Raw genomic sequence first — 144179 nt, forward strand, 5'->3', positions numbered from 1 at the left:
AATAAATATTGACCGGTCCCTTAAAATAAATCCAGTGATTTATATTATACCGATAATTATTTGATTTATTGGAAATTCAAAACACAGAGTAGTTCTATTATACCGGTGTTATAGAGCCAGACTCCCCCCCCCACCCCCACCCCCCGAGCCAGCCTCCCCCCGCGGAAGTCTGGCTCTAGGGTGAGCCTTCCCTCTGCGGAAGTTTGGCTCTAGAGTGAGCCTCCCCCCGGAAGTCTGGCTCTAGAGTGAGTCTTCCCCCTGGTAGTCTCGCTCTAGAGTGAGACTCCCCCCTCCCCCCCAGTAGAATTGCTCTAGAACAAACCTTACCCCCAGGGGTACCTACCTAACCTCTCTACCTACCTACATATCTACCTACCTACCTACCTGAAGTTGTACAAGTTTAAAAGCATAATCAATATTTGTACGCAGATGAAAAGAAACATAAATTTGAAATTTCCTCATTTCATTTTTCAAACTTCTGAAACTAACCAAGGCATAGGTATTGTGTGGGTTAAAGTTCAAGGTCAATGGGTCAAACAAAATTCCAATGTGTTTTATTCACCGTTTTCTTCTCTTGAGTTTAAAGAACGACTTAGGAGGTATGTTACACTAGAGAAATTTAATATGGATGAAGAGTGGAGGATATGCATAACAATATTTGAAATTGGAAACTTCAAATTTACTTTATTTAGTAAAAAAAATGCAGTTTTAGTAGAAAGCAATCTGAGAAAAATTTAAAAACCATGCTGGACTCAAACACACGATCTACAGTTCAGCAGTCGACGTGCTTTTTTTTTCTCTCTCTTATTGCAGTCGACGTGCTTTTTTCTCTCTCTCTTATTGCAGTCGACGTGCTAACCTACTGAGCTACTCATTATGACGATGTAGAGTACTTCCTTAAGCAAAGTCATTCAATGCCCTGTCGAAAAAGGTCTTGGTATCTAAAAAATCTTCATAAAGTGATAGTAGTTTACCAGGAATAAATGAAGGGGAAGTCCTGCTATGGGTGGGGGAGTCTGACTCTACAACTAGTGATAGGGTAGGTCTTCCCACGGGGAAGTCTTGCTCTAGAGTGAGACTTTCCCGGGAGTTCCCTGCTCTCACTCTAGAGTCAGGCTTCCGGGGGAAGGCTCACTCTAGAGCCAAGCTTCAGGTGGAGGGGGGGGGGGGGGGGGGGGGGGAGGGGGTGTCTCATTATGGGGAAGGTTGACTCTACAACACCGGTAGAGAGCAAATCTCTAAAGCTTCTAAAAAGTGCGAAACGATTAAATATACATGTAAATCGAAATAGGGATGGAATATTCATAATGTACATGTACATGTTCGATGTTTATGTATGTATAATCACAGGAACCGGTAATTTTGTCTGTAATGATACATATGTAATAGTAGGGTTCCACACTATATCACCACCTAATAGATATTAGGAGGTTATATAGTATAGACCCCTACTTTTATTATATGACAGACAAAATCACCTGTTCCTGTATATAATATGAATCAATGAGATTAGATAATTCTTAAATCGGAGAGAAATATCCATCCATGGTTCGAATTTCCTCCATTGTTTATAGATATTAAAGTATAATTTTCTTGACCCATACACCCACAGTCTCGGTTAACGTCCAGGGCCACGTTCCTTGTAGATTTCAAAATGAAAATACATAAATAAAATAAAATGGATCAAGATGAAAATAAAACGTAATGAAATTAAAAGAAAAAAAATAGGCCTACATGAAAACATAATAAAAGTGTCGCCTCTGAAACTCTAGCGGATGGAGTATACTAGTACCTAACCGATTGATTAGTACTTAACTAAAACAATTCAAACTAGAATCACAGGGGCTTCTTATTCATTTTATTCTCAATCTATATATTAATATCTAACTGTGCTAGAATCAATTGTTGGAGAGGCATCATCGGTTAATAGACTTCATATACGATTTCAATTTAAGGTATCTTATGAGGTGTATTCGTCATTATTTGACCTGGTTATCACATACAATACAGAGTTAAACACAAACGTATGTGGGATTAGGAGCAAGTTTTCCGTCCCTCCCCTTCCCGCTCTCTACGGGCCTGTCTGCATGCTAAGCATACATCATAACATATATAGTTTTAAAAGAAATGTTTCATTGTTTGGTAAACATACTTAGTATCAGAAGAATAAGTTTTCTGTTATATTTTGATTTTATATGCATATACCGTCTAACCTTTAATCTATTGTGACCTATATTTTGGTTGGTTAATTTGGATTTTGAATTTTGAAATTCGAATCTCGTATTTTGAATTTTGAATCTCAAATGAGCCTTCTGGGCTTTCGTAGATATCGAATGTGTTCAGCAGGTTGGGAACATTTTGGAGAGCCACTTAACATAAACTGGAATAATTGAAGATATCTTTGATTATTTGAAGAAATCCACCCCTGACTTCATTCTGTAGTGTAAACGCTCCATTATTTACAAGGAATGAAGAGTTTCAGACAACTGCTTAGTAATGTTCTGCCGAATTCAATTTATTTTTCAAAATGTCTTAATAATTTCAAATTAAAACCCTTTTATAGATGGGATACGAACCTATGACCCTTCGCATGGAAATCAGAATCTTGAGCCACTGAGGCCGAGGACAACCCTTGGAGAACTTAAAGATATATCATAAAAATCTATAATAGTATAGTGGTATCTAATTGCATTTTTGATAATCCATGAAAAAAGTCTTTATCTAAGTGAATTATAGCTAAATTTAAACTCTTCATTCATTAAGAGCAGTTGACCTCGGACATTTGGAGGCTTCAGTTCCATTACTTTTAAGGAATGGAGGGGTTACCCATGCACTGGTACCTATACGTATAAGACTGAATGACGACCGACCGATGGCACCGTGTTGCACGCGTCAACTTACCTTGAAATACTACGGAGTGTTTAAATGGCAACGAGCAAAACACATACATTGTCAAGGCTGAATGTAGATCAAACTAAATACCCGTGAACACAGGCACAAGTGACCTTTAATTCGGAATTTCCCTCTGACTCAAGAATATACATTATCGCTCTTTGAAAAGTGTATGTATAATTTGATTATGAAATTTTCATTCATGTTATGCAGATAGATGATTAATTCGAAATTTCCCTTTGACTCAAGTATGGATAATGTCCAAATGTTTAAAAGACATAACTACATGTACAGGAATTATAATAGACGTTATTTGATCGAACAGCCATTGTCACCTTTTAATTAAGGGTGGATTCTTTTACATCATTCAGACAGATGCAATTAGAAGATATACATCATACATGTACACGTATTTTCTTAAGTTATAAAACATGAGGGCCACAAAGCCTCATTTTACATTTGTAACATTTTACATTAAATGGGATCCGGGGGACTTGAAGTAGGGGGACTATAATCTTTGGTGGAATAAACAGCCGCGTAAAATATCCATTTATTCCCTGAATTAAAATTTACTAACGATAATTTTTGAAACTATGGGAACAAGTCTTCATTGGCAAAAGTAACAAGTACAATAAATTTCTTTGATGTTTTGAACTTGCTAACCCTCGTGAAGCCATTGTCCTACTTCTGATCGTTTTTAAAGAAAAGAATTAGAAAATCATTTCCTATTTCTTGCATGTTGAGAATTCCCTACTTTATTTAATGTAATTACTCATGTAGATACCCATGCTATAGTTAAGTAAATAATTATGCATATATCTCTGTGTGTGTTAACGATAATTTTGAAAATGGGATGCCATATACAACCTTTATCCTTCCTTTTCTTTCAGAGTGCCTTGTTATCGAATTCAATTTACCACAGTTTATTACATGCAAGTCTAAGTACTATAAAAACAACCCAGAAAGATTTTCCTGCACAATGTTAATGCTACAAATAGGACGTTCATACATTGTTTATGCTGCAAACAGAGCTTTTCATATACATGTGCTGTGTCTATGCTGTATATAGGGATGTTCATACACAGTGTTAATGTTGTAAATAGAGATGTTCATACACAGTGTTAATGTTGTAAATAGAGATGTTCATACACAGTGTTAATGTTGTAAATAGAGATGTTCATACACAGTGTTAATGTTGTAAATAGAGATGTTCATACACAGTGTTAATGTTGTAAATAGAGATGTTCATACACAGTGTTAATGTTGTAAATAGAGATGTTCATACACAGTGGACCTCCGTGGCTACAACATCGCGCTTAAAATCAAACGGCCTCTCACCTCTGGTCGGCGCGGGTCCAAATCCCACTCGCGCCGGTAAGTGAGAAAGTTTCCCAATTTACTTTCGGAAGGTCGGTGGTCTCTTTGCCAGATACATTGTATCTAGCTTCTCTCTTCCACCAATAAAAACTGGGCGCCACCAGATAACTGAAAATGTTTTTTACGTGTCACAGTAATGCATTTATATTCAATAGTTGTTATGTACATGTATAAATGATCATCACATCTCGAGGCTTCCAATGCTATAGAGATACATGTACATGTACATGTGAGAGAAGAATTCCCAGAGCTAAATTGCTATCTTGATACACTTATACGGTGTGGCTGCATGCATACCCCAAAACTAAAGTTTTAAATCTATATCAAACTTCTGAATTCTCTCGGCGTTTGTTTAAACTTTCCATACCTCGCTTTTTATAATGCCAACCATTTTTCTCAAGTTATGAAAACTTCAAAATTTATGGTTATATTTAAAAAAAAAACACCTCCCCCTCTCGATTGCATGCTCATCGAAGTTTAAGAAAAGTATATGATATCTGTTATCAATGAAAATAATTTCAGTGGGGTAGAGAAGCAATGACTCATCTATATTTAAAATGTAATTTTGATAATCGATATATTTTCTCTTTGTTAAAAGTCAATTTATTTCAAAACATTAAGTTCTTGATCATTTCAGAAAACCCACTTTACAAAATGCTTAGTTAGGGAATTTCGACAACGAGTTGGTCCCATGTGCGTAATGGAGATTGGGCCGGGATATTGACCGGAGATCTTCAAGAATGCGTCATACGGTGTTTCCGTGTATTATAGACTGGCTAATTTTAGCACCTGGGTCTGTTTAAAAGCCACGCTGATCAGCAGAACCTCAATACACCTGTACAATGGACAAAGTGAAGGAACATATCATTGATAGGATTGAATTCTATTGCTCTGGAGAAGCTCTTTGGGTATGATTGCTTTAAGATAATCTATTTCTTATTCATTAATTTCGCGAAATTTCACAAGAAGATAGACTTGATATTAAACCGTGATATTTCATACACACACACAATGTGTTGTTTTACTCCCCATTTATGGTTTAATTTCAAATTATTCATAATGGCATATTGAGACAAATTAAAGAATTATATAAAGTTGATCAACCCACTCGAGGTTATTTCTTTATTTACGTTCACATATTTCTAATCAGTGATGAAAAATCATGACTATTTTAAAAGTAATCAATATATTTTCTATGTTATTAACAAGTTAACATGTTTATTGATATCGTGTTGCTTTTAGGACTCCAACCTAACATGGAACACGACCACCCCAGATCTGACGTCATGCTTCCAGAAAACTATTCTACCCTGGATCCCGTGCCTCTTTCTGTTGATTTTATCTCCCTTAAGACTGTTTTTGCTGCCGAAGGAACTCTCAAAACAAACCCATTCTGGACTTAGCTCCGCTAAAAATGTAAGTTATGATTATGAATCTAATCTTTTTTAATTCACGGAATACATTTGGTAGAAATAAGGAAAAGAACACGTAATTGGAATTTCTTTGAGGTATGTTGTACAAAATCAATAAAAATATCAACAAGTAACACCTGACGTCCATGACAGTGAAACTTAGCTCTTTGAATTTCAGATTCTGTGTTATGTACTTATGTTCCTCTCGTTTCTGGAATGCTTGGAAACGGTGTATGTGAATTCTCTGAGCGATGCCTGGGGAACACCCACCTTCTTCTCCTCACTACTGACTGGAATCACCATGGTAACCTCACAGTCATAAGCTGCTCTGTTCCTGTACATTTGTTACCACAATTTCATGCACATTTATAAAGTTACAGTATTGAAATTGTCTTGATTTGTTCTAGATTATAGCAAACCATATCATGATAACTGAACGCCAACGAAAGATCCGCTCCTCCGGATTTTTATTAAGCTACTGGTTTTTGATGTCAGTCAGCCTTACATTGATGCTTCAGTCCCATATCAGACGGATTTTTAAGCAGGTATGAAAGCACATCATACACAGCACGATGATCAACTTGATCATTTTTCTCATTTGTAACAAATGTGAGTCGTACTGAAAGAAATCACTAAATGAGAAGACTATTTCAGGAAATAACCAATGTGGATAACAGACTGTGTCTCCTGTCGCTTCAATCTCTCCTGTCTATTAGTCAGCTAGTCCTGACAGGGCTATTTGTAGACAGATTTCCTGATGATAACGAAAAGTACCAGGTAATTTCTATACGAATTCGAATAGCATATTGTCTTTTTAACAGTCGTACAAATTTTCAGTTGAATAATCCGCAAACATTTTCTTATTTACAGCAGAAACGATGCGCTGAAAAAAGTACAATTCTTACAATACTGACGTTTTCTTGGTTTACTGGGTAAGTATAGCTTTGTGTCGGTGATATCTTTCGTTTAAAAACCAAAATGATCTTTAGATGTCTTAATACGTTTTCCATATTTTTTGTGCAGTCTAGTACGTGAAGCCTACAAGAGACCACTGAAGGCCGAAGATATGGTAGAACTCCAAACAGAGTTGAAATCAGAATCTGCTGTTCCGATATTTGAAAACGCATGGCGTGACGAAGTAAAGAAACTAAAAAGGTTTGAATAGAAATACATGTACACGTATCTATCATCAGCACTTAATATTTCGTATAGTATAAATGTAATATACAATTATATCTTATCCATACAGAAAACCTGAAATCAATAACAACAAATCAGATGGAAAAACAGGAGAAGCCAGTTTGGTCAAAGTGCTGTTTAAGGTCCATTCATACGAGATAATCCTTAATTTTCTGCAGCGAATTTTCCGTCACGTTCTGCAGTTTGGAGGACCTGTGCTATTCAAGTGAGTACAGCTTTTCAAAAAACGAGCTTTTCTCAACAACAAAAAATTAGCATACTTTAAAAATCAATAGAGCAGGATATAAACTATATTTATGCTACTTGCAATACACGTATATTTCAGATATATAATTGATTTCGCGGAGGATAGAAATGATTTTCTCTGGCATGGAGTCTTGTTCGCCTGTGTCAAATTCTCAGTTGATGTCGTACAACTGTTGATGGGTAACTACGACGACAACATTTGTCATATGCTTGGAATCAAAATTAGAACGTCTGTATGTGGTGCCCTCTACAGAAAGGTACGTCACTAACTCTGTATATAGTAGGAATACTTCATGTCAAAACTATCGTCCTTTATGAATACGAATCTAAATCAGACAACTTTGAAAAATTCCGACTGATGTGTCCTTTTGTAGATGACTAAACTTTCACACGGATCCAAACAAGACAGCACCGTGGGAGAGATGGTGAATTTGATGGCTGATGACGCCATGAAGATCACTCGTGCTCTCTTTGAATTACACTTCCTATGGATTGGGCCGTTTCAGGCATGCGTGGCACTTTATTTCCTGTACCAGGAGTTGGAATCAGCTGCTCTTGTTGGATTTAGTCTGTTATTAATTTTCATTCCGATGAATGTGTTTATAGCAAAGAAGCATCACAAAATCAATGTAAGTCGTTATAGATACATTAAACATAATGCAAAATTCGATATATCTGATCTAAATTCTTTAACTTAAACAAATATGGTTACTATTACAGAAAGAGGGGAAAGATATTGAAGATAAAAGAATGAAGGTCTTGAATGAAGTCTTCAATGGAATTAAGGTAATTCTCTCTCTTTCTCTCTCTCATCCTTAAAATATGATATACCTCCCGGATTGCTTAATGTCTTTGTTTTTTCATTTACAGGTATTGAAATTGTACGCTTGGGAACCCTCTTTTGAAGACAAAATTGGATCCATTCGATCCCAAGAACTGCGTGGGAAAATGAAGAGGAAATATTTTGATATATTTTCTTTCTTTATATGGGGGATATCAGAATTCCTGGTAAATGTTATAACCAGTTCATATAAACAAATATTTTGATCATTTTAGAGTTATTATGTATATCCATTACATATAACAAAATATATTGTGATTAGATACATGTACATACAGAATCTCAGACGACAATAGCTCTTGATGTACTTTATTTTGCAGATAACATTCGTAATGTTTGCTATGTACCTGTGGTCTGATGAGAATAACTCTATGACAACAAAGACAATATTCTACACAATATCATTGCTTGGGATTCTTCAAGGACCAATTCTCCACATGCCACACGTCATCACATCTCTTGTTGAGGTTTTAGTCTTTTAATCTACATTATCTTACATTGACATTTATGATAATTGAAATAATGTCTAACAAATATTTGGCACCTGTGTAGATATACTTATTAGACCATTTTCTACAATTTTATAGACATCAGTAGCTCTGAAGAGAATTCAAAAGTTTTTGAATAATGAAGAAATTGATGAGATGGCTATTCAGCATAATGAAAAGGCAGAGAAGGCGATTCAAATGAACCGTGCATCCTTTGCTTGGAATAAATACAAAAATCCTATTTTGAAGAAGTAAGTCAATTAATCAAGGTACCAGTGTTTTGTTATCATAGAAAAAATGAGCCAGTATTTCTATTACGGAATTTTAACACGTATGAAATCGCCTTGTATCAAAAAGATTCTGTATGATGCAGTATCGACATGGACATTTCTGACGGGGGATTGGTGGCTGTGGTTGGAGCTGTGGGTGCCGGGAAATCGTCACTGTTGGCCGCCGCTGTTGGAGAAATGGAGAAGGTCTCTGGAGATGTTTGTGTAAAGGGTTCTATGGCCTATGTAACTCAGCAAGCATGGATTCAAAATAATTCTCTGAAGGAAAATGTTTTATTTGGAAAGGAAATGTGTGAAAAGAATTACAGTAAAGTGTTAGACACATGCGCTCTACGACCTGATCTTGATATTCTTCCTGGAGGAGATGAAACTGAAATCGGCGAAAAGGTATAACTAAATGTTGTTCACCGTACATCATAATGTATGCAGTAAAATATATTGTAGATACCATACAACATGCTTATATCGAACCTACATGGCCAGCAAAAAAGAGTTAACTTTCTCTGATGTGGGAATAAATATCAGTTTACAATAAGTGTGAATTCATGATAAGCGTGTCCGTTATAAGTGTGAATTCATGATAAGCGTGTCCGTTATAAGTGTGAATTCATGATAAGCGTGTCCGTTATAAGTGTGAATTCATGATAAGCGTGTCCGTTATAAGCGTGAATTCATGATAAGCGTGTCCGTTATAAGCGTGAATTCATGATAAGCGTGTCCGTTATAAGCGTGAATTCATGATAAGCGTGTCCGTTATAAGCGTGAATTCATGATAAGCGTGTCCGTTATAAGTGTGAATTCATGATAAGCGTGTCCGTTATAAGTGTGAATTCATGATAAGCGTGTCCGTTATAAGTGTGAATTCATGATAAGCGTGTCCGTTATAAGTGTGAATTCATGATAAGCGTGTCCGTTATAAGTGTGAATTCATGATAAGCGTGTCCGTTATAAGCGTGAATTCATGATAAGCGTGTCCGTTATAAGCGTGAATTCATGATAAGCGTGTCCGTTATAAGTGTGAATTCATGATAAGCGTGTCCGTTATAAGCGTGAATTCATGATAAGCGTGTCCGTTATAAGTGTGAATTCATGATAAGCGTGTCCGTTATAAGCGTCTTTTACGGTATCTACGATCAGTACAATATCTGTCTCAATATCAATATTGATAAATTTTGTGAAAGGTAGATGTTGATATCAATGGAGACCTCGTGTTTTACAGGGAATCAACCTTAGTGGAGGTCAAAAACAAAGAGTTAGTTTGGCACGTGCTGTTTACCAGGATGCAGACATTTATCTACTGGATGACCCACTCAGCGCTGTGGATGCGCATGTCGGAAGACATATATTTGAAAATGTGATTGGCAAACGTGGACTCCTTCGAAATAAGGTAATACTACTTAACTTCATTGGTATGATGAATGACCGTATATATATATATATATATATATATATGTGTGTGTGTGTGTGTGTGTGTGTGTGTGTGTGTGTGTGTGTGTGTGTATTTTTATAAGTAGATGAATATTTTTTCTGAATCAAATTTTATATTGCCATTTTGGTTGTTTTTTAACAGACTCGCGTCCTTGTAACGCACGCCATAAGCTTTCTTCCGAGTGTGGACAAGATCATCAGCATGGTTGAGGGAGAAATATCGGAAGTCGGGACTTACGGCGAATTAATGGAAAGTAATGGCGCTTTTGCAGAATTTATACGAAATAATCTGCTAGAGGAGTCCAGCTCAGACGAAGAAACAACCGAGGAAATACCCAAATCTCTAGACAGACAACTTTCAGCATTCAGTAACTCAAAGGTAGAAGGAAATGTAAAAGCTGAGAATAAATGTAAAGACTCCAAATTTATTGAAGAAGAGGCAGTGGAAACTGGTCAGGTAAGCAAAAAAGGAATTGGTTTCAAAGAGTTTCACAATTTGTTTTGTTCCTTCACCTAGATATGAGTGCGGTATTAATCAGGTATATATGCCATTTGTAGGTCAAATGGTCTGTCTACACCACCTATTTGAAGGCCGCTGGACCGATTCTTTTGCTTTCGTGTTTCTTCTGTTTTGCCGAAATCACCACCTCTCATTACAATCAATATTGGCTCAGCGAATGGAACAATGACAACACAGATAACTGTACATCATTAAATGTATCAACAAGTGTACAACAATCGAGCGAAAGACACAGACTAACTGTATATGGCTCAGTAGGTCTAATAAGAAGTACGTACAGTCCTTTCTGAGAAAGTCATCATCGAGAATAATATATATGAATATGTTTTCTTTAAATCTGACCGTTCGGCGCTTTCAATATTTTTTTCATTTAATTTCTTTTACAGCTATCTTCGACGTAATCATACAATTCTTGACAGCTTATATTGCCATTACATCAGCACGAAAACTTCATCAAAATGCTTTGTCTAGTGTGATGAGAGCACCATTAAACTTCTTTGATACGACTCCGATTGGCAGGATTATCAATCGTTTTTCAAAAGACATGGGAACGTTAGATGGACCACTTCCCTGGATAACACAGTCATTCATGCAATGTTTTCCTCATCTGATATTCACAATCGGCATCATTACTCTGGGAACTCCGAACATTCTATTCTTTGTGATACCATTGTGCATCGTTTACTTTTTCGTACAGGTAATGCATATATACTTTTGATTTTATCAACGAAAAATTAAAACTCTCACACGTGTGATTCACCGTGACACGTATTGTACATATAGATATATTTAGTCATCATTTATTACGTAACAAAAATACATGGTTTGAGTCAATACAAGACTTACATGTACTTGGGGAAAGTTGATGATGAAATAGTGGACAGGTGACATGGCGGTGCGTGATCGAATATGAATTATGAATTCTATTGTATTCTATCTCAAAGGCTTAGATACGTATTCTATTAATCACGCGCGATAATGCCCACATTTCTTATATGAACTTGTTTATGCTTTTTGGGACGTGTAAGGGTATAATTTTAAGCCGAGGGAAGTGGGTTGTCTTTGGTTATTATTTGGTCGCATTTTCCATATTTGAGCCAAATAAAAAGTAATAACACTGTGAAATAGTAATAAAAGTAAAAAACACTTAACATGTTTTGTTTCAGAGACTCTTCACTGCCACAGCGACTCAGACAAGGAGGATTTGCAGCGCTCTTAGATCACCCCAATATTCGCACTTCAGTGAGTCCATACACGGTGTCACCACAATCCGTGCCTTCAACAAAACTTCAGAGTTCGCCATGGAATGTGATCGTCGACGGGATGCTTATAATAAAGCCGAAGTTACAAACACCATGTGTTACAGGTATAGCAGACTCGATTTCGATACGTTTTATACAAGTTAACAATGAGAATCCTGTAATCCACAAGTTAACAATGAGAATCCTGTAATCCACAAGTTAACAATGAGAATCCTGTAATCCACAAGTTAACAATGAGAATCCTGTAATCCACAAGCTAGCAATGAGAATCCTGTAATCCACAAGCTAACAATGAGAATCCTGTAATCCACAAGTTAACAATGAGAATCCTGTAATCCACAAGCTAACAATGAGAATCCTATAATCCACAAATTAACAATGAGAATCCTGTACTCCACAAGTTAACAATGAGAATCCTGTAATCTACAAGTTAACAATGAGAATCCTCTAATCCACAAGTTCACAATGAGAATCCTGTAATCCACAAGCTAACAATGAGAATCCTGTAATCCACAAGTTAACAATGAGAATCCTGTAATCCACAAGCTAACAATGAAAATCCTGCAATCTACAAGTTAACAATGAGCATCCTGTAATCCACAAGTTAAAATGAGAATCCTGTAATCCATAAGTTAACAATGAGAATCCTGTAATCCACAAGTTAACAATGAGTATGCTGTAATCCACAGGCTAACAATGAGAATCCTAACAATGAAAATCCCTTAATCCACAAGCTAACAATGAGAATCCTAAGAATGAAAATCCCTTAATCCACAAGCTAGCAATGAGAATTTTGTAATCGAGAAGTTAACAATGAGAATCCTGTAATAGACAAGCTAACAATGAAAATCCTAACAACGAGAATCCTGTAATCCTCAAGCTAACAATGAAAATCCTAACAATGAGAATCCTGTAATATAGAAGTTAACAATGAAAATCCTGTAATCCACAAGTTAACAATGAGAATCCTGTAATCCACAAGTTAGCAATGAGAATCCTGTAATCCACAAGCTAAAAATGAGAATCCTGTTATCCACAAGTTAACAATGAGAATCCCGTAATCCACAAGCTAACAATGAGAATACTGTAATCCACAAGTTAACAATGAGAATTCCGTAATCCAAGTGCTAACAATGCGAATCTTAACAATGAGAATCCTCTAATTCACAAACTAACAATGAGAATCCTGTTATCCACAAGCTAACAATGAGAATAGTGTAATCCAAGAACTAACAATGAGAACCCTGTAATTGACAAGTTAACATTGAGAGTCCTGTTATCCACAAGTTAACAATGAGAGTCCTGTTATCCATATTTGATAAATAGATATTTAATTTGTGTTCAATGTATAAACATTATATTATTGATATATTTTCAGATGGTTGGGGATTCGTTTACAGTTTCTAGGAAATATTTTGGTGTTTATTGCCTGCATCCTGGCTTCTTGTCGCAGAGATGTACTGTCAAGCGGGATCATTGCTCTTGTTATGACTTACTCTGGTCGTGTGAGTAATATTAGTATATTTTAAAAAGTAAATTAATGATTTTATATAGTTTTAAGATATTCTACATATAATGAAATATTCATAATAATAGAATGCATTGATAAAAGTTATTTGCTTCCATAAATTGTGGTGTCTTTTGTGTTGTTGATATACATATCAATTTTGTTTTCAGGTAACAGGAATACTTAACTGGATTGTTCACGTATTCACTGAAATGGATACAAACATCGTATCTGTTGAACGGATTCAGGAATATATTGATAAAAAACCAGAGGCAGAATGGAGGATCAAAGAAACTAAACCTGCTCCAGAATGGCCTCATGAAGGTCACATAAAATTTTCCAGTTTTAGTCTGAGATATCGCGAAGGCCTGGACTTGGTTTTAAAAGGAATTGACTGTGAGATTTTCTCTGGAGAAAAGGTACATGTATATGCAAATAAGACCTCTTTCTATTTTTTGTAAATTTTGATTCGCATCCTTGTGAAGGTTTTCATCTCCATCTATACATTTTTCCTCAGATCGGAATAGTCGGCCGTACTGGTGCTGGAAAATCATCATTGACTCTTGGTTTATTCCGAATTCTTGAAAAAGCTGAAGGCAGTATAACCATTGATGACATTGACATATCTACCATTGGTTTACACGACCTTCGTTCAAAACTCACAGTCATTCCTCAGGTAAATACTTGAACAATACAAAACTCACAGTCATTCCTCAGGTAAATACTTGAAGAATACAAAACTCACAGTCATTCCTCAGGTAAATACTTGAACAATACAAAACTCACAGTCATTCCTCAGGTAAATACTTGAACAATACAAAACTCACAGTCATTCCTAAGGTAAATACAAATCTCACAACACTTCATATCCGTATTCATTTGAACCATAGCAAGCATTTCACTTACTAGTATCCTGATTGATTAGTAGGTAAATACTTGAACAATACAACACTCACATTCATTCCTCGGGTATATATTTGAACAATGGCAAATCTCACAATATTCTATTTCAAACACTTCATATCCGTATTCATTTGAACCATAACAAGCATTTTATTCACCAGTATCCTGATTGATTATTTGGGGTATATTCTAGGATCCCATTCTCTTCTCCGGCACAATACGAATGAATCTGGATCCATTCAATTCCTACTCCGATAAAGAATTGTGGGAAGTCTTGGAACATGCTCATCTAAAGAAATATGTAGAATCCTTAGAAGATGGTCTTCAACATGAATGCACAGAAGGTGGTGAAAATTTAAGGTAAAAGAAGATTGTAGTTCTATGCAAGTTACTGTCCTTGGTGATACTATTCAAATGGCTGGGATTCCTACAGTACGTTGTTTTCCGAAGATAAATTTAATGTACATGCACGTATATTTTCAGTGTTGGACAGAGGCAGTTGGTGTGTCTTGCGCGCGCTCTGTTAAGAAAGACTAAGGTATTGGTGTTGGATGAAGCTACAGCGGCCGTTGACCTTGAAACGGACAAATTGATACAGAACACAATCCGACGCGAGTTCGCGGACTGTACCATCTTAACCATAGCACACAGACTCAACACCATCATGGACTACTCCAGGTATCTTATAAATAACATAATGATTCATGATATTCCATAATGAACTGGAAATTAAAACATGATGCAATAGAAATGGAAATCATATTCATACGATTCTAAATCTTACGGTAGGAAACTCAGAACAGAATGCTCTCAATTTTTTTAAAATAGTCTCAAAGGAAGACAACTATGAATTATTATAGTCTACTCCGGAGATACTGACATTAAGGAGACTGACCAGAATATTTCATTATTTCCAAAGTTGAATATAACCGATGTTGAACTATATGAATACATTTTAAATTCAATATCACATATAGTTCAATACACTTGACTTCAATATAAGTGGAATAGACTGTAAATGTATTTTGATTTGATTATACATTGATATTTCTGTAACATAACTGATGGACATTGCAATGTTTTCTCCCCTTAGGATTATGGTACTGGATAAAGGCGAGATAAAAGAATTTGATACTCCTGAAGAGCTACTGAAAGATGAAGAAAGTATATTTTACAAGATGGCCAAAGATGCTAACTTAGTGTAGACAAAATAAAGACATGGACGTAATTGTCCCTATCGTGGATCTAATAGACAGAAATATTTTGACAACTTCTTGGTGCAAAAATATCTTTTTATTCATTATATGTCCATCCAAATGGTGCTTTACTGCTTTATTTCAGTGTTAATTTTGTATTGACTCGATCTCAAGAAAGAGAACTTATATAAAATGCATATTCATTAGCACATTAATTATTATACTGTCCACTGTCGGATGAGAAATATTATGGTATGTGTCTCTGAATGCTGGAGTATGTGCTGTTTATGTGATATGAGAAATATATTATGGTATACGTTTCTGAATGCTGGAGTGTATGGTATATTTGTGTTTGCATGATATGAGCAATATTATGGTATGTGTTTCTGAATGCTGGAGTGTGTGATATATTTGTGTTTATGTGATAGGAGAAATTTTATGGTATACGTTTCTGAATGCTGGAGTGTATGGTATATTTGTGTTTGCATGATATGAGCAATATTATGGTATGTGTTTCTGAATGCTGGAGTGTATGGTATATTTGTGTTTGTATGATATGAGCAATATTATGGTATGTGTTTCTGAATGCTGGAGTGTATGGTATATTTGTGTTTGTATGATATGAGCAATATTATGGTATGTGTTTCTGAATGCTGGAGTGTATGGTATATTTGTGTTTGTATGATATGAGCAATATTATGGTATGTGTTTCTGAATGCTGGAGTGTATGGTATATTTGTGTTTGTATGATATGAGCAATATTATGGTATGTGTTTCTGAATGTTGGAGTGTATGGTATATTTGTGTTTATGTGATAGGAGAAATTCTATGGTATACGTTTCTGAATGCTGGGGTGTATGCTGTTTTAATTTAATCTGATTTAAGGGTACATGTATTTTCTACGTATTGTAATGCCACTATTTATTAGTACTTGTATGTGAACACATTTGTTTTTATCCCAGTATGTTGTTGTGAATTTTTTCATATCGTTATGAATGTAAAAATATTTGATCTATTTTTGTGATGACTCGTTCATTAAATCTAGTCTTGTTTACAGTATAAATTGTTGTCTAAATTCATTTTCAAAGATACATTTCCCGAAATCTCAGGCTTTTGCAGTGTTTTATGTTTTGATGTCTTATTCCTTTTGGATGATAGTCATTCCTCAGGAAGAGAACATGCTAAATAATATTAAAACCATTTGTAATCAATACTTAGAAACACTGTTGTGCAAATCCTTGAGTGAAAATTATAGTGTACAACGTAGAAACCACAAAAGTATAAAGATATACAAATTATACACTCAACCAAGTACATAACTATATAATCCATAGAATAATATTGACACATTATACAATGCAGTTAAAAGCACGTGTGTATACACAAACAATTGGATCTATTATAACTACTGACAATTTGCTTGTAGAAATCTTCGATATCGATGGACGCGGATAAACCCTATGAGTAAGAAATGTATTGATTGATTGTCCCTAATAGAATTAGTCAGATCAAATACAAAGATTTAAAAGACGATGGTAAATGTAAATATATCGATAGTTTATGCTCATATCACAGAGGTAATGTTATTTAAGTTTTATCTACGTGAAACTATGTGAAGAACATTCTCATTAAAGGCTTACAGTGTTGCAGTGACGAGTCTAGATGAAAGGTTACAGTATCGAGCGGCAAGTAAAGGGCATTGGAACGTTTTGTCGATTTTCTTTAAAAAACTTCCGTTTGTATAATTTTGCAAGCACCCAGAAGGACATTTTCGTTATATGGATTCTTGGCAGGGTATATGGACCCGCATTCCCTGTCAAAGTTAACATTCTCCCGAGCCATTTCGGTAGAATATAAACTTTGACAGGGAATGTGAGCCCATATACCCTGCTAAGATTCCATATAACTAACACTAGTAATATCAATTCTGAGCTGTAAATGAAACAACAAGCCCATAGGCCACATCGCTCCCCTGAGTCACCTTGGCCCATATTCTAAAGATTTGTCCTATATGCTTTTATATAAAAATGTGATCCCCTATTGTGACCCCAACCTACTCCGGGGGTCATGATATTAACAAATTTGAAATCTGCATTATGGCAGGAAGCTTTTATGTAAATGTAAACTTTTCTAGCCCAGTGGTTCTTGAGAAGATTTTTAGATATTTTCCCTATATAATTGTATGTAAAAATTTGATCCCTTATAGTGGCCGAAACCTACCCCTGAAAGCCATAATTTTTACAATCTTGAATCTCCACTATGTCGGGAAGCTTTCATGTAAATGTAAAATTTTCTGGTCAAGTAGTTCTTGTGATTTTTTTTTTAAATTTCGCTTTACATTTGTATGTAAAACTTTGGTTTCTTTTCGTGGCCTCATCCTACCCCCCCCCCCCCCATCCCCGGTGGGGGCATGATTTTAACAACCTATAATTTGCACTATGTCAGGAACCTTTTATATAAATTTATACTTTCCTGTCCCAGTGGTTCTTGAGAAGAATTTTAAAAAAGATTTCCCCTGTATATTTATATTTCAAATTTTGATCCCCTATTGTGGTCCCAACATACCTTTGGGGTCATGAATTTTACAAACTTAAATTTCCATTCTGTCAGGAAGCTTTCATGTAAATTTCAACTTCTCTGGCCCAGTGGTTCTTGGGATTTTTAAATGACCCCACCTTATTTCTGCATTTATATAACTATCTCGCCTTTGAAAGGAGACATGACCCTTCATTTGAACAAACTTGAATCCCCTTCACCCAAGGATGAGTTGTGCTACGTTTGATTGAAATTGGCCTAGTGGTTCTGGATAAGAAGGTGAAAATGTGAACAGTTTACGCCGACGATGACGAAAACACAACGGACAAATTTTGATCAGAAAAGCTCTCTTGAGCCTTCGGCTCAGGTAAGCTAAAAAGCAAAATACATCAATAATGCTCCATCTTCCGAAGTCAAGGGTTTCTGGTGTGGAACGAAGTGGATCAGAAACCCTTGTCTTGGGAAGATGATAATGCTGGTCATGATGAACGCAAAAATTTGTCATTGAATGTAAAAACAAACTCATACGATTTTGAGAATACAATGCATTGCGCCAAACTTTGCGATTAAAGAATAAAGCTTGCAAGCAAAGCAAATTAAACGCTTTAACTTTCGCGATAAAATACACTATATATATATATATATATATATATATATATATATATATATATATATTCTCCGTTACAAACAAGTCATTCTGACAAATAGATGATTGAAAAACGTCACAATAATAAATGGATGATTAGAACACACGACACCACAACGGTGAATAAACGCAATTTTCACTTCCCTCGCAGAGTATTTTGTTTCTTGTAAGTAGTGGTGTGTTTTTGGCCTAATTCAGGTGAGAGAAAATTTTCGCATGATGACATTTGCAATTAAATGATATAATCTTTGAAATATTACTCGTAAAATATCTATTTTTATCTTTTATTCGTTACAATACTTTTTTTTTTACCATTTGGAATTATTGGCGATATTTTACATGTACCATCAGACAAAATAGTCAGCATTTTCAAAGCACGAAAGCTGCTCGATGGCGTGTGATGAAACTGAAGGTTTCGCCGAGGTGCGAAGCGTCGAGGGGGTAGGTACAGGAGGGGGTGGCCCCCTCTCGCTGGGTGTGGGGGTCGCGGGTCACCCCCGAGAAAATTTCGAAATATTAGGACTCGTTTGCACTACTCTCAGCATCAAAATGATTGCAATAGACAGCGAATATTGTAGAACTTTTGAAAAATTTAAACTGTTAAATTCGAGGGCGAGTCATTGTGATCACCAAAGTTTAGAAAAAATATATAACCATTATGTACAATACTTTATAATTATAAAAAGAAAAGGTCCGACGGAATGAAAATTTTATATCCGATTTTAAATACTAGAAATATATATGTTTATTTTGCAAACATTTATGGACAAAAATGTGTTTTGAAAATAAAGAAAGAAAAAAAATGTGTAGGCACGTGCCTACTTGAGCCTAACGAAGCTAAGCCCCTGGATGTTCTTTACTTATAGAAGACATCTCCTTTTTCAAAAGAAAGATAACTTTTTTCAACTAAGAGTAATATCTCGTATTTATTAAGAATTATCTCTCTTTGTATAAAAGATTTCATGAACGAGACAGAGAGAGAGAGAGAGAGAGAGAGAGAGAGAGAGAGAGAGAGAGATTAATTGCCATGATAAATATATTGTTATCAAAATATTAACAAATGTAGTGAACACCTCACATTTATAAAACTTGCATGTTCAGATTAAAAGTTACAATTATATTCACTTAGAATGGTATCGTTTTTTCATCCATCAGTTAATTCTCTTTTTATCAAAACATGTGAATCTATGTAAACCGTCGAGTTTGCGGGATGGGTGGGTGGGTGGAGGTGTCCTCCATTGGTACTTAGTGTAGGTACAGTGTACAGGAATATTTGTGAGCGATTTTCAATATAACTATGTACATTTTTGTAACGACATCCTCGCGTGTTAGATTTATATTGGGGAAAACGGTTTATAAAATAGTTCTCAGTATAATGATTAATTTTGATGTGTGTGAATGCATATTCCATTCCATTATTTACAAAGGGATGTGGCACACGAAAACTAAGCTGGAGATATGGGAGCGATGGAGTCTAAAATATACGGGCTTGTCGCATCAGGTGCTTGCACTAAGTGACATTTACAAAGAGTTTCAAACAAAAGACCCAGTCTGGTGAACAGTTCGCCAGATTTTCGCTAATGCATAGTCCTGAGCAGAAATGGTGCATTAATACAGGGGCAGTCATGGAAACTGAGACAAGTCGAATTTTCTCTTTGGTAATCTGGCCTTATGATTTATTTATCTTTCATAACGCTGGGTGTAACCAAAGAATCAAACTCGATACGAACATCCCTATAGAAGGACGAGGAAACTTTCAATCAAAGCGAGGTAAGCACTGGATGCCATTTGACAAATTACGTCTTCTTTTTCTTGTTTTCATTAGATTTCGTCTTGAAGTAAACTTGTGTTGAACGTTAGCGAGAATTTGTACTTTCGTCATGCATGTGTTTTTCTGATCATAATTAAACCTGGACTCTTCACAGATAGTAGTAATTCTTTCGTGTTTCTGTGACATATTTCAATGGTGTTTGAAAACGGCACGATTGAGGTTCGAAAAGCCCTTTATACAAGCATCAATCTACTAGTATTTTATCCACTACGTTGTGTATTCCGTACTAAGGTGATCGCTACACTATAGACGACATTGCTACACTATAGACGTCAATGTCGAGGAACTTTTGAACGTGACTGTACTACGTTGCGATAAGCGTTACCAATATACAAAAGAAAGTCCTCATCGTTTGAGTTCAGGGAGAATGTACAGAAGTGCTAGGACGAAGGAACGAAAGCGCGAGGGCGACAAAACAAATCTGCAAAGTTGCGAGGAAAAACACAAAGGACTGCCTACATGTAATATCACTCCTTCGCCTTCAACTCTCGCCTTTGCACTTGCACGTTTTCATCCCTTCGCTTCCTTCCGTGTAAAATGCCCAAGATACGAGATCTAAGATGGATGACGTGATTACACTGTCAAATTCCTCCGTCTGGACTACATTAATATTGAATTTTTATTGGTTCCATAAACAATTTTGATTGCAGAAAATTGAAAAATTGTTCGTGCTCGCACAATTCAACGGAAATCTGAACATAGGTGCTGGGCCAAATATTTTGGACTGTAACGTATGCAGACAATGGAAGAAATTCGAACCATGAATAGTGGTAATAAATGTTTCTTTCCAATCTATGTCATCTTTCTTTCCAATTTTATTGCGTTTTATGAAGTTTAACGACAAGCGTAATAACTACAGAATATTAATACAGGTACGTTTTAGAATTTATCTTATTTATGAATTATTGGATATGATAATTTTTAAAACGTGGCTATACTTATTGTTTAGTTTTCTGAAACAAGTACGGAATTGTATTTTTGCCAAATGCAAAATATTTTTTGCATATATATAAGCAATACAAACTAGAGAGTTGGGACAAGCACGGACCCCAGGGGCCCGTTTTACGAAACAACTAACGACAAAGTCGCAAGTCTTAAATTCTATTACACAGTTACTAAATTGTACGTACGAAGTAACTGATCGTTCGAACGATACACTAAGTCGTACTCATAACAATGCAAAGTCGAACGGCATTGCAATATTCCTATAAAACTCACTGCAAATTTGAAGGTCCAATGACAGTTTTATTTTACAGAAACTACGGGCATTGGTAATGGATTGGTTGTAAACATTACTTTTTCTTTCTCGCTTGTGCAATGCTCTATATAGTTTCCTTTCATGGTGTGCATTTTGAAAAAAATAATTTCAGATTGCTGGTATGCGGTCTTTAAATTAGCAGAGGAATTGCAATAAAATGTGCGCTATCTTTTGTTAATTTCTGTTGTGTTTTCCAGTGAGAATGCTTGATAATATGCAAACATAGATTGTACACATGCCTATCTGATCATCTTATGCAATTGTTTGTATAAGTCTAGATCTTTCTAGTCACATGGTTTTACCCGAATTGCAAACGAACTCACACGAGACTTCTGTCATTTCCCAGTCAGGAAACTTAAATTAAAGAGATACCTTGAAGTTCCAGCCCAAATTAAAGAAAACAATATATTTTAGAATCATTTATGAAGCCAATCTATGCTTTTATTGCAAAGATTTTCATTTAAACACAGAAGCGGGGAAAACTTAATTTCATGAATAGCTTTAAAAAATTGCGATATATTCCCAACAAAGATACATTGCAATTACTTAACAGGTATTTAAAACATTTGTTATTTAGAAACTCAACCCTCGCATACATTATGTGGAGCATAGTACGTTGAAAAAGGATTGTCTATTGATATTTGAATATACACTCCAAATGTCGGAAGACTCGTTCCCGGATGTCCTCTGTCTGTGTGAAAATACTAGTTCATGTAGTGTTAGCGATTGAAGCCTTCATTTCGCAAGAATATGGAGAGAGAGAGAGAGAGAGAGAGAGAGAGAGAGAGAGAGAGAGAGAGAGAGATTGTGTTTATTTGTGATTTTGTTAAAGTACATGTATTATCTTTTTCGCACGACTTACTTGCGTCCTACGTACGACGTAGTTATGGTGGCAGGGGACAATTTCTTTGGTTCTGAAACATGTGGGTAGGGGTATATACATCAAAGTCAGATTATGACAGACTACTGAAAAATCATATTTCCCTTCTATGTCAATACTTGTATTTCATGTTGGTGTAGTCAATAAATTACGACCCTAAATTACATGTAATCTATACATACTGGTGCACAAAACATGCTCTGAGCAGGTACCCCCTGTTTGCTTTGATTTTCTCTCATTTGGGCTAATCCGCACCACCCCCACACCATCACAGTACCAAGCATGGGGATTTAGACACTGTGCACAATGAAGAACCCTATCCGCCCTTCTCAAAAATCTACCTCTCATATGGGGCCATCCACCTTCCCTCACAGCTACAGACCTTTTGCAGGATCATGCATGTTTTCACCGGAATGTCTTCAGCAACTGACCACGTGTCTTAGTTTCGTATTTGCACCCATCTATATGCTAGGAATCATGGTGACACCTAAATGTTGTATATCAACATTTTTATTAAGCACTCAGCTACATTTAACATGCCTCCTAAAATTATTGTATACATATTTACATATGTAATATCACTTCAAATATGGGGTATTTCCATTTGTTTTTTTTTTTTTAAAGTTGCCGGTCCTATAGTGCGATACTGTCCCCTGCGACTTAGCTATCTCGTACACATGTATGACTTGATTATCTCGTACGCCAATCTCTACCCAGAGTTATCGTTCCTTACGTGTATGTGGGAGAGCAAGAAACGACAACTCTGGGTAGCGGTTGCTCGTAGGTACGACTTCATTACCTCACACGTACGACTTGGTTATCTCCTACGTACGACTAAAGTTATCTCGTATATATGATTTAGTGTGTCATATATGTCCGACTTAGTTATACCATTCGTAAGACTTAAACTGTTGTACTTACGACTTAGTATCTCGTACGTAGGCTCAACATCTCGAACGTAGGGCACAACCTGAGTAACACCCTTACATAATAAAGAGATAAGATAGAGAGAAACATTTACCGGGTATTCATGGTTCACATTTCCTCCGTTGTTTATATATGTTAAAAGTGTTATATCCTTGATCCAGCCGCTATGGGATTTGCAGATACATTCATGTAAATGAAAGGTGAAGATAACGAACAGTTTGCAGTAAATGTTACACCGTAAATCGAAAGTTTTATAATGGGCAGACATGTAACAACATTAACCCCCCTTTCCTGATGGCACAAGAAATTTGATGTCATAAAAGCATGTTCAGCATCTGCCACTTTAGATATCGTTGACAATATAAACAGTATTTTAGCAGTTGTTCGTTGACTGTTATTTGTTTTACATGTACGTCCCGTTGTAAAAAAATTCACTCATAGAGACGTCGCCAGGTGAAGTCCTTTATGCATAGCGCTCAGGGCCCTGTTTTACAAAAGGACGAAAAATGTTACACATTTCTAAAACCTCGCCATCTTGAATGATTTTGTGATATTCACTTATATAAAATTACATAACTAAATGCTTATTGATAATAAAATCACAATTTAATGAACGTAAAGAGAATAATAAATTGCTAAAGAAGATGTTGGTTATGTAAAACGTGGCCCAGGGTCTTAGCAGTGAGGCTCTTTAAAGTGCCAACGCCTACCGTGACCTCCGTTTTAAGGTCATGTCCGCAAAACCCGTGATTCTCACTTTTAAATGCCGAGTGTTTGGCGAAAGAGCAATTATAACCAATGTTAATGTCTTAGGTTTGATGGCGGCAATGACACGAGCAGGGCTCGAACTGAAGCTAATGAATAAGCTTAGAAATACTGCACAACATCATTTTAATTCTCATTTCCCTTTCAAGTCTTAAAATCGACGCCACCACGAAATGGATTTTATACGATTTGCATATGAACGAATTATATTAAACAACTTCTGCATGTGAGACATCAACTGTATTATTTGCGATTCGATTCGTGGAGTTTATATTGTCAATGTACGCAAGTACTATTCTCATCCATAACTCTCATTAGGGAATGCGTACTCCTCCTGGACACTTGACCCCACCCCTACTTTTAATTTTGTTTTCTTTCAAGGAGTTATGATATTGATCACTGCCATTATTTTCACTTTTCATGTGTATGTTGACTTTGTAACCTCTACAATCCAATAGAGTTTCGTCAAAAAGTCCATGAGTGGTCACAAGATTATAACTTGTATTTATTACTACGGGCATTCGCATATACATATATGAAAAAATCAAAATGAATGACAATCAATGACAAGACCTCAAGGATTACAGCGAACCCTGGCTAATCCGATATGCACTGAGAGGCAATGTTTTGCCCGAATAAACAGTGTAAAAACAATGAAAATATAAAATTAAGAATGGAAATAAAGGTCGGAATCTCCAGTACACAGGGATCAGATTAGGCCGTTTTCACCGTATTTGTTTTTCTTGATGATAAACGTGACGTCAGAGAAACACATTGGGGTTTGTTTCTAGTGTAGACGAAGCAAATAGATATACATGTGTGTTCTAGCTCTAGCTCTCTCTCTCTCTCTCTCGCCCATACTTCCCGTCTAATATGATTATGATTAACAGGCATAGGAGAAACGGTTTTCCTTATTACTGCAGGTTGAAAAGAAGGTTTATATCATTGTGCACATGCAGTAGCCAATTCCTGAAGCAGGGGACATGCTACAATATGGTTTTATGTATCAAATTTTATTCGAGTTCTAATTCCTAAAACAAATTAATATTATGTAACAATTTATCCTTTTGAATGTTTACACGTTTGACAGCATTTGTCTACAAATGTTTGATATCGGCACATCTTTAATTTCCCCACCAAAGAACAATATCTGGAATGGTCCCGGCATTCTGAAAATAGAAAGAAATGTTTAATATTTACAAATACTTTAAACCAACTTTTATTCGTGTGCGAGAAATTTTCGCAAGAACCTCAACGCAAATATTTCTCGTCGAAAATCAGTCCTTTAATTTCTCTGGTATGTTTAAGACATTGTCGGTCGCGCAAAATAGTCGCCACGAACCAATTCATCACTGGGAAATAGCGAAATGAAGGCGTCGCTAATAAAAGTTTACAGAACAAATGACAAACTCTCATATCATTTCTTAAAAATTGCTGTTCACTGGGTCAGTCCATTGAAATGTCACTTTTCTGATAAATCCTTTCATTATTAATCCTCGCAAATTTGCAAAGAGTATCGGATTTAAGCTATGTATCTTATCCAATTTCTACAAAACTCGGAGGAATGTTGAGCTCCTCAATTGTTTTACGATGTCTTCAAGGTTTTTAAGAGTTCCTGTTTCAATAGTATGGTTTACATATTGGATAGTAACTTTTAGAATTGCAGAACAAACCATGTATTGATGGAAGATTATATGATGAGGAACCGTCAATCTTTTACAAAACATAAAATTGTAAGCGATACCAGAACCACACCCCTTGAAATAATAAATTAAGCATGAATCACGGCGGGTGTAACCGGTCGACAGGGGATGCTAGCTCCTCCTAGGCACCTGATCTCACCCCTGGTGTGTCCAGGGGTCCGTGTTTGCCTAACTATCTATTTTGTATTGCTTATGTGATTTGTGATATTTATCACTGTTCGTTATCTTCGCCTTTCATTAAGCAGGTACATGTATTATGACATCAACATAAGGGACCGGTATGATGAAATGTACAAGTATATAGTATTATGTCAATCTCTCCAAGTGAAATGTTTTGTATTTGAGATGCATAATTATACCCACCGTTTATACATTTAGACTTGCATGGTTTCCATGCTAGAGGGCGTGGTAGTGTTTTGCACTGCGTGTGAGCCAGCTTATGGGTTTTCTTCCACACACAAGAAAACAAACGGAACTTCTTTCCACGAGGCGAACATAGTGGTTTGCACTGAAACAATGTAAATGATTAACCAACGATGACACCATTCTATTTTGTATTCACGAATACAGTATACAAGGAGTGCCCCACACTTCATATAGTAAATTCAACACTGACGAAACGGGCTATCTAAACTATTCCATAACAGCAGTTGATATTACAGTTGTTTCAACCTTCTCGTTTGAAGTCAGTATTTCACAAATTCTATAGCCGGTTTAACGATCTATTTAAACCATTACAACTCGTCAATTGGTCAAATGCTGTCCGACACGTTTCATACAAACTGAGGCCGTTCTTTAAGCAGTGTTTGACTACGGTTTACTCAGTTTACCCGATCGAGATATTAGGCTCACTCAGGTGTAACTGGTCAACAGGAGTGCTTACTCCTAGGCACCTTATCCTATTTCTGGTATGTTCAAGGATCAGTATTGGCCCTACTCTTAATTTTGCATTCTTTATTGGAATTATAATATTGATTCATTATCTTCACCTTTTCACCAATAGAAGTGTCAAGAACTTTCTCGGGACTATCTACTTCGCACAAATGATCCTACTATAGCCTAGTCTAACCTTTGTCCATCTGGAAGTCTGCCACTCCACCTCACATTCCGTATTTTCACATTCCCGGGACCCCGTTGGAACGGGAATATTCTGGCATTTAGAACGATGTATTGAACTCCCGTTTCCATTTGTACAAAACACGGTACGATGTTGTACCGCCTTGCCTATCCTTTTACAGTTCTTTATGCTACACTGAAAAAGAATTACAAACAGCTTAAATTATAACTTAAGACGAGTACAATGTACATTTCTAACTACGATAGAAGAGGTATTCAGACGATTTGGAGATATGGAAGGAACTAATTTCAGATAACTAAAAGTCATGTAAAATGACACAATAAACTGTTATTTACCTCTCCCCATTTATCTGCCTCCCATTGCGGACAGAATTCCTGAACCAAACACTTTCTAACATTGACGGGTTTTGCTTGCTGTTTGCATTGTGTAGCAGGGACAATTTTTATATAATTGTCCGTATACACACTACACGTTACCTTCCGTGTTTGTAAACCCTTTCCACAGGTCCTTGAACATGCTGACCAATCACCGACCATGAATTCCGCCACATCGGAACTGTTGCTACCTTCCGGTTTAAGATAGCCATACGATCCTGGAATTTTATCCGACTGCGGTTTATCTAAACTTGTTTTGTCTTTCTGCAAGTTCTTTATTGATTTGGCCGCCTTTGATGCCCTTTTCTTGTTATGAAACGTAATGTATGTGCTGGCTTTTTCAATACCCGCCATGCATGTGAACACACCCTTATCAATGTTTGGATCTGTGCGTTTAATTTTTAGAACTCCATTGGGAGAAACATGAATCCTTTTGTAGGGCGTGACTGGTATCAGACGATCGTCTTTAGTCCAGAAAATAAGTCTACTATCCATATTTTTCACAATGCATTTAATCTTTACTGGTTGCTTTGCTAATAAAATAGCCCTACCACCAACATTGAGGTATACTCTTTTCATTCGCCGATATTGAATGAATGTAGAATTATCCACAACAATGGAAGGAAGTGAATAAAATTCTTTGAAACAAGCCTTTACTGTGCAGGCACGAGTTATCTCTGGTCTAATATTAAAACACTCCGAATGTGAAACACTGATCTCTATTCCATGAGTAGGATATTTAACGCAGGTCAGGCTACGAATTTGGGTGCCGATGCCACAGGATACTGAACACTACAATAAAACAAAATGACGTCATTATCAAGTTGAAGATGAGATACTTCTAAGTGGATTCGTATTTAAGCAAGACACAGCTGCAGATACATGAAATAAATTCCTACCAACATAAAAAGCTACGCTTTAAATTTGTTTCAAATATTGGTATGATCAAACCTGACTCCATTTACCAGTCTGCCATCTGGCGGGACAGAATTTTAAATTGCAGGCCTTCTCAGACATCGGTATCGGATCCGGGCATTGGTAGGACCCCACAACAATCAGGTTCGCTCTTCCGGATCGTTGTACACACCGAATATTACGCCGCTGTATCCCCCCGCCACATTCCACAGAACATCGCCCATAGGAAGAAATTTCCCACCTGAAATCAAACAATGATCGCTAGTGAATGGTTATATCCACCATCAGTTCGGTACCAGGTTTTTTTTTCTTCAGCGCAATGTTAGTTATAAGGAATTTCAACAAGAGGCCCAAGGGCCACATCGCTCACCTGAGTCACCTTGGCTCATATTTAAAGATTTTCCCTATATATTTGTATGTAAAATTTTGATCCCCCCCCCCCTTGTGACCCCATCCTACCCCCGGGGGCCATGATTTGAACAAACTAAAATCTGAAATATGTCACAAAGCTTTCATGTAAATCTCACCTTTTCTGGCTCAGTGGTTCTTGAGAAGAAGATTTTTAAAGATTTATCCTATATATTTGTATGTAAAACTTTAATCCCCTATCGTGGCTCCATCCAACCCCCGGGGGCCATGATTTGAACAAACTAAAATCTGAAATATGTCACAAAGCTTTCATGTAAATCTCACCTTTTCTGGCTCAATGGTTCTTGAGAAGAAGATTTTTAAAGATTTATCCTATATATTTGTATGTAAAACTTTGATCCCCTATTGTGGCCCCATCCTACCCCTGGGGGCCATGATTTGAAGAAACCTGAATCTGCATTATGTAGGGAAGCTTTCATGTAAATCTCAGCTTTTCTGGCTCAATGGTTCTTGAGAAGAAGATTTTTAAAGAGTTTTCCTACATATTTGTATGTAAAACTTTGATTTCCTATTGTGGCTCCATGCAACCCCCGGAAGACATGATTTGAACAAACTTGAATCTGCACTATGTCAGGAAGCTTTCATGTAAATCTCAGCTTTTCTGGCCCAGTGGTTCTTGAAGATTTTTAAATGACCCCCCATATTTTTGCATTTTTGTAATTATCTCCCCTTTGAAAGGGACATGGCTCTTCATTTGAATAAACTCGAAAGCCCGTCACCTAAGGATGCTTTGTGGCAAGTTTGGTTAAAATTGGCCCAGCGGTTCTTGAGAAGAAGTCGAAAATGTGAAAAGTTTACGACGCCTACGCCGACAGACAACGGACACATTTTGATCAGAAAAGCTCACTTGAGCCTTTGGCTCAGGTGAGCTAAACACTGCAACATGAAATAGTTCTCTCCTATTCAGTACAACACACATACAAATGTTACAAGATTACATCCCCCCTGGGAGTGACTTACTGGGGCCGGCAGTCTGGGAGAGAGCATTCCCGGATAAGGTCGTTCGGTTTCTTCGCTCGGTCACAGTAATATTCCATTGTTCTTCTTTTATTTTGTCTATTCATACATCTTATGACAGATTCTTGGTGACCTGTCTAAAAACATGAGCATGGTAAGTATTAAAAGTCAATCAACTCTATTTTATTTGCATTATATAGGAATAAAATAAACCGCCCTGAGGGCCAAATCGTTCACCCGAACTGCTGTGCTTTCCCATGAAAAACATCAGAAATCCTAATGATGTCGTACATCCCTCTTGTGGTCCCACCTTGAACCCAATGGCCATGGTATGAGCATAGTTGACTTAAACCTGTGTATGCTTGTATATTTATTTGCAAATTGTACTTTCTGTGTTCTTGATTGTTTTCTGTTATGGCACCCCTTGGCCCAGATGTCACGGTATGAATCAACAATAATCTAAACTTTGTCAAAATGTTTTGATATTAAAATAATGTAAAAATGAAGCCTTGTTAATGCCCTATCCATATGTCATAGCAAGAATAAATCAAAATGCTACATTATATACGGATGGTTGCATGAAATAGTGAAGATAACGAACAGTGATCAGTCTCATATTTTCCGTAAAGAATACAAAATTAAGAGTAGGGCAAACACGGACCTCTGGACACGCCAGATGCGTCAATGAGGAGAAACATTCTCTGTTGACTGGTCACACCTGTCTTGAGCCCTATATCTTGATCAGGTAAACGGAGTGATCCGTTTTCAAAATCAGTATGTAAAGAATGGCATGACAATTGGTATGAAACACGTCAAACAGCATTCGACCTAAAGACAATTTGTATCTGTAAATTAGATTATTATAACAACCATATAATTTGCGAAATGTTACCTTTAAACGAGACCGCTACATATAAATTTGACAAACCGTAACATTGTGGTTTTTAAGATTTCCCTTCATATTCCTATGTAAGACTTTGAACCCTATTGTGGCCCACTTTCGTAGTTTTGCTTCCGATTTTGCACACCATTAAACAGTTTAATCGTTTCCTGGTCACAAAATGAACTGTTACATGAATTGTAAGCGTCTCAGTGTCACGGAATGAACTGTTACATGAATTGTAAGCGTCTCAGTGTCACGGAATGAACTGTTACATGAATTGTAAGTGTCTCAGTGTCACAGCATGAACTGTTACATGAATTGTAAGTGTCTCAGTGTCACAGCATGAACTGTTACATGAATTGTACGCGTCTCAGTGTGACGGAATGAAATGTGACATGAATTGTAAGCGTCTCAGTGTCACGGAGTGGTTCCATGGTATTAAGCGTCCAAGTGTCATGGAATAAACTGTTGCATGGTTAAAGGGCCTCGGTGATGTTTCAGTGATTATTGTTTACCAAATAACAGTTATGACTAAGTTGAGAAACGTCAATGAGGACGATTGTCTGGACGTTTCAGGAAAAACGAGACTCATTGAGAGCACAAAAACGTCATCAAGGGTGCAGCAAAAGCATTAAAGAAATTTTATACTGAAAAGAATTATACAGCAACACTCAATGAATGGATTTATTAATTACTTACACCACACGTGACCGAACATGATGACCAATCTACAAGCCAATAGAAATGTGACTGTGTGTCATTTTTTGCGCATCTAGAGCCATCTCCTCCACAGATGCCGCAGCTGTCAATCACCTTGTTTGACCACACCTCCCAATCACAACCAAGTCTCTGAGAAATATTGGAAGAGAAATTGTAAAAAGGAAAATAACAACAATAACAAGAAAACACACACAAAAAAACCCACTCATTAGTTTTATACTCGCATACACATAAACACAACACACATTAGTATCAGTAATGCTTTGTTGGTGATAATCATATGCTGCGACAATGTTTTATATTTATGATAGAAGCACCGACTTCTCAGTAGGATATAAATGAGTTAAATTACAAACTTTGAATATAAGGAATACATGTCAAATCGGCTGATTACAGAAAATAACCACTGCGTCTCCATTATTTTATACCATAATACAAAAAAGCTACACATCTACATGTATTCCTTAACATCTGTCCTATTTCGGTTCCGTGTTTTACATAGATATAGCGCATTATTTTTTCAATATCTTTGAGGTACACTGTAGTTTAGTCTGCCGATTTTAATAGGCATGTCATCCTAAACATAACGATTACTTATATATGTGTATCGCTACGTGGTAAATGTAGTAAAAATAATCTCAAAATTCCCATAAAGAACACAGAAAACACGGAGCCCTGGACACACTAGAGATGAGATCACGTGTCTGTGGTGTTTTCAAGGGTCAACTTTCGCCCAATTTACGATTTTGTTTTCTTTATAAGTCGATGTCTCGCGATAAGAATTAATCATAATTATATCTCGAGCGCACAAATTAATGAACTGAGCTTAAGAGATAATGTATAGGGTACAGCTAACGAGACTTTGATTAAGTCGATTGGTCGATATAAGTTTTATCTATTAAAACTATATGATCTATATTTGTGTTTTGATACACCGTCGTAAGTGAATACAAAAACCTATCTTAATTAGCGTTCATCATGACAAATTCAATATTGGAGAAATGAGTACTTTCCATTCTGTACCTTACATTCTCCCTTGATGCAGTAAAAGTTATCCTGAGAGCTGCATTTGGTGCCGTCCTCTTTGTTAGTTTTGATTTCATTCGGAATGTTTCCCGATAAATCCCTGCACAGCACGTAGCACGGGTATGTCTGCTGCGATATCGGGACCCACTCTCGGTAACTACTGGCGGATCCAGGGTTATTGTGAATGTTACATATTCTATCGTTGTCGTTCGTAAGGAAGCCACTGCAAGACTGTAAAGGATTTTATAATACACCAGAACCGGTAACTTATTTATCTATTATTTTAAAAGAGTTTTAATAAATTGTCCTTACAGTTTCTTACCCTAGTATTGCAATGGCGATATCTGATTTCTGATCCAAGACAATTGCTGTTGCCGAAACATCGGCGTTTCTGATTGGACAATCCTCCGTCACACGACTTGCTGCACATGCTCCAACCACTCCATCTGGACCAACTGGCTTCGGTATCTTGTGGGTAAATCTGTAATAAATGGATAAGATCATTTAAGTGAAAAGAATTATTATCATAAATGCGATGAACACCAGGTCACCGTATTAGAATGATGACAAAACAATATCATCGATTGCATTCTTTTCCGAGCGTGTAATGTCATCCAAATCTTCATTCATTACAGGGCCAATAAACACATCAAAATGTCGAAATTGGATTGGTGTTGGTGCCAAAATATCGTGATAACATGGTGATTGAACTTCTTGAACTATTTTCATTTTCGAGGGTTCGAAATATAGATTGCTGAAAATCTGAAAAAATAAAGAATAAAGTACACCTTATCAGTTTTGAAAGGGAGAGATTTTGTATACGATAATCTTCGTAATACATGCACAAGCCTGTAATGTTATCATTTGCAGTAAACTTCGACTTTGATTCACAAAGTGTAAACACACATGTAATATATCGTTGTTTATATCTTAGGCACCATGCTGATATTCTAATGTTTACTGTATCAAACTGATTAAGAACTTCTTTAATCTCTTAGATAATCATCAAATGATGAAACATACACATGTAGGTTACATTGCGCAATACCATACCATATCACAGACTATTCAGGCACAATCAAGCTGCAATTTTGGTCGTTGTCCTAGTTCTGGGCACTCGAGAAAAAAAAACCAAAGTAATGTATGCTAAATAGTAGTTGTTAGTTTGTTTAACGTCCCGTCGAGAATTTTTCACTCATTGAGATGTCATCTAAACCTATGCTTAGCGCTCAGGGTCGCTGCAGTGAGGGTTGTCTGCCGCGACACAGGATTTACAGAATATAGTTAAATTGAAAGATTTATTCAATCTAATTAAAATCAGAACTTCTCTAATCGTTACACTGGAGAAGAATCTGACAGCATTGCGTTTGAGGTCATGTTATTTCCCTTTCAAACTTGACCAATCAAATGACGGTTTTTGCTCAAATGAAAGTGTTGCTGTAATGTCAGAACATACTTGGTATTTATCATACGCACGTCAAAAATTACTGAGAAGCACGGGGGAATAATCGAAGAAGATAACGGCAACCATGAGAGTGATGTTAGAACGCCACAGAATTTTTTTTAACGATAATGCATGTATAATATTTAAGTTCTTCCTTTGTTTTTCCTTTAATGCTGCTGATAAAATTGTTCATGGATTGACGCCATTGTTTGTGAACGTACAATCCGAATATGCTTCAATAAAACGATTCCTGATTGGTCCTTGATTCTTTGTCAAGCTGTTGTTATGGGTCGAATATTTTTTTAATTATTTATGAGATTGGGTTCAACAACATGACCTCAAATGCATTGCTGTCAGATCCTTCGCTTAGAGATCTTACATGTATTTTAATTAGACTGAACATTTATTATGTATATATCATTAAGAAATATGTAAGAAGAATGAAATTAGGAATTAACAAGTATAAAAAAGTCGAGTAATTGAATATTTTGATCAGTTGTTGGATTTTAAAATCCCTCAATGTTTTGTGAGGGACCAGGGCGTTTTAATCTCACATTCTGACACTCTGTATCTCAGTTGTATGATAAAAATGAAGTAGCTTTGAACATTTAAGTACAGTCATTGTATACACCCTGCAAAACACTTCAGATGACAGATCTGGGAGTACTTCACACGATATGTCGACTTGATATTACTGACCGACTTAGATAGCAATGTCAGAGAGCAAAGTAAAAATTATTGCGATAAAGTGATTTTTAATTCGAGAATAAAGAGAAAGCATACCACGAGTAACGTAAACAGTACATGATATACCCGTGAGGTATATGGGCTGTTCCTATTAAAAGGTGTTTGTTTTGTGCAAAAACATAGCAAAATGACAGGAGTTATAGAACTTTACTTGACGTAGTATCGGCCATCATCAAGCTGTGACATACTTTGGTTTGTAACTTAAAAATAAAGGAAAGTCACCTACTCTTTTAAATTATCATATCTGTTCAGAAATATCTTATTCGATATATGGGTTAATCGAACCTATGGATCAGTGAGTTATAGGTTTGAATTTCGCAGAAATTGAATTTTTTAATGTAACAAGAAAAAGTTTCTTTTGCAAAATCTATAACATCAGCTCAACATTATATGAATGTAATACTAGTACTTTGCTTTTATTATGAATTTCGTGGGTTCTCGTACCTCCTTAAACCTTCCTCAACAAGACACCCATAGGTAAAATCAAAATCCTTGCCATATGCACATCTTCAAGTTATTTACAAAGGTCATAGTTTTAAAACTGTGCGAGGAGTTAAAAGGTATACCATGCACTCACTTTTTAATATCTCCTCAAAACTAAATAAGATTAACAACGAGTAAGTTTATCAAAAGTTGAAGAATATCAAAATCCTTCAACTGCCTATCTTCAATACTCATACAAACACTCTGCAAAATAAGAAGGACCTCACTTGAAAACTGTGGGGATTTAGACAGACAAATCATGTAATCTCTATGTAAAGTTTCCTTAAAACACACTACGTTTAACAACGTGTAATTTTCTCCAAAATTGAAGATAATCAAAGTCCTTCGCATGCACATCTTCAATACCAATACTCTGTAATATAAGAAGATCCTCACTTGAAAATTGTTGGAGGAGTTACATGTATATACTTTTCATTATCATTTATTTTCAAATAAAGGGACAAAACTGCTGTAATAAAGGTCGAAATGGATCAAAATTGCAACATAAACTAGAGTGACCCACAAAGAAGCAACATATTACGTTTCAGTCTAATATGTGACAGACAAATGAAAATATAAAGAGAAAACGCCGAACGAACGGACGAACAATTGGACGTAGACATGTAGGTATCGCTATATTATCATAATACGGGACGTCTGAAGACGGACTCGTATTAAAAACAACTCTGGCAAGATTCAATATAGGGCGAAAACTTCAACAAATGTTGAACATTTCAAGTCTCTAAGTAACACTGGGAAATTAATTTCAGTATTTGTTGATATGGTGTCCTGATAGGGCCATTTCCAAAAGTGTTGTCATGAGAGCGCGTTGCTTGTTGGCGTGAGAGCGCGAAGGCGCGTTGCTTGTCTGCGCGAAGGTACGTTGCTTGTTGGCGTGAGAGCGCGAAGGTGCGTTGCTTGTCGTGAGAGCGCGAAGGCGCGTTGCTTGTTGGCGTGAGAGCGCGAAGGTGCGTTGCTTGTTGTCGTGAGAGCGCAAAGGTGCGTTGCTTGTTGTCGTGAGAGCGCGAAGGCGCGTTGCTTGTCTGCGCGAAGGTGCGTTGCTTACTGGCGTGAGAGCGCGAAGGCGCGTTACTTGTTGGCGGGAAGGCGTGTTGTGACTAAGGCGCAGTCACGCTTTTGCAAATGGCCCAATCCGGACACCATATGTTGATGATTTACATGTTAGTTCGTCCGAAGAGCATCGGTAGCATTATCACAAAGTCATTTGACGTCGTCGAATGTATACGCTGCACCTATCATATAGCCATTCGTATTCAAAGTAATAATTCTGTTCAATTAACTTCAAATTATGAAAATCTAATCCTGGACACTTGTTTGCTCCAATTATTCGCTTTCTGAGTTCAATACATATTTTAACATTCACTTCAATATTCAGGTTACCTAGGACAGTGCCAGATTTTCCCGTATGTATATTTTCAAGTCGAATTTTCACAGAATGACTCCATAGTTATAAATTGCAAAATCATCGTGTGTCACGTGACCCCCGCCAGTTCAATTGGCTATGATTTACATGTATATAGTGCATGTCATCTTTTCACTAGTAATTTCCCGCCGATTAAGTTGACTAGCAGTAGTGGCGGATTTAAAAGGGGCACAGTCGCCCCCGCCCCTAAAATTTTCAAATTTTAGGTAAATCGTAGTCTCTTGTTTAGAAAAATGTAAACTATAAAAGAAGCAATAATTTATTCCACTCTCGGAGAAATTAATGACAAAATCTTTTGATTTATTTAATTACTTTTATTGGGAATACTTACATCCCCCCCCCCAAAAAAAAATCCTTAAAATTTGTGTCATTTTATCAATTTCACCTTAGCAAAAATGACAGAAATAGTAAAAATTACTATATATAGGGGACACATTTCAAGCCTTATAAAATCTAGGAGCCTCCTGGAGCTTCGCCTCCTGGCCCCCCACCATGATCCACCAGGATCCACTGGGGACCGCCTTCAGACCCTTGCCTCATAAAGTTGCGCCCCCCAAACCGAAATTCCTGGATCCGCCTATGACTAGGATCTATATAGTGAATGCCATCTGTTCATTAGTTTTGTTTGTTTGTTTTACGTCCTGTCGAGAATTTTTTCATATTGAGATGTCACCATCTGTAGGTGAAGTACCACAAATATGTTTAAGTCTTAGATTTGACGCGGTCATGGCACGAACGGGGCTCGTACTCACGACCTCTCGGTTACAAAGCGAACGCTCTGCCACTGAGATATCACGACCGATCTCTGTTCACTAGTCATTTCCCACCAATTAAATTGATTATGATCTACATAGTGTATGCCATCTTTTCATTCATTTAGTAATTTTACACCCTGTGTCACATTCTAAAACATGTAGACCTATATTATAAATATACTTTAGTCAGATTGTCCTGTGCCGGATACCCGTTCTACAAGTCGTGTGTCTTACATGTAAATGATAACGAAAAATTTATTGATGAAATAGTGTTGTACAAATATACCAATTCCAATCAATATTTGTCATATATATAATTGAGGAAATGTATGCTTCTCCATAGTTTCTGATATCTGATACATGTACTACGTATCACAGTTAATAAATACTGCTTTAGCAAATATCGTCATCAGTATCGTGTAGATTTCTAAATACCATGAAGTACATAGAATTTCGCTATTTGATCACGTGCCCATTGTATCATAACATAAAACATATACATACACTGACAACCAGATATCGCGGTGGCAATATTTTTTGTATTTTTTAAAGAGAAAATGATACCCAGATGATTGCCTGGTAATTGTTTGATTAGTTTGTTTTACACCCTCGGTATCCCCTGATAATTCACCACGGAGACGAAACAATTAGCTACCAGACAACTAAACGCACCGAGACTCCCTATTTACAGCTATTCACCACGATTACTAATAAATTTGGAGACCACCCCCCCCCCCCCCCACTCCCATGAATCTTATTTTTGACAAGACAAATGAGTGTGCCACATTTTCTGATGTTTCAATTCCTTGTCCCGATAAAATTCCAAAAATCGTCACTTTCTGGTATATGGAGATTAAAGATGAATGCATGGTCATGTGAGATGGTTGTCATATGAGATGGTTATGACACAATTAAAGCTATTCAATTTCAGTCTCAAAATTTCATTAACAAGCTACCAAAGCTTTTTTTCTCTTCAGTTCTATTATACACAAGACCTCAAAACAAAAATATCAATTTTGACATTAATCACACATGACCTATAATTGTTTGTCACAACTGATATCCAGCAGAGATTTTTCAAAAATGAATCATGTGGTAATTGTTTTAGGGGGGGCCTTCGGAAAAAAAAAAGCAATTTAACACATGTACGACCATAAACATTATGACAAGTTCAGTGAGCGATCACCCGCATTTACACATTCAACCACGATTTACAGCTATCAAAAAACACAAGAACAATAAAAATCCAAAACCAACTGAGACGTTTGACATATTCTCGGATTACGAAAATTATATAATCTCTGGGCTTTCTTTGTGAACTGCATTTGTGCAGATTTAAAAATGTCAAAATCTTTTCTTTTCTTTTTTTGAAAATGGCACATGTAAACGGACAGCTGCCTTGGGTCTACTTCCTGCTATTAGATTTACACTTGATGCACTGTAAGAAAATAACGGTCGATTCCATGCGCTTTATTGTCGCTTTGTTCTAGATCAACCTGGAATTCTAAATTATGCTCTGAAATACGGGTATTGAACTGACTTAAATTTGATAATCCTATATCTTAAAACACCCTATTACACTTACTACTAAAACATTTTCTTATCACAATTTACAGGATCTTTTGATATGGATGGATATTATGGTTCGTTTGCAACAAAAAACATTTTTAACTATGAACGCTTTGCTATATTTTATTAACAAACTGGAAACATATAGTGTTGACCTAGACATAAATGTTACTCCTCAATTAGATCAAACTAAGCTTAATGAGGAACAGTCGGCATATGGAAGCTTACTAGATCAAAGTTCACTGATAAATACTTTAAACACATAAAAATTTATTGATAGATAAATAACATTATCAAGCTTACCAGAAGTATGAAGCTTAGAAGTCCGGTCCACATGCTTATAACATCATGTCGATCTAACCCGTAAACCTGTCTTCTCTCAACACACAACCCCCCAATTAGCACTCAACCCGTGCACTGTGCAGGTGTTAAACAGTTTAAAGTTCTGCACCCTTCTCGTGATACACAAATCACACGGATCCGGCCGGCCGGGATGCATGAACACTGTCCTCTTCACGCGATAAGGGAAAGTTGATAATAAAAAGACCAGTTACCGAACAATGAATGAAACGCACCACAAAGAACCCCCGGCAGCAATAATCCCCGGTCCATACAATAATTGCCTGCTTGAATGTGTGTAAACACGATTACAACATCATACCACGAGTTAGAGATTTTCCTCCGCTCGGCACTGCCGCCTTTGATACTCACAAAAGTGACACGGTTTACAGACTTCTGATACAAGCCAAAGTCATTCACATTCGGAGAGTACCTCTTTTTTCTGGTGGGGGGGAAGTCATTAATTCGGCCGCTGTGTTTACTCTGGGATCTGTTCGTTCCCCTAGCTGGGTGTAATTGTCTCGATTCCCAGAGCTAATTGTATTTCGTGCCTAGGATTGCTGTGGAGGTCTTATATAACTCATTCCTTCGTTCCAGTTTATTTTTAATTCGCTGGTATCGGGAGGATTAAACGTAATCTCGTGTGTAAATCTTCAGGTTTGTGATACCGTTTGGGATGCTTTAATACATTGATTCACGAATATATATATATATATATATATATATATATATATATATATATAACACGAAGACGTTTAGTAAAGCTTTAGCGCTTTCATTTCAAATATATATATATATATATATATATATATATATATATATATATATATATATATTCCATTTATCACCCCTCCATTGCTTACTTTTCTATCATTCGGAATGATTTGATCGTTAATGACAATGCAGCGAACTACTCCGATCAGCAGGTCGTTTAAGGTCACCTTCACATAGCTAAGAGGCGTGGTTATGTTTACACCGGTCCCGACATCTAGTCTCTACTTAAACCCTATGCCAAGATAAAGCTTCTTCATCTTTAGAGAGCCGGTTTGTGTAAACTGACCTTTATGGTAGGTGTCAGCGTTTCTACAGGTATTATCTACCTTCAATGATATCCAGAGCATTTATACAGATACTTCATAAAGTTCCTAAGGCAGGGTTTCTACAGTCGATGTCACTTTACTTTTTATTTACCATAGCCCTCAATATGTCACATGGTACTCGCCATATTTAATTTTAGCGTACAAAGGAATCGTGGCGTCACATATCGCTTGAATATGTACGATATACAGTAGTTTTCTTCCATTAGTTTATAAGAACATTAACTATATAGTGGTTGTATAAGAGTGTTATCTATATAATAGTTTTATAAGAACACCATCTACAGTGCACTGTAATTTCAGAAAATAAAATCCTCTACAGTATAATTACTTTTATTTACAATATTCAACTAAGGTTGGCTATGTACTGCATTGTTGCAAACTAAAACTGTCCTTACGGGACTAATGCCCACCCTTCTCCTGACATATGCAGCATATTTGAAATATTGTACAGCTGAAGACCAGAAAGAGATGTTTTTCAACATTACACATATTACATCTGAATACTAATATTACAGGATACACTAAATTCCTTTGACCTCGATATTTATCACTAATCACGGTGTAATAAAGAGTGTACATTTTTTGAGGAAATCCTAAAAATTGTCTGTGATTTGATAAAAAGAAAATCCTATAAAGTTTAATTACTTTTGTTTACAATTCAGCGACATTTGAAAAATGAATTTCATTTAGCTACAACTTTATGATAAACAAGATGATTTCAGCTTCTACATCGTCAACTTCTCATATTTATGTAGCAATATTCCATTATCACCTGCATATGGTGTTTATATCTCTCAACTGATTCGATACGCAAGAGCTTGTTCTGCCTATGATTAGTTTTCTAATCGAAGCAGGCTACTGACAAACAAGTTGATAGTGCAGGGGTTTTAACAGTCTCGTTTAAAGTCAGCATTTCGCAAATTATATGGTCGTTATAACGATCTAGTTTGCCAATGCTACCTTTATTGGTTCAAATGCTGTCTGACGTGTTTCATACCGATTGTTAGGCCGTTCTTGGCACACTGATTTTGACTACGGATAACTCCATTTACTTGATCAAGATATAGGGTTCACGGCGGGTGTGATCGGTCGACAGGGAATGCCTACTCCTCCTTGGCACCTGATCCCACCTCCGGTGCATCCAAGGGTCCGTGTTAGCTCAACTCTCTATTTTGTATTGGTTTTAGGAGTTATGAGATAGATCACTGTTCGTTATCTTCACCTTTCATATATATTAAGAATCAAATTTTTGAAAAAGTATTATTATATCAGACCCTCTGTCTTTAAATTAATTCAACTTTTATCGACACAGAATGTAAAGGAATTATGTAACTTGGGTAAATTTATTGAGAATTCCTTTGAAATTAGAAATACCAATGTATAAGCACAATTTCTATTCTTTCTTGACCTTTACATGATTTTAGATTTATTGCAATGTATACTATAAGCTGATAAGCTGTATTTGCTTTTGACTAATAAACAAATATATGAACTGTGATCTTAGGTTTGACGCGCCATGGCACGAGTGTGGCTTAACAACAGGTGTTGCTAAAATGCGGAACAGAAGTCGGAACGGAAATCGGAACAAAATCTAAGGATTAGAATGATTTATGTAGCTTAGATAACACCAAAAAATCGGACAAATACGCTTTATTCTCATTAAAATAAGATTTTTAGGGATTTGTTTACAAGTGATCAAACAATTTTATCTTAAAATTCCTCACAATAAATTGATTAAGCTCAGTTAAATGTTTGTGTAAGTTAACAACGAGTTTTACAATCTTGTAATTTCAGCATTGTCAGGTGAAAACCTCTCCTTCATTGGTTAGGTTTAGAAAATCGTTTCCTATGGTGGCAGCAGAAAAAAAGTAATAAAATTTCAACTTTTTAAAAATACATTTGTTTTATTCGGTTTTTTTTTTCTTCTTCTACAAAATACTGTCAAAATCGGTGGAAGAGGTGGGGGAATCAGAAAATGACAAAACCGGGAAAAGGGGATGACACCCACAGCCCATGCTTAATATTCTTCTTCATAAATCATAATGAGTTTGAAATACATATGTACTAGCATTTGTATGAAGTATATGAAACGTTGGATTCTGACCATGACTTCCCGTTCTCTCTGTAATCTTTGCTTCCCTTGTTCACAAGCCTTTAGATTCTACAAAATACTGACCTCCTCTTAATATCATTATATACTTTGTTTCCACGAACTCCCGATTACGAAGTGAACGCTTTACCACTGAGCTACCGCAACCAGTTTGCATTTTTTCACGATGGAGATTTGATGATGACGATGATGGTGGTGATGATGAGTGAATTGATTAATTGCATTTTGTTTAACGTCCCGCTCGTGAATTTTTCACACGTATGGAGACGTCACCATCGCCGGTGGAGGACTGCAAAATTTAGTCGTATGCTCGTCGCTTACGGCCTCTGAACATGCAGGGAGGAGTCTTTATCGTTCCACACCTACTGTAACACGGGACTTCGGTTTGTGCGGTTCATCCGAAGGAATCAATAATAGTTGCCTATTACGACAAGGAAGGGGTACTGAGGACCCATGTGCACTGTTATGCTATACCAAATGAATCCCAGATGAAGATTTGCTCAATAAAAACAACCCGACACGATATAATTGCCATCAAAAGAAATAAGAATACACTAGATACTATCACATATACTTTCACTACACAATCACAATAATTCATTCAGCAGTAAAAGGTAAGGCGGGGAGGTGGGTATTTCGAAAACTAAGAACATTATTGCTGAGCATGCAGTATTGAATATGTCCTCACACGGACATGCGCCCTTTGTTATATGGCAAGGCCAACCTCTATCATTTATCAATAACTCCTCGATAACACTGGGCTAGTTGTTATCACACATACATGTACATCACATTAAAATATTAGGAAAACAATGTACAACACTGGTAAAATATATACAATGAGGCTTTTAGAAACGGCGTTTGTTCTCGGTGTGATCCTCGGCTGCTTTTTAAATCCTGTGGTTACCAATGAGAACAACACCTGTTCTATGGAGATGTTTGGTAATGATTTCAGTGCCTATATGGCTTGTGTCACCGAATTTGCCCATCAATGCAACTGGTTCCCTTCTCCTATAGCTGGTCTTTTTAGCTATCAGGTAAGTACATGTATTTTGCTACATTTAACGGTCGCGATGGCTTAACGGTTCGAGAATTCACTTCTTGACCGGTAAGTCGGAGCTCTGCTCGTGTCATGGTCCGTCAAACCAAAGACGAAAGTGGGTAGTTTTGCCCCTTCGTCAAACGCTCGACATTTAGCCGTAAAAGTCGCAGGTATTTTAGATGAGGCCTTAAAAACGAAGGGTCCGTATCGCGACAGGCGTTAGCATGATAAAGAACCCTCACTGCTACCGCCCTGAGCGAAAGGTATATATGTGGGTTTAAATTTGAATTGTGACACTTCATCTATAGCTGGTGAAACTCTCAATAGTAATATTGATACCAATCAATTAGTATGCCTTTCCTCGCTGTATTGATGAATATCTACATTACCTGTTCTTTTTATGTCTTGCGAAGATGCTTTCAGTTTTAGACTGAAGTACCAAAACTTTTGGAAAATTGATGCTACTTGAGACCGTAGCAGTGAGGGTTCTGTGTCACGTCAGTACCTCACATCACCAGGGATTTCTGTTTTTTAAGGTCATATACAACAAACCCGTGGCTTTCAATTCCAATGTCAGATGTTCGACAAAGGAACTGACGTCACTATCTGCGTTAAACTATAGGGTCATGATGCGGTCGAGATATCGAGAATCGAACCGTAAACCATCCACATGTGAAGCGAACGCCCAAAGAGGTTACTCCGACCTGTTTAAGGTGTTGCTAAAACGCGGGACGAAACGGAAATTTAAGAAATAGAATGAATAAATGTCGCAAAGATAACACCAAAAATAGAACAAATATGGTTCATTTTGATTAAAATTAAAAAACAAAATTTTAGGAATTTGTTTACAAGAGGTAAACCAATTTAATCTTAAAATACTGTACCATAAATTGATCAGACTAAGTAAAATGTTGGTATAAAAGTTTGCAAAGCGTTTTACAAGAATTTTGTGATTTCCGCATTGGCAGATGTTTTAGTGAGCAGCGACACCTATAAGGGTAGACAATGGAAAGAACAAACAGGATTCACACCCCTCCCCTATCAGGAAAACGTCTTTAATGCGCAAGTATTTTCATATGATACAATGTATATGCCGCACTTATACACTGTTCATGGGCGTTATGATACATATAGTTATTTTACTAGGGTCATATACTTTATCTTAGTATGAATCACTGATTCTGCTTCAGGTACTTGTACGAACTTTCACTGTACATAAATCGATCACTAACTAGGCATATATGTATATTATACCAAGTGTAGAACTAAAAATAATCAAATTCAATTATCTCAGTTAAGAATATCTAGTTTGATTAAAAAGGTTAAAGGGGAAAATTGAGAGAAAATTATTTTATCTTTTTCGATGTCGTTTTCGGTGGAAGGAGTTGGGAAGGCTCATGGAAGTGATTCTTAAGGTGGCAACCAGAAAAAAGTAACAACATTTGTAGGGTTAGATTGTACAGTTATTTAAGTCTTTTTCAGTATGTTTACTTTTTTATTATGAAACAACATACTGTCAAAATCAGTGGAAGAAGGGGGGGGGGGGCACAACCGCTTGCTTAATATTTGTAATGCTTTTAAAATGTATATACATCAGTATAACTTACCATATGAAGGAGATATGTGTTAAACGGTGGGTTTTGAGCATGACTTCCCATTCTGTCTGTAATTTCTTCTTCCCTTGATCATATGTCTTTTGATTTTTAGCAACACTCACCAGTTTAACCCTTTTTACTAGTCTCAACTCTAAAAATGTAACATATAGGAATCTCTCTTCTCTTGAAGATTTGGAACGGATATGACGGGTTCTGGCAGAATGGCGCAGTACTGGAACCAATTGCTAACTTTATGAAGTATGCTGAACACAAAAGATATATGACAGTGGTAAAAGGTTCCCAGAGAGATTTGTACTCCTTAATGGAAGCCTATGGTCCGTATCCATCTTTTGATGACATGGGATGGTACGGTATCAGCTATGCTAGGATATATGAACTATTCGGACTCGAGGAATTTCTTCAGTCGGCGAAAGACATCCTAAATTGGAGCTGGAAAACGGGATGGGACTCCTCCGGCACGTGCAAAGGAGGAATGTGGTTTGACAACAACTTCAATGCCAAACAAACCATTACAGACGTCCAGATCTATCACTTGGCGGCAAAACTCTACCGATTAACTAATGATACAACATTCAAGAGTAAATATGAATTGATTGAAAACTACATATTCGCGAATAATTTGATCAACAGTTCTACCAATCTTCTAAGTGATGGAATTGATTTATCATCTTGCCATCCTTCAGAAGTTGTAGGCTTTACCTACGAAACAGGAGTTATGATTGGTGCTCTTTCAGAAATGTATAAGATCACCCAGAATGAATCATACCTTATTTTAGCAGACAAAATGGCCACTGCAGCAATTCAATATAACAGTAATTCTAGCGGAATATTCACAGAAAAGAATTGTGATCCAAATTGCAATGATGATGCCAAAATGTTCAAAGGAATTTTTACTCGAAATCTCCGATATTTCATGGATACAGTGAAGGACACATCTGTCCGTGACAGATACCAGAAATGGATGGATTTTCAAGTTCAAGCTATTGTAAAATACAACATGTGTAACGAGGACCCCATCTCAAAATGTAATATCACATTTCAAGATGGTCCTCCATATTATAAGATATCAGGTCCTGTATTTTCCCCTGACTGGAATGGTCCATTCATCAATGGGGCACCAATGCAGCAAACGTCTGCTTTGGATTTGTTTGTTGCTAGTATTCTCCCAGGCACCAAGTGTTCTGGTATTTTCTGTAACTATGATCCATATTTTCCACCACCTCAACCTTTGACCTGCGGATCACACCCATGTCCTTCCGATGAAGAATGTTGTGAATATAGTCCCTACACTTCCTACACGTGTTGCGCAAAGTCGCAGAAATGCAGTGACAAGGGAATTTGTGTGTAAAAAACTGAAACAATTTGGAATATAGATGATGTATGACAATAATGTGTATGATGCAGGTCCCGAGTCGGATTACATATTCTTAATGTATGTTATATTTTGTTACTGTAAACGTTTACGGAGATATTAACTCTTTAAACTCTACAAAATTGTTTATTTAGATGGATAAAGTGCACATTGACAACAGTTTTAAAGATTTTATTGATGCCGTATATGACAAAAAAAGCTACATTCTAATTCCTACTGTCCCCCGAGTCAGGATTTTGGTATTTGAATTCAAAATATAAAAACAATTTTACCAAAATGCGAGTCCTATTGATTGTAATCAAACGTTGATTCGGTGTAATATTATGTAGTGTAAAATGTTGATAACAACGTTTATTTATCCTGTTCACAATTTTTCAACACATAAATACACATGTATGGAAACATTATCGTTCTAATTTAATATGTTCATTTTTTTATCTTTTGAAAGGGAAACAGTTTTGCTGAATGTAAATTATCCATGTAATTGGACCTCTTCGTGCCATTGATACGCTGGAATCTCAAAACAAAAAACAAAAACAACCAAAACAAAAAAAAAACCAAAAAACAAACAAACAAAAAAAAAAAAAAACACACAACGCTTTAATACAAAAATGCTACATTAAGCTGTGTTAGGAATTAACTATAGTTTACTACAACTAAATCTAGTTTCAACAATTTTACGTTAGTATATTATATATCAAGGTTTGAAGTACAGATAACTTTGTTATCAAAGTGTTTTGACAATGATGGGCACTGATAATTCAAACTCCCAACACCTGTTATTTAAATGAGCCTATCTAGTACATGTATTTGGCGAATTCACTACATTTGCCTTGCTTCTGACCCTGTCTGGGATCGATGTATGCTATGTACGTGAACTTCAAATTGATGACATTCTTTATAAGTGAACTCTTCAGAAAAGATCACTACAGACACCACGTCAAAGTGACAGGAAAACCACGTCCACGTGACAGGAGAAACCACGTCCACGTGACAGGAGAAACCACGTCAACGTGACAGGAAAAAACACTCCACGTGACAAGAGAAACCACGTCAAAGTGACAGGAGGAACCACGTCAACGTGACAGGAGAAACCACGTCAACGTGATAGGAGAAACCACGTCCACATGACAGGAGAAACCACGTCAACGTGACAGGAGAAACCACGTCAACGTGACAGGAGAAACCACGTCCACATGACAGGAAAAACCAAGTCCACGTGACAAGAGAAACCACGTCAACGTGACAGGAGAAACCACATCAACGTGATAGGAGCTGGTTACGATTTTTACACAAGAAATCCATTCAATGTTTAACAGTAATAACTGAAAGGTGAAGATAACGAACAGTGATCAATCTCATACATGTAACTCCTATAAGCAATACAAAATAGAGAGTTGGGTAAACACGGACCCCTGAATATACCAGAGGTGGGATCAGGTGCCCACGAGGAGTAGGCATTCCCTGTCGACCGGTCACACTCGCCGTGAGCCCTATATCTTGATCACGTAAACGGAGTTATCCGTAGTCAAAATCAGTGTGCCAAGATCGGCCTAATAATCGGCATGAAACACGTCAGATGGCATTTCACCCAATGATAGGTTGTATTGGCAAACTAGATTGTTATAACTGATACCTTTAATTTAAAAAATTCATAACCATATCAAACATTTACTTTTTTTCTATTTGCTAACCTGGAACAGTGACAATGTCGTGAGCACATTAAACATAACCAGCATTGGTATGTTGTTAACCAATAGGAACAATATATAGGCTTAAAGACTGATCTTCCATTGAATACCCGTAATAAGCAAGATATATCACTTTAGTTACAAAGAAATCCAGTTTTCAAACTGTTTACACATTTTCAAAAGACATTAAGGAATAAGATGAGTAAAGAAGCGAATATAACGTACAGTTATCACATAAATTCTATAAAGAATCTTGATCGGGTAAACGGAGTAATCCGTAGTCAGTATCAGAATGCAAAGAACGACCTATCAATTGGTATGAAACACGTCAGACAGCATTCAACCTACTGATAGATTGTATTCTCAAATTAAATCACAAACCATAGATTTTGCGAAATGCCGACTTTAAACGAGAAACACCTGTGAGATTAACGTATTTGTCAGTAGCCCGGATGTAATATGATTTAAATTATACCATTGGATAATCTGTAATGAGCTCTTTTTTTATGAAATAACTGCTAACTTTCCACTTGCAACTCATTGCAAGAAGGGATATAGCAACGGAATTGTTCGTGTGAGGTGATACATGTGTGTAAAACTGAGCTTATATACACTTTACAGAACATAGGTTTTCTTGACCGATTTGATACTTGTCACAGGTAGCTTTGTTAACAAGAGTGGAAGGACCCTATTAATGTTTGGGTCAAAAGGTCAAAGTTTAAGGTTACTACGAGGCTTCATAAAACTTTTTTAAAAAAATTGTGTACACTGTACTCGCTAAATTGTTTGCTCGATTGATTTGATGCTTCATAAGTAGCTTTGTTATCAAGAGAAGTAGACGCCTTTTGATTTTGGGATCCAAAGATCAAGGTCACTATGGGTTTTCATAGTTCAAGGTCACTATAGGTTTTCATTCATATGTAGATCAAGGTCACTATGGGTTTTCATAGAAAAAGCTTGTAGATCCTCATTGTGATGTGATATGGCTCGCTTTGCGGAACTTTCGTTAACTATATTTGCAAACTATTAAGTTTAAGTTTTTAAAATTTTATTTAGAATAATTTTCCCACATCGCTATTTCATCACTGTTCAATAATTAGCTCAATACAACCTCCGTAGTGTATGTAAATTACATGCAAAATTACATGACAATATCAATATTCACCGCATCTTCACAAGTCAAGGGTTATTGTAGTGGCGTAGCTAGGTTTGAAATATTTGTAAGCTGCCGCCCCCCAGAAGCTGAGGACATTTTTCGTTATATGTGATAAAAATTTAACGAAAATATTTGTAAGCACGTGCATACAGTGCTACAGTGTAGTTGATTCGTTATCGCGCACTAATCCTTGACATCAAAGTTGGGCTCATTAGACCATTACGCAATCCACATAGATAAAAAATCCAATGAAATCACTGCATCTTGTTATGATGTACATGGATACAAATGACGCGATCGCATGCTGCTGTATTGATAAACACGCGTAATTGTAATATTTACACCAATAATTACATTTATTGATAATAGATAAAGTTTGGAAACCGTTTTGCTTAAGACAATATTGCTTAAAACGATTCAAATAGCCATAACTGTAAGTATTAATACACGTGTTTTTATTTGAATCTCTCGCTTCGCGTTGTTATAAATAGAACTGCATTCTCATTGGTTTCCACTCTTTTGTGGAACCAATAAGAACGAGCCCAACTTTTATATAGCGACTTATGTCAAGGGTTGGTGCTAGGTAACGAATTAATAACCCTTGACTTGTGAAGATGTATTCCCGGCAATGGTGACGTTTCCGTATGAGTGAAGTATTATCAAGTGAAACGTTAAACAATATACAACCAATCAACTAAATATTGGTTTCATTGTAATCTCAATAATATACTTTGCATAAAACGTTCATAATTTTCTCTTCAGCTTCATATTATAACTTGAGCTGCTGTATAAAACCTGTAGTTGAGAGAGAGGGAGAAAAAGAGAGGGAGAGTTGCGCCTGTTCTGTTAAGACACTCATGCCTATATAGCTTGTGGTGCTTATTTCAATCTAACTGGATCTCCTCTCTGATATATTGCTATGAGGTACATGTACATGCAAGTATACCGATATCTTGCACAATACAAGCAAGGAGTCATTCCATGGATGTTCCTACCGAATATTTCAAATGAAACTTGCGTAATGATTCTCGGTTTCACAGGAAACGCAATTTACTATAAACTTTAAGATAATCATTATCAAGGAAATGTAAACGAACTTGAACGGCTATACCAGGTTACGACAGAATGGAACTCGCTGCCAATTTTATAGAAGTATATGACAGAGGTAAAATGTTCCCAATGAGATGTATATTCTTTACTGGAAGTCTAATGCTCTACATCTCCAACTGAGTGAAAAATCCTCAAGAGGGAAGTTAAACAATATAAAATCAATCAATCATATTCATCACTGTAGGGCATACGATGGTAGAAGTTTTGTTTGTTTTCATACTTAAATATGAACGGAAAAAAAACAACAACAAAAAAACCAACAACAACAAACAAACCAGATCACTGCAGATGTCAAAACGTAACGCATAGCAACTTAGCATTGATAATCGACTATAAATACAACTTTCAGGAGTAAATTAAAAAAGATTCAACATAATACAATGTGTATCTTCAATTGAAATGAAAATTCGATGAGGATTTACCAACCATGATATGTCCATCAGCGTCGGGTATGGACAACCATATGCCCGCCCAAGTTCAAACATATTAGTCTAGTATGCATATGTATATTATCAAGTTTGTGTTTAGGATTTGCTTATATATGTTAATCATTTATACATGATTGTATATCGCTCTAGATCTATTGTGTCATTGCTTTCATCAAATTATATATAAATCATGAAGTTATCAGTTATTGACATGGTATAAAGGTCAAGTGTATGTATGGATATCTATTTACTCTGATGAAAAAGTGTAGATAACGAACAGTGATCAATCTCATAAATATCATATAGAATACTACATAATTGAGAATAGAGCAAAAACGGGCCCCTGGAACCATCAGAGGTGGAATCAGGTGCCTACGAGAGGTAAGCATCACTTGTTAACAGGTCACACTCACCGTGATCAGGTAAACGGAGCAATCCGTAGTCAAAATCAGTATGTAAAGAACGACATCATGGGTATGAAACAAATCAGACAGATCTAATGGAATGTTGTGTTAGCAAATTAGATCGTTATAACGACCACAGTGATTTTCGAAATGCTAACTACAGATTAAACTGTTGAAAGTCCTTCAACATCAACTTATTTGTCAGTAGCCTGGTTCGATTTAAAATTTAATCATACACAGAACATGTTCTACGGTATCAAATCAGTTTTAAGGCATAAACGCCATTTGCAGATGATACTAACTAGCATTTTTATTGGTTATTAAGACATCAAATGAAACCTGTCAGAATTGACCGGCTTTATCTCTGTGATGTTCTAAGGTGTAATTTCTTTTCAATAGGCGCATTATGCGATTTAAATTTTGATATTTGTTTGATCCTCTACAATGTAAAACTTATACGGTACCAATTTTGATGCACCAGATGCACATTTCGACAAATAATGTCTCTTCAGTGATGTTCAACCGAAATGTTTGAAATCTGAAATAACTATGAAATTTTAGAGCTAAATATAGCCAAAAACAGCGTGCCAAAAAAGTGGAGTCAAATTCGTCCAAGGATAAGAGCTATGCATGAGGGAGATACACTCTGTAATCCTTAATTTTGAAATGAATTTCTAAATTTTATAACAACAATTAAATATACATCCGTATTTTCAAGTTAGTAACGAAGTACTTAGCTACTGGGCTGTAGAGACCCTCATGGACTAACAGTCCACCAGTAGAGGCCTCGACCCAGCGGTCATAATGTAAAACTTATACGGTACCAATTTTGATGCACCAGATGCGCATTTCGACAAATAATGTCTCTTCAGTGATGCTCAACCGAAATGTTTGAAATCTGAAATAACCATGAAATTTTAGAGCTAAATATCAGAAAAAATTACCTACTAGTATTTAAAAGTGTGATCCAGCACGGTACCACTTTCTATATGCATGTAATTATGGCATAAGTGGACTCATCAGTAAATATTTCACATTGCTGCATTGTATGTTTTCACGAAAAATGTCACACATCTACTAACCTCTGACTGTTATCATAAAACATTGTCCAGGCCAGGTGCTCATATGTGAACATATGGTGCATTGTAATTGATAACTGGGACTGATATGATGTTTAGTGATAGATGTACAGACAAGTATCGTGAAAGATGGTTCTTTGTATACGTTTATACATGTATAGTGTCGTCCTCACCGTTATCTCAAGCCGCGTCATGAAACCTGCATTGAGCGAAGACAATAAAACCTGTTCTATGAAGATGCTTGGAAATGACTTTAGTGCTTACATGGCTTGTGTCACGGAGTTTGCTCATCAATCCAACTGGTTCCCATCCCCTATAGCTGGTCTGTTTAGTTACCAAGTATGTACTATTAATAACTCATACTCACACCAAAATAAAGTGCTGAAGAACTTTGTCTTTTAGGATAATTGTTTAGTACATTGCATTTGAAAAGTTGTCAAGGAACGTTAATAATGATTTTACAGTATCATATATTTGCTAATTTGTAATTAATAACACTGTTAATGATAAACCCAACCTAATTAAAATGAAGCAGCGTCCAGAGAGATTTTTAATGTTGTAGACGTGGAACGGATATACCGGGTTTTGGCAGAATGGGGCCGTACTGGAGCCCATCGCCAATTTCATGAAGTATGCTGAACACAAGAGATACATGACAGTGGTAAAAGGTTCCCAGAGAAATTTGTACTCCGTAATGGAAGCCTATGGTCCGTATCCATCTTTTGATGACATGGGATGGTACGGTCTCAGCTATGCTAGGATATATGAACTATTCGGACTCGAGGAGTTTCTTCAGTCGGCGAAAGACATCCTAAATTGGAGCTGGAAAACGGGATGGGACTCCTCCGGTACGTGCAAAGGAGGAATGTGGTTTGACAACAACTTCAATGCCAAACAAACCATTACAGACGTCCAGATCTATCACTTGGCGGCAAAACTCTACCGATTAACTAATGATACAACCTTCAAGAGTAAATATGAATTGATTGAAAACTATATATTCGCGAATAATTTGATCAACAGTTTTACCAATCTTCTAAGTGATGGAATTGATTTATCATCTTGCCATCCTTCAGACGTTGTAGGCTTTACCTACGAAACAGGAGTTATGATTGGTGCTCTTTCAGAAATGTATAAGGTCACCCAGAATGAATCATACCTTATTTTAGCAGACAAAATGGCCACTGCAGCAATTGAATATAACAGTAATTCTAGCGGAATATTAATAGAAAAGAATTGTGATCCAAATTGCAATGATGATGCTAAAATGTTCAAAGGAATTTTTGTTCGAAATCTCCGATATTTCATGGATACAGTGAAGGACACATCTGTCCGTGACAGATACCAGAAATGGATGGATTTTCAAGTTCAAGCTATTGTAAAATACAACATGTGTAACGAGGACCCCATCTCAAAATGTAATATCACATTTCATGATGGTCCTCCATATTACAAGATAGCAGGTCCTGTATTTTCCCCTGACTGGAATGGTCCATTCACCAATGGGGCACCAATGCAGCAAACGTCTGCTTTGGATTTGTTTGTTGCAAGTATTCTTCCAGGCACCAAGTGTTCTGGTGTTTTTTGTAACTATGATCCATATTTTCCACCACCTCAACCTTTGACCTGCGGATCACACCCATTTCCTTCCGATGAAGAATGTTGTGAATATAGTCCCTTCCATTCCTATACTTGTTGTGAAAAATCGCAAAAAATGCAATAATCAAGGAATTTGCGAAAAGAAAATCTTACCAATGGTAGAAAAAGGAGTTTGGTCAAAAATTTATTTGTACATCGTTGGCCATTTTCTTTCGCCTTTAACCGAATATTTCTTTTGGTAATAAGAAGAATTCCTCTTGAAGAAATATTTAATTAAAGCACAGAAAATTTCAGTATATATGGATACCCACTACCCACTATTATATATAAATTCTGTATACATGTATAACTTCGGTGAATCTATGACTGTATATTAAAAAGTGTTTTTAACTCTCTGACTGTGAAATAACTAGATTCAACCCGTGTAAGCACGAATAGCGGGGAAATTATAGACAAAAGTGTCAATGGTTCAATTCAATATCAGTCTTAATTTAGTACGAAGAGATTGACTAGCAATTCCTCGGGCGTATTTGAGGATCTATTATCCATATTATCTGAACATATATATATATGTAACACGGAAGACTCCAACTTTCTATATCCACTGCGTACCGAGATTTGTGAGCAGCATATCGTAGAGGTAATAATTGATTGCCACCATATACAGTAAAGCGCCAATTTCATGCGTGTGGCTGATAATTTGTTAACTTGCACCACAATGTAATACGACAAACAAGTAATATAGCTAACTGATTATCACTTTTTTACGTTATTTTACTTACTATTAATAGTATCCTTGATAATGGTGATATTAGAGATCATACCATTACAGTCATATGAAAGGTGAAGATAACGAACAGTGATCGATCTCATAACTCTTATAAAGGTGAAGATAACGAGCAGTGATCAATCTCATAACTCCTATTAAGGTGAAGATAACGAACAGTGATCAATCTCATAACTCTTATAAAGGTGAAGATAACGAACAGTGATCAATCTCATAACTCTTATAAAGGTGAAGATAACGAACAGTGATCAATCTCATAAATCCCATAAGCAATACAAAATAGACAGTTGATCAAACAAACATATGTGATACGACTTTGTTAGCAGTCATATTATGTACAGTCTCCAGACAAAAGTATTGTGGAGTCACACAATACCCATACATACAAGGCACATGTAATCACGTGACATAACCAGAACTAACCAGATTTCTACATTTCAGCCTGAGGTGACAGGATATCAATTACTATCAATTTGTATTTTGTTGATGGTGCTCATCAATTTCTAGAAAATACGCTGGGTATTTATCTCAAACCCGACTAGATGATGCCAGGATATTTGCATTATCGATAATATTAATCAATACGATATGAAGAAACAAGGTGTTGATATCGACAAGTGAAATAAGCATAAAAATTACCGTAACAAGAACTTGGTTTAAATTTGATTAAAATGCAATTACTTCACAATTTTCCCCACTTTGAAACAACCAGGAGATACATTCTTATGTTACTATGGACGGTTTAGAAATAAGGATTAAACACTTTTAAATAATCTTGACTTGTCTCATTTTTCTCGTATACTCATGCTGACTGTAAGCTGCTATTTTCAACTATTAATGAGATAGATATACAGAGAAGAGGAATATGATTTGTTTTAGAAATGATTTGTAAAATCTGCGCAATGTGATTCTAATATACACAGTATAGCTGATCTCAGGATCATAAAATATCTGATTTGGTAAGCTTAAGTCAAATTCTGAACATTGCGATGGAATGATTGAGAATCAGAGAAGTCAATCATTCCAAAATTAAAAAAATATATTCAATATTGCTCCATCAAATTTCTATAGTGTCTGCAAATTAAGAGTTTCAGTTTAAAGGTGATGGATATTTTACAGGTGACTGACATTTTGACTAATGTCTGAGTTTGTTACATGATACTGGGGACTGGCGTACATTTATAAATTGCTAATGTATAAGTTTTGTACGAGAATGTGTCGTATATGCTATTGATTTATAAAGGAAAAATTGATACATTTCAAATATCAAGTAATCTATAATTTTTGCCAGAACACATCTGTACTGTTATGTACATTAAAACAGTCCTTACCTGCAGTAGTAGGAGAGCAGCAAATATCATCTTACTCCCAGAATTCATAGCAACAACTGTTATATTTAAGTTCCGGAAACACAAGGGAAAATGAGAAACAATACTCTAGACCTGTATAGATTTATCAACAAGGCGGTCCTGCAACTTTGTTTTAGCAAGGCTTGTTTTAGAATAACGTCTGGTTTTCAAGCCGTATTCATTGTGCAGGGTCGCTGTTAAGTAAACATTTCTATTTGCGTGATTGTGTATATATATGTAACGCTTTGTGTTCAAATGTTTTAAATTTTCCCGAAATTTATAGCATTGTATCATGTTATCTTGTCTGGTACTGTAATTATACTGATGGACTATGTCTGGTAGTGTAATACTGATGGACTATGTCTGGTACTGTAATACTGATGGACTATGTCTGGTACTGTAATACTGATGGACTATGTCTGGTACTGTAATACTGATGGACTATGTCTGGTACTGTAATACTGATGGACTATGTCTGGTAGTGTAATACTGATGGACTATGTCTGGTACTGTAATACTGATGGACTATGTCTGGTAGTGTAATACTGATGGACTATGTCTGGTAGTGTAATACTGATGGACTATGTCTGGTACTGTAATACTGATGGACTATGTCTGGTACTGTAATACTGATGGACTATGTCTGGTACTGTAATACTGATGGACTATGTCTGGTAGTGTAATACTGATGGACTATGTCTGGTAGTGTAATACTGATGGACTATGTCTGGTAGTGTAATACTGATGGACTATGTCTGGTACTGTAATACTGATGGACTATGTCTGGTAGTGTAATACTGATGGACTATGTCTGGTACTGTAATACTGATGGACTATGTCTGGTACTGTAATACTGATGGACTATGTCTGGTACTGTAATTATACTGATGGACTATGTCTGGTACTGTAATACTGATGGACTATGTCTGGTACTGTAATACTGATGGAGTATGTCTGGTACTGTAATACTGATGGACTATGTCTGGTACTGTAATTATACTGATGGACTATGTCTGGTACTGTAATACTGATGGACTATGTCTGGTACTGTAATTATACTGATGGACTATGTCTGGTACTGTAATACTGATGGACTATGTCTGGTACTGTAATACTGATGGACTATGTCTGGTACTGTAATACTGATGGACTATGTCTGGTACTGTAATTATACTGATGGACTATGTCTGGTACTGTAATACTGATGGACTATGTCTGGTACTGTAATACTGATGGACTATGTCTGGTACTGTAATACTGATGGACTATGTCTGGTACTTTAATACTGATGGACTATGACTTCAGACGGAAAAGATGAACCTCCAGACTCTTGACACAAAGTTTTAGCTTGATCGACTTATGTTCTCTACATAGGATATGGATTTCAATTCACTCAATAGTGTTTTAGGCGAATTGGAATCCACCATGACCATCAATGTGTCTAAAGATAATCATTATTTGTCCACAGATACATAGTCCACAGGGTCGCTGTTCGTTATCCTCACCTTTTCGTGCCCTGTGAATATACTGATATAAGCACTGTTGTATACATTCATTCGTCGTTTACGAAGTAAATGACATTTTCAAATACATACATAGCGTTTAGTTTTATTCACCTGTTGTATCAAAAAACGAACTTCGGGCTTCTAAACAAGTAAACAAATTAAGAAATATAGATATGTTTCACTTTGATAAGTGTAGAATTAAAGAGATAGGTACTTGAACTTATTCTCACATGGCTACAACAGGCTATGGAATCCAGTAATTTCCGCATAAACATTGATGATAGAGTGTTTGTTGTACCTTTATAATAATATAAACAGATTGGGGCGTTTATTGTAAATACCAATTGTGTTTATATATTACAAAGGTGAATGTATATCATAAAGAATGAAAAAAGGCCATGAATAAGGAGGCAGAGATAGAAAGAATGAGATGAAAAAGGAGGAAGAAATAAAAAGAAAGAAAGAAAGAGAGAGACGAATAAGGAGGCAGAGATAGAAAAGAAAGAGACGAATAAGGAGGCAGAGATAGAAAAGAAAGAGATGAATAAGGAGGCAGAGGTAGGCAGAGTCAGTTTTAGGTTATTGCTATATTTAATGAAGAAAAAAATTCAAAACAATGATGAAGTGCGTTCATATTCATGTATAAATCAATACTTTTTTTTATTTTAGATTTTCTCTCTTATCATCCGGGCTCCGTAGCCGTCTTGTAATTTCCCAGAATTCATAATGCCATTAGATTTCCCGGTACCACGATACTCCGTTCTCTCATGGTAGGTTTTGTGAGTGTCCTGTTTATATTCATTACCAGGGACATATAAAGGATTGCCATAATCACTGGCACTGTAGGGATAATATGGCCAGTAGAATTTCTTCTTCTGTGGTGTCCCAAATCTCGTGACCGATTTTGCATTTAGGCCATGGGAAGCGTAGTTGGCATAAGACGAATGTTTATTGTATTCCATGCCATTTTTTACCTTCTGACCTCCAGTCTGTTTATAAGTAGTGTCGCGAGGTACAATCCTGTTAGGCTCACCATAGGGTTTGTTCAAATAATCTTGATATAGATAATCGTCTGTGGGCCGGTGAGCTTTATGGCCGTATTGCTGAGATTGGTAGTGACTAGTGATAAAGTCTCTTGATGCTTGCTGATACATGTAATTCTGGTTTCCATGGTTATTGTTTGTGGGGTAGCTGTTCCCATATTGTGGTATAAAGTTGTGGTAACCATTCGGCATGTAGGATACATCTGCGAAAAAATTACAAAATTCCTGAAAATAGCACGAAAATCCAACAACTCCCTACTTTCTTAAAATGGCGGATCTAAAAAGCACCGAAAATGGCCACGACACGGTTATTTAAACCTCAAATTTTCGACGCAACCCTCGTCTTTAGCAAGAGACATATACATGTATTACATTTATAAACAAATATCGCATACTAAACACTACGAAAAAAAATGATAATGTACATTGAAGATAAAATTGATACACTAATCTCTAAGTGTGGAAAAATATGTATATTGAAATTATTACATGACGTCATACAAATGAATGTATGTTATGTATATGTATACTATGCATATATATGTATATATATTACCTCCATTGTAATCTAGTAACACTTCCTCCTTAAACGGCAATGGCATTCCAATTCCATTATTCACAGGGATACCCTTCATTCAACACAAGTAATAAAATAAATAGAAATAAAACTTATGATTTAAAGAAGCTAAATATCAGATAACAAATCTGATTATGAAATTGAATATATTTTTCTTTAGTGTCTACTGTCTATCTGTGTAGGACTTCAAACATTCAGAACGTTATTCAAGTACAATGCTTGATCAGAACTTTGCAGCATCTGGTTTTTGTCATGCGTGAAGATTTATCCGTGTATTGTTTGCAAGCATGGTGTCTTTAGAGAACTACTAATTTATACAATATTCATTCCCGTGGGGATCTGGGTTATCATAGGTCCTCAATACCACCACCACCCCCATCAACCCCGGGATCCGGGTTAGAATAGGTCATCAGTACACCCCCCCCCCCCCGGATCCGGGTTAGAATAAGTCCTAAGTACCCCTTGCTTGTCGTAAGAGGCGACTAAATGGGGCGGTCCTTCGGATGAGACCGCAAAAACCGAGGTTCCGTGTCACAGCAGGTGTGGCACGAGAAAGATCCCTCTCTGCTCAAAGACCGTAAGCGCCGAGCACAGGCCTAAATTTTGCAGCCCTTCACCAGCAATGGCGACGTTTCCATATGAGTGAAAAATTCTCAAGAGGGACGTTAAACACAATCAGTCAATGAACAGTATTCATTAAGTTCGATGCGGTGAAAAGGAAGAAAATTAGCAAGAGGCCGACGGGTTACCACGCTTACCAGGTCACATTGCTCATATAAATAAACATACATGGGGCACTATGGCAGTTCAAAAGTTTAAATCTACATGTATAATGCAACCTTGCCCTGTATGGCTGTAGGGTTGAGAAATAAAATCGTAAGAAAACGTACTTGTGCAAAAATTGCTATTTTCTTATAATTTGCCAGGCATTAAAAATAATTTTATATGTAATGAAAACAGGGAATATATGCTTTTCAAGCTTATAGAAAATATTGCATTCATAGGGAAAATAAAAAATATCATATTGAGGGGGGAAATGGCCTTGCGACAAAGCGTTGCGTCATGTTCAGACAAAGTCATATTTCACTTTAAATAGTTAGTTTTTTAAAATTTAATAGCTCTATTTACTCAATTGATTTTTACATCGTTCAAAAATAGAGAAAATATTCAAAAATATTATATATAGATCATATATGTTATGGCCGTAGTTTCAAAGATTTAGAGGCACTCCCTCTGCGTAGTCCTGTTTTTACGCGCCCTCGGCCAAATTGACCGGTACGCTAGAGAAAGCGTTAAGAAATCATGACCCTATACTGCACTACAGGATCATGCTTACATAGAAATTGATAATAATTTCAGAGCTGTAGACGAACAAATTTAAAGATTAAGTCAGTTTCCCCTATACACGTGTACATGTATATTATACAAGGCGGGGGCCTCCGTGGCCGAGTGGTTAGAGCCTCGCGCTCAAAATCACACGGCATCTCACATCTCGCACCGGTAAGTGAGAAAGTTTCCCAGTTTACTTTCGGAAGATCGGTGGTCTCTTCCCAGGTACATTGTATCTGGGTTCTCTCTTCTCTCTTCCACCAATAAAAACTGGGCGCCACCAGATAGCTGAAAAATTGTTGACTGTGGCGGAAAACATCAATCAATCAATCAAGATCACCAGGCCAAACTTTGAAACTCCAGTAGCGCGGTACGTCAGACTATTCCGCTCGATGACATTTTATAACAATTTTCTGAATTATCGGCCCACGTTAGATACTTCGATGCATTGACAATTTGACACAGACAAAACTTGAAGTTCGTGTTTCTAAAGTGAACAACATCAACAGATACTTGTAATTCCAATAAAACTATCTCATATATCTGATGGACCGAACTAGTTTAGACGATTTCGCAATGGATCGAATTATCCTGAGTTTAAGCCATTTTGTCATATCTGGGCCGAGTTAAAAAAAACCCATAAATTTACAACGGCTAAAGATACTTGCGTGTTAATTTGACAAATTGCAGACTTGTGCTCTTGAGAAGACGATTATGATATATTTTTCATATTATATTGTTATATAATACTTTAAATCTCAAATTTTACATGACATGATGATGTATCTATATGTTAAGTTTGTGGATCTTGGGAGCAATATTTTAAAAACAATATGCCTATATTCTTGACGTATATAATAATGGGAACCCGCGAAGACCACGGCCCATGATAGGTACAAGCATAAAATTTACACGAGTGAGTCGCCATATCAGTTTCAAAATTTCTTGAGAACAAATTTTTAAAAGGTTTTTCTTACATATCTTTACCCCCCCCCCCCCCCCCCCCAGCTGTGGCTCCGCCCTGGTCCCCGTGGTCATGATATTAACGAATACGACTCCTCAGTATGAAAGAAAATCATCAAGCAAATATACTAGGCTTTTCTAGTCAAGTGGTTCTTTTAAATTCCCCACCCTACATTCGCTATTTCCCAATTCTGTTCCGTTGGATAGCGATGCAGCCTTTCATATTGAAGGACACTTTGTGGCAAGTTTGGCTGAAAATGGCCGGTGTTCTAGAGTCGACGATGAACAAATTTAGATCAGAAAAGCGAACTAGAGATCTCATCTCAGATGAACTTGTATAACTTGAAAATGATTATTATAAACATACTTACGTCTGCGACTGTTAGGAACAGGCAGATGATTGGAAACAGAGTGCAGGCGTACATGCTTCACCTGGAAGTTTAGGGGGGAAATTGGGGAAAGTGAAAGTGCAACTTCATCAATCAACTTTTAATCTAATAATTTCGAACATATCATCTATTAAGAATATAATGTCATTACACTTTGAACAAAAACAGTATTGTTGAAATTCAGTTCTACTACACTTAGTGCGAGAGACAAACCATTTAAAACTGTTCATCAAAGTTTGGATTACTTGTTGATTAGCAAACAGAAAAAAATGATTCAGTAATGTTGCTTGCTACACTCATCGGTTGCTAGGTATGTCATTAAAATGATAGAAGCGCAACTCCTATAAGGCAAGGAAAAGAGTGTCCATATATACAAGTATATAACACATATCAATTCTGCACTGATTTGAATTTAAGTTTCTAGTTGAATACGAAATAACAAGATTTTTAAAGAAAATAATTAAATCATTGATTAATGGGGATCACGATATTTCACACGTTTCCGGGAAGAGTTTGACAAATTGGTTGATTGCATGATTGTATAATGTATATATCGATTGATAACTGAACGGAATATTGAAAGTGAATTCCATTTGATATTTGAATGTCCAACATGTAATGGTTTTAGAATACAAGAGAGAGAGAGAGAGAGAGAGAGAGAGAGAGAGAGTTGAGTTCAAACAATATCAGCTACTTAAAAGAGTTCGTCTCACAAAGTGGATGCAAGGTCAGATATTTAAATTATCAATTATATAAAGACTGAAATGACCAACCAAACAAACTATTATATTGTCAAATTTTCGACCAACCCGTCCCTTTCTCAGGATAAATGGAAAAGTTTTACGTAAATAAAATATGTACAAAAATGTTAGCACTAAATCTACAAGCGTATATGCACTGAAAATTACATGTTTATTGTTTTTGGCTTGCTAATCAATAATTTATTTTAGGAGTGAATTAGACATTGACAAATGACTGTCATCTTTCAATATGGGTCCCGTGGGGATCCGGGTCAGAATAGGTCCTCAGTACCCCTTGCTTGTCGTACATGTAAGAGGCGACTAAATAGGCGGTTCTTCCGATAAGACTGCAAAAACCGAGGTCCCGTGTCACAGCAGGTATGGCACGATAAAGATCCCTCCCTGCTCAAAGGCCATAAGCGCCGAGCATAGGCCTAAATTTTACAGCCCTTCACCGTCAGTGGTGACGTCTCCATATGAGTGAAATATTCTCCAGAGGGACGTTAACTCTTTGCCTATCACTCCGCCTATGACGTAACAGTAGCATTTGCTTTCGCCGCTGAATGATGACGTTACCCTTTTCCCCACAGCGCTTTGGAGTTGATTTGTGAAAATTCGGAATTTTTAACACATTTCTTCACTACGTTTTCCATTGCTATATCTTCTGTTAGTTTATCGCGGATAGTTGTGATAAAAGCTCATACTTTAAGACTGTCGAATCGGGAGTGAAAAATTACGATAAATATGGGATAAAATATTTTCTTTTGAAAAGATATATAGTCCAAAAATCGCGTTTTTTCTTCTTATTATTTTTGTTGTTGTTGATTAATTATTGTACATGTATGTTTGTATAACAAAGAAATATCACGAATGAATACTTCCTTATCTACTAATATTTTTAAAAAGCATATCAATATATCTACAATTCCAATGGGGTTTTTCCCCTTCGATATGTTCTGTATATTATTTGTTTTTAATTCAAACAATCTTATCATAAAATTTCATCTTGATTTCAAAGAAAAAAACGTAATAAATTCAGTTTTAGACAAGGTTTAACATATTCATTTGTACTGACGACTGATTCAAAGTTTACTTAATAAAAATAAACGAATATACTACATCATGTTCTGTAAATAAGAATTCTCATATGTAGTTGAAACTTTTTTGACACATGCATAAATGCTCTTCAATGTTCAAAACAAAATGTGAAAAAAGCAAAGCACTGCTGTGCATTACACAGTCCGTATCCGTATTCCGCGCCCTACGTTTTTTAGGGGAGGGGTGTACTTTAGAACAGAAATTACAAAAATGCACTGTAGCCACCTAGCAATTGTTTTTGCGGTGTCCTGCACGTTCCGAGTAGGAGCTGTGTCAGTGCGAGGCCTACAGGCACGTAGCATCGTCTTTCAACAACATAAAAATGGAGGGGGGGGGGGGGGGGGGGGGGCGAAGATGTCTTGTCTAAAATTATTGACAAGGAAATAAAAATAGGGGAGGTTGTCCGAACTTCAAGTCCTAATTCGTGGAAGGGGAGGAGTGTCCATCTACTAAAACTGCCTCAATCTCCGCCCGACTGCGATTAATTAGTAGTGTGTGTACATGTCAAACATGTTAATGTTTCGAAAAAATGATTGGTCTGAACAGAAATAAGAACATGTCGTAACTTATCGCAGCATTTGTAATTCTATATTAGAATGAATTTAAAACTGCACTTATTTTCCTTCTATTCTAAAATCGGATGAAACGGCCCATGTCAAGCAGTCATAACGTGATAAAAGAAAATATAAAATTTATGGTATAATAATTATTTGATAAATACTTACATGTACACATTGTACTTTTATTATCAGTGTGCCACATTCTGCTTGATTCTTACGTGGACTGCTACTTAACAACTGATCCAGTGAAACACTGAATATTATAAGCAATTCAAATATATTGTCTGGAGATCTCTACATTTAACATACATATCAGTTACCTAGTGTACCCACTTTTAGAATTGGTTAAAAGTAATGATTACATAAATCTGAACCAAAACCCAGTCTTTAGATATTTAATAAATGAATCATCATAATTGAGTGACTTGTGAGAAAGATAATTCAAATTCTCGATGAATCTTTCCGTGTTTATTTTGACACCATTCATTTTGCATATCATTTTATGCGCTGGAAGATGCGCATTTTACTGGTAATTGTATCTTAATTAAATGATAGAATATTTACATATGTGTATTTGCCTTGTTACAGTGTATCTATCTATGATTGCGCAATATTTCCCGTCTGCCAGTGCGCCCGAGTCTTGATAAATATATTTTCCCGCGGTTCGCTAGTAAAAGTGGGAAAATGAAGTATTCACGTTATAGTAGCGTGTTTTGATATACTGTAGTTGTTTTGGTCCATTATTGACCAATAGGGGGATAGTATACTGTCATGGGGAATAAGCGGGTTTGTTTGGCTGATCACTTTCTAGCCGGCGTTCATGCAGATAGGACAAATTTTGCTATGTTTAGTTCTTATCTAGCATTTTATGTATTTGTAAAGTGTGAGGTTCGTCATATTCTCCCTGCGTCATGGAGCAAGGGCATCAGATACAGGTTTCCTAGAGTTTTTCACGATTATTATCGTTTTATTTCTAGGTTTTTCCTGGCCGGCTCTGGTGTTCACAAAGGGGGTTGATGTACTATTTTAAAATACAATTGTACTAGTATATTTATAGGAACGGTATTGTGTATTTTCACTCACATTTGTGTATAAGTCTGAATGATAAATGTGCACGGTCTCCAGGATACACGGCTGGCTGTATGCTATGTACTTAGGTGTTGAGTTATGTTAAATACATGTAGGTAGTAAAGTTACGAGCTTTATTACCAATCGATACACTACATGTGGCCAGGTTGGCAAATACATTTTATTGGGACTAAAATTGATAGGCTGGTGTCATTTCTTTAAACATATTTCTTTTTAATGAATCTTCAATTTTTTTTAAAAATAAAATAATAATTGCATAGATCTTAACAAAAACTCGACCAGTCTTCAATAAAATTTGATGAATTAATGAAATTATAAGTAAATTCAAGCTTTCGTTTTAAGGAGGTATGCTACACCAGAGAAATTTGATGTAGATGAAAAGTGTAGGATATGTACAAAAATATTTTGAATTTGAAAATTTTCAAATTTACTTTATTTTGTCAAAAAATACAGTTTTAGTAGAAGGTAATCTGAAAAAAATTTAAAACCCCTGCTGGACTCGAACCTGCGACCTACAGGTATTTAAATGGAAAAGGAAAAGTCAAATATTGCTGATATCGATTTTGTCATCCATGTTTTTAAAGGAAGTCAGCCATTATGACGATGTAGAGTACTACCTTAATCTTCTCGTGTGTGTTTTTATAGCAAATTCCTGTTACATAGATCGTTTTAATCTTTGGAAGATGTTCTGACAATGGTAAATGTATTTTTTTTTTAAAATTCATCCTTGGATTTACTCTTCTCGCTACATTTAATTTTCATTTTATACATATAATTAAAACGTTTTGTAAGCAGTGTGGTTTTATGGTTACGTAATACTTCCTGTCTCTACGCGTGTTGAATCCGAGTTTTGAAATGCACGGGTTTTACGAGGAATTGTCAGTTCGAAGCGGCATGGTTTATCTGCAAATTCTACCTGAAACTTGGCCAAATTGAAGGCCCCCCTCCCCCCTCCCCTATACTAAGACTTGCTACTTATTTTGTCATTCATCTTTTATTTATTGCAAAGTAAAAAATCTTCAAAATAAAAAAAAAATTGCTTAGATCCACGCCTTCGATAAATCAATGAATTCACTTGCGAAAAATAACGATCAACAAAAAGAAAGATTTGGGGCGAGATCAAAAGTTCAATGTCTGACAAAAAACTAAATTCACATAGTTCTTACCAAGACCCCTCCCCTAAATTAAATATGATTGTTGAAACTAATCGATTAACAAGTAAGGACAAACTAGTATAAATAACACTCTGTATACCTTTTCCACTGTTTAGTCACAAAAGAAAGTGTACATTAAAACTATTTTTAAAATGTTCATTAAAATGTGATATTATCATATAGTTTTTACCAGATACTTGGTTTTTTTTTTTTATCTTCAACTAATATGTAATCGATGTCGGATGACAGAAACTTACGGACGTTTTCATCCCCCCTCCCCCTAACTATTTGAATTTAGATTTTTATCCGACATCGATCTTAAAATCTCGCCCCTTACATATATATTTCATTTAAAATCTTATAAAATGTTAGATTTCGTGTCCATTTCTGACGTCATTTGTTTCGGTAAATTTTTATGTAATATGATTTTTTAAGGTTGCGTAATCTGTGCGTCCTAGTTTTGAAAGGCACGGTTTTGACTAAGGTCTCTTTATCAACACTACAAATGACCAAATTGAAAATGTACACACATTTCCTTTCTCGTTTAAAATAAGGATGTTGTGTCACCCTCGCAGGAGAATACATATACATGTACATGTCTTTTAAAAAATATCTCCCCATTTTTTATACTTTGTTTGATATACATAACTTATGCAGTAGTGTATCCCTTAATCTATCTCTTTGCTACTGTTGGAGCTTTCAAATAAATCTGGCAAATGGCTCATTTTATCATTATTTAGTCGTACAACCCAAGATATTAAAAAAAAATAACACTTTTCGCTGTATCAACGATAAAACGCAGTAAAAACAAATGCGCATTGAAAGTGCGTTAAAGTGCGTGATTGTGGGGCAAAGGTATATGCGTTAAAGTGCGTGATTGTGGGGCAAAGGTATATGCGTTAAAGGCCGGCAATTGGGTATAAAAGCAGCCAATCGGTGAAAATGGTGGAATATATGAATTTTTTGGTCACATTCATATTGCAGCACTTATTTTGCAAAAATAAAGATTAAGCTGTTGTACTGAAATTTTAAAATAGGTATGCTTGTTCCTCTCATAACTGTGCATATATTGGCCATATCTATTTTAGATATAAATTCTCATGAAGTTTTAATTTTGGCCTAAAAAATCTGAAGCAGGGCTAAATTTGTATTTCAAACTAGAGATTGGCAGTTTGTGGGTGTGATTATCTTTTGTTATTGTTTACACCGGATGTTGACTCACATATTGCAGGAGCATGCTTGTCTAGTTCTAGATAAGAGGGATTGCACCAAAGGCAACATGTAATCAAATCACTGTATAACGTGGAAAAAAAGTACTTACTCATATATCATTGGTAAATCCAAATTTTATTTTTTAATTATATATAATCACATTCCATTAAAAAAATTGGTTAACTTTATGAAAATAACTCATTAGGACTGTTCAGTCTGATCACTGTTTCAGAGTTTTGCAGGATTGCTGGTACCTTTTCTCGAATAATGTCAAGCATGATGTTTGTCTGATTAAGCAACAATCTCCTAGGCCAGTTGTGTAACTCCCATTAATTGTCTCTCACCAATGATGACAAATGTCCAATTGATCAACCATCACTCTAAAATTACTCTCAATCTGGACTCTTACATGTGAACATTACAACGTCAAAAGAGACAATCACAGATAGTAGGTCTCCAAATATCATAATGGACAAAAGTTTCTTAATAACCCTTCAATGCACATGTCCTCCATTGCACAGCTACAATTTCCCCCCAAATTCTTCTCATAATTGAAAGGTACCAAGAGGAAAATCATAAGTATTAGTATATCATATATACCAATATTTGTGTATATTATAAAAAAAATACTACATGTTTTAAAAGACATGAATAAAACAATGATGAATTCATTTTGTAGTTCCTAGGGTGAATTTTTGTTAAAGTAAAAACATAGCCTTTCAGTGCCTCACAGATCAGCAGAGTGGTAGAAAAATGCGGGAAAACTTTAGTTTATTTTGATAAATCATGCCAGTCTCCCTGTTCAAAATATCGTCTGCTACAGAGCACGTGTAGAGTCAAGCATCAGATTGCTGCTTATTCTGATAACACTGCTAAGCCCTGCCCTCTTGCCATATATGCTTAATTGCTGTAGGGGTGTAAAATTTTCTAGGTTACTCCCGGCCTTTAAAGTGCGTGATTGTGGGGAAGGGGGTTAAACAATATTCAATCAATCTTTCAATATGGCGACTATGAGAGAAGTAGGAGAGAGGATAGAACAAGATTTGCCCCACGCAACGAAGAGTTACGCACATTCTCTGAGTAAAATTGGATTTTTGATAAAGTGTACTTTGTTTTGTCCCCCCCCCCCCCCCCCCACACACACACCAGCCGAGGATATTTCGTATTGAAACAGTTTTGACCTTTCCGTTAGCATTTTTATGGTTGGGGAAATTTTTCTACTTATCACTGACCTGAAAATATTGACCAAAGGAAATCGTCTGTTTTTGCATTGCTCCTTTTTTTTATCATTTGCCTAATTATATAATTTTTCACGTGGAAAACATAATCTTCATTCGTTGCCACTTTTATTGACTAGTACTTAAGGCATGAAGAAGTAGAGAACTTTAAATGGTGAGCCCAGATTGGTTTTAAATATTAGTCATCTATGGATAAGATGATGTCCATAGTAAGATGGGAAATGATAACACCCACACTTACGAGAATCACTTTTAGTCCATATTTTTTACGTGAAATACAAACAAAATAGGTGCTAGTAAGATGTTTTAAAGTTAGTACCAGCTTTATCCAATTATAGAATACATGTACATTAATTCCATAGATACTGATCATGATTTCCCCCCATTAAAATCATTAGTTTACAGCTAAACTTATTGAAGCTGAATTTACTTACGGAGTTGAGACTCGTCCGCTCATTGATCTGAAACGCAAATGAATTACTACTTTCTTTTTATATAGACATGATAATTAGGGATATTTAATTATTCTATTCACATCCTTTGTATTTTTAGATCAAGTCAAATTGAAACCGGTAACGTTTTATGTGTGTATCAAAGTTGACAATAACTATCAAAGATAAAAGATAAAAGTAAGAAATTATTTACAGTATCTATTTTGTGAGGTGGAAAATATTCATGGATTGATATGCCACAGCAATTGTTCCCATCTAACATGAACAAATATTCCTTTTCGCCAAAGACAGTACTCGTCGGTCGTGATAGCTCAGTGGTAGATCTTTTACTTCGTAACTGCGATATCGCCAGTTCGTCGTGCCATGACCGCGCGTCAAACCTTCATGTAAGGACGACATCGGTTCATACCTAAGTGCGAACTCGAGCTACCCGAGTTGCAATCGAACGGAGACATTCAAATTTTTACATGACGTAATGTAAAATTGAAATTCTACCCTACTAACCCTGCCCTCTACGAGGGTTAGTGTGGTACAATATGTCGGTCATAAGAGATGATGTGCATGTGTCAGTTTTCATCAACCGAAACACAAGTCCTATTAACCAGTTCGTATTTTGCATTAATGGTTCTACAAGAGATATCAAATTGTAGTAATTGAGAAACTGGTCAGGTATGAATGTATAGTTGTGTAAACTTGCATGCTGTAGTTTGAACAATCGGATCCTTATGCAGGTCCGAAAGCATCAGCCACCAATATAGCCTTTTGTATTTCCTTCTTAAAGATTAGACGATAAGAACAAGCATTTATCTTATACTTATAGTTTCTCTTAGCAATGACACGTTCCTAAAATCTATGAAATATTTAAGCGTGCAATATCTTGGACATTGTTGATTGCCAACTTTTCATGGAATTGTGAATCTACATCGAAATGTTCCGGGTACAAGTTAACACCACTGTGCCTGTGCTGAAAACAAAGATGGCGAATTAGGTATAATTTAATGGCAGGGTCTATAAGCCCGTGAACTGATACAATCGGAAGTTCCGTGAACTCAAACACACACAAATTGCATACGTCATACAATTTACTTTCGTTTTTACTAAAGGCCTAGTATTAACTCGTACCCGAGATGCATATTAAAAAATTTTTGTAAGTGGAGGTACAGAATCAACACTAATAAGGATTTGATTGAGTTCACAGGGTTCTAATTAGGATGTGATTGAGTTCATGGGCTTCTAATTAGGATATGGTCCACTTCACGGGCCTGTCTCTAACACTAAATAAGATGTGATTGAGTTCACGGGCCTGATTCTAACACTAATTAAATGTGATTGAGTTCACGGGCCTGATTCTAAAACTAATCAGGATATGATCCAGTTCACGGGCCTGATTCTAACACTAATTAAAATGTGATCCAGTTTACGGGTCTGATTTTAACACTAACTAGCATGTGATTGAGTTCACGGGCCTGATTCTAACACTAATTAGCATGTGACTGAGTTCACAGGCCTGCTTCTAACACTAATTAGGATATGATCCAGTTCACGGGCCTGATTCTAACACTAATCAAAATGTGATCCAGTTCACGGGCCTGATTCTAACACTAACTAGCACGTGGTTGACTTCACGGGCCTGATTCTAACACTAATTAAATGTGATTGAGTTCACGGGCCTAATTCTAACACTAAGTAAAATGTGATTGAGTTCACGGGCCTGATTCTAAAACTAATCAGGATATGATCCAGTTCACGGGCTTGATTCTAACACTAATTAAAATGTGATCCAGTTCACGGGCCTGATTCTAACACTAACTAGCATGTGATTGAGTTCACGGGCCTGATTCTAACACTAATTAAATGTGATTGAGTTCACGGGCCTAATTATAACACTAAGTAAAATGTGATTGAGTTCACGGGCCTGATTCTAACACTAATTAGGATATGCTCCAGTTCAGGGGGCTGACTCTAACACTAATTAGGATGTGATTAAGATCACAGGCCTCTAATTAGAATTATAGCATTATTATTTATTTCCACAAATCACATTTTCATACAACTCTTTATAGTGAAATGTTACACACATCTATTTTGATTTAAATCGTATCATTGATTATTCATCTATAACTTAGACTTTTGAAATAGTTTATTATACCCCCCGCAACAAGTTGTGGGGGGGGGGTATACTGGAATCGGGTTGTCCGTCTGTCTGTCCGTCCGTCCGTCTGTCCGTCCGTCTGTAGACGCAATGGTTTCCGGGCTCTAAAGCATTATCCTTTCCACCTACCGTCACCATATCATATATATGAACTACCCATGGGATGAAGATGTTCCCTATCGATTTTGGGGTCAAAAGGTCAAAGGTCACGCGCACTGGACATCAAAGTAGCAATATGGTTTCCATTTAAATTCTTTAACGGCTTTTTTCATCGCATGGAGATGCTGTGTTCCTAGATACCTTTTGGATCATAATATTGAAGTTTTACCTATATATTTCCAACACCCTTTAGGAGATTGGGGTAAGCGGGGGGTATTCTTAGTGAGCATTGCTCACAGTACCTCTTGTTTTAACAGTTTTTTGTTTTTTTTTACAATAACTATCGGAAAAGACTAACAAAATTTATGTTCCTATCATGCATAAATCTAAATAAATCATTGATTTTGCAAAATCTGATGACATCATAGGAGGGTGGAATTACTTTAAGTTATGTTTAGTGCTGTGTGTATATAAACATGCACTCATATAATTATATCTTCCCTCTTCCAGGGGGAGACATATTGTATTTGTACTTTCTGTCCGTCCTTCCTTCTGTCACAAAATCTTGTGAACGCTTCTCCACCTATATGGCTTATCAGATAGACTTGAAACTTTGTACAATGCTTCATTGTCATTTACAGATGTGAATATTGTTGGGACGGGAGGATCCAATTGTTTTCCTAAGAGTTATAGTGGATCTAAGAGGGGTGGAAGATGTAAAATAGCTTATGAACTCTTCTCCTCCCATATGGCTTATTGGATAGACTTGAAACTTTGTACAATGCTTAATTGTCATTTGTAGATGTGCATATTGTCGGAATGGGAGGATCCAAAGTTTTTCCTAAAAGATATAGTGGATCTAAAAGGGGTGGAGGATGTTAAAATACCTTGTGAACACTTCTCCTATATGGCTTATCTGATAGACTTGAGAATTTGTACAATGCTTCAATGCCATTTGTAGATGTGTAAGTTGTAGGGACAGGAGGATCCAATTGCTATCCTTAAAGTTAAAGTGGATCTGAGGGGTGTAGGGTATAAAATAGTTTGTGAACGCTTCTCCTCCTATATGGCTTATCAGAGTTCATGTCTATCTTCCTGCCCATGCTTTCTCCTTCATACTATTCAATACATTAAGGGGGATGTTTCCTATATTTTACGAATTAATTGGTTGATTGACAACAAACTTGGTACACTTGTACAGCATATATAAGGAGTAGATGACCCCTATTGATTCTTAGGTCACATGGTCAGTCCACTCTTGACATAGGAAGGTATTGTCTGCTCAATATTTTGAATTGGTGATACTACTATCAATTAAATGAGGCACGGGTATAACCCTTTCAATTTTGCAACTTGGGGGCATATGTGTTTTAGAAACATCTCTTGTGTTGTATTATATGAATTACAGGTTTTAGTGTGCTCAGTTTAGAGAATAGCATAAAAGTATTTGATAATTAAATATCTTGCAGATTGGCAGTTTACTCCATGCACCGACAGGAATGATAAACTGTGATATTCGTAAATGGTGAGCATTTATATTTTTAGCTCACTTGAGCCAAAGGCTCAAGTGAGCTTTTCTGATCAAAATTTGCCCGTTGTCTGTCGTCGTCGGCATCATAAACGTTTTACATTTTCGACTTCTTCTCAAGAACCGCTGGACCAATTTCAACCAAACTTCCCACAAAGCATCCTTGAGTAAAGGGCTTTCAAGTTTGTTCAAAAGAAGGGTCATGTCCCTTTCAAAGGGGAGATAATCACAAAAATGCAAATATAGAGTGGGGTCATTCAAAAATCTTCTAATCAAGAGCCACTCGGCCAGAAAAGCTGAAATTTACATGACAGCTTACTGGCATAGTACAAATTCAAGTTTATTAAAATCATGGCCCATGGGGGTTGGATGGGGCCACAATAGGGGATCAAAGTTTTACATACAAATATATAAGGAAAATGTTTAAAAATCTTCTCAAGAACCACTGATCCAGAAAAACTGATATTTACATGAAAGCTTTCTGACATAATGCAGATTCAAGTTTGTTCAAATCATGGCCCCCGGGTGTTGGATGGGGCCACAATAGGGGATCAAAGTTTTACATACAAATATATAAGGAAAATGTTTAAAAATCTTTTTCTCAAGAACCACTGAGCCAGAAAAGCTAATATTGACATGAAAGCTTCCTGACATATTTCAGATTTCAGTTTGTGAAAATCATGGCTCCCAGGGGTAGGATGGGGTCACATGGGGGATCAAAGTTTTGCATACAAATATATAGGAAAAATCTTTAAATACACATGTATGAGCCAAAGTGACTCAGGTGAGCGATGTGGCCCTTGGGCCTCTTGTTTGTATGTGGTGTGGTAGACAATTTTTAGTTCATCCTAGCTCCTAATTATTCAAATCCATTGTTATTAAATTTGGACCGTTGTATGCTTTACAAAAACTTGAAAAATCAAAGAATATGTTTTGGAGGGATGTAAGTAAATCCTGGAAATGGTTAATATGTCTTTTTGAGAAACAAAAATCTTCTGAACGTATGGTTAATAGTGTTTTATGGTACAATGAAAACATAAAGGTAAATAGAAAAACTTTATATCTGAAAGAATGGTGTGAAAATAATGTATATACAGTTAACTCAATGTTAGATGAGAATGGAGATATCATGAATTATAATCAATTCATGGAAATGTATAAAGTAAAATCTCATTTTTTGGTTTAAGACAAGCATTGAAGAAAGCAATGAGAGATAATGGAATAAACCAGTTTATAAAAGTTCAAGAACCTACTATTCCCATACATATAGCCCCTTTCATATATTTTAAAAGAAACAAGAAAAAACTGTACCAAATTTTTAATCATAGTGAAGAAAAACCTACAGGTCAAAAGAAGTGGGATATACAATTTGATATCTCTCAAGAAGAGTGGAATACAATTAATAAAAATGTTTTTACTATTACAAAGGATACAAAATTACAGTGGCTACAATATCGTATAAATCAAAAAATTTTAGTCACAAATTTATTTTTGTTCAAAATAAAGAAAATAGACAACGATTTATGTTCGTTTTGTGTAAAAGAAAGGGAATCAATAGAGCATGTTTTGTATGACTGTGAAAATGTTGTTTTATTTTGCAAGAATGTGCAGTCATGGTTTAGGGATTTTTTTCCAGTAAATATTGTTGTTGATAAAAAAAACACCTTTTTGCTGGGTAGCTCAGAAAATGAAATGATCAATTTGATTAATTATTATTTAAAGTACTTTGTGTATGGTTGCAAATGTAGAGGCAATCCGCCTTTGTTAAATAACTTTATTACCACTTGGACAAATGTGTACAAAGTAGAAAGGCAGTTAGCATGTAAAAATGATTATGTAGATGTTTTTGAGAAGAAATGGAATACATTTCATAAATTAAAAGATTTATAGATTTTAGATCATCCAGAATATATAATATGTAATTGTATATATTAATTAGCCTATGTATATCATCGGAAGTTATTATCAATGTCATAACAGTACATTTGTTATACATTTAAAACCTTTAGTTTGTGACAACCTATTAGATTAATATTATTTTGTATAGTGTACATATGATAAGCCAGAGTAATTTCATTCCTTTCTAATTCTCTTCCTTTTTTCCTATCTTTGAATGAATGCCTATTAGAGTGGATGTGTGAGTAAATGGTAGATAAAATACCCTGTACCCCCTAGTCAGGTGGGTTTGTAAGGGCATGATGTTAAAACCCTGACTGTCATAATGTGAATAAATGTTGTATGAACCTAAAAAAAAAAAAAAAAAAAAAAAAAAAAAATCCATTGGCCAGGGGTTGTGGGGAAAACATGATATACATCTACATCCTTACTTCTGAAAACAATGTCCACTTCAAAACCATGTATGAACAAGACAACAGTATTTTTCCAGTGAGGAAGAAGACCATGAAAGACACCACCAGTTTATAAAAAAAAATCCGTTCAATAAATATATTAAACTTTACTGCTTTGGGGAAAGTATATTGATATATTGGTAAGAAAGTAATTTTCTAAAGAATCAGCAGCTCACATTTTGATTACTTTGATATGATAGGAATTAGTCAATATATATTTTGGGTATGGATCCAAAATACACATCTTTATGAAGTTGAATGAACATGTTTGCTCAATTTTTACACAAGTAGTGCATCACATAACATATTAAAGCTTTCTAATCCGACTCTTTTATTTTTAGGAACTGGGACACGTTCTAAATATACTCAGGGACAGAATGATGTGCAGCAATTGGCTCGTCATGGGTAGAGATACTCCCATTTAATATTGATACTTTTCATATCCAAGCATGTATATGGCTAGGTTGTATAATGTTTGTTATAATTATCTAAATTATGTCCTTCCTTCCATCTATTGTTCTGTGTGTTGATTTCTCACCACTCTGCAAGAAAGGGCATTCATGTCTATTTCATAGACGATCCTACATGTAGTTGCAATTGAATCATAAATTATTCCCAAAGAGTTCATGATTTCATCATGTTTTGAATATAATATTTTTTCAATATCTATTTTAGATTTTACCAAATACAGAACACTGCAAGGCTTGCAAAATGAAGACCTCAGTAAAAAAAATTCTAAATTATCCACTGTAAGGCTACTTACCAGTAATTCATATCTAGAACTTAAACATATCATCCTTGAAACAATAAAAACTAATTTAATATAGTATATTTATGTATGTTATGCTTTTTCAACCTTTAAATTTTTTAAAGACAGTATAGTTTATTATGATTGCACAATATTTAAAGTTTAAATTTTCATAGAATTTTGTTTGCTATCCAGAATGGCAGCTCACTACCTGCCCCTAGTGATGTTAAAAGAGGCCGTTGTTCTCATTTGTTCCAAAACAGGAATGGCATATGAGGAGGCCAACAGAAGATGCACCTCCACTGACCTCCACTGAGTGTGCACTCACAAAACGAATAAATTATTATTATTTCTTTTGTTTGTAATTGTATATTGTCAACAAGGTCAAAGGCACTTGATCCGATGCCAAACTTTTGCATTTCTTTTGCTTTGTGGTAAATTTTCTTCAGCAACATTAACATTGTTTAAATTGTTTTCTTTGGAGAGTAGACATGTACACATGGATCATTTGTATATTAGAATTATAGCATTGTTTAATTCAACTCATTCTTATCCTAGAGAGGTTATTATATACTGCAGGCAACGACTTGTAAAGGGTATACTGTTTTAACTCACGTGCAAGGCAAGGCAGTATTATGAAACTCTGTAGTTGATAAGGACATATATCACATATCGATATGCATATTTACAGGAAACTCTGATGTATTTTAAATCTGAACGTTAATTTAAAAGTGGGGAGAAATAGCATTGGATGAAAAAAGACACATATGAAGAAAATTATTCCATACGTAAATACTTTTTAGCTCACCTGAGCTGAAAGCTCAAGTGAGCTTTTCTGATCGCCTGTTGTTCATTGTCTGTCCGTGATTAAACATTTTATATTTTCTCCAGAAGCAATGGGCCAATAATAACCAAACTTAGCCAAAAGTATCCTTGGGTAAAGGGCTTTCGAGTTTGTTCAAATGAAGGGCCATGCCCTCTTCAAAGGGGAGATGACCACAAAAATAGGGTGGGTCATTTAATTTTTTTTTATCAAGAACCACTGGGCCAGAAGAGCTAAAATGTACATGAAAGCTTCTTGACATAGTACAGATTCAAGTTTATTGAAATCATGGCCTCCAGGGGTTGTATGGGGCCACAATAGAGAATCAAAGTTTTACATACAATTATTCAGGAAAAATCTTTCAATATGAGCCAAGGTGGCTCAGGTGAGCGATGTGGCCCATGGGCCTCTTGTTCAACATATAGAATAAATACATGTAGTTATGTTGTATTTCCCATGGAACATTGAAACGTTTAATGCGTTTACCAATTAATCACTGAAAGAAAGATAAAATTGTTGTTTCATATGTTTTATGAAAACTTAAAAAATGTTTCATTTCTTTTCATGAAAGACCCCTTAATTACCCAGTAATATATAATCAATTCTTAACAGATTATGTAAATTTGATTTATATTAAGGATGTTTGATCTGATTACCCATCATTATCAATCTGTCTAATATAGCCATCATGTGTTACTATTGCTACGCAATCTTGGAGCATGAGGTAGAATGCGAGCCAGCTCTTTCATAAGTACATGCATCTGGAAAATATATTTCAATGTCAAAGGTTACAACAATGTGATAATGTAATCATTGTATGTCTAAGGTCTTGATAATAAAACTGTTATCTGTTCAACTTTTTCTTCTTAATTAAAATCAAGACTAAGTACCAGAGGAAATTGTGGAAAAAAATGTCTGTCAAATACGTCAAGCTCTTACATGTAGTAGTTGCAGATTCAACTATTTATAGAGATACTGAGTTATGATGCACACAAAAATGGGTCTGGCACAAAAATGTTGATTTAGCTCAAGATGACTGGTAAAGTCTATAACACAGAGAGACCGGGTATTTATTCAATTGTGATTGAATATTGTTAAACGTCCCTCTCGAGAATATTTCACTCACATTGAGACGTCACCACTGCCGGTGAAGGGCTGTAAAATTTAGGCCTATGCTCAGCGCTTATAGCCATTGAGCAGGGAGGGATCTTTATTGTCCCACACCTGCTGTGACACAGGACCTCTGTTTTTGCGGTCTCATCCGAAGGACCGCCCCATTTAATCGCCTCTTACGACAAGCAAGGGGGTACTGAGGATCTATTCTAACCCGAATCCCCACGAGACTATTCAATTGTGCCTGATGATTAAACTAATAATAAACATGTATGGAAAATTTATTATCAGTGAAATACCATACTGTTGTACAGAGACAAAGTTGCATTTTATAGGTTAAGACTGTGTAAGGCTCTACAGGGACTAGGTTAGGATCTACAGGGACTGGGTTATACTCTACAGGGACTAGGTTATGCTCTACAGGGACTAGGTTATGCTCTACAGGGACTAGGTTATGCTCTACAGGGACTGGGTTATGCTCTACAGGGACTAGGTTATGCTCTACAGGGACTAGGTTATACTTTACAGGGACTAGGTTATACTCTAAAGGGACTAGGTTATACTTTACAGGGACTAGGTTATACTTTACAGGGACTAGGTTATACTTTACAGGGACTAGGTTGTGCTCTACAGGGACTAGGTTATGCTCTACAGGGACTAGGTTACACTCTACAGGGACTAGGTTATACTTTACAGGGACTAGGTTATACTCTACAGGGACTAGGTTATACTTTACAGGGACTAGGTTATACTCTACAGGGATTAGGTTATGCTCTACAGGGACTAGGTTATACTTTACAGGGACTAGGTTATGCTCTACAGGGACTAGGTTATACTTTACAGGGACTAGGTTATACTTTACAGGGACTAACTTATGCTCTACAGGGACTAGGTTATGCTCTACAGGGACTAGATTATACTTTACAGGGACTAGGTTATACTCTACAGGGACTAGGTTATACTTTACAGGGACTAGGTTATACTCTACAGGGATTAGGTTATGCTCTACAGGGACTAGGTTATACTTTACAGGGACTAGGTTATGCTCTACAGGGACTAGGTTATGCTCTACAGAGACTAGGTTATACTTTACAGGGACTAGGTTATACTTTACAGGGACTAGGTTATGCTCTACAGGGACTAGGTTATGCTCTACAGGGACTAGATTATACTTTACAGGGACTAGGTTATGCTCTACAGGGACTAGGTTATACTTTACAGGGACTAGGTTATGCTCTACAGAGACTAGGTTATGCTCTACAGGGACTAGGTTATACTTTACAGGGACTAGGTTATGCTCTACAGGGACTAGGTTATACTCTACAGGGACTAGGTTATACTTTACAGGGACTAGGTTATGCTCTACAGGGACTAGGTTATGCTCTACAGGGACTAATCTATGCTCTACAAGGACTGGGTTAGGGTTTACAAGGATTGGATTAGATGCACGTGAACTGGATCATATCCTAATTAGTATTAGAGTCAGGCCCGTGAACTCAATCACATTTTTGATTAGTGTTAGAATCAGGCCCGTGAACTGAATCATATCCTAATTAGTGTTAGAAGCAGGCCCGTTAACTGGATCATATCCTAATTAGCGTTAGAGTTAGGCCCGTGAACTCAATCACATTTTATTTAGTGTTAGAATCAGGCCCGTGAGCTGGATCATATCCTAATTACTATTAGAGTCAGGCCCGTGAACTGGATCATATCCTAATTAGAGGCCCGTGAACTGAATCACATCTTAATCAGTGTTAGAATCAGGCCCGTGAACTCAATCACATGCTAATTAGTGTTAGAGTCAGGCCCGTGAACTGGATCATATCCTAATTAGAGGCCCGTGAACTGAATCACATCTTAATCAGTGTTAGAATTAGGCCCGTGAACTGGATCATATCCTAATTAGTGTTAGAATCAGGCCCGTGAACTCAATCACATCCTAATTAGTGTTAGAGTCAGGCCCGTGAACTGAATCATATCCTAATTAGAGGCCCGTGAACTGAATCACATCTTAATTAGTGTTAAAATTAGGCCCGTGAACTGGATCATATCCTAATTAGTGTTAGAATCAGGCCTGTGAACTCAATCACATCTTAATTAGTGTTAGAGACAGGCCCGTGAACTGGATCATATCCTAATTAGAGACCTGGTAACTGAATCACATCTTAATTAGTGGTAGAATGAGGTCCTTGAACATGATCATATCCTAATTAGTGTTAGAATAAGGCCCGTGAACTCAATCACATCCTAATTAGTGTTAGAGTCGGGCCCGTGAACTGGATCACATCCTAATTAGTGTTAGAGTCAGGCCCGTGAACTGGATCACATCCTAATTAGAGGCCCGTGAACTGAATCACATCTTAATCAGTGTTAGAATTAGGCCCGTGAACTGGATCATATCCCAATAAGTGTTAGAATCAGACCCGTGATCTCAAACACATCCTAATTACTGTTAGAGTCAGGCCCGTGAACTGGATCATATCCTAATTAGAGGCCCATGAACTGAATCACATCTTAATCAGTGTTAGAATTAGGCCCGTGAACTGGATCATATCCCAATTAGTGTTAGAATCAGGCCCGTGAACTCAAACACATCCTAATTACTGTTAGAGTCAGGCCCGTGAACTGGATCATATCCTAATTAGAGGCCCATGAACTGAATCACATCTTAATCAGTGTTAGAATTAGGCCCGTGAACTGGATCATATCCCAATTAGTGTTAGAATCAGGCCCGTGAACTCAAACACATCCTAATTACTGTTAGAGTCAGGCCCGTGAACTGGATCATATCCTAATTAGAGGCCCGTGAACTGAATCACATCTTAATCAGTGTTAGAATCAGGCCCGTGAACTCAATCACATGCTAATTAGTGTTAGAGTCAGGCCCGTGAACTGAATCATATCCTAATTAGAGGCCCGTGAACTGAATCACATCTTAATTAGTGTTAAAATTAGGCCCGTGAACTGGATCATATCCTAATTAGTGTTAGAATCAGGCCCGTGAACTCAATCACATCTTAATTAGTGTTAGAGTCAGGCCCATGAACTGAATCATATCCTAATTAGAGGCCCGTGAACTGAATCACATCTTAATCAGTGTTAGAATCAGGCCCGTGAACTCAATCACATGCTAATTAGTGTTAGAGTCAGGCCCGTGAACTGGATCATATCCTAATTAGAGGCCCGTGAACTGAATCACATCTTAATTAGTGTTAAAATTAGGCCCGTGAACTGGATCATATCCTAATTAGTGTTAGAATCAGGCCTGTGAACTCAATCACATCTTAATTAGTGTTAGAGACAGGCCCGTGAACTGGATCATATCCTAATTAGAGACCTGGTAACTGAATCACATCTTAATTAGTGGTAGAATGAGGTCCTTGAACATGATCATATCCTAATTAGTGTTAGAATAAGGCCCGTGAACTCAATCACATCCTAATTAGTGTTAGAGTCGGGCCCGTGAACTGGATCACATCCTAATTAGTGTTAGAGTCAGGCCCGTGAACTGGATCACATCCTAATTAGAGGCCCGTGAACTGAATCACATCTTAATCAGTGTTAGAATCAGGCCCGTGAACTGGATCATATCCTAGTTAGTGTTAGAATCAGGCCCGTGAACTGAATCACATCCTAATTAGTGTTAGAATTGGGTCCGTGAACTGGGTCACATCCTAATTAGTGTTAGAGTCAGGCCCGTGAACTGGATCACATCCTAATTAGAGGCCCGTGAACTGAATCACATCTTAATCAGTGTTAGAATCAGGCCCGTGAACTGGATCATATCCTAGTTAGTGTTAGAATGAGGCCCGTGAACTCAATCACATCCTAATTAGTGTTAGAATTGGGTCCATGAACTGGGTCACATCCTAATTAGTGTTAGAGTCAGGCCCGTGAACTGGATCACATCCTAATAAGAGGCCCGTGAACTGAATCACATCTTAATTAGTGTTAGAATCAGGTCCGTGAACTGAATCATATTCTAATTAGTGTTAGAATGAGGCCCGTGAACTCAATCACATCCTAATTGCTGTTAGAGTCAGGCCCGTGAACTGAATCATATCCTAATTAGAGACCAGTGCACTGAATCACATCCTAATTAGTGTTAGAATGAGGCCCATGAACTCAATCACATCCTAATTAGTGTTAGAATTAGGCCCGTGAACTCAATCACATCCTAATTAGAGACCCGTGAACTGAATCACATCTTAATTAGTGTTAGAATCAGGTCCGTGAACTGGATCATATCCTAATTAGTGTTAGAATCAGGCCCGTGTACTCAATCACATCCTAATTAGTGTTAGAATTGGGTCCGTGAACTGGGTCACATCCTAATTAGTGTTAGAGTCAACCCCGTGAACTGGGTCATATCCTAATTAGAGGCCAGTGAACTGAATCACATCTTAATTAGTGTTAGAATCAGGTCCGTGAACTGGATCATATCCTAATTAGTGTTAGAATCAGGTTCGTGTACTCAATCACATCCTAATTAGTGTTAGAATCGGGTCCGTGAACTGGATCACATCCTAATTAGTGTTAGAATCAGGCCCGTGAACTCAATCACATCCTAATTAGTGTTAGAGTCAGGCCCGTGAACTGAATCATATCCTAATTAGAGGCCCGTGAACTGAATCACATCTTAATTAGTGTTAGAATTAGGCCCGTGAACTGGATCATATCCCAATTAGTGTTAGAATCAGACCCGTGATCTCAAACACATCCTAATTAGTGTTAGAGTCAGGCCCGTGAACTGGATCATATCCTAATTAGAGGCCCGTGAACTGAATCACATCTTAATTAGTGTTAAAATTAGGCCCGTGAACTGGATCATATCCTAATTAGTGTTAGAATCAGGCCTGTGAACTCAATCACATCTTAATTAGTGTTAGAGACAGGCCCGTGAACTGGATCATATCCTAATTAGAGACCTGGTAACTGAATCACATCTTAATTAGTGGTAGAATGAGGTCCTTGAACATGATCATATCCTAATTAGTGTTAGAATAAGGCCCGTGAACTCAATCACATCCTAATTAGTGTTAGAGTCGGGCCCGTGAACTGGATCACATCCTAATTAGTGTTAGAGTCAGGCCCGTGAACTGGATCACATCCTAATTAGAGGCCCGTGAACTGAATCACATCTTAATCAGTGTTAGAATCAGGCCCGTGAACTGGATCATATCCTAGTTAGTGTTAGAATCAGGCCCGTGAACTGAATCACATCCTAATTAGTGTTAGAATTGGGTCCGTGAACTGGGTCACATCCTAATTAGTGTTAGAGTCAGGCCCGTGAACTGGATCACATCCTAATTAGAGGCCCGTGAACTGAATCACATCTTAATCAGTGTTAGAATCAGGCCCGTGAACTGGATCATATCCTAGTTAGTGTTAGAATGAGGCCCGTGAACTCAATCACATCCTAATTAGTGTTAGAATTGGGTCCATGAACTGGGTCACATCCTAATTAGTGTTAGAGTCAGGCCCGTGAACTGGATCACATCCTAATAAGAGGCCCGTGAACTGAATCACATCTTAATTAGTGTTAGAATCAGGTCCGTGAACTGAATCATATTCTAATTAGTGTTAGAATGAGGCCCGTGAACTCAATCACATCCTAATTGCTGTTAGAGTCAGGCCCGTGAACTGAATCATATCCTAATTAGAGACCAGTGCACTGAATCACATCCTAATTAGTGTTAGAATGAGGCCCATGAACTCAATCACATCCTAATTAGTGTTAGAATTAGGCCCGTGAACTCAATCACATCCTAATTAGAGACCCGTGAACTGAATCACATCTTAATTAGTGTTAGAATCAGGTCCGTGAACTGGATCATATCCTAATTAGTGTTAGAATCAGGCCCGTGTACTCAATCACATCCTAATTAGTGTTAGAATTGGGTCCGTGAACTGGGTCACATCCTAATTAGTGTTAGAGTCAACCCCGTGAACTGGGTCATATCCTAATTAGAGGCCAGTGAACTGAATCACATCTTAATTAGTGTTAGAATCAGGTCCGTGAACTGGATCATATCCTAATTAGTGTTAGAATCAGGTTCGTGTACTCAATCACATCCTAATTAGTGTTAGAATCGGGTCCGTGAACTGGATCACATCCTAATTAGTGTTAGAATCAGGCCCGTGAACTCAATCACATCCTAATTAGTGTTAGAGTCAAGCCTGTGAACTCAATCACATCCTAATTAGTGTTAGAAGCAATCCCGTGAACTCAATCACATCCTAATTAGTGTTAGAGTCAGGCCCGTGAACTGGATCATATCCTAATTAGAGGCCCGTGAACTGAATCTTATCCTAATTAGTATTAAAGTCAGGCCCGGAAACTGAATCACATTTTAATTCGTGTTAGAATCAGGCCCGTGAACAGAGTACAGCATCATATATAGGAAAACGAAAGTAGAAGGTATGACGTATGCAATTTGTGTGTGTTTGAGTGCACAGAGTTTCCGGTCGGATCAGTTCACGGGCTTATAGCCTTTCCCATAATTTAATGGTAGCCGGTTTCGATTTTTTGAATATAGAGTATCAGTTAATTCTTTTATTTCAGTTCTGATTTAGTGTTAAGAATCATTGAATGTTAGTGATAATTTGAAACTTTTCACTAGCATTGATTGATGTAATTGAGCGAATGATTTATTGTGCAATCTTACATATCAGTTCCAGTATCAGTTGCTGTCTGACGTGTTTCATACCGATTGTTAGGCCGTTCTTGGCACACTGATTTTGACTACGGATAACTCCATTTACCTGATCAAGATATAGGGCTCACGGCGGGAGTGACCGGTCGACAGGGAATGCTTACTCCTCCTAGGCACCTGATCCCACCTCTGGTGTATCCAGGGATCCGTGTTTGTCCAACTCTCTATTTTGTATTCTTTATAGGAGTTATGAGATTGATCACTGTTCGTTATCTTCACATTTTCTTCCAATAGTCCTTCCGATTATAACCTGACAGGAAAATTAATAGATCAGCAACTTAAAACAAATGAAATGTGCTTTAGCCACATAATAAAAGGGTCATTGAATTTCTATTGACACTTGTTAGGTTCAATGTTTCTGCATACAACTGATAAGCATGTACGTGTAATAAGTCCACAAACCTAATATTTCAAGTAAAGTATCAACCATTTTGCGTTTCATTTTACTAGATATTGTTACACATGAGCAAATAAGTTTGGCACTAATAAGTAATAAGGACTTAGATTAGCTAACGATGTAAATCTCCTGCATTTATGATTTCAGTAGATGGTTGAATAATGATATTTATGCTAATGTGTAACAGGAATGAAATGTGGACATAAGAACACAAAGCAATATACCAAAATCGTCATTTTATACAAACCTACAATCTCGTGTATTTCTAATAACGATTTTGTCCTTTGGAGGAGGTAAATTCTAATTAAAGCATCAAGACTATTTTTGATTATAAAGTGACCGAGAACGGGAAGAAACTGACTTTTATAGGCCGTAAATTAAAATGATGTGGATTTTAGGTTTAAAGGTATAAATCAGATTGACGGTTGTTGCCACATCTTTGTACACATTGGATGCACGTTATTGTAAATTGTAATCGAGAAGAGCAAACACTTTTAATTTTTATTTTAATCATTCATACACAAAATATAAATTTGAATTCTATGCAGGTTCATCGCAGATGTTTGTGGTAGAGTAAATACAATGTATCTATAAAATAAAAAACCCTGTTGTTTACTAAAATAAGTCTATGTGTGTATTTGTATCTTTTTATGTCAACATCTTAATGAAAATGCTTGATTGTATGCAATAATGTCTAAAAGTGATAAAAATGACTCATAAAATGGATCACAAAACTCAGATAATCAAAGGATATGTTAAATGTAGGTAAATTAGCTTCCATCAAATTTTTAAGTGCCCAATATATATATATATATATATATATATATATATATATATATATATATATATATAAAGAAATAGAATAAACAGTACACAAAGTTAAAAATTTAACGCAAGCGCTTTCATTTTATAATCCTCAGGCGTTACATTTTAAAATAGTTTTTTAGTATTTTAAAATGTAAGGCCTGAGGATTATAAAATGAAAGCGCTTGCGTTAAATTTTTAACTTTGTGTACTGTTTATTCTATTTCTTTTAATATTTTATACCGGAGACTGTGAATTCTTTAAAAACACAATTTGGATATATATATATATATATATATATATATATATATATATATATATGTGTGTGTGTATATATATATATATATATATATATATATATGTATATATATATATATATATATATATATATATATATATATATATAATGCAGGTGGAGTAAATAATTACATTTTTACGTCACACCCAGTGAGTGATGTTTCAAAGAACTAGTTAATCTGGGCAGGTATGATGAATCTATTTCAACAAATGTTATTGAAATAGGAAATGGAATTTGAAATTGTCATTGATTGACCTCTATTAGATATATTTAAAGGGGCATGGACACGATTGGAGATGACAATTTTCAAATTCTATTTTTATTTTTCCATTTTTAATGTTTAGAATGTTTTGATAAGATATTTTTGATGGTGAGCAAAAATTTGAATGTTAGTTGTCGAGGTACATGGGAGATACAGTGCTCACAAATTTTTGTTTTGTAAACAAGCTCGTGCCATGTTTTTGTTTACATACATGTAGGTTAAATATGCTAGTAAAAGTTTCGTTTAAAGCAGATTTTTCAAATTACAAGTTTTGTCTTAACACAATTAAACATTTTCTAGTCTTTGACAAATTTCTTTTTGTGTTAAACATGATATTTTCAATTGAGCAATCTATATGTAAACAAAAAGCATGATACGTGCCTTGTTTAGATAGCAAAGAATTGTGAGTGTTGTATCTCACTTGTAACTCAACAACTGATATTCAAATATTAGGAATACTTCAGTTAAGCATTGTAGGCTATAAAAATGGAAAAATAGAATTTGAAAATTTTCATCTCAAATCGTGTCCATGCCCCTTTAAACATGAAAAACGAGAGAGAGAAAAGACATTTGTGTGAGATAGCATCTTTGTAAAATTAATGAAATTGAAATCAAATACAAACTGCATATCAACAAAGCTAATTCTTATTTTAGTGACCTTAAATCTTTAACGTCCTTCTTTAAAACTAACACGAACCTAGATCGGTATGCATAGTAACTGTTTCATACCTGTATACATAATTATGTTTGATAATTAATTACATTAAAAAAGCCAATCAAATTTTGTACATAAAAACGAAGTTTTTTTCCCCAGTAATCCCGGCCCTTTGCGCATAAACCTGAAAACGAATATGAAAGAATATATTTTTGAATTTCCAATTTTCCAATGTAGAAATACCCCCCCCCCCCTCCCCCAAATGATTTTTTTTATTGTTTTCATCATTTTCAACAAATACATATACACCTTTTACTCACACTCTCATACATATTAAAGAAAGTAATATAAACAATTACATGTATATTATAGTACTTATTGTTAAAAAAAGAAAAGAAATGCTGTTATCATTAATTGAAAAGACATTTCCATTTAGACGATTTCTTTTTGTAAAATATTTGTTCTGTAAATTTTCCCTCCAAAATGTAATTATATAAACATTTCAAACATCATCAAAAACAATATTTACATTCCTTCTTGAATATTGGAATATGTATCTCTTTACTAAGAGGATAATAAAGTTTAAAACCATGTGTTCTTTTCCTGGAAAACTAAAAATAACAGTTTGTACATTAAGGTATTCCATGTATAATGAAAGAATAATGAACAATTTTGAAGGATTTAGATCAACATAAATGTTTATTGTTAAATAATGATGAAAGTGAAGCAGATGAAATTCACATGACTGGTAAATGATTAGAATCCGACCTTTTTGCACTTAAGACTTTTTGGAAGAGTTGTCTGCCCTTTGTAAAAATAAGAAAAATCTAATTTTCTAAAAATGTGTGTGGTCAATGATTGATTTTATTTCATATTTTCATAAAAAGAAAGTGTATGTAACTTTCTATCAAGAGATAATTATGAAAATATAATTTGTTTTTAAAATATCGTAATAAAACATGTTTTTCCCATATACTTCAATGTTAAATTCTAGGTGAACTAAATTAGTCAGTAAACAAAATTTTGAAAATTCCTATGGTAGATTATTTTTATTTGATGAACCCTTCAAAATGATACCATGATTACAAATATTCCACCATCCATTTATTAGATATGAATTATGGTCATTATACATTGAATACCTTAAATCCCATTCTTTTACCAGATTTTTTAAAAGTCCAATCTGATAATTTTGTCCATAGTGTAGAGAGAGAAGGACAATAACAAAAGATATGCTTAATTGTTTCCAGTTCTAGTGCACATACCGAACAAAGTGGAGAGTTTTTAATTTTTGACATACAATGTATGTAGGAGTTTGTTAGTATACCTAATATTCTATGAATAATTCTATAGTTGAACCATATCAGTCCTGAATTTTTTGTTACAGATTTGATGTTTGTATATACATGTTTCCAATTTAAATCTAATTGCAAATTTAAATCGTTAACCCATTTGTTTTCGCAAATAGGTCGATGCTGTGATTTTGATATTAGATAGTCATAAATATTCCTAGAACTTTTTTGTATTTGCATAGAATTTTAATGAATTCGGGTTGATATGGTTAAAAAGTTGTATCATGTATAAGCAGTTTGATATTTGGCCATGAGCGCACAATAGCTTGTTTCAATCCCTCATATGTAGTAAATGGAATCTGAATTGAGTCATCATTTGTGATATTCTGGTAGCTGATAAAGTTTCCATGCTTATCTAATAAATCATATATTATATGAAACCCTTTGTCCATATAACTGTTTGCAAAATATGTATTTATTTTGAATTTTTATTTTATCATTATACCATAGGGGTTCAAACAAAATATGAAAATCTTTCATTTCAAAACTTTCCAAAAATTCCGCGAAGTAAAATAAACTTTCTAGTTTTGCTTTTTGTTTACAATAAACAGGTCCAAAATGGCACAATTTTGTAATGTTACAACCAGTAATTTCAGAAAATAAGCTTATCCAGCTACATGTAGAATTAGTTGCAAAGAGTCTCCTAAACCAAGTTAGTTTGAGAGACTTGATAAATGTTTCTATATTGGTCATTCTACATCCACCATTTTCAAAATCCATTTCTAGTGTTTTTCTAGAAATGTTCTCCCTTTTGTTCCCCCGTATAAATTTGTAAAAAGTTTTTATAAGTTGCTGTATCCACTGTAAACTTGGTTTGGGAAGCGAAATTGACATTACTCCAAATCTCAGGTGGGGATCTCTTTAAAATCTTCAACATTAGACATTTTTGATTTATTCTCCGATCTTGACCGTACTTCTTTATCTTGAAAATAAGTTAGAACAAAGAACTGTGTAACTGGCGTCATTCTGGGAAGTCTGATTCAAGCTGAATATGATTTATAAATTGTACACAAAAACGTTAAGAACCTCATTTCCATTGACCGTTTTCTATTTCATTTTTGGTAGAACTAAAATATGAGGTACAGATACATGTATCATTTCGGAAAGCCTGTTAGGATTAGGTTAACTACTATCTCTAAAGCGTTTACACAAGAAAGAACTATAGATGCTAAGGTTCTATTTTCCAAGCAAGATCGACATTCGTGCTATTGTCTTAGAATTTAGCTTGTGAAATATAATCTTTCACAAAAATCAAAACTTGAACTAAATTTTAATTAATTTTAAAATTGCGTACGCTTAAAATGTTTGCTATGTACTCCGAATGATTGAAAATATCCGAAACAAATGATGTGAGACTGTAGTAAACTTAGTGTTTATAGTTGTTGTTGTATGGGGGCTCACACAGGAACTTAGTGTTTATAGTTGTTGTTGTATGGGGGCTCACACATAGTGTTTATAGTTGTTGTTGTATGGGGGCTCACACAGGGTATTTTATAGTTGTTGTTGTATAGGGGCTCACACAGGGTATTTTATAGTTGTTGTTGTATGGGGGCTCACACAGGGTGTTATCAGATATTGTCCTATGGAAATTTCCCTTCCTGTGACCTTGACCTTTCATCTATAACCAAGGTGTTTGTATATGACATCATTCCCAGGCTGGAAGTTCGATAAAAATCGGTTCAGAACTGTATCTTAGACCCCACACTAGGCTGGTAAAATCAAAGGCACGCACACACACAAACGAACATAAGAAGTGTATAGCTTAACGCTAAACGCTCGGCATTTTGTTGTGAAAGTTGTGGATCTCTCAGATGAGACCTAGAAAACAGAGGTCCTCGGTCGCGACAAGCGTTGACACGATAAAGAATCATCATTGTGACAAGCGTTGACACGATAAAGAATCATTGATATCATTGTGACAAGATAAAGAACAAGTAAAGCTTTTTAAAAAAGCTTGCCGTCTTTAGCAGTAACTCTATAAAGCGAAGTTGAATTATGTCCCTTGTCTTCATTATTGAATTGAGCTAAAATAAATAATCTCACGGACATCATACCTACAAAGCTGTGTCCTGACTCCCATTGTAAAAGTTTGTATTTATGAAGGGTATATGTACTGGAAACCAAAATCACTGTTCCCTGTATTAGCACTGATTTAAGCCTCTATATCAAATGAAACTGAGATTTTCAGTGTGTATATCAAGATATTTATTTTTTAATAAAGTTATGAAACAAAACAAACTAAAAAGATTTAAAATGCTCAAATTTGCATAAAAATTATTCTTGCATATTGTATAGTACAACTGCTTTAGAAATTAACCAGGATAAAAACCTGAGAATATTGTAATAGTTTTGCCAAAAATAATATCATAAAATACATAGAATTTGATGGAAAAGATTAATAATTGTTATTCAAATTTGAGCAATTGTAAGGAAAAAAATATTCTGAAGGAATAGGATAGTTTTAGAACAAATGTGTTGAAAAAAATAAAAACTTTAAGTTTACGTGATACAGACAGTCTAAACTTACAGCAGGGGTAATTTTAAGCAACATAATATGTAATTAAATGTTACTATCCTATTCCTTCTTAAGATTAGCAAAGTTATCAAATGCCACTGATAATACAAACAAAAATGATTGCATTGGAATCACTGATTGTCAATTAAAATTATCCCAAAACACAAGCAATCAAAACAAAAAAACGGCGAGTTTTTCTGTTTGTATGCAAAAATGAAAACATTGCTGTAAATGAAGTAACCATAGAAATGCTTTGTATTGGTTGCTTTTAAAAAAGTAATGTGTCAATTTCATGAATTGCATTTTTCTTTTGTTCGTTTTGTCGATTTTTTAAAGATTGAAAATCTTGAAAAATTGTTAAGTCGTACGAAAATTAGAACACCAGAAAATTATCTCCCTTGCCTTGAAGAGCATTTCAACCAATGAAATAATTGAAAATTTTCACTTCATGCACTTTCTACCAATGAAAAAAGAGAGGAAGTGCAAAGTCCGAAGACTGTAAAACACTTCAATTCTGTATACCGTCTTCCAAGGAAGACAGTAATCATCATTGTGACTAGCGTTGACACGATAAAGAATCATCATTGTGACAAGCGTTGACACGATAAAGAATCATCATTGCGACCATGCATATGTCTGCATTTGTGGCACTTCACCTGTCGGTACGAATGATACATCCTCAAAGGGACGTAAAAATCGTAGTAAAGAACAAAATAAATGATAAATGAATACAAATTTATTTATATAAATACACAAACACAGTTTCTCTCCCCAGGCTGTCCATCTTGATTAGAAGATTCCATCACAGTTTAATATACCTTCCTCTGAAATACAAAGATCAAATTCATGGTTAATTCAAGAATACTATTAGATAACACTTATGATTAGAGCTTCTTGAACAATTATATTTTTTAAAATCCCCCTAATATAAGTTCTACCTTGATTCCGCCGATGCCACCTCCAGATCCGCCACCGATAACTCCTATAGAGGCACCTCCGAAATTTTGCCCTCCAAATCCACCGGAAGCGGCAGCAGCGGCGGCGGCTGCAGCACTTGATCCACCAAATCCACTAGCTCCTGAAGCGGCGGCGGCAGCAGCGGCGGCAGCAGCACTTGATCCACCAAATCCACCGAATCCTGAAGCTCCAGCTGCTGCGGCGGCAGCGGCGGCAGCAGCACTTGATCCACCAAATCCTGAAGATCCTGCGGCGGCGCCTGCAGCAGCACCAGCTCCGGCACCATTGAATCCTATGAACCCGCCTTTAGGATAGAAAGGTCCTGATGGATAGTATTGTTGAGGGTAGGTTGGGTAAATGGGTCCTGGTGGGTAAAAGGGTCCTGGACTAGGATACCATGGAGCAGGGTAGGCGAATCCACCAAATCCTCCCGCAGAAGCACCTGCGCCAGCTGCGGCACCTGCTCCACCAGCGGCGGCGGCGGCAGCAGCGGCGGCGGCAGCTGCTCCACCAAATCCAGAGGCACCAGCTGCTGCACCGGCTGCTGCAGCACCTCCTCCGAATCCTCCTAGACCTCCTGCAGCACCAGCAGCAGCACCAGCAGCAGCGCCAGCACCTCCGAATCCACCGATGGTACCATAATGAAAACGAGGGTAAGGATAATAGCCACCATGAAAAGCACCATCAAAAGCACTACCGACTGCGGCAGCTGCTCCAGCACTAGCATCAACACCACCGCCTCCTAGGAAAAATCCAGGTCCGCTACCTGATGCAGCAGCGGCGGCGGCGGCAGCAGCAGCAGCTCCGGCACCAGCGGCAGCTGCTCCAGCACCAGCAGCACCTCCCCCGCCTCCTCCGAGGAAAATTCCAGATCCTCTACCGCCTCCTCCGCTTTGAAGAATAGCTATTCCACTTCCTCCGGAGCCGCCCTTAGGATAGTAACCATATCCTCCGGGTTTTCCTGCTGCTAAAGCAAGGAGTGCGCACACGGAGATCAAAGCCAGCATCATGGTTTTCTGGTTAAAAGATATTAAGATCAATACTTGAGAGGGAAGAACAAATTTAGTGACATTTTCTCAATACAAAATGAAACTAAAATTAACAAGTTTAGAGCAGTTAGGAATATAATGTTGCTTTTTCTTATTTACAATGTCGTCAAGTTGAATATCATTATACCTCGGTTTGTCTAACTACAAAAATATCAAACAAAATGAAAAAATTCAGAAATGCTGAAAAGCAAGTTATAAGAGGAGAGTAAATTATATTTTTTCTTTAGATTTTAGAAATGTATTCTCAATTGGAATTTTAGAAAGCTATAGTTTAATTCTTTGTGAACACTTTTGTAAACAGGATAAATTGAATTTAATTGTTTATGCAAACACATCCCCGATATTTTTCTTTTTAGAAAGAAAAAGTAAAAAGAGGCATTTGGAAATAGAATATTCAGTTCTTACCTTTACCCAAGCTGATTACCAAGGAAGTATGTATTTGGTCTGAAATCTGGCTCTTTATATACCTTTTCATACACCTAAATTAATGCTTTATTGGTCACTTTTGATGTTGTTGTCAGGTAAAATTGCACTTCATCACTTCCGTGTAAAAATCACCGTGGAATTAGTCAGGCGGAACGACAGTTCAAAGTGACATGTGCAGGGTTTCATACGTGCACGTTCAAAATTTTGAAACATGAAAAATCATGGTTTTGTCAAATTAATTATGTATTTTATTAAGAAAAATCCTGAAACAATTAATTTGAAAATAATTAGTATGATACACAAGGCGATATTTCGTGTTTTCTGTGTTTTCTTTAGATAAAACACGTCCGCTGTGACCTTTCCGTAAAGAAGAAATTCACGTTTATTCTATAATTGAATTTGTACATTAACTTTTCATCATCAGGACAAACAGTGTCAACATTTCTTGTCTTTATCGTCTACAGAAGTCAATTCAATGATTTTAGCATCTTTCATCGTAAATTATTATCCCAGTGATGTTTTAAAATCTTAGATAACCCTCGGTATCATTACAATTTGTCAACAATAAAAACAATGCTTATACACATGCGTATTTTTATTTTCCAATATTAAAATCGATAACTTTTATCACAGTTATTCAATTACTAGAATTTGCTTGATCTATTATTTCGAGGAACCATTACTTTACAAGCTAAAAATTCTTAAACGAATTTGAATGGACTCGTAATTTTCCTGTTAAACTAAACATCACAGATTATGATAACTATTTTGGTACGATTTTATATGTTCGCTTCTTATCATATGGAATGTGTTTAATTTAATAAACCAATGTGCTACATAGGCGGATCCAGGAATTTGTGAAGGGGGGGGGGGGTGAGGTACTAGCACCTGATCTTTTACGTACTTTTTACAACTTCCAAACCTACCCCCATTTATCGTAAATGGTACAAAATCCTGCATCTGAGCATTTCCTGGCACTTTGTTTTAACTTTCAATTTGTCTACTTCTTAAACAAACTTTTGTTACATATACTATTTAAGAATTCTTACATTGTAAGTGATACTTGTATCTGACCAAAATATCGTAAATATATATCAGTGGCCTTATTTATCGTAGAATTAAATGATATACTGGTGTTGATAAATTTGAGTGATGTAAGTATTCACCTTTCATATCATTGAGACACTAAGACTCGTTAAAATTGAAGAACTCTTAAACAGTTTGGTCCGCAAAGGGGGGGGGGGGTAGATAATTATGATAAAAGATGACTATGGTAAGTAATATGGAATATAAAACTTTTGAATGAGTATGACAAAAACTTGGTTTTCTTTTAGTGTGCTTGAATTACTATTGTCTTTTTCAACTTTGACAATTAAAAACAAATCTTGTTGTAGTGGAAACCTTTACATATTCAGACGAAAATTTGGAAGAAATATGTTTACTTAGAGTATAAAAGCTTTGAAACTTAAATTTACTTAAACTTTGATTGACCATAGTTACGTATTGTACAATATGATTAACTGTCACTAAGTAATTTTGTTAAGTGTTTAAAATTAATCTTTTGAATATTTGTGTAAGTAAGTTAGCAGCATTGATTGATTTATATTGAATATGTATCCTTATCAATGAAGATACATAATATATGCACGAGAGTTAAACGTGATGTTTTTTCAGAATTCAGACAAATTAGAAGATGTCTATATTTTTCTCATTTGTAGAACATGTGATCCATAGATCTAATTTTTTCTTTTTTGCTTAGCTCTAGGGGGTTGAATTCGATCGACATTCTCGGATGCCAAAGAGCTGTATGTCCCTCTATTCTAAAGGTCAACTCATGGATCTGAAGGGAAGGCTTGCTGGCGGTCTCTTCTTATCGCGACTTTGTACGTTTACTGTTTATAATTGTAACATTTAACACAAAACTTTAGTCCAAGGAACCTCAATTATATACTGGACTATATTCTCGGCGAAATCAGAGGCGCGTAGTAAAATATCAATTTACATGTACTCCCTTTAAAGATGTTCGCACCTGAGATTTGGAAACATGTCAATTTTTGGGGAAGTGTATGTTTGATTTCTATATTGAAGGAAAATTAGAAAATTAAAAAGAAAAACTGGGGTCGCAATGCTTGTTATTGAGCTACAGTGTTCAAATCATGACCTTTTTGCATTTAAGATTGATTCAAGATTTAAACTTGATTTGTTTGTTGGTGTTAACGCAACACAAATCAATCATTACATAAAATAGATTCATAATTATGTCTTCTAACAATGCAGATTAAAAAAATGTTTAACACTAGTAATGGGAATAAATAATGACCTGATATCAATTAGGAGTAATGTCAATTTCTAAAATTTCACATGATTTTCAAGATATTGTCTTAAACTTTAAAATGGAACAAAACAGTTAGGGCTGAATATCAAATTTTTGAATGATTGGCGAAAATATTGAGTTTATAATACAAAATTTCGAGTAAATAAATTTAAACTTTTTTTTAAAGAATCGGTGTTCCGTTTAGAAAAAAATATATCAACCAAATTGAAAAGTGCAACATTTGAACGAGTTCCAAGTCTCCACTACTTGTACCATAAATGGAGCATAAAGATAGAAAATATATCAAACAGAAACTGTAATATCCGACATATTTAGAAATTTTTCATCTTCCGCCACAAAATATAGTAGATGCCAAACAGTATTGAACCAGTAAACACCTGGTTGTATCATCCGACGCAGGTGTGCTCAAAATCTCAGGACCTAACTTATTTAATAAAAAAAAAATGAAAAATACGAAAAGATTAACAAAACTATGTTAATAATTTTCAATTAGCAAAGGCAATGTGTTCAGCAAATGTTTAAAATCTGCAAGATACTGGTAATTCAGAAAATAGGAAATTATATAAAAGGAAAATTGAATTGAGATAGATACATGTATACCCGGAATTACATATCCGTGTGTTTTAGGGTTTATTAAATATCATCCATTGATTTTGCACTGCTGTGGGAAATAAAATGAGCTTTGATTTCCTGTATCAAACTTGGTTTTAATGAAGGTAATATATATTTTCGGGAAAATCACCACAGTATTGATTCTTCATCGTTTTGAGGATCACAATTGGAGAAAATATAAAATATGTATATATCACATGCAATGGGGAATGCAAATTTGATTATTTTGTCCATTTAGCTAAAATCATCTCGAAGTAAAGATAACATGCATGTCATGATAATTAGAGAATCCCATTGGATGTGAGACAGTTTTTTGATAGTCAAGAAATATTTGTCATATTACGTGATTAATGTCCATGTCTCCACATTACATAACTTCATTGGTATGGTGATAACCTCACCCTGTTAACGCTACATGAGCGTAGTCATCTCAAAGGATATGATGCAATTATTATCTAAATTTCTCTTTGTCCATAAAACCGCATCATTTTCTAAACTATGTACAGGCCACGGAAAGCTAGACACGTCAGGGAAATTCGGACTGAATGATGACACTTACACTTGTCGTTACAGGGACGGAATTATCGTGTTAAACAATTGAATATTTGTCACCAAAGCACAGAGGAGGGACAAAAGTTTGTAAAACACAATGTTAAACACAAATTTGCTCATAGAAAAAAAAAATTACGGGGAAAGTTTAGGCCTACGAGTTCCTGGAATGATGAAACTGCGAAATATTGAGCATACAATAGCGTGTTTAGTATAGGTAAAGCTTGCGAGTAGTATCAAGACCGCCAGTGTGCGCTTGATTATGAAGCTGTTTGGACGCACTAATATATTCTCATTTCTTTTGAAAACATAAAAAACTTGAGGAGGTAAGTTGAATAACGGTTTTATAAATTGTTCTTGACGAACATTAATTCATTTCAATAAAATATTAGTAAATTTTCATTTTGTGTATTTGTATTAGACAGAGCACAGTTGTGATTGATATAAAAGCATGGTTCAGATTTTTTTGGTCTTTATTTTAATGTGTTGGTTTTTTTATTTATTTTTTTTTTTTGGTTTGGTTTTCCCGGGGTATTTTCTGGTACTTAATCAGGTACCTCACTAAGTAACATTTTGTTACATACAGTGTATCAGACGCAGGTGACGATGTACTGGTGCACATTCCAGTCTAGTAGCCATTTTCTAAATAAATCCGTAAATTGTTAAAATAGAGGTAGTACTGTATAGCTGGTTTTTTTTTTTCTGCAGGTCTAAAATTTGGCGATTTGCTGGCTGGCTCTAATCTATGCTAATATTTTTAGCAAAATAAATTTTAGCGGACAAGGAAGAGTTATCTTTCTTGCAAATAATGAAGTTGCGTGCATATTTGGAGAGTGAAATTTTGGCGAAAAGCTATCTAACCGCTAAAATAAGCTAAATTTATCACCCCGCGAAAAAACCCGCTATACAGTATTTCATATGTATAGACAGGGGATGCTTACTACTTCTAGACACCTGATCCCACCTCTCGTATGCCCAAGGCTCCATATTTGCCAAACTCCCCATTTTGTATTCGTTCTAGGAGTTATGAGATTGATCACTGTTCGTTATCCTCACCTTTTCATAGCATTAAAGTTCATAGGTTTGAATAAAAATGCGTTCCATGTCACATTGAAACCATTAAACTGTTAACCTACATGTATATGAATAATATAATCACCCAAAGTCAATAAAAGCGTGCAATCGATGTCGCCGGCACTTTATTAGAAAATAAGCTATATCAAATCATATATTTTGTGTGCTATACATTCATGGACCCCATAGCCTCCCTAGGCATGGTATCCTTTTTATTTCCCTTTTACTTATAAACTTGGTAGGAAGCGTAGATACCCTAATTTTGTAACATACTTGACTGTCGCCGACTCAATTTTTAAAATTCAACAAGCAAATATAAAAATCTGAGAGCGTGTTTTTTTTTTTAATTTTCTTTGCTTTAATATCATTTGTATTTCCTAAATTTTCATTCAATAAAAGTTTAACACCTTTTGCTTATGATTTTAAGCAGTGGTGTATATATTACTCCATGTCGCCATATTATAATATGTGATCATAGGGTCAATTAAAAACCCAATGTATGGACAAAGATTTCGTATTATCTTTATGTTTTTTAACTATTTTGGCGCTAAAATATTCAAAAACTTTGGGGAAATATTCATCAAGCGATATTTGGATGTGTCATTGAGAAGAAGTTATCATTATTCTCAAAATTTTGCATTTCGATTTTAGAAATGTAACATACGATACAATAAACTTTTTATGAAAACGTATTTGCAGAGCAAATGTTACCCCTTTTATGAAAATCTCGTACTGTACAGAGAATGAAAATATAAACATTTCTTTTGCAGAAGTCATTGGTTGGTCTGAAATTTGACAAACGTGTCAAAATGTAACATTCGTGATGTAACATTCGTTACCGAGAAATTAATTAAAGGGAATGATATAACAATTTCCCGCGTATTTTTGCTCTCTGTCTGCATGATGTGGTATACGACATGAACGTCTACTATGAACATTTGAGTTTGAAAGTCAATACGTGTTAAACTTTGAGAATTAGGATTAATTTTCTCTTACGGTAAGTACTGTTATAACAACTGCAATGTTTGATATACAATATTGATTAAGCAGATGGAATGTTTTGGTCTGAATTTGTTCTTCTGATATCAAAGAATGTATATCGTATTCCAAATATCTCGAAATTCCTCTGGTGTAAGATTTACATGGAGTAAAACGCTGGTAACATACGTTACTCAAAGTAACGCATGCTACTTAATGAAATGCTTGATTAGACATCAAATATTGAACTACATATTGACAAAATATCATCATTAATGATATGTTTGTTGAATATCAACTATGTTATGAAGAAACAAATGTGTTATTCTTCCCGTATTCACTAGCATATACAGATATCATATGTAAGAAATACAGGCCATGTTTTTCTCTGCTACTGTTCTATTTATGATACATGTAACTATGCAACTCTACATTTATCAATTTGCTAGAATTCAGCATCTTTTCATAATATATCTTAGAAATGAAGGGATTAATCTCTGATGATTGTTCTATGCAATCTTATAGAGAAATCATTAAAAAATATTTCATCTGAGTGTAACGTATGTTACCAGAAATTCCGTTACGTGATATTATTCTACTTGTTTTTAATTTTTAATTTATTTTTTTCAGAAATGGCGCTTGTGAGAGCAGAAGTACAGAATAACTACCATGAAAAAAAAATGTATTAAAACATAAGAACAACCATGAAAAAATGTTTTAGAAATAATATTATATGCTCTCCTTGTGGCAATACTGAAAAGGTAGAATGTCTGTTTAGACAGTGAATATAAAGGTTTAACTACCGGTCAAAGGCTACCATAATGATACATGTAAGTTTTATATCTCAAGATACTTATAAGCAACTGGTCATTTGAGTAATTTTGTATGACCTTTGACCTTGTGACTTGAAATCCAATGGGGGTCATCTATTCATAAGGGGGCACCAGTGTTTCAAGTTTGATGTCAATCAAGGAAAGACTTCTCAACGGACAATAGCGTATGTCCAGAGTAGTTTCACCGTTGTCCTTTTGACCTCAAAATCAATAGGGGACATCTATGTCTCAAGGTTCACGTTAAATATTCATCATAACACCGCGTGGTGGATTATACTGACAGTTTCTATGGAAAGGTATTCCAAAATAAGCAACAAAAACATAAGATTGGGTATACATTTAATCAAAATGTTGGGAAATAAAACATTTTCTTTATATTATTTATTAGAAATGGGTAAATATGGTTTTTTTCTCTCCATTTTTTGAATAGAAATGATGTGTTTATAGTAATGAAAGGAAAAATAAGAAACATACGTTACTTTCATTGTTTATTATAACAAAGAGCAATCCAGGTTTCAAAATATGTGTGTTATTTCTATAAGAATCATGAGCATTTATATAGCGAAACATCAATTTTTACTTTTGTTTTAATCGCATATTTATTGCAAATTAACAAATTCAGAAGAAAAGACACATTTGGTAATTTTTTATTTTTTGCTTGTCTACGTTATATTTCTATTAAAATTGGTATTTCCATTGAATTAAGTGATGTCGTTATGATTTTGCAACATCAGTCGTAAAGAATAACTGATGATGACATCGTTTTGGCATAATATTTTCATGGATGTACTGTTGTGTAAGTGTTGAAACATACGTTACATAATTATAGCGCTACTGCATTTACATACAAAAAAGCTATCGTTCTATATCTATTGCTAGTCTTTTGTTCTCATGTTTCATACATATTGAACTGTTCTAGAATATTTGTTAATCAATTTTATTTTCTGCCATTTCAAAGATATTGAAAGTGATATCTAATCGTTTATTTTGCGTTCTTAAAATCTTATTGCTGACTTTTACAGCAGATAATTTCTTGTTGTGTTGATTAAATATTTTCTTTGAAAACCTGTATTTATTGTCTTTCGCAAATTAGAAAAATATATGCTCAGTCAATTCCAATACAAGTTATGGAATAATACATGGAAAATTAATGTTTATCTTACATATTATCATGTCAAGGACTCAGTAACGAAGGTTACATGTGAGAAAAATCTCGAAAAATATACCATACTTTGACCTACTGTAAAAAACAATTCAGTCATACTTAACTTGAAACAATTTGAGGTGAGTGTTCAACAGATATTTACCATTAATAAACGCATGTTACCATATATATTTTGAATGGTCGATAAACCATGATTTTGAAACCCTCAATTGCCTTATCCTATTCGTATAATGCCCCGTGGGGATCCGGGATAGAATAGGTCCTCAATACCTCCTCTCCTCGGGATCCGGGTTAGAATAGGTCCTCAGTACCTCTTGCTTGTCGTAAGAGGCAACTAAATGGGGCGGTCCTTCAGATAAGACCGCAAAAACCCGTGTTGCAGCAGTTGTGGCACGATAAAGATCCCTCCCAGCTCAAAAGCCGTAAGCGCCTAGCATAGGCCTAAATTTTGCAGCCCTTCACCGGCAATGGTGACGTCTCAGTGACATATCAGTGAAAAATTCTCGAGAGGGACGTTAAACAATATACAATCAATAAAATGAGTAGAATAATAACACAATATTTATTGTCACAAAACATTACGATTAAAATGATTGTCAAAGGCTCAACATATTCGTTAACATCATTCAGACAGTTATACACCGGTAGTTTAGATAGGTGTAAAGTACATATAATGCATGAACATTATTAGTTATGTGGATTCTTGGCAGGGTATATGGACTCACATTCTCTGTCAAAGTTTATATTATCCCTAGCCATTTAAAATTTGCGAAATGCTGACTTTAAACGAGATTGCTGAAACCCCTGCATCATCAACTTGTTTATCAGTAGCCTGCTTCAATTTAAAAACTGATCATTAAAGTAAGCATTTCGCAATTCTATGGTCGTTATAATCTAATTTGCCCATACAACCTACCAGTGGGTAAAATGCTGTCTGACGTGTTTCATACCGATTATTAGACCGGTATTGGCACACTGAAGTTGACTACGGATAACTCCGTTTACCGGATCAAGGAGGGTGTGACCGGTCGACAGGGGATGCTTACTCCTCCCAGGCACTTGCTTTCACATCTGGTGTGTCCAGGGATCCGTGTTTGCCCAACTATCTATTTTGTATTGCTTATAGGAGTTATGAGATTGAGACCTTTCATGGTGAACATCTGTTGGAATGATGTCTCTGAGACTACAAGGTGAAAGGAAAAACTGAAGATAACGATATCATGAATACCATAATGAATATGGAATAGAGAGTAGGGCCAACACGGACCTTTGGATATACCAGAGGTGGAAGCTGGTGCTTAAGAGGAGAACACATCCCTTCTTGACCTGTCACACCCCTCGGAGCCGTGATCCCTACAGTTTTATATATCACACGAGTAAGTTCTGTGTACGATATTTTTTAAATCGACGTAGGTTACTGGTAAATAAGTTGATGTAACAGGAATTATAACAGTCTTGCTTAAAGTCAGCATTTCGCGAAGTCTCTGACCGTTTTATTGGTCTAATTTACAAATACAACTTGCCATTAGGTTGAATGCTGTCTGACGAGTTTCATAGCGATTGTTAAACCGTTCTATACATACTGATTTTGACTACAGATCACCCTGTTTACCTGACCAAGATATGGGACTCACAGCGGGTGTGACCGTTAACAGAGGATGCTTACTCCTTCTAAGGCATCTGATCCCCCTCTTATGTTTCAAGTGGTCCGTTTCTGCCCTACTTCCCCTTTAGGATGTATTAAATTAAACACTAATCCCTATCGTCACTTTTTTAAATGCTAGTTATAATACAGTTTTACATAATGCAGATCTACACCTGAAATACATATGATTAATCAGAATTATCGAAAAAAAGCGACGAGAAATAAAATTTTCCACATTATCAAATATGTGTATTATTCAGGTATATAAATGTCACAGTGACTTGCATGTAAAGTCTACCTGTGTCCCCTTTTGAGGCTCTTATTCCCTTGCACAATGTAACTGTTGGTTTTGGTGAGTAGTCGTAAGACTGGACCAACACATTACTTTTATTTCATACTGAATCCCGAAACTTCATAGAAACCTAAACAATCAGAGATACATTGCTGGATCTAGTAAATGTTCTACCAAGCCCCTATCTTTGCTCCTCACGAAAATATCAACTTCTGTGAAGGAGAAACGTCACGTATTGAGCCACAACACACGCAAGAAGGATTTTGATCAAATCCAAAGAACCTTCAGTGATTTTAACACAAAAAGAATTATCTCGTAATAGGAAAGTCTTCCACTTTTGTACAAAAACAACCAAAGTAAACCTCCAAGTTGTATACAGTAGATGTGTGGTTGTTCGCATATCGGAGATAATTTGAATTCAGATAATCAGAAAATATATTTGAAATAAAAGAGGGTGAGAGAAGAAACATACTATGCAAAATAAATAAATAAATAATAAAACAATGTTGAATATGTGCCTACGCATTGTTCGTAAATTGGGCGAGTGGTATTTGTACTTATGATTACGAAGGTTGGTCACGGTAGAATAACCTGGTGTTATTTTATTTACAGGTAATTGTTTACACCTGCACGTTAATCCAAGTTTAAGGCGTCTAGCTGTGCCTTGTTCACACCTGTTATCATGTGATTAAAATATAAAAGATGACTTAGGAATTGTTATGGAGATAACACTATTGTAAATATGCTTTGAATAAACAGCCATTGTTTTCAAGTTGTTTATTCGTTATTAGATATCTTAGACATAATTCAGAAATCTTATGCATTAAAATATCAATTTTGGAGTTGGATAATACATGTTAATTTGTATCTTTCAAGTTATGATGTGCATACGAAACAGAAAACTGAGAAGGGGTTTTATTATTACTATGGATTTAAAACCAGTAGGGCACCGCTTCGAGTTAAATACCACGCATGCGCAGAAGCCGGTGATCCGAGTCGTTCTTTTCCCTATATATTCTATTAAGAATGGTCACCAGCGACAGCCACCACGGTTACACCGGTCAATTTGACCGGTGGCGCGTAAAAACAGGGCAACGCAAAAGGAGTGCCTCTCCATCTTTGAAACTACGGTCATAAGATATATGATCTATATATCATATATTTGGAAATTTTCTCTATTTTTTAACTATGTAAAAATCAGTTAAGTAAATAAAGCATTTAAATTAATACAAGCATTTAACATGAAAGATGGCTTCGTCTAAATACTGTAGATTGGGAAATAATTACGATGGTTTTAATTTCACTATGTTCACGATTTATCTTTTCTTCGCGAAATTAAACCCATAGTGAATAATGAAGTAAAAATATTTGAATGCGGCTATAATTAAAAACAAAGAGAGATAACTTTTATTTTTTGTGAACGGGATACTATGATCAGCTTGGGAAAAGTATTGAATAGTTACATCATTTAACATATGAATGCATACACACAATATGACATTTTAGTATACATGTACTTGTATACTCTTAACTGCTTTTACACTGCAGGTTGCATCGAATAATATACGGGCCTTATCAAAAGCCCTTGTTATTACTTCCTTGTCTTGACCCAGTATATCAATGGCTCTCACAAGCCATTTAGCGTGGGTCGGTTTTATTTCGACAACCGCAAGTCGATTTCAACATCCTCAATGTCGACACCTTTTTCTAGAGAAGTTTTTATTTCATTTGCATAACATGTCTGGAATTCGGATTTAAATGCGTTTTAAATCGTCCGTTAATCTGAATATCAAGAGGCTGCAGGTTGTTCGTACACGCAGTGGGGACGAACACCACTTGAATTCCCTTTTCCTCCAGCATAGTAATTCGGATTTAAATGCGTTTTAAATCGTCCGTTAATCTGAATATCAAGAGGCTGCAGGTTGTTCGTACACGCAGTGGGGACGAACACCACTTGAATTCCCTTTTCCTCCAGCATAGTAAGTAAGGCTTTGTCTTCGTGAGCTATTTAAACATCAAAAGATTTGCCTTAAAAGCAAATCCAACTCGTCTCGCACGCGCTCAACATGGGGGACGGTGATCTTCTCAATATATCTACAGTGTATGTATTATTTCTACATTGCTCCAATGGTGTTCACTGTGAAATATGTCCCAGTCGTTAGGAAAGTTGTATGAGGGGTGACATTTATCGATGAGACCCCGATACAAAAGTTGGATAGGGAGCAATATACCAGGCATCGTTGCCGCTATTACCCCAGTTATTTGACGCTTGTCGCCGACACCTTTAATTGGCGCCTACTTAGTGCCTAAGGATAATTGAGCAGATAATTGATCTTAATTCATTTATTAAATTGTTCAAAATAGATGATTTAAATGTGTTTGCATGGCATTGTATTTTGTACGTGTTGATACATAGAATTTGAGGGTTTTATCGCAAGCTTTCCGTTTTTCACCCAGTTTAAAATAGACATGTTAACTCTCCAAAGGCTACCTTGAAAATGAAACCATTAAATGACCACACAAAACGTAAGTTTCTTGTGAATTTTACTTAACAGTTGATACTATTAGTCGCAGACTGCGGGTCATCTCAGTGACAAAGTAGACATATCACCGAGACTGAGCGCGCGAAATTTAAAAAGTAGATAATCCTATAGCGTGAAAATAAAACCATCGCGATTGGTACCCTTGTAACAAATCGTGAAATTTTAACAACGTGGAATTAAACCAACTTACAGTATGACGCAACGCTTTGTCGCAAGGCCATTTTCCCTCTCGATACGATTTTCCCCCCCGTATGAATGCACTCTTTTCTATATTTTTTAAAAGCATATATTCTCTGCTTTTAGAACATATAAAAATTATTTTTAATGCCTGGCAAAGTTATAAGAAAATAGCATTTTATTTTTTTTTGCAAATGTACGCTTTCTTACGATTTTATTTCTCAATGTTTAAACAGATCGCCGTTTTACCAATATTCATATATGGAAATAGGGAAAAGTAAATACAGCCTGTAAATGTAGCAATCTAATTGAAATTAGATGTTGGATCCGCTTGCATACAGCGAGTATGCGAGCGGATCCAACATCTAATTTTAATTAGATTATAAATGTAGAGGACATTTTCTTTTTGATGGGCCCTTATTCGTGTTATAATTCTTGGTAGTTTTTATATTACAATAAAATGAAATTGGGACATGCTGCGCGGTTTTCTTTAATATTAGCGACAAAATGTTGTAGTAGTGAAATCTATTTTTATGTCCTCTATTGGTAATTGAATACTTTTTGATACACTAAAACAATATACACATATGTATGAAATAATCAGCCAGGTGTTCTCTGCTTTCTAAAAAAAGGTATAAAACCATTATTGGTGAATAACAGTTACACCTAATGAGAATGTTACATCGGTAGAGTGAATTAAAAATAATAATAAAATACTTAGAATTCAGATATAAACGTTATGTAATATTTGTTCGGAATAGTATTATTTTTTTTCCTGCCAAACAAAGAAAACAAAAAACCAGTCTGCATATCTTATGTACTTTTTTTCCGTGATCCGGATCGCGGCCGCGGGGTTTTCTGAAAGTGTGCACGGACAACACACGTGTTTCCGTTTCAACGAAAACAACACAGCGAACGCTTGTAATGTATTTTACTTCTTGAAAACGACCTGATGTCAGAGGAAAAAGCTGCAATGGATCGCCTCTTGCAGGATGACCCAAACGATCATGCATCCAGTATAAACATGTAAGTTGATGTAACCACATAGGCCTACTAGAAAAAAAAGAAGAAAAAAAAAAGAACGTTCGTGGTTATGTCATCTTATGAAAAATTCACGATTAATATATTAACCGCGATTTGATGCCATAGTTTGTCGTTTCATGAAAGAAAATATTTATATATTTTTTTTATATCTAATCCAAGTGTATAACACCCAATTGTTTATTAAGAGCTGAACATATCTGACATCTATTAATCTGTCCTGCCCCAGCATTAATCAGTCTGATTACCCCCCTTCCCTCCTCCGGGGGGGGGGGGGGATTTTTGGTCTCTCTTTACCTGACGTGCGAGTGTAATAAGAGGTAAGATTTAGTGTACGATGAGAAGAGGGTGGGGTGGTTTTAATCAGACTGGACATTCATGACCGCTGGTGCGGAGGCTATTTTCCAAGATTTTTCTATATTTATAAAAAGACTATCTTTCTATGAAAAGAAAACACAATCTGTTAGGAAAGTACATATCACATTATTGTATTATGGTAATAATAGAATGTATTACCATAATTTGAGTTTTTTCTTTATATTGTAACAGAAATATAATCAAAATGTGTGTTCGGGACAAAATGTCGGGGGGGGGGGGTAACATCAATCAAAGTCTGGTTATGACAGGCTATTGAAAAATCATATAAATTTCTCTTTTATCTTATATACACTTAGTATCTTAAGACCATAAATTACATGTGATCCATACATGCTGGTGTGCTATGAGCTGATGGGCATGTGCCCACTTCTTGTCTAGATTTTCTCTAATTTCGACTAAATCCACACCCCATCAGAGTACCATGCAAGGGGATTTAGACACTGTGTATAATGAAGAACCAATTCAATTCTACTTTAAATCTGGGGCCATTCAATTTTCCTCAGAGTTACAGTATTTTCGCTGGACCCTGTGTGTTTTAACTTGAATTTCTTCAGTATTTGTCCCCATGTATATGCTAGGCGTAATGCTAACACCTCCATGATGCATACATTTTTTTCAATACACACTCTGCTACAATCACAATGTATAATGAAATATTCCATTCATTTCTAACACATGTATGCAGTCCCTTACTATCATGAAGCTTATATTTTGCTTTACAACATAAACCAATAACTCTTAATTAACATTTGTAATTTTTTTATCTTTAAAAAGGCTATTGACATCTCAATCTTTAGTGAAAGCTTCCAGGTATCTTCCGCTAGTGACAGTCTACTGGCAAATCCAGACATGCATTGGAAGGATGCTGATGTAGAGGACACAAGGGCACCTGATCCAAGAACTGTGGCATTTCATTCCGAGCGACAACGTGGCATTCATTTGGTATTACTCTTTGAGGTTGAATATAAGGTTAAATCCGTACAATGTATACATTTGGATGACTTCAACTTCTCCGTCGTCAATTTCCCATATTTATGGAGCAATATTCCACTATCACCTGCATATGGTGTTTTTCGTCTCAACTGATTCAATACACAAAAGCTTATGATCAATTTTTAAATCGAGGCAGGCTATTGACAAAGAAGATGATGTTACATGGGTTTCAACAGTTCGATTAACGTCAGCATTTAGCATTTCTATGTTCTTTACAACGATATGATTTTCAATAAATACGACCTGTCCTCACGTCCAATAATGTCTGACGTGTTCCATACCAATTGTTAGACCGTTCTATATATACTGATTTTGACTACGAAATACTCCGTTTACCTGATCAAGGTATAAGGCCCACGACGAGTGTGACCGGTCAATATGGGATAGTTACCCCTCCTAGGTATCTGATCCCGCCTCTGGCGTGTCTAGGGGGTCCGTGTTTGCATTACTCTTAATTTTGTATTCTTTACAGGAATTATGAGATTGATCAATGTTCGTTATCGTAACTTTTCATTTACCATGAATGTGTACATTCTTTTTGAAAATACGAAAATTTCTGAAAATTAGCTTCCCCAAAAATTTGACTCCAAATTCCTTACCAAGGATTTTAGAGTATATTATTATGTAGTTGCATGGTATTCTGCTATGATTCCTATTACTAAGGAAATATCAAGACGTATACTCATTAAGCAAGCAGCGATAAATGATTTGATGGGAATTACGAAGACTGTTTTCAGAGTATCCAGCGGCGTCTCTTCGTGTAGCTCCTAATATCTAAAAAAGGAATTGCAATCAAATGAAATAGATAGATATGCTAAAATTAAATAAGAATAACATCAAAGTATGAGCTAATATGGTTACATTTGAAGTGCAACCATATAGTTTTCATGTGTTGTTTTAAACAGACTTAATTTTCAGCAAGCGGCATTGCCATCAAAGAAAGACAACACAGATTGCATTATTATTCAATTGAGCAATAAACCATAGGAGCGAGGGAGACAATCATATTTTCAAAACTGTCGCAATTGAAGTAAATCATTCTTTGAAGAAATGTTGCTATACAGGCGTGTCGTGGAGAAATTGATGATATCTTCAAGTTAAAGAAACTTTAATTTGAACATTGCGTCCTAAAATCTATTTCAAATATTTAATATTATATACAAATCCCATGGTATGAGCGAGACTTTTACACATCGTGGAGAGAATATTAAGGTATTAGATAAACATCTGGTGCATCAAAATTGGTACCGTATAAGTTTTACATTATGACCCCTGGGCCGAGGCCTCTGCTGACTGTTAGTCCCCGAGGGTCTTTACAGCCCAGTAGCTTAGTACTTCGTTACTAGCTTGAAAATACGGATGTATATTTAATTGCTGTTATAAAATTTAGAAATTCATTTCAAAATTAAGGATGATCTCCCCCACGCATAGCTCTTATCCTTAGACGAATTTGACTCCACTTTTTTGGCACACTGTTTCCCCCTATAATAGCTCTAAAACTTCATTGTTATTTCAGATTTCAAACATTTCGGTTAAGCTTCACTGAAGAGACATTATTTGTCGAAATGCGCATCTGGTGCATCAAAATTGGTACCGTATAAGTTTTACATGAGAGTACTAAAAGTAGTAGAAGAGAGTACTAATAGTATCAGATGATAGTACTAAAAGTATTAAATGAAAGTACTAAAGGTTATAGATGAGAGTAATAAAGGTAATCGATGAGAGTACTAATAGTATTAGATGATAGTACTAAAGGTATTAGATGAAAGTACTATTAGTAACTAAAGGTATTAGATGAGAGTACTCAAGGTGATCGATGAGAGTACTAATAGTATTAGATGATAGTACTAAAGGTACATGTATTAGATGAGAGTACTAAAGGTATTAGATGATATTACTAAAGGTGTTAGATGAAAATACTAAAGGTTATAGATAGGAGTACTAAAGGTAATAAATGACATTACTAAAGTTAATCGATGAGAGTACTAAAGGTAATAGATGAGAGTACTAAATGCAATAGATGAGAGTACTAAAGGTATTTAAATGAGAGTACTAAAGGTAATAGATGAGAGTACTAAAGGTATTTAGATGAAAGTACTAAATGCAATAGATGAGAGTACTAAATGCAATAGATGAGGGTACTAAAATTGATATATTAGAGTACTAAAGGTATTAGATGAGAGTACTAAAGGTATTAGATGAGAGTATTAAAGGTATTAGATGAGAGTACTAAAGGCAATATAAGAGAGTGTAAAAGGTAATACCTATTATGAGTTAATTTTTCTTCATTCGACAAAAATAGCCGGCGAGGTCTTGATTTCATGTTTGAATGGTTATCATGATTTTTGATCATTTAGAATGACGATCCTACCTATTTGCCATGCATCAGTCCTACATGCTTATGGAGTGAGACACTGGTAAATGTACATTGTAGTTCAACGACGTTTGATTCAGAATTCATCAATTACGTAAAGATCAATAAATTCAAGCAATGAACAATATAAATTATAAACAACATGTTTTATTGAAAGAAATATTTTTCAAAACCCTTATGATATGAAATACGAAAACAAATGTTTGTAAGTATGCTGTCCGGTGCAAACAGCTAGCAAAGCAATTACAACAGAAATACATGTATACTAACATGCGCTTTATTGTATGTACGTATGAAGGTAAAAGGCTACAAAATATGGAAAAGAAAATTTCTCATGTGGTTTCATATATGGGCAAATGAAAAAAATATATCAATTCGAAAGTTCCTAGGAAAAAATAATATTGATTTTTATGCAAATCATGAAAATGCAATTTTCAAAGATCCATGATCTTCTCAACTTGTGGGTGATGACCCCACCTTTGCACATGCTTTTGTTGATAATATGTCTTACGGCGTGACCGTGTTTGAGGGCGAAGCAAAAAATATTGGCATTAGTATCTACATGTAGATCCATAACAGGACAAAAAATATCCCGAAACATTAGCACCTAACGTGTGTGGACAGAGCTCAATCAAAGTATTCTAACGTTAGACATTTTTGATCTGCCTATTCATTGAACGCGGGAAACGCTATGCAACTGATGTAAACAGTGCATTGTGACGTCATATTCAGCGTCGGTGTTTAGCAAATACACAAACATAGGAAACGTTGTACAATTTGCGTTAGGCTAATCAAGTAGTGATTATATATATATATGATTAAGAAAATAAGATTTACATGCTTTTATGGATTTTATGTAACATCTCAGAACGACGTGAACATGGGTATACGAGGTTCAAAATGGAGAAATACAAGTCCACGCGATAGTATTCGAATCGACGCCATTGGGACCAAAATTTTGAAGTTCCATAGGTATGGTTTAATTTTTCACTAGTTTTCTATAGTTTCCTTTTAAACATGTATATACGTGTTACCTATAGGGAGAGCTTCGGGCCGTGAGAGGGTTTCGCCCTCTATTATTATTGGCTATTCACATACATGTTACCTTTGTTTCGCTTGATACCGGTAAAATATGAGTATTGGATAGGTGTAGTTTTATGATGTAACAGGCCTGCCATTGAATTGTTGGTCAAAGTACACTTCAGTTAGTGACATTTTTTTGTAGTCATGTGATCATGTGAGCTGCTATATTTTGTCTCTATTATACATGTTGAATTGTTGATCAAATGTATTTGATCAATAAATACAATCATGTTGAATTTGTAGTCACGTGATCTGCTAATTTTTTCTCTATTATACATGTTGAATTGTTGATCAAATGTATTTGATCAATAAATACACTTTCAACAACATTGGAATTTTCTTGTGTTTTGGTAAGGAGGAGACATAAAAGAATTTATAATGTTCAAAACTAATTCAGAAATGTTTAAAAATTTGCATGATGGTCGGTCTACATCGAACGATGGCGAAGGATAGAATATGCTGCTCGAATTGCAAAGGAGTGTTTGAAGTGAAAACTTTAGAACAGGAAGTACTCAAACAGAAAGTGAGAGTTTACAATAGATAATTCATACGTCATTTATAAACAAGTTGTACATGTAATAAGTTGTAGCAACACAGAAAGGGAGGGTCGGTCCTTAGAGGTTCGAACTAGCACGCTTTGAAATGTTGGGATTTAAATTGAATGTGCAGATGTAAAACGACGATCTAGTGAAAGGGTTTACGTTTGTCTGAGCGAGAAAGTTCACCTGTGCAAACGAGAAAAGTGCATTAGAAACAATGACTGTAGAGGAATCTACTTTATAATTATGATTTTCTTCATGTAGATGGTAATACGACATGTGATTAGGTCATTTAGAAAGTTCACACAGAAAAGCACTGGTGTGAAATTTAATGAATTCATCTAGGTACAATTATTAGGATTAATCTGTAAAATGTATTTCTAAATAAGAATGCAATACATGTATTTGAAAATAATCAATAATGTGCAATGATTCAGTCCTTAATGTGTACATTCCGATAAAAAAGAAAAAAAATTACATCTAGGAACTTTACCCCCAAACCTTTTATATTATAGTTCGTCAATACAACCTCGCATTGGGTCAAATGCTGTCTGACGTGTCTCATACCGATTGCTAAGCCGATCTTGGCACACTGATTTGACTGCGGATAACTCCGTTTACCTGATCAGGATATGGGGCTCACGGCGGGTGTGACCGGTCAACAGGGGATGCTTACTCCTCCTAGGCACCTGATCCCACCTCTGGTGTGTCCAGGGGTCCGTGTTTGCCCAACTATCTATTTTGTATTGCTTGTAGGAGTTATGAGATTGATCACTGTTCGTTATCTTCACCTTGCATTTAACATATCTTTGATATCTTGACAAATCATATTGTTACCTATTTCCTCATGAATGCGCTGTAGTTGTGAACAATGTGTAAATGAATACAGATAAATATAACGGCTGGGAATTCCAACAGAAATGAACATAGAATATAAATAAAAAATATTAAGTGAGGGTCTGAATTACGACGCTTCATGTCGGCATACCTTAATACGAAATTTTAAGTGCTGAATGTGCAGGTAGCCGGGATCCGTGTCTATAAAATGCTAATGATACTCCACAGGTACGTGGACCTACGTTTGTTTCATTAAATGTTGAGCCAATGCAAACTGTAGGCATACATGCAAGGTGAAGATAACGAACAGTGATCAATCTCATAACTCCTACAAGCAATAATCTAGAACCCACAAAGGTCGCGACCATTTAAGAATAACATTCTATAAGAGTTTTTCAAATATTTACCATAGTGGTTTCCCACTTCGCCTGACTTGGCTTTTCAAACTTTCACTGCTCCGACTCCGAGATTACAACTGGTACTTCTAAGATGGATTTTGTGTTTATTTTTATTTCCGCGGTTTTGGATTGTGAATGTCTTCCGCGTACACTTGATGTTTTGTTTTCATATGAATACCCAATAGAATTATTCAATTATTTAACTTATGAATCAAATTTTCATATGCTTACAAACGCATATGAAGCGCAACGAGGAAAAGAACAAGGGTAGTTTGATAAGACCAGTCATCGCTCAAACATGTCAAACAGAGGGGAAAACGTTCCTTTGGTAAATGTAGAAAAAGAATATCTTTTCTAGCCTTTGTAAATTGTGTAACATCTTTGAACGTGTTTTCAAAATTTCAGATTCATGCATGTATACAGAAAATTGCTTTTTGAAATTACAACGCATATGTCCTGATAATGAAAAGCGTGTGTTCATTTTGGTGGTAATTTGGACCCCATTCAGATTCATACGTGTAGATCAGCTTATAGCTTTGCTATGGATCCCGACTAAAAACTAAGATAGTTTGTTGAAACCACACTCTTCAAAATTGCTTTGAATATTACACAGGAACTCTGATTGGTTAAACAAAATTATTGCTTAAGTCTAGCAAAATGTTATAATTTTCAAACGCCGCCATATTTGGTTGTCAGTGACTTAAGTGTTACGGATAGCTTCCTCCTCCTCTTGTGTATAGAACCGGCGTGGGTATTGATGATTGTGACGCCACGCTTCTATAGGTATCACACCGGTAATTATTTTCACTATATATTACTATAGAGGGGAAAAAATCATTAAAAATCAGTTTACAAAATTGATGCCGAATAACGCAGTCAGACACGTTCTATGTTACCTATCTCGTCTGCCGACACCAGAAAAACAACACCCTACGCGGCATTTTCGAAAAAAAAATTACCCGCAAACAAGACTACCCTCAAATCCACGTGTTTTTCACATGTGTGTAAACAGCCGGAGTGCACCTCAGGAAGTAGCCTCAGCTACCAACAGCAAATAGTTCCTTTGTATACACTTGATTATTTCTACAAATTACACAAAATTTCCTAATCAGGGGTACAAAAATTAAGAGAAAAGAAGAAGAGGAAATGAGAAAAATCGCGCAAGGAAAAAAAATATTTCTTTAAATATATGGAACTACAATTGACTAAGTTCATTTTGATTGGACAATTACCGGTGTGATACCTTTATAGATGACAAGTGACACTCTTAACTTGATAGGTGAACACGTACTCCGTGCTTGTACATAAAATATACACTATCACAACAAATAACAATCATGTGTTGACTAATATTTATTACATGATCCTAATTAAACACTTATTAGTAAATACACAATTCATCCCCAGGCGTCTTCTGCAGTACAAACTGATCTACATCTTAATAGCGTCCCTTCTGTAAGTAAATAAAATCAGAAGATGTACATGCACTAAACATAAAAAAACCACAGATTTTTTGTGTGGAGTGTGCAGTCGTCAATGTTGATTTTGGAATACTATCCTTGTAAGTAACCATTGCTAGGAGGACCTTGTTTTTGACCTTGACTGCTCTAGAAGATTTCAAATACAAATTAATGAACGAAAAGAGTTGTTAGTGTTGATTGATTTATCAAAGTTGAACATTTCTCTCTTACTTTGAACCATGCTACTCTATGATAGAATCGTGCTATCCTATAATAAAACCATGCATCGAAATGAGCATCCAAAGAACACGATTTCTAAAAGCATTGCATGGCAATACATAGTCCCCTACCGGTCGCAAATATTCTTGGACTGCAACATTATTCACAGTTCATTAGTACTCTCATCTACAGAAATAAGAAACTTGTATGTAAACTGATAATTCATGCTATTTTTCTAAGTCCAAGAACAATAACTTAGCGAAAAACATCCTGAGACGAAATTCAAACTTGATCTGTGACTTTTTATGGCAAAGCAATGTACCAAAATATAAAGTGAATATCTGCAAGCAAAAGTCCGAAAACTGACAATTCATGCTATGTTTCAAAATCAAGACGAAATTTGAACTTGATCTATAATTTGTTATGGCAAAGAATTGTACCAGATAGCAAGTGAATATCTGCAAGCACATCAAATAAAAGTCCGGAAAACTGATATTTCATGCTATTTTGTTAAATCCAAGGGCCATAATTTAGTGAAAAATCAACGGACTATGACGAAATTCGAATTTGATCTTTAACTTGTTACACGTATGGCAAAGCAATGTACCAAATATCAAATAAATATCTGCAAGAACAGAGAAAAACATGCGGAAAACTGATTGTCTGGACTGACGGACAGACAGATGGACGGACGGACAGAGTGCAAACCTAAAGTCCCATTTGACTTCGTCGGTATGGGACTAATAATCACGAGTTTACAGACTGTTTTTTTTTAGATGGATTTTCTTTTGTTTTATGGGACATAATGGTCCAGAATTTTTCACTCATATTGAGACGTCACCAGTTGTGGGCTAAGTACCATAAATTTTAGACCTATGCTTAGCGCTCAGGGCTGTAACAGTGATGGTTCTTTAATGTACATATTTCTCATGATGTAATCTACTTCTTTCATTACTTCAGTTTTACTACGTCCAAAAGGATACGCATTTTTGTTTTAACGTGTCTAATATGCAACTTTAAAATTCCTTATAAACTCTTTATCCATTCTGACAAGGTATCTTCTTCATATTTAACCCATTAGCTGGTATAATTGGCAACAACATTCATAACAGAGATATGTTTCTGTGGCCAATTGAAAAGTTGGCGCTCCCTGAAATCTAGACCTTTCAAAATTAGTGATTTCAGGTCCATCACCAGTAATGTCATGTCCAGCTAAATCATGGTGGAAAGAACGAATTAAGATGATCTATATCTAAGCAATGTAAGATTTATTTGTAATTGAAGTAAAATTGTATGAAATACAGGGTGTAGACGTAAACTTGAAATATGTGAACTCGAAATAAAAGACACTAAGGGTTAGATGTTTTATTGAAAGTAGATATTAACGGCAAACTAACAACTCAACTTGATGACAAACGGGTTGATTTCAGCTTCTCCATCGTCAACTTCCCATATTTATGTAGCAATATTCCATTATCACCTGTATATGGTGTTTATATCTCTCAACTGATTCGATACGTAAGAGCTTGTTCTGCATATGGTAAGTTTTTAAATCGAGGTAAGCTACTGACTGAATTATCGACTGGTCACGCATGCCGTGAGCCCTACATCTTGTTCAGGTAAACGGAGTTATCCGTAGTCAAAATCAATGTACCAAGAACGGTCTAACAATTGGTATGAATCACGTCAAAATCAAAATAGAGGGCTCACGGCGGATGTAACCAATCAAAAGGGGATGCATACTAGTCCTAGGCACCTGATCCCACCTCTGGTATGTCCAGGGGTCTGTGTTTACCCAACTATCTATTTTGCATTGCTTATAGGAGTTATGAGATTGATCACTGTTCGTTATCTCCACCTTTCATTATGGAATCTAATGCTGCACTTTCAATGATCACAAAATGTTGCTAATGTTAGCGACATCTATCTCCTTCTTGGCAAATTCCAGTAGTGTCAGGAACCAAGGATTTGAATCGATATAATGAAAACTTTTTGAAAATACTACCTCTTTTCTCTAGAAAACTACTTTACAATTCTATGATTATTTACAATGCACAGAAGTATGTTCAGAGGATGTTTCATATAAACATGTCACTTCTCTTTATAGAATTACCTTACCATATACTGACCTTACGCTTAGAAGAGGATTCATAAGAATCATAGTCATCTCCCCCATATCCATCATCAGAGTAGAAAATGGGTGATCTAAAGGAGGACCTGTACCCTTTTCCGTAGTCACCATATGGCGCCGAGAAGAGGTGAAAGATGGATGCTGGGGCGTAGTATGAATCATCAGAATAGCCAAGGTCGTGGTCAAAACTAAAGTCGAAGTCACCGCGAGCCAAGGCGACCAATGAAACCATGCACACAAACACCAGCATGGCGATTAGCTCTACAGGAACATGTAAATTGTTCACAGATTGATAGAGATAGGTATGGATGAAAAGTGCTGAGAGAGAGAGAAATATTGGAAATACAAAAAAAGTTTTGGAAGGTTGAGTATACCATATATATAGCTTTAATTTGCCTTTCTTTATAACCGCGGTTTATTGTATTTATCAATTTCCTTCTCATGTCCATCTAAAACAATGTTTTGTAGATATTCTTTTACGTACAATGTTGCTGGAATGAAGTATTTGGGATCTGTTTTCAATGAATCGTATTTGCTTTAACTTTATAATTACCTCCCATTTTTGTTTGAAATGTCTTTTGTTATCCGATGAAATAAATGGCTTTCAACCACACATTCTTATCATTATTTCCACACAATTGAGCAAAATATGAGCTGCGGAAATGACAGCCCATGAAGGCGAATTTGAAAAAACAAGATGGGATATTAAAAAGCGATTATTGAATTGCAGGCTACACAGGGCATTTGAAATGCATGAAGTTTGAGAAAACATTGATAGATATTTTTTCATGGAAAGATTTTAAACCATTTATTTATTTGCAAGGACTAACTTTATTTCATCGCTAATTACAAACAAATATTTCCCATTTGAATGCTCATAAATGATTAATTCTATAGAAATTATTAATATCTGTCTTACCTCAAGAATCTTCTTGGATGATGATGCTAACTATCAGTGGAAAAAACCCTGAAATGACAATGCTTATATACAAAATAATGTTCACATTGGTATTAATCTCTGTAAATGGTCCATCTTTAAATCAACAAAACAAATAGTAATCAGAAAATGTAAATGCCAGGTGAGTTAGAGATATAGCATATTTCAGAAGAAGTGGACAAACAATTTGTTATGTTGTCAGCAAATAGCCTAAAGATTTGGTCCAGGTAGATATTGTCTTCTCGGAAAGAGTAGAAATGCTGAATTATGCATAGCAGTATCGAAGAGTCGAGTTCATATTTGAAAGTTATATTTCTATTTAATGAATTCAGATTGTTTTACTTTTCTGAGAAAGGCATGATAAATTCAACTTTCGGCTGTTTTTAATCAGTCGAGAGGATAAATGTGCGATCTAGTAGATTTCCCTTTAAGAACAAAGAAAGTTTCTGAGAATTGGCCAGGTGTGATACAAGGTTAAAAGTCAAAGGTAGAAATGTTTAATAGCAGTCATACCAGAACTATGCACTTTCATAGCCTTTCTTTGGCGTTAGTATGGAATATTATGAGCCGTTATTTATGAATGCATTAAAAATTAGAATGTGCAACGCAAACTAAGGATAGGAAGAAAATGTATCACACAGGATAATCAATTGTGGCTTGCATATACGATACAATACCAATAATGTTTGCGATTTGTTATTGTTGTATTTGTAACATGTGTCATTAATCTTCAACCCAAATCTTCAACAACACTCATGAGGTATATTAGTACTGATTTTATTATATTCAGGTATATCACACAGGTACATAAGTCTGGAATCTTGAGCTGGTGTCTAAGTTATAATATACTACTAATCAAATCATGCTATTTTTATCGAAGCACATTGAACTGATAAATGTTACTTTGCCTTTAAAATTACAAGCTCCGTATATTTTAAAACATAATAACTCAAAACGAATATACATTTCTGTTAGTTGTATCTTTGACCAAGATAACTTTTCAGAACGCTGGAAAGTTTATTCGAATCTGGCAATATTTTATCATACATGTATATTTAATTGCTGTTATAAAATTTAGAAATTCATTTCAAAATTAAGGATTATCTCTCTCATGCATAGCTCTTATCCTTGGACGAATTTGGCTCCACTTTTTTGGCACGCTGTTTTTGGCTATATTTAGCTCTAAAACTTCATAGTTATCTCGGATTTCAAACATTTTGGTTGAGCATCACTGAAGAGACATTATTTGTCGAAATGCGCATCTGGTGCATCAAAATTGGTACCGTATAAGTTTTACATTATGACCCCTGGGTCGAGGCATCTGCTGGTGGACTGTTAGTCCCCGAGGTTCTCTACAGCCCAGTTGCTAAGTACTTCGTTACTAGCTTGAAAATACGGATGTATATTTAATTGCTGTTATAAAATTTAGAAATTCATTTCAAAATTAAGGATTATCTCCCTCATGCATAGCTCTTATCCTTGGACGAATTTGGCTCCACTTTTTGGCACGCTGTTTTTGGCTATATTTAGCTCTAAAACTTCATAGTTATCTCGGATTTCAAACATTTCGGTTGAGCATCACTGAAGAGACATTATTTGTCGAAATGCGCATCTGGTGCATCAAAATTGGTACCGTATAAGTTTTACATGTATATGAATATGTAAAATGAGAAATGTTAATTATTTGGAAACAAGTTACGTTTTTGGAAAAGGTGTGTTACTGGTATGTGATGATGGATAAATATTCGTGACGGACTCATTGTTATGTTATAAAACCAAGTCTTTTAAAATGATAAATGTTGTAGATAGAGAGCGAGCAAGACAGAAAGAGAAAGAAAGAGAGAGAATCTGCTATGAGGTTTGGTTCTGCAGGTCATCAGCTCAACTCCAGTCTGGGGCTGAGGGAGTATCCAGAAAGAAGCATTCATTTACATCATTGTCATTACTATTGTTGTGGTTGAAGTGTTTTAACACAGATAAATATATGCGAGATTTATATAGAAAATGAAATATTCAAGTTTTAAACTTTACAAATACATGTATTGGACGATCGTTTTTAACAATGATCATGATCAATACACATTTGTTTTATAATCGTAAATCTGATACAAGTGAACTCGAAATAAAAGACACCATAGAGTTACTCTATTAAAAGTAGATATTTACGGCAAACTAACAACTCGACTTTATGACAAACGGAATGATTTCAGCTTCTCCATCGTCAACATCCTATATTTATGTAGCAATATCACCTGTTTATGGTGTTTATATCTCTCAACTGATTCGATACGCAAGGCTTGTTCTGCGTATGGTCAGTTTTTAAATCGAGACAGGCTACTGCCAAACAAGTTGATGGTGCAGGGGTTTCAACAGTCTCGTTTAAAGCCAGCATTTCGTAAATTTTATGGTCATTATGACGATCTAGTTTGTCAAAACAACCTATCATCAGGTCAAATGCTGTCTGACGTGTTTCATACCGATTGTTAGGCCGTTCTTGGTACATTGATTTTAACTACGGATAACTCCGTTTACCTGAACAAGATGTAGGGCTCATGGCGGGTGTGACCTGTTGACAGGGGATGCTTACTTCTCCTATGTACCTGATCCCACCTCTGACGTTTCCAGGGCGTCATGTTTGCCCAACTCTCTATTTTGCATTGCTTATTGGGGTTATGATATTGATTACTGTTTGTTATCTTCACCTTTCATACAAAGAGTTCAATATAGAAATAGGAATTTTTTGAAATTAAGAATATGAATATTTAAAAAGAAAAATATGCCTGAACTGATAGAAATATTCTGATTTCATTTGTTTACAAAAATAATGAAAATTATTTGATAAGCTGTAGACATCGTGTTAACAATTTTTTAAAAATTTGTATGGCAGCAAATAAGGATCATGTAAAGAAAAAAATGGATATCAAATTGTTTGAAAATTCACTGTATACATCTTTACTTCCGATAAATATTTCTTCGTTCAAACAGAAAAAAAACAACCTTCAATCGAACAAAATATTCATAAAATTGTAGTTTAAATGAACGAGCTACGTCCAATAGGAATAAATTTTCGTCGAAACGAAAAATTTATTCATCAAATTAAATTATACCGTCCTAACGAAATACTTTTTCCATGAAACGACAATTGAAGTCGTTTGCAGAACTAAGTATCAGTTTGTCTAAACTAGAAGCGTTGATGTCCAAACGAAGAAGTAATTGGTCGCAACGAATAACTTAGTTGTGTCAACACGAAATTATCTAAACGACGAAATTGGTCAAAACGAAAAACTTGTTTGTTTAAAGGAAAAATTCGTCTGAATGAAGCTATAATTTGCCCAAACCAATTACTATTTCATAACAAGGATATGTTTGCCACTTGGACCCTGTGCGTCGCCGTAGTTTTGCTGACGTTGATGACCTATATTTTCTCATCAATAATTGTTTTCACTATATGCTATTGTCATCTTAAAAGTACATTTTCTGTGTGTTTCTGACGTCTTTCGACTTTCAGACAGAACCTTCACCTGTGAAATATATGACTAGAGAAATTGTTTATAGATAGCGAATTATCAGTTCACAGATGTATATAATTTCCAGCAACAATGATTTATTGAAAGCTTATTCAGGATAATACACCGAACCTAGCTATGTATATCATTACAAATTAACTATTTCAGCCTTTGGAATTGCCTTTTATTTACATCACATTTATATGTTTCTCTTTTCAAAAGTTCAATACGAATTTTTTAATCTATATTTTCTATAATATGATCTCGCAATTTGAAGATCAAAGTATGTGACTTTCAGTAGATGTATTTCTTATTCTGATATTTCGTGTGTTACAGTCATTTTCAAAGAAAGGTTAAATGAGACAGTATTTTGTAAAAGTTTGAACAGAACTCACTGATATACGGCCATAAAACTTTAAGAATTCTCAACAACAAATTCTCAACACAACCCTCGAGATTTTCTCACTGATAATTTTCTCAATATGACTCATAAGACGACGACTTGGGGATATTCTCAAATATAGTGATCTCTGTTCGTTATTTTCACCTTTTCACTTGAGTTTTATCCTTCAAACAACAAATGAAACAAGTAAATACATGTAGTTGTTTTGCAAATATAAAGGAAATGAATATAAAAAGAAATTGACCGTTCGTTGTCAAATCATTAACTATCTCCAATGTTAAGGTAAAGAGTTTCTTTAAAATCACGAGCGTTACCTAAGTTTATAAATACATTTATATTTCTTATCTCTGTAATTCAGATCCAAAATGATTTCAAAATAATTATTTGAATACAAGCCGTCTGTCTAAGGTCTAAGACATATCTTTAGATAAACTTAGAATGTATCTTAGTCCTAAGTGATCGAAGCCATTGAATCTGTCCTAACTTAACATATATCTTAAAATTTCTCCTAAAGTTAAGACATTACTAGACCCGTCCTAAGATAAACCTAAGATATTCTTAATTTTGTTTTTGCTTAGATATGGCTACCTCCTATCTGTGTCGCAGGGGGAGAAGACTGAGAATCCGGAGAGACTATATCTTACGATATTACATATGTACCACAATCACTTAGGTTACATGCACTTAGATGACCATGGAGAGCATCGCGAGTAAATACCGACTAACGCGGTCAATGGTCCATGATATATCTCCTTTGTTTAACAAAAAACCTTCACCGTCCAACAGCGAGGTCATGTTTACGTCCAGTGTCTCTCCAAATAATGGCAGCTCTACGCTTTTATACCAGTGGAAGTTAGATGAGACAGTATTTTGTATAGGTTTGGACAGAACTTATTGATATACGGCCATAAAACTTTGAGGATTTAAAAATAAATAAAATTCTGAACTCGACTCTTGAGAGTTTCTCACGAAGAATATTTTCGATATGACCCTTATAAAACGACTACTTGAGAACATTCTCAGATATATTGAAAACTCAGATATATTGGTAATGATCACTGTACGTTATCTCCACCTTTTCACTTGAGTTTTATAATTCAAACCACGGATAACACAAATGAAATGATAGTTGGTTTCAAATATGACGTATATATAAGTTTTGGGCTCCAATATTAGAGGCATTAAAGAAAAAACGGATGAGAATTGGTCGGATGTTCTACTTTTTAAACAAGCAAGTAGAACCAGGACCCCTTTTTAAAAACAACACCCCTTCTCTGTTATTTACATATTTCCCTCGCTCCGATCAATAGCTGTTCTACGATCGTTTCCAATGTAAATGTGTAAACGATCACATTGCAATTTCATTTCCGGACTCATTGAGTATAGAAATAATCAGCTTTCACACGGGATAACCGCCACAAATTTGATATTAGAGGAAGATCTTGAGGTTCTCATTATGTATGCAAAAATTGAAAGCGGTTGGTATATGTGAAAATATTTAATTTAACCAAAGTTTACAAATATTAGATTGAAAATAAGTGGGTTTTGCCAAAATACCCGCTATTTGGCGTAGTTTTGTGACGTCACTATCAAATATTACGTCATTTTAATACGAGTTGATATTAGCTTTGTTCCTCGTATAAACAAAACTTCAGAGATCAACACGAAATACATTACCTGAAAAGTCGTCTATTTTCTCGGCCGTATACAGCCAATACCGTACCTTGTTATTACCGTTCGTTGTTAAATCATTAACTATCTTCAATATCAAGGTAAAGAGTCATTTCAAAATCACGAGAGCTAACTAAGTTTATAAATATAGTATAATTTTTATCTCTGTGATTAGAATCCAAAATGATTTCAAAATAATTATTTAAATAAAATTGATTTTTATAGAAAATATGTAGTGGGTGTTCGTAGCCGTCCATGCACTAAATTGTCCAGTTTGCATTCCACACGAATGTAATACAGAAATTGTTTAAGTAGTTGGTGAATATTACGAAAATATCAAAAATATACATGTATATTCTTCTCTTCCTAATAAAATATATTCATAGAAGAAAAAAAACGTTGATCCCACAATTTGAAAATTTCAGAATGATTGCTAAATACTCCACCATCTTTGATCATTTTGACCTGAATCTTTAGGGTTCATCTACTAGTCATGTCTGAGTTTATGATGAAGTTTGATGGCTATCAATTATTGAGTTTGCAATTATCAGTCAGACGATCTAGTAATTTTTGGTTGCTAATGTAACAATTTTGGTTCACACACTTAACAATTAGTACCGGTATCACACTTTTAAATTCCGAGGATCTTATCAAGTAATTTAAATTTATATGACGCCAAAGCAACCGAAAAGTCTTTCTATTTGGAAATGGGATTACCTCATCTTTTTTTTTTCGAATATTTTATCGAAGTCTCTATATCCAAAATGAGTAGAAAATCTGTTAAATTACATATATTTTTTGTTGGATTCGGGTGATTTATATGTTTTAAGGTTTTCCAGAGAAGAGACCAAATTACATGCAATTTTGATATGAATGTACACTTGGGATTGATATCAAATCAAAAAATTTCTTATGTGTTCAAAACTGATTTTTACCAGTCAAAGGATTCCAAGGTATACTTAATGATGCCTTACATTCAAGCACAATCTAACATTGATACACATGCAAATGTATGCATGTATATACATATATAGATAATCAAAAAAAAAAAAAGAGTTGATATCAAAGTAATTCAAATTAATTGATTGATCACTGTTCGTTATCTTCACCTATTATTAAAGGAGAGGGAGACCCATTTACTTAATCACTTAATCCTTTTTAACTTCATTTTAATCTCGCTGGAAACAAATGACATTATATGACCATTCCTTGGTTAATCAGTGATAAGTAGATTAGATAGATTCGAAGTGATGTAAAAAAGATTGGTTTTCTAACCATTTCTCGCACATATTTTATATATTTTCATAGACATCTTTATGATTCAACAGGATTTATGCACGTCTAACAAATGACCAAACATTTTCTATGATACATAACCGACCTTGAAAATGACATATTTCCTGTCACATCATGTAAAACAATATACACTGAACTCTTTTCCTAGAATATAATAAAGTTTGGAAACAAAATTCCCCTTTTGAATACTATGTCCGTTTACGCCCTGAGCGCAATGCGCAGGTCTAAGTTTTTGGCACTTCACGTACAGATGGTCACGTCGATATATGTGAAAAATTCTCGAATAGGCAGTTTAAAAAGCAAACAAGCAAAAATTCTAATTGACAACAAACAAGGTCGATATCCTATTATATCAAATAGATATGTTTCGAGCGAAAAGATTTCATTGAAATATTTTCTTTCTTTTTTCTTCTTCATCAGGTTAATGTCTGACAATTGATCACAGTGCCTTCTGAATCCAACCTTATTTTGTATATACACAACTAACGTCCACCAATGTCAAAGCAAATTCATTATTTAAAATCAAGATACATGTCCAATAGCGACATATGGATGTCTATGTACGTTACACGATTCGCCTGTCGATGATAACGTTGAAAGGACCTTAGAACAAAACTTAGAATAGTTTCAGGGGATTTTGAGCATTAAGATTTTTAAATCTGTTCTGTACATTTATATCATGTTTTAGTCAACCATAAAACAACAAAGATAAAATTCTTATCGTTAAACATCATAGATTTACTAAACTTCAGTGCATGCAACACGAATGCTATAACAAAATATTCCCGAAAAATTGTATAAGCAATATATCTTTTACCTAATATTTCATTTTAATCATGAATATGTAGTATTTTCCTATTAATGGAAGTTTCTAAGAAATCAGAAATCGGCTATGCGATGGTGTTATTCCGGATAGTATCGGCCTTTCAGCGGGCAGTTTTTTGAAAGATGATGTTTATTACGTTAATTAATCACTTATATGGCTACTGAAATGAAAATAGACGTTGACATCTTAAAGGTATTTTTCAGCACAGATTGTATAAATAGCAGAGCAGTATCAGGGTCCCATCACTTGGATTCATCTCTGAGACACTCCACTTCAACAAAGGTAAGATATTCCTCTACAGCCTACAGAAGCTGCTTACTGTATAAACACCGTTTTACATTGTACCTGTTTACAAAGAAATTTAATAAGGTTTTGTAAGTGCCATTGGTGATTTCTTATTCCATGAAAATATAAAGAAGAAAAAAACCAACACAAATATTAATAAGTTAGCTAAAGGCAATACTAATGTGACCTAATTTAGATGTACCAGAAATACACAACAGACTCGTACAGAAAAGAAACTAGAAATTAATTTTTGAAAGAAATGCAATTACTTGAAAAAAAAAAACGTTAAGAAACATCCTACTCAAATGAATACAATGTTTGGATTTTTAACTTTGATGAACTCATTTCCATAGCACACAAGAAGAGGTTATTATTGGAGATTATCGTGATCAAGGAATCGTGACAATGTTGTCCATGGAGGTTGATAAAAAGACTATTCGCTAAAGATGGCAATTTTCATAGTTTTACCGATTCCATGGTCTTGCCTCTCCTTTTGAAAATTCTTGAGATCACTAGATATGTAGAAATGATGCGTTTATGTAACCGATGTCCAGTTTGCCATGCTAAGGTTTATAAAGGTTTGGTTGTTCTTACGTCTGTGAACAATTCCATAGTTTTCTTACAATGGAGTCTTGTACTTCTGGTAAACTGACTTTCATCAAAACTGTATACGTCTCAGAATTCATGTGTCTTATTATCTAAACACCATACTTCTCATGTGTGAAAATTTAGAATAAATATGATTCATTAAATGATAACATTAGGATGCTCATATGAAAGTGAAGTAGTTTTTAACTTTGGCCAAATTATATTTATTAGGTTTCTCACACCTTTGATGTTTCATTGTTTTTAATTCTCTAGAAAAATACTTTAACAAGTATTCTATACATCTAAGTTACAAATTGAACATATGAATTTGACAAGTATATTTTCAATCTTCACATTAGAACCTTTTGAATTCACAATTCAAAACCCAGGTGTGCTTTCGTACAGGGGGTAGAAACGATGAACGGAAATGGTTATTTCTGCATATTCGGAATCTTTCAAGTAGGATATGAAAAAAATGAAGCATTGTGAATTTTCATCATAATTAGCAAGAAATGAAAGAAAATGCCTTATATGGACATACTAGACTACTGAAATAAACACATACATTTTGAAAGTTTCCGATATCCAATACTATCCACAAAATGCGGATGGATGTTGTTGTTAAGTCTATTCTTTAACAAATTTTTTAGTACAAACCACTAACATTTTTTAAAACAACTACATTTGTATGATTAGAATAATGTGTACAAGATTTCAATTATAGGCACTTGTTTTCGATCAAGGCATTTGTTCCTTTTAAGTAAAACTAGCGGTTTTTGTACCTCAACCAATTGATTACGTTCCTCACACAATAATTTTAACTACGAATTATTCCGTTTACCCGATCGAGATAAGGGGCTAACGGCGGGTGAGATCAATCGATAGGGAATACTTACTCCTAAGCAGTTCACCCCACCATTTGGATGTCCAGGGGTCTGTGTATCACCTACTCTTAATTTTGTATTTTTTCTAGTAGTTACTGATCACTTTTCGTTGTGTTCATTTTTTCATGTGTATGTATTTCAATAACAGTTTGGTAAGAAATGAATCCACATACTTATATGTAACCATTTAATTAGCCTCCTTTTTAAACAGAATGTTCAAGCTGTTGTGCTTCGTCACTCTCCTCTCTGTAGCCCTTAGTACTGGCTACAGAGGCAGAGGTGGTTATGGTGGAAGTTTCTATGGACGCAAAGGTGGCTATGGGGGAGCTTCCTATGGAAGCCTTGGTTATGGAAGAGGTTCCTATGGAGGCAAAGGCGGTTATACAGTAGTTTACTATGGAGGCAAAGGTGGCTATGGAGGAGATTACTATGGAGGAAAAGGCGGCTATGGAGGAGATTACTATGGAGGAAAAGGCGGCTATGGAGGAGATTACTATGGAGGAAAAGGCGGCTATGGAGGAGATTACTATGGAGGCAAAGGTGGCTATGGAGTAGTTTACTATGGAGGAAAAGGCGGCTATGGAGGAGGTTCCTATGGAGGAAAAGGCGGCTATGGAGGAGATTACTATGGAGGCAAAATCGGTTATGGAGGAGATTACTATGGAGGCAAAACCGGCTATGGAGGAAGTTTCTATGGTGGCTTAGGTGATTTATATGGAAGCAAAGGTTATGGAGGGGTTTATTACGATGGTGGTTACGGATCCGGTGGCTACTCTGGGAGATCTTACGGAAAAGTAAACATAGTTTGTCTTTTGGTTTCAAGAATGTGAATTGTTGAGTTGATTGTAGAGGTCTGGCTGTTTTTTCCTATTTTCGTTAATTCTAAAATGATAACATACGATGTATTTGTTGAACTTTCCCTTTTATTGCAGGATTACTATTGAGAACTAGGACGAAAAGAGCTCCCAGACGGGTATAAATGCAGATAAATGTGTGTGCTCATTATATCGACTTCGTTAATAAAATTTGGAATGATATGATGCCTTATCTTTTTCATGAACATTAATGAATTATATCAAATAGAAGAGCAAATCTTACGCAAACATCATTAACATTAGTTACGAACAAGACAAGTGAAAATAACGAAAAGTTATCCATCTCATCAATCCTATCCAAACACAAAACTCAGAAAACGGCAATTACACTGGTAAAATTGCAACATATGTTTAACTTATGTCTTGAAACATATGATAGTCTTGTAAAAGGAGCACTCAAGGTTAACGTATCTTTTCAAACATATGATTAACATATGTTTATAGTATGAATAACATATGTTTGTATCACTTTATGATAAACACATATTTTGTTCAAATGACATTTGCGAGTTTTGCTTATGATTTTCATGTTATCTACATGCAAAATTGTAATATCATGTTTAATATATATTTAACATATATCAAACATATGTTTAACATATGATTGGCATGCATTAAAGATATATTTAACATGCAAAAGTAAAACAAAAGCACGTACCATATATCCTTCTGTGTTTAGTAAACCAGAAGTGATAAAAGAATTAGATAGGTTACATGAGGAATATGCTTTGGTTCCAGCTAACAAAGCTAGTAAGAGCATTGTCTTTGTTTGTAAGGCTCATTATTACAACTGTATTTTAAACAAACTTGGCATTAATTCCACTTTTGGTAATCGTACTTATACTCCAACTGCCCTTTCAAAACAGGAAATTCTTCAAAACCGTGCTTCAGTTTTAGACACATTTAATATCCCAGTCAATGGGTCGAATGAATATGAGTTACCATAGCTATACTGGATTCCTAAACTACATAAAAACCCTTACAAAGAAAGATACATTGCTGGATCCAATAAGTGCTCTCTTTGCTCCTCACGAAAATATTAACAGCTGTGAAGGAGACTCTTCAAACTTACTGTGTGACTACACATGCCAGAAGTGGTGTTAATGAAATGTGGATTTTAAGAAATTTAAAGAACTTTTAGTAAACTTGAAATCGCAAAACTTTTCCCAAATCAATAACATCAAAACTTATGACTTTTCAACACTATACACGACCATTCCGCACGATAAATTGAAGACTAAACTTTTTGACATCATAGACAGTTGGTTCTTCTTCAAAAATTGAAAATAGAAATATTGATATCTAGTGATCAGTCATCGAAAAACTTACATTGTTAAACACCACTCTGATTCCACGCACAAGTCCTCTGAAGTTGAAATAAAAGATATGCCAGAGTTCCTCATTGACAATATCTTCATGGTCGTTGGTGATCAGGTCTTCCAACAGTCTGTTGGAATTCCCATGGGCACGAATTGTGCTCCTTTGTTAGCTGAACTGTTTCTATATTCGTATGAAGCAGAATTTATTCAAAAACTTATACGTGAGAAGAAATCTCTTGCTGTGACCTTCAATTCAACATTCAGATATATCGACGACGTTTTGTCTATTAACAATGATAACTTTCATTCATATGTCGATTTGATATATCCCTGTGAGCTCGAAATAAAAGACGCAACATAGTCGTCCACTTCTGCTTCAAAGTTAGATATTTTATTGCAAGTAGATAATTTGGAAACGATCTCCAACCCAGCAACGTGCTAATTCACATTGGAACCAGATATCTACACGGTCAGCTATATGAATGAATAGTGATGAATTTGCCTCAATTTTCGAGATGATATCCAACACATGATCTATTTCATGCCCTTGATCAGAAGGAAAGGCATTATGTTTGAACGCATTAACGATGCAAAGTTTACCATCAAAGAAGTAGGCAACAGTTTCCCCAAAATACAAATTATCAATCGATTTAATCCCACTTAGAAAATGTTTCATGATGTGGTGCATTTAAACAATGCAAAGGGTCTACCTTCCCCTGTCAAACACCTGAAATTTGCGCTGAACATGAAATCAGAAAAGCAGCAACAACGGCCAAAATACCATCTTGACATTACCAACAGTATACTGCACGGCGTCCCGTCAAGACGAGCAATAGACACCCCCAGTGTCTTCATCCGAAATCAGCAACTCCGAATATGCCACCCCATGGATGACACCTCCTTCGGTACATAACTTGCCACACCCGTTCAGCCCCTGGACTTATATGCCTTTACCTGGGAACCATCAGTGGTCTGTTTCACCATCGATCAAAATTCCGGACAACGTCCCAACACGTGGTTGATTATTTGTTTTGTCAGTAATAACATTCAGTGTCAATTCTAGTCAATATTTAAAATGACAGTCTTTTAATAAGGATTTTGGCAATTGAACTGTTTGCAGGGCATGCTCTTCATTGTCTATCCTACATTATTTATAACACCACAGTAATATTGTTTGCTAATCCTAGTCAAAACTATCTATAACATACTCATCAGCATGAATATACATGTATAATATATTCAAGTCAAAGCCATAAGTTCTACTTACTATAGTCAAGTTAAAATTTGGATATCTAGTTGTATTCAAATCACAATTCAAATTCTCCTATCAACCGTTACCTTACCGGTAGCATTAGAAATGCATTTTCTATTCATGTATGTATTTTTCAAACATAACATTACTTTACATATGTTTATCAAATGTTTTATACATGCATTGCATTCACGAGAAATTACGATTTAATTTTCCAATTGAATACTTTATGCTACTTATATAGAATGAGAAATACAAATTGTATAAATGCATATTTTTCATTACTATTACCTTTATTATGAATCCAACATTTCATAATTACTGTATCTGTTGTCAATTTTCTAACATTATTTGAATTTCAAAATATTTTTTTTAACTCGCAGTTGTGTTAAGTAGGGCCATAGAAATATGTCAGAGGAAAAAAGCATTATAAACAAATCAATTTTTGACAAATTATGTACATACAACCCTTATATACAAAAAAAATATGTATATATAATTAAGTGCATATTGACCTCCCATGCATTTTTCACCAGACCGACAGTCTCTACATCAGCTGTATATCACGTGATCAAATATCAACATAAAATCGTATCGTGTATGTATAAATCGTTCCATTGGCACGATATCCAGATATCAATGCAAGCTGAAGTTAATATTACTTCAAAACATATTAATTTCTTAATTTGAAAAGTGCAGAGAACAAGTTTATCGTGACTTGTAACATGTCTAATTTTTGCATTGAATATGCGAGATGCAAGCGATTTCTGCATATACGAAGTTGAATCTAGCCTGAAAAACATGTTTTCTGCTGAAGTCACAACTTGCTCCCCTAACTTTCCATTTGCACTGAAGTTCACATGTCACATAAATCAAACATCCTTCATTCAAAAACCTCGGGGTGTCGTGCCAATGATGAAATTGTGTATGTACGGAAACCCTGTTTATGCAAATGAGTTCATTGTGAAAGTCACTACATACGTGCAGATTAGGGGCGATATCAATATAATATGGATATTACTTTAGCATGTATGTTATATAGAGAAGAAATTGAAAATAGTTCAATATCAAAGAGAATTAATATAACCCATTTGACAGAAACTTTTACACAATTGCGGTTTATTGTTTGACAGCGGTGGTAAATAACGAAAAAAATATTTTGACATTTCCAACCGCAAAAGGAATATAGATATGTACGTCATGACCTTCATCATGACGTATTTTTCATTGTGACGTCATCTAATGTGCCAGTGCGGTAAAGTACATTTTTACAGCATTGGTATTTATGAGGAAAGCCGCGTCTTGTTGAATTTTGCTATGTGGAATATTGAGGGTCTTACCTCTATAAAATGTAATGACCGACGTTACATTTCTAATTTTGACATTTTGAGTTTGTTGAAACATGGTGAAGTGACCAAGATGTCACTGCCTCTCTTCCTGGTTTTCAGTTAGTTGACAGTAGAAATAGGCAGAAACACATACAACAAAATAATTCTAATGCATCTAGGCAAGTCAAAAACCTTGCTTTCGATGACAATGGAATTCTCGCCACGCTATCACATCGCTACACGGTCATTGAGTATGGAAATGGGATACAGTTATTTAACGTATGTTTAAGGTAGCAGGGGACAGTTTCGCACTATAGGCCCGGTCAACTTTTTCAAAAAATGGAATTACCCCGTATTTGAAGTGATATTACATGTGTAAAAATGTATACAATAATTTTAGAATGCATGTTAAATGTAGCTGAGTGCTTAGTAAAAATGTTGATATACAACATGTAGGTGTCACCATGATTCCTAGCATATAGATGGGTGCAAATACGAAACTAAGACACGTGGTCAGTTGCTGAAGAAATTCCGGTGAAAACATGCAGGGTCTAGCAAAAGGTCTGTAGCTGTGAGGGAAGGTGGATGGCCCCATATGAGAGGTAGATTTTCGAGAAGGGCAGATAGGGTTCTTGATTGTGCACAGTGTCTAAATCCCCATGTTTGGTACTGTGATGGTGTGGGGGTGGTGCGGATTAGCCCAAATGAGGGAAAATCAAAGCAAAAAAGGGGAACCTGCTCAGAGCATGTTTTGTGCACCAGCACCAGTATTTATAGATTACATGTAATTTAGGGTCATAATTTATTAACTACACTAATATGAAATACAAGTATTGACATAAAAGGGAAATATGATTTTTCATTAGTCTGTCATAATCTGACTTTGGTGTATACCCCCTATCCACATGCTTCAAAACCAAAGAAACTGTCCCCTGCCACCTAAGAGGATCATACAAGAGATATCAGGACAACTCGCCCTCAAGACAACTCGCCCCATCATCGGGACCACTCGCCCCTAAGACAACTCGCCCCCTCTTCGGGACAACTCGCCCCCTCTCTTGAGATATCTCGCTCCTTCATATCATACATGTTTACAATTATTATTTTTGGTCTAAATCCAAGAGGTATTTTAGCAAAAATTAATGAATTTCTTATAGATAGTATATACATCACAGACAATAAGACGTGTTCACATAAACACCGAACTTCGTGTCTTTTTATGAAAGACGAAATATTTTAGTGAAAATCCAGTGTTTGGGTTCATCATCACTTTTATGTACATGTAAAATATATAATTTCAGCGGAAACAAGTTAGCGTTTGGTATAGGGAGAGTATTAGCTTGGTCTACAGCTGGCGTAGTATAATTATCAATAATCTGCGTCTGTTGTTAAATCTAATTGTTTGATTTCCCCCAAGCTGTTATATTTACTTCAAACGTTATGAGGTACTCATCATCAGAGTTCTTTACACTTTGAAATCGCCGCGTAAAAAGAATCAGTAAAGCAAAGCCGTTATAAAATTTCTAAAATGGGAAGTTTATTATTTTTCAACCGGAATTAGTTGAGAAACCCATTAAAAGATAATTACATGTATCAGAATAGTCATGCTTCACCTTTTCACGTACATGTATGTATACTATATCGATAAAAAAAAAAAAAAAAAAAAAAAAACCCCACTCACATCCCCCCCAAACCCCAAAATTTTCTCAGTATTGGAGACATTTAATTAATTACCTGAAGATCAGTAAGCATATTTTTCCTTGCCAATTGTTTTATGAAAAATATAATTTTTTCTGAAATGCAATAATCAAATCTGTGTATAATTCTATTAGAATTTACCATTCGTGTGAAAGTATGAAATAAAAAGACGTATCTTTATAGGGTTAAAAGTGTAAATAATACACACACACAAAATAAAAATAAAATGTGATAATATATTTATATATAATATTGGGGGCGAGTTGTCTCAAGAGAAGGGGGCGACTTGTCCTGAGAGAGGGCGAGTGGTCCTAAGAGGGGACGAGTTGTCTTGGGGGCGAGTTGTCAAGCATTCCTACAAGATACACATTGCATTTGAAATATTTTATATAAAGCACAGAAATAGCATTGAACTCTTAAATAAACGTAAGCGCTCTAAGTGAAGACATATTTAATATGACCGTGTAGCGTGTGACACATTTTTTTATATAGTTAAAACATTATCCTTTAATACCTTTCGTGGGGATTTGGGTTAGAATAAGTCCTCAGTACCCCCTTGCTTGTCGTAAGAGGCGACTAAATGGGGTGGTCCTTCGGAAGAGACCGCAGAAATCGAGGTCCCATGTCACAGCAGGTGTGACACGATAAAGATCCCTCCCTGCTCAATGGCCATTAACGCCAAGCATAGGCCTAAATTTTGCGGTCCTTCACCGGCAGTGGTGACATCTCCATATGAGTGAAATATTCTCGAGAGGGACGTTAAACAATATCCATTCAATCAATCAATCCTTTGATACCATTTTCCGATAGTTTATACCATAAACCACTTACCCCAACAGTGTTGAAAGCTTGCTTGAAGTCAATAAAAACTCAGAAGAGTTTCTTTTTCTGTTTCATAAAAGTTTCCGATAAGATATGTAGTGTTAGAATATGATCTAAAATAGAGTAACCTTTTCGGAAACCAGTCTGACTTTCACTTATTAGGTTGATTTCTGTTGCATATGCTTAATCCGAGTGCTTAGTATAATATATGTGAAAAGTTTGCCAAGGCGGCTAAATAAAGTTATAGGACGATAGTTATCAGGCTTACATGTAGTTGTGCAACCTTTGTTTTATAAATAGGTTTTATTTCTATTAGCTACTTGTCTAAGACAATGTCACTTTCAAAAATAACATTAAACAATTTTTGGTACACTGGTAAAAATATTGCAATCGTAGAACATACGTGTTCATTTAACACCTTGTCATTCCCTGCTGCTTTATTGTGTTTTAATTTCTTTACCGCAGGCAAAACTTCATAATTATCTATCTCAAAATTAAGGAAGTTATCACAAATTTGAGTGTAGCATCTAAAGAAGTCTTCATGATTTTCTTCCACAAATAACTCCTGTTCGTTATCTTCACCTTGCATTTCCATCAGTATATTTTAGAAATGTATGCATGTCATTAATATTAACAGCGCACTTTTTGTCACTTCTGGATGAGTTTAAAATGCTCAAACATTTTTTTGAGTATGCAGAACACAAGTTTTTGAGTTTTTCAGTAATATTTTTCCTATACTTTTAAATGCAATCATCCATAAGTTGCTTGTAGTTTTTGCTTTGGGATTTGAAATACTTTGAATTTTCAGCGGACTTACATCTATTATGAATTTTCCTTCCGAGATGAATATTTTTTTCTTGCTGTTCCGATATGGTAAAACAATCGTTCATGAAAGGTTTCCACGTCTGTCTCAGAAAATTTTCAAATTTTTGTTGAAATTTTTAATTTTTGTAGAAAATAATTTACTTCCCTTTCAAAAAACCTAGAACTAATGTTGCATAAATTGCCCCAATTAAAACTTTCGTTTTCATTGTAGTGTTTAGCTTCTGTTTGTAAATAGTTTCATAACATTGCATGAAATTCTTTTCCAATATTTATTGTAAACCTAATAATAAGAATTTTTTTTTCGAAAATCTCTCATGTAAAAGATTAGGGAATCGGTCTATCCAATATTCTATGGCAGCTAGTCCTAACTCATGAGGAATATTAGAAAAGAGGTTTGTAAGATCCAGAAGGGAATTAAGAAAATCTACAGTGTCTCTGATAAAACTCTGAACTTAAGTAATGTATGGTTTCAGTAGTAAATTCAAGAAAAAACTAATCGTGTGAGTTTCGCAGGTACATCCTGCGACTATGGATCTAATTTATATATATACATTTAGTGCTTTATATATTAATTAATTGATTATCACATGTATCGTTTAGATCCTAGGGGTAAACGTAAGGTTGGGTGTTATAATTGTTTGCTTGTGCTTTATATATATATATATATATATGTATGTATGTATGTATGTATGTATGTATGTATGTATGTATGTATATATATATATATATATATATATATATATATATATATATATATATATATATGTGTGTGTGTGTGTGTGTGTATCCAAAATTGAAATAGAGTCTCAGTAATCGGATACTAATATTAAAAAAATATGAAAAGAAAACACAGAAATCCTCCGTAAAGCTTTAGCGCTTTCATTACATCTTCAGAAGCTTTACAAAAATGTATACATAGCAGTATCATATATGATATGCTATGTATACATTTTTGTAAAGCTTCTGAAGTTGTAATGAAAGCGCTAAAGCTTTACGGGGGATTTCTGTGTTTTCTTTTCATATTTTTTAAATATATATATATACGTAGGGAGGTAAATAAAGACACACACACACACACACACACACACACACACACACACACACACACAGAGAGAGAGAGAGAGAGAGAGAGAGAGAGAGAGAGAGGAGAGACTAATTTACTTAGTCTTTTAAATTCATTCTAATTTTGCTGAAAACAAATGACATTGTATAGCCAATTAATAATTAGATAGAGAGATTTGAAGTAATCAAGGGTCTATAACATATTTAGTTTTCTGACCTTTTCTCGCACATAATATCTATCTTTGTAGACATCTTTTCATGATTTAGGGATTTATGCAAGTCTTACAAATGCCTAAACATTTTCTATGATACATAACCGACCTTGAAAAGACATTTCCCGTTACACATCATATCAAACAATAAACACTGAACTCTTTTCCTAGAATTTAACAAATTTTGGAAACAAATTCCCCTTTTGAATACTATGTCCGTTTACGCCCTCAGCACAATGCACAGGTCTAAGTTTTTGGCACTTCACGTACAGATGGTCACGTCGATATGTGTAAAAATTTCTCGAATGGGCAGTTTAAAAAGCAAACAAACAAAAATTCTAATTAAACAACAAACAATGTCGATATCTCATAATATCAAATAGATATGTTTCGAGTGAATTGATTTGATTGAAATATTTTCTTTCTTTTTCTTCTTCATTAAGTTAATACCTGACAATCGACCACAGTGTCTTCTTTGATCTTAGCATGACTCATGTCCAGCCTTACGTTGTATACAAACCACCTAGATCCAACAATTTCAAAGCAAATTCAATATTTGATACAAAGATACTATAACGATATACAAAGGTCTATGTCATAAAACGATTCGCCTGTCGATGATAACTTTTAAAGGACCTTAAACCCTCAAACAAAACTTCGAATAGATTGAGGGATTTTTTCAGCATCAAGATTATAAAATAAATTCAGTACATTTACAGCATGTCCTCATCAATCATCATAAAACAAAAATAAAACTCTTAGCGTTATATATATATATATATATATATATATAACACTTCAGTGCGTGCATGTAACATTAATACTGTAACAAAATATCCCCGAAAAATTGTAACAGAATATACTTTTTAATCTAAAATTTCATTAGAGTCAAAGGTCAAAGGATTCTGTTGCACTTTCTTGCTTATGAAAGTTTCTAAGAAATCTGAAATCGGCTATGTAATGGTGTCCTTCAGGATAGTATTGGCCTTTCAGCGGGCAGTTTTTGAAAGATGATGTTAATTATTTCAATTAATCACTTATATGGCTAGTGGAATAAAAACAGACGTTGACATCTTAAAGGTATTTTTTCAGCACATATTGTATAAATAGCAGAGCAGGTATCAGGGTCCCATCACTTGGATTCATCTCTAAGACACTCCACTCAAACAAAGGTAAGGCATTCCTCTACAGTCTACAGAAGATGATTGTTGTCTAAACATCCTTTTACATGTACCTGTACTATTGATGATTTCTACTTCCCTAAAAATATAAAGAAAACTACAAAATATTCATAAAGGAAGCTGAAGAGAATTATGATGTGCCTCAATTTAGATATACCAGAAATACCTGATAGACTCTCGTATCTAATCATGATGGAAACAGAGACTAGAAATTAACTTTTGAAACAAATGCATTTACGTGGAAAAAAACCCGTTAAGACACATCCTACTCATATAGATTAAATGTTTGGAATTCTAACTTTGATGAAGTAATTTAAATAGCATACAAGAGTTATTATTGGGGGATTATCATGATAAAGGAATTTTGTTGATGTTGCCATGTAGGTTGATGAAAAGAATATTTGCTAAAGATGGCAATTATCAGAATTTCACCGAATCCATGGTCTTGTCACTCGTTCTGAAAATTCGTAAGATCACTAGATGTGTAGAAATGATGCGTTTATATAAACGATCTACACGATGTACGGTTTGCCGTGTTCAGGTTTATAAAGGTTAAGACTGAGCTCAATCGTTCTTCTTTCTGTCAAAATTTTTTTAGAATGGAGTACTTTCGGTAATCCGACTTTCATAAGAACCATATACGTCTCCAAATTAATTTGTCTCATTATCTAAACACGAGACGTCTAATGTGTGAAACTTCAAAGACACGTATAATTCATCCTGTGGGGATCCGGGTTAGAATAGGTCCGCAGTACCTCCTTGCTTGTCGAAAGAGGCGAATAAATGGGGCGGTCCTTCGCAAAAACCGAGGTCCCGTGTCACAGCAGGTGTGGCACGATAAAGATCCCTCCCTGCTCAATGACCATAAGCACCGAGGATATGACTAAATTTTGCAGCCCTTCACCGGCAGTGGTGAGGTCTCCATATGAGTGACATATTCTCGAGGGACGTTAAACAATATTCAATCAATCAATCATTCAATGATGATATTAAGATGTTCATTTAAGAGTAAAGTGGTCTTTAACTTTAGCTAAATGTAAAATATGTATATTTATTAATGTTTCTCATATCTTTGATATCTTATTGTTTATAATTTCCGATAAAAAAAATTGACAAGTTATGATATAAGTTACAAACTGAACAGGTGAATTTGACAAGTATATTAAGTTTACCTTTAAACTTCACATAAGAATCTTTTTAACCAATTTGAAACTGATGTGCTTTTGTATAGGGGTAGAAAACGATGAACGGAAATGATTATTTCTGCACATTCGGAATCTTTTTTGTAGGATATGAAAAAGAAGATGAAGCATTGGAAATTGTCATGATAATTTGCAAGCAATGACAAAAATTGCCTTATGTGGACATGTTAGACTAGTGACATAAACACATACATGTACATTTTGAAGGTTACCGGCATCCAATGCTGATCACAAATTGAGTATGGATGATGTTGTTAAGTCTATTCTTTAACATATTTTTTTTTTTAGAACAAACCACGAACATCCTCTTTTGTAAAACAACGACATTTGTATGATTAGGAGAATGTGTAAGCTATTTCAGTCAAAGGTATTTGTTTTCGATCAAAGCTTTTGTTCGAAATTCTACATAAAAATAACTGCTTTGTATCTTAACCAATTGAGACTGTTCACACACTCATTTTAACTACGGATTACTCTGTTTACCCAATTGAGATAAAGGGCTAACGGCGGGTGGGACCGATCTATAGAAGATGCTTACTCCTAGGCACTGGATGCCACGTTTTGGATGTCCAGAGGTCTATTTTTGACCTACTTTAAGTTTTGTATTCTTTGTAGGAGTTATGAGATTGATCACTTGTTATTTTCATTTTTTCATTCGTATGTGTTTCAATAGGAACACGGTAAGAAATGAATCCATATATTTATATATAGCCATTTTATTAACAGAATGTTGAAGCTGTTGTGCTTCGTCGCTCTCCTCTCTGTAGCCCTTAGTACTGGTTACAGAGGCAAAGGTGGTTATGGTGGAAGTTCCTATGGAGGCAAAGGCGGCTATCCAGTAGTTTTCTTTGGAGGCAAAGGTGGCTATGTCAGAAATTACTATGGAGGCAAAGGTGGATATGGAGGGGGTTCCTATGGCGGCAAAAGCGGTTATCCAGTAGTTTACTATGGAGGCAAAGGTGGATATGGAGGAGATTACTATGGAGGCAAAGGTGGCTATGGAGGGGATTACTATGGAGGCAAAGGTGGCTATGGAGGGGATTACTATGGAGGCAAAGGTGGCTATGGAGGGGATTACTATGGAGGCAAAGGCGGCTATGGAGGTAGTTCCTATGGAGGAAAAGGCGGCTACGGAGGAGATTACAATGGAGGCTTTGGATATGGAGAGGGTTCCTATGGAGGCAAAGGTGATTATCAAGTAGTTTACTATGGAGGCAAAGGCGGCTATGGAGGAGATTACTATGGAGGAAAAGGCAGCTATGGAGGAGGTTCCTATGGAGGAAAAGGCGGCTATGGAGGAAATTTCTATGGTGGCTTAGGTTATGGAGGTGATTCCTATCGAGGCAAACGTTACGGAGGGGTTTATTACAATGGTGGTTTTGGATCCGGTGGCTACTCTGGGAGATCTTTCGGAAAAGTAAACATACTTTGGATTTAAGAATGTGAATTGTTGAATTTCATTGTAAATGTCTGGTTGTCTGTTTCTATTTCTTTTAATTATGAAATGATACTCTACGATGTATTAATTAAACTTTCCTTTTTATTGCAGGATTACTACTGAAAACTAGGAATCAATGGCTTTCCTGAAGAGTGTATATGGGATTATGTGTGTGTACATTATTTCTACTTCATTAATAAAATATGGAATGAAATGATATTTTTTTTAACATTGATAAATTATATTGAATAGACAAGCAAGCCTGACACAAACATCATAAACATATAGATAAAGACGTTAATGAACAAATGAAGATAACGAACAATGATTCATCTCATAAATCCAGTCAAAATACAAAATTAAGAATTGGGCAAACACTGACCCTCGACATACCAGAGATGGGACCAGCTTCATAAGCGGAGTAGCATCACCTATATACCGGTCACACACGCCATGAACCCTATATCTTGATCAGGTAAACGGAGTAATCCTTAATCAAAATAACTTTATACGGCCTAGCAATTGGTATAAAACACGTAAGAAGCATTTGACCCAATGACAGGTTATTAGTTCTTGGGAAATCTCGTTCTTAATTTGATAAGAATGAAAAAAAAACAAACATTTTCAGCCTGTCGTTTTGCTTTAATGAGTTTTAAGTATCATTTGTACCGACTTTAACATTTCTGGCGCACACCAGTATCAGTATTTTCAACGATGTCGACGTCAGAGCGCTGTTAATCAACTGTTTTCTTTCGTCGGTCAATTTTGATTCGTCAGTCAATTACAAAATTTGTTTTATTGTTTCCTCTCCATCGGGATTTTTAAACAGGCTGAATAAAACAAAACCCGCATAGGATGCAGAGGATCCCTCTGATCATGGGAACAGTCATGTATGTAAATTGACACAAGGGATCGCGGGCAGAAATCTTGACAGCAAGTATTTGATTGGTTTAACGACAGGTCAGACTGATATGATCCTTTATTGAGTTACTTCAGAATCCTTATGTAGTTATCTACGTAAGCGGATCAAAGGATATGATTTTGATCAGATTGTAGGGAATGCTTATTTCTTCTGCACGCCTGATCCCACTTCTGGTTTGTCCAAGGGTCTGTGTTGTCCTTCTCCTAACTTTTCACTCTTCATGGGATTTATGGAATAGGTCACTTCGTTATTTTCACTTGTTCAAGTGTGTATTTTGGAAGTCATTTTCGCAAATAAAACCCCACTTTACATGGGACATTTGTTCTTACAATGTGTACTGTCACCACAACAAACATACAACTCTGCTGAAGCAAAAGGCGAAGAAATGCTGATATCAAATCCGTTTTGTAAACTGAAGTTTTCGGACAAAATGAGGAAACAGGTTCTTGTCTGTGGTCTTTATTTTAAATTCATGATAGATGTATGATGATATGCATACCGACAAGATTTCTATCAGACTCTATTTTGTATTGCTTATAGGAGTTATGAGATTGTTCACTGTTCGTTTTTTCTCCTTTCATCAAAACCTTTTATTTTAAAATTCTAAGTATATCTATATTTAAAAGGCCTCCTGACCACCAGCCAAACTAATGATAGTTTTCATATACATTTAGGGATTTTTCTTAGCGACTTTTTGTAATATTTATCCCACCTCTGGTGTGTCCAGAGGTCCGTGTTTGCCCGACTCTCTACTTTGTATTGCTTATAGGAGTTATGAGATTGATCACTGTTCTTTATCTTCGCCTTTCACGATTACAAGCTTTAGATAATGATTTGTTCATAGATAATCAAAACAATATTTTCGTTTATTCATTAATACCAATGTATTTTATGTCTCACAATACCTCGCAAAGTCACTAATACTAAGGTTTATGTTGAATTAGAGTATAACATAAAACATAACATTTTCTGAAATGAAATATCATTTACTTTAAATGGCAGGAAAGAGCATATAACTCAAATACAAAGAGATCAGACACAATACCAACTGCATACGGAGATTACACAAGTAAATCATCAATTGTCGAATGCCATTGCAATAGTATCTTCATTTTTGATTGGCAGTACCATGACACACCTATATCTACAATTAATGTTGAATATTTCTATCGTGACAATATGAATGAAAAGAACCTATTTATAACTGCACATATTCTTTTTTAATGGCATCAACGCTATCTTACAAAAAATAAATCGAATTTTGGCAATTATTAGAATTAAGGCCTATTTTAACACGGTAGGGAAAACCCAAACATTTATAATTAACCATTATGTAATTCTGTGGATAAAATACTGTCTCGTTTTGTAATGCATAATAAATATCGCGATATGTTGTTGATACATGCCACTTCTATCCCTACTCTCTACTAGGATTCGACCTTATGCTTCATTATAGTAATTAACAATTCCAAAACCTCACAATAAACTTAATCCAATGCAATCTACCAAAATAAAAAGACAAACAAAAATTTTCTCGGGGTTTCAACAAAGACCTATTTAAAATAAGCATTACGTAAATCCCATGGTCGCTATGATAATCTAATTTAAGAATACAATTAATGGAGCATTAAGAAAATCTACATTTAAATTGCCTACTATGATTATTTTGTCGGAATATTCGCTAACTGTGTCTAAACTCCACGAAAGTTTGGACCAGAAAGAGCTGTCGGAACTGGGAGACCTATAAATACAGCAAAGATGATACAGTGTAAACACAGGTATTGTTATCTACTTCAATCCATATACACTCAAGATCGGCGGGCTCAAAGTCTGGGCGTCTTGTAGCGCGTATTTGATTTGACAAATATTTGCTCACTGAAATATCTAGATGGGTTTCAGAAAAGCATAAAATATCCAAGTCATGAACAAAAGAATTTAAATGACCTAGTTTATGTCTAATACTTCGGATATTCAGATGTAATATGTCAAGGACATTTTCAGCAGTAGGACCCGGGTTTAACTCTATATCGCCGCAAGCTAACAAAACAAATATGAAAAACTGAAGATAAAAATTGATAAACACAGATCTAAGCTTAATGAATGTCAAACAACTAGTGAGTAGTTTTAAAATGTGTTTGAGGAAATGCATAAGACATGATAACGGTAACACAATAAAACGTTGTCTTTTGTAAGTACCTCTACCTGATAAATAGAAAAGACCGATTGCAGCTCGGAATTGTTCAATGGAGTTACCCATTATCTAAGTTGTGGTATATGCAATTTGAAA

General features: G+C 35.5%; 7 protein-coding genes and 1 long non-coding RNA gene across 10 annotated transcripts; 5 read left to right on the top strand and 3 right to left on the bottom strand.

Annotated features, from left to right (window-relative positions):
• The first annotated feature begins 5025 nt into the window (after positions 1 to 5025).
• On the top strand, positions 5026 to 16619 carry LOC130046532 (multidrug resistance-associated protein 1-like). The gene is made up of 26 exons (XM_056166623.1): positions 5026 to 5177; positions 5512 to 5685; positions 5860 to 5985; positions 6089 to 6226; positions 6336 to 6458; positions 6552 to 6613; positions 6705 to 6836; positions 6931 to 7086; positions 7207 to 7384; positions 7502 to 7756; positions 7848 to 7913; positions 7998 to 8135; positions 8289 to 8435; positions 8556 to 8707; positions 8830 to 9133; positions 9966 to 10133; positions 10317 to 10631; positions 10733 to 10964; positions 11081 to 11391; positions 11861 to 12060; positions 13335 to 13461; positions 13634 to 13882; positions 13981 to 14139; positions 14560 to 14726; positions 14850 to 15044; positions 15460 to 16619. Exons 1-26 carry the CDS (start codon positions 5112 to 5114, stop codon positions 15569 to 15571), a joined length of 4452 nt encoding a protein of 1483 aa, XP_056022598.1. The 5' UTR covers positions 5026 to 5111; the 3' UTR covers positions 15572 to 16619.
• Positions 16620 to 25401: 8782 nt separating this feature from the next.
• Positions 25402 to 56247, bottom strand: LOC125651787 (ADAMTS-like protein 1). 2 transcript variants are annotated; one of them, XM_048880545.2, is made up of 10 exons: positions 56096 to 56247; positions 32812 to 32970; positions 32487 to 32720; positions 31443 to 31592; positions 29864 to 29997; positions 28511 to 28715; positions 27521 to 28351; positions 27177 to 27359; positions 26471 to 26615; positions 25402 to 25573 (listed from the first exon to the last, which is right to left on the bottom strand). In XM_048880545.2, the coding sequence occupies exons 1-10, from the start codon at positions 56141 to 56143 to the stop codon at positions 25464 to 25466; spliced, it is 2199 nt and encodes a 732-aa protein (XP_048736502.2). In that variant the 5' UTR covers positions 56144 to 56247; the 3' UTR covers positions 25402 to 25463. The 2 variants fall into 2 exon arrangements, with proteins under 2 accessions (XP_048736502.2, XP_048736503.2); XM_048880546.2 differs by lacking the exon at positions 56096 to 56247 and adding an exon at positions 39235 to 39865.
• On the top strand, positions 43279 to 46667 carry LOC125651789 (uncharacterized). The gene is made up of 2 exons (XM_048880551.2): positions 43279 to 43517; positions 45308 to 46667. The coding sequence occupies exons 1-2, from the start codon at positions 43293 to 43295 to the stop codon at positions 46484 to 46486; spliced, it is 1404 nt and encodes a 467-aa protein (XP_048736508.2). The 5' UTR covers positions 43279 to 43292; the 3' UTR covers positions 46487 to 46667.
• Positions 52456 to 54365, top strand: LOC125651788 (uncharacterized). Of its 2 annotated transcripts, none has more exons than XM_048880549.2 (2): positions 52456 to 52717; positions 52941 to 54365. In XM_048880549.2, exons 1-2 carry the CDS (start codon positions 52508 to 52510, stop codon positions 54099 to 54101), a joined length of 1371 nt encoding a protein of 456 aa, XP_048736506.2. In that variant the 5' UTR covers positions 52456 to 52507; the 3' UTR covers positions 54102 to 54365. The 2 variants fall into 2 exon arrangements, with proteins under 2 accessions (XP_048736506.2, XP_048736507.2); XM_048880550.2 differs by having other exon boundaries at positions 52462 to 52700.
• Positions 56248 to 58190: 1943 nt separating the features above from the next.
• On the bottom strand, positions 58191 to 69492 carry LOC125651450 (uncharacterized). Its single transcript, XM_048880044.2, has 4 exons — positions 69445 to 69492; positions 61902 to 61962; positions 59218 to 59290; positions 58191 to 58864 (listed from the first exon to the last, which is right to left on the bottom strand). Exons 2-4 carry the CDS (start codon positions 61953 to 61955, stop codon positions 58284 to 58286), a joined length of 708 nt encoding a protein of 235 aa, XP_048736001.2. The 5' UTR covers positions 61956 to 61962; positions 69445 to 69492; the 3' UTR covers positions 58191 to 58283.
• Positions 69493 to 71190: 1698 nt separating this feature from the next.
• On the top strand, positions 71191 to 78066 carry LOC130055116 (uncharacterized). The gene is made up of 3 exons (XR_008803354.1): positions 71191 to 73238; positions 76265 to 76338; positions 76533 to 78066. It is a non-coding gene; the product is annotated as an uncharacterized LOC130055116 (long non-coding RNA).
• A 13927-nt stretch (positions 78067 to 91993) lies between these two features.
• LOC125650641 (spidroin-1-like) lies at positions 91994 to 93743 on the bottom strand. The gene is made up of 3 exons (XM_048879097.2): positions 93684 to 93743; positions 92211 to 93245; positions 91994 to 92096 (listed from the first exon to the last, which is right to left on the bottom strand). Exons 2-3 carry the CDS (start codon positions 93237 to 93239, stop codon positions 92082 to 92084), a joined length of 1044 nt encoding a protein of 347 aa, XP_048735054.1. The 5' UTR covers positions 93240 to 93245; positions 93684 to 93743; the 3' UTR covers positions 91994 to 92081.
• A 34225-nt stretch (positions 93744 to 127968) lies between these two features.
• Positions 127969 to 128700, top strand: LOC130055035 (keratin, type I cytoskeletal 9-like). The gene is made up of 2 exons (XM_056166201.1): positions 127969 to 128550; positions 128689 to 128700. The coding sequence occupies exons 1-2, from the start codon at positions 127969 to 127971 to the stop codon at positions 128698 to 128700; spliced, it is 594 nt and encodes a 197-aa protein (XP_056022176.1).
• Positions 128701 to 144179: the final 15479 nt, after the last annotated feature.

This window comes from Ostrea edulis, chromosome 5 (genome assembly GCF_947568905.1).
Source record: "Ostrea edulis chromosome 5, xbOstEdul1.1, whole genome shotgun sequence".
In the NCBI taxonomy this organism is placed as follows: domain Eukaryota; kingdom Metazoa; phylum Mollusca; class Bivalvia; order Ostreida; family Ostreidae; genus Ostrea; species Ostrea edulis.

What these genes read in the sequence shown, in the direction of transcription:
- LOC130046532 (XM_056166623.1), top strand. Translation starts at nt 5,112, where the DNA reads ATGGACAAAGTGAAGGAACATATCATTGATAGGATTGAATTCTATTGC. An exon ending in GCTCTGGAGAAGCTCTTTGG is followed by an intron (nt 5,178 to 5,511) that starts GTATGATTGCTT and finishes TGTTGCTTTTAG; the next exon opens with GACTCCAACCTAACATGGAA. An exon ending in TACTGACTGGAATCACCATG is followed by an intron (nt 5,986 to 6,088) that starts GTAACCTCACAG and finishes GATTTGTTCTAG; the next exon opens with ATTATAGCAAACCATATCAT.
- LOC125651789 (XM_048880551.2), top strand. Translation starts at nt 43,293, where the DNA reads ATGTACAACACTGGTAAAATATATACAATGAGGCTTTTAGAAACGGCG. An exon ending in CTGGTCTTTTTAGCTATCAG is followed by an intron (nt 43,518 to 45,307) that starts GTAAGTACATGT and finishes CTTCTCTTGAAG; the next exon opens with ATTTGGAACGGATATGACGG.
- LOC125651788 (XM_048880549.2), top strand. Translation starts at nt 52,508, where the DNA reads ATGGTTCTTTGTATACGTTTATACATGTATAGTGTCGTCCTCACCGTT. An exon ending in CTGGTCTGTTTAGTTACCAA is followed by an intron (nt 52,718 to 52,940) that starts GTATGTACTATT and finishes TTAATGTTGTAG; the next exon opens with ACGTGGAACGGATATACCGG.
- LOC125651787 (XM_048880545.2), bottom strand. Translation starts at nt 56,143, where the DNA reads ATGAATTCTGGGAGTAAGATGATATTTGCTGCTCTCCTACTACTGCAG. An exon ending in CTGCTCTCCTACTACTGCAG is followed by an intron (nt 32,971 to 56,095) that starts GTAAGGACTGTT and finishes CATTTATTACAG; the next exon opens with ATTTACCCACAAGATACCGA. An exon ending in CAAGTCTAAATGTATAAACG is followed by an intron (nt 25,574 to 26,470) that starts GTGGGTATAATT and finishes TTCTATTTTCAG; the next exon opens with AATGCCGGGACCATTCCAGA.
- LOC125651450 (XM_048880044.2), bottom strand. Translation starts at nt 61,955, where the DNA reads ATGTACGCCTGCACTCTGTTTCCAATCATCTGCCTGTTCCTAACAGTC. An exon ending in TGTTCCTAACAGTCGCAGAC is followed by an intron (nt 59,291 to 61,901) that starts GTAAGTATGTTT and finishes TGTTGAATGAAG; the next exon opens with GGTATCCCTGTGAATAATGG. An exon ending in GTTACTAGATTACAATGGAG is followed by an intron (nt 58,865 to 59,217) that starts GTAATATATATA and finishes ATTTTTTCGCAG; the next exon opens with ATGTATCCTACATGCCGAAT.
- LOC125650641 (XM_048879097.2), bottom strand. Translation starts at nt 93,239, where the DNA reads ATGATGCTGGCTTTGATCTCCGTGTGCGCACTCCTTGCTTTAGCAGCA.
- LOC130055035 (XM_056166201.1), top strand. Translation starts at nt 127,969, where the DNA reads ATGTTCAAGCTGTTGTGCTTCGTCACTCTCCTCTCTGTAGCCCTTAGT.